At 38.0% G+C, this 127401-nt stretch overlaps 3 protein-coding genes and 1 pseudogene across 13 annotated transcripts; 1 reads left to right on the forward strand and 3 right to left on the reverse strand.

Annotated features, from left to right (window-relative positions):
- Window positions 1–4177: 4177 nt before the first annotated feature.
- Window positions 4178–4336, reverse strand: LOC136170177 (U2 spliceosomal RNA; annotated as a pseudogene).
- A 4138-nt stretch (window positions 4337–8474) lies between these two features.
- LOC136168538 (torsin-1A-interacting protein 2-like) lies at window positions 8475–57448 on the reverse strand. 4 transcript variants are annotated; one of them, XM_065936149.1, is made up of 6 exons: window positions 51225–51363; window positions 20455–20633; window positions 18017–18526; window positions 14914–15018; window positions 13309–14113; window positions 8475–11407 (listed from the first exon to the last, which is right to left on the reverse strand). In XM_065936149.1, exons 2-5 carry the CDS (start codon window positions 20486–20488, stop codon window positions 13353–13355), a joined length of 1410 nt encoding a protein of 469 aa, XP_065792221.1. In that variant the 5' UTR covers window positions 20489–20633; window positions 51225–51363; the 3' UTR covers window positions 8475–11407; window positions 13309–13352. The 4 variants fall into 4 exon arrangements, with proteins under 4 accessions (XP_065792221.1, XP_065792219.1, XP_065792220.1 ...); XM_065936147.1 differs by adding an exon at window positions 25098–25195 and having other exon boundaries at window positions 8475–14113; window positions 51225–51348; XM_065936148.1 differs by lacking the exon at window positions 51225–51363 and adding an exon at window positions 57317–57448 and having other exon boundaries at window positions 8475–14113.
- LOC136168539 (torsin-1A-interacting protein 2) lies at window positions 35421–51361 on the reverse strand. Of its 2 annotated transcripts, XM_065936151.1 has the most exons (3): window positions 51225–51356; window positions 39212–39305; window positions 35421–38028 (listed from the first exon to the last, which is right to left on the reverse strand). In XM_065936151.1, the coding sequence occupies exon 3, from the start codon at window positions 37362–37364 to the stop codon at window positions 36969–36971; it is 396 nt and encodes a 131-aa protein (XP_065792223.1). In that variant the 5' UTR covers window positions 37365–38028; window positions 39212–39305; window positions 51225–51356; the 3' UTR covers window positions 35421–36968. The 2 variants fall into 2 exon arrangements, with proteins under 2 accessions (XP_065792223.1, XP_065792222.1); XM_065936150.1 differs by lacking the exon at window positions 39212–39305 and having other exon boundaries at window positions 51225–51361.
- Window positions 56753–99105, forward strand: TOR1AIP1 (torsin 1A interacting protein 1). Of its 7 annotated transcripts, XM_065936139.1 has the most exons (12): window positions 56754–57479; window positions 60116–60193; window positions 66331–66390; window positions 67460–67504; window positions 82130–82171; window positions 83102–83185; window positions 85142–85198; window positions 87828–87869; window positions 88402–88470; window positions 94205–94249; window positions 94613–94669; window positions 96587–99105. In XM_065936139.1, the coding sequence occupies exons 1-12, from the start codon at window positions 56999–57001 to the stop codon at window positions 97372–97374; spliced, it is 1848 nt and encodes a 615-aa protein (XP_065792211.1). In that variant the 5' UTR covers window positions 56754–56998; the 3' UTR covers window positions 97375–99105. The 7 variants fall into 7 exon arrangements, with proteins under 7 accessions (XP_065792213.1, XP_065792214.1, XP_065792215.1 ...); XM_065936141.1 differs by lacking the exon at window positions 94205–94249 and having other exon boundaries at window positions 56753–57479; XM_065936142.1 differs by lacking the exon at window positions 60116–60193 and having other exon boundaries at window positions 56753–57479.
- The last annotated feature ends 28296 nt before the right edge of the window (window positions 99106–127401 follow it).

The following is a 127401-nucleotide window of genomic DNA, read 5'->3' on the forward strand; positions in this document are numbered from 1 at the left end:
AAGAGCACTTGACTCCCCAGCTTCCTCTCCATCCTGTCATGAAGCAAGCCCCACCTCGTTCTCACACACACACCACCACTACCCCCAGCAAGGAGCAGCCACAGCTTGGAGCTGGCAGGTGGGCAAGGCAGCTGTTTCCCTGAGCTCACGGGCTCCCAGGCCTGCTCCACCCAGTGGGCAGGACAGGTCCAGTCTTCAGGGCTGAACGTCCAGAAACTGGGTGACTGGACATCTGAGATTACCTTCCCCCTCCAAGTCTCCACATGGTGGAGATGATGACAGGGCCCAGCCATCCTGGCCACTGGCACCTGAGGCCCTGGAGGCCCATGGGGCTCCTGCCTGCAGGTAGAGGCCAGGTCCCACACCCGCGCCAACCCATCACAGCGTCTATATACCCTCCTGGGCTGGGTATTGTCTTAGGCCAGAGATTTTCTTTCTATCCATTGGGAATTACATCCTTACTCCTCACAAAAGATCTTTCCCCTGAGAAGATCCATGTTCTGGGTCTAATCAAGCCTCCTAAATTCATAACTGAGGCCTGACCCACCTCACAACATTTGAGTTCTTTCTGCAAACATGTAGGGCCCAACCAAAGAATCTAGAATGATCAGAAGACCTCAAACCCCAGACCCCTGCATAGAGATCAAGGGTCTCACCAGCCCCCTCACCCTCCCCTTCCTCTGCCTCCCTCCCACCGCATGTGGACCCTTGTCTTCGCATCTGAGAAGGAGCCGTGAGCTGGTGCCAGTGAATGAGGAGGAACCCAAAAGAGAAAAATTAAGAATCAAGAATTTTCGAAGAGGGAAAAAGGCGGTAATATAAAATGTCAAACACTGGAAGAATACACACACACACACAGACACACAGACACACACAAAGAAAAATGGCTTCCTGTTGGAAGGGGGAGGGGAGTCGGTGAGATGAAGGCAGAAACAAACTTTCCAACGTATGCACGTGCTAGGTTGCTTCAGTCGTGACCCACTCTGTGTGACCCTATGGACTGTAGCCCTCCAGGCTCCTCTGTCCACGGGATTCTCCAGGCAAGAGTACTGGAGTGTGTCGTCATGCCTTCCTGCAGGGGATCTTCCTGATTCAGGAGCCAAACCCGTGTCTCTTATGTCTCCCGCATTGGCAGGCAGGGTCTTTTCCACTAGCGTTACCCGGGAAGCCTCTTTCAACATATACCTGGTTATGTTATTTTCCTTTGGTGACTTTATATTTTGCAGTGTTTTCTCTCAGTTAAATTATACCAGACTGTGTCTGAGAACAGCAAGTACCCTCCGGGCGGTCATATGCAGGTACATACCTGGCTATGAGCAGAGCCCTTGGGGCAAGCCTGCTGAGGCCTGTGCTCAGATCTGAAGAGATGCCAAGTGGTCAGGAGTCTCTTCAGATGTTGCCGCGTTTGGACTCTCCCAGCTCTGGGGCTGGGTCACAGCTCGTGTCTGCCCACTCTCCGCAGGCGAAAGGGGCTTCTGTGCTCCAAGTTTGGAGTAATTTTCTCTCCACAAGACCAGTGGGCAGAAGACTAAAGGGAAAAACACTGTCAACCCACATAGGTTCATATCAAATAAATATTTTTTTAATCACTTTCTGTTGTGGTAAATTATCTATAACGTAAAATTTACAGTTTTAAACATTTCGAGGTGTACAATTCAGTGGCGTTAGTTCAATAGTGGATTTATTTATTTGCCTATTTATCTGAGATATAGTTGACATACAACATTGTATTAGTTTTAGGTGTACAACATAATATAATATCTATATATATTGCAAAATGATCACTGCAATAAATTTAATGTCCATTACCACATATGGTGACACATTTGTTGTTTCTTGTGATGAGATTTTAAGCTCTGTACTCTTAGCAACTTTCCCAAATGCAATACAGTAATTTTTAAAATACTTATTTGGCTGCACTGGGTTTTTGTTGTGGCATGTGGGATCTAGCTGCCTGACCAGAGATTGAACCCGGGCCTCCTGCATTGGGAGTGCAGAGTCTTAGCCACTGGACCACCAGGGTAGTCCTCAGTAATTTTTAAAAATAAATTTAATTTATTTAAATACATAATTATTAAATACATAATTATTGGCTCGAAGAGTCAATACCATTGTGAGGATCAGAGTCCTAGGGATAGAGGGCAGTCAGAGCTCATATAATCACCCTCACCTCAATGTACTGTCAAGGCAAATAATCAATAACCCATCTAAAAATAGAGGGGAGTTTTATTCAAGCCAAACTGAGAACTATAGCCCAGGAAACAGCTTCTCAGTAGCTCTGGGAATTACTCCAGAGAAGCATGGTTTTCAGCAGTTTTATATCTTATCAGAACAAAGAACATCAAACATGACAGGGGTGCATTCCTTCAAGTTAAAAAAAAAAAGACAGATTAGCACATCCAGTGAGTCAGTATGACCTTGGCGCCAGGAAGCGAGCCTTATCATCAAAGGAGTACTCACACTGATGTCCCAGGAAGGGGGGCATTTATCTCTGTCTTCAAAACAGACATTCTTTACTTCTGGACAGCACACCCTTTTCTTTAATGGTTAGAGCAGCTGTACAATATACGTGTGATGGACCACAGACAGAATGTCCTAACTGGCATAAAGTTCAAGCCAAATCATGTACAAGCTAGAATGACTTCCTGAAAGCTCAATATGTGAAAATTTCTTCCATCAACCATTAGAAACCATCTGGCAGGGAGTACTTCCCTGGTGGTCCAGTGATTAAAAATCTGTGATTCCACTGCAGAGGACACAGATTTGATCCCTGTTTAGAGAACTAGGATCCCTCATGCTGTGTGGTGCAGCAAAACAAAATACACATGCATGCTATTTGGGTTTCCCTAGCAGGCCAGTGGTTAGGATTCCACACTTCCACTGCACGGGGTGCAGGTAGAAATGGAAACCCACTCCAGTATTGCCTGGAAAATCCCATGGATGGAGAAGACTGGTGGGCTACAGTCCACAAGGTCACAAAGACTTGGACACGACGGTGCAACTAACACACACATACACATAGGGAACTAAGGGGCTTCCCAGGTGGTGCAGTGGTAAAGATCCACCTACCAAGCAGAAAACGTAGGTTCGGCCCCTGGGTTGGGAAGATTCCCAGGAATGGCAAGCCACTCTCGTACTCTTATCTGGGGAATCCCATAGACAGAGAAGCCTGGCAGGCTGCAGTCCACAGGGTTACAAGGTTGGACACGACTTAGCAACTGAACTAAACCTTTAGGAGAATAACATTACATTCTTTTTAAGATAAACATCACTTATTAAAATGTACATAATAGTGAGGAGATGTTAGTCAAAAGGTACAAACTTTCAGCGATAAGATGTAAGTTTCGGAAATCGAATACAGTATGGTGACTGTAGCTTACGCTGCATTGTATACTTGAAATTTGCTAAAAGAGTAAATCTTGAGTGTTCTTAACACAAAAAAGGTGACTATGTAAGGCTATGAATATGTTAATTAAGTTGACTGTGGTGATCATTTCACAATATACATATATCAAATTATCATGTTGTACACTTGAAATATATATAATTTTATTTGCCAATTGTACCTCAGTATACCTGGGGAAAATGTAAGTAATTCAGAGCAGGTAAGAGTCTTTAAAAACTACATTTAATTTTTAGGTATGTAGTAGGGAACAACCTTTGTGTTCTCTTATAAGCTAATCACTAAGGGGAGTTGCCTGTAAGCTTAAATACACATAATGGCCCAACTCATTGCCTCCCAGGTAATGAGCATTAAGCTAAAACACCTTTGTTTAGCTCAGAGGAATCATCCTGACCAGGTCCACATGTGAATGACTGCAGGGAGGAAGAAATCAACACATTCCCTCCAGAGGCTGACGGGAACCAGGAAGTGCTTGACTTTACGCCCCCCCTTTTTAGTATAAAACAAGCCAGAGTTCTAATTCAGGTAAGATAGTTCTTTGCCATATGAGTTCCTTATCTTAGTCTGCTGGCTTCGGGAATAAAGTCACTGATCCTTGCCCCAACAGCTCATCTCTCAGCTTATTGGCCTGTCATGCAGCTAGCAGTATGAAGTTGGATAACAGGTATTTATCAACAGGTATTGATAACAGGTATTTATTTCCATTTAGGTCAAGAGGTTTTTTTTTTAGACTTACTAGGAATTTTTCACATCTTGTACAGATGTGTTAAAAATAAGATGTCAACTTTGCTACATTGAAGTATTATGGGAAGGAAATAATTCCAAAATTATATATAAAACACCTAGGAATCAGATATAATAAAGGACAAAGTATATGACGAACAGAAGTACAATATACTACACTTGATCTTAGCCAAAAGGCCGAGAAGTGGTAGAAGTATGATATAAATGCTAACTAATATTAAATAATACTCATTCAGTAATACAAGGGGACTTTTGGTCATATGAAAAGAAGTTAGTGGTTTTGACATCATGGTGGACTGATGGTGAACTCATCTGTGCTTCTGCTTCCTCTTGCTTTCTGAGAAATTTCTGAGGATTTCTGATCTCACTCAGGAAGCATTATGGTAAAAATCTGATTGAAGAAATATACATTGTATCTAGGCTGGGTTTTTTGTGGGTTTTTTGTTTTTTGTTTTGTAATTGGAATGGCTAACTACTTGGTAATTCTGCCCCAGACTTTCATCACTAAATAAAACCCACTGAACTGATGGCTATGCTAAAAGGGACTTTCCTTCTTTGTTTAAATTTGCTAATTCAGGCATAAAGTTTAAAGACAACTCCATAGAAAGACTATTACCTCGAGTTCACATGGAGTAATTATTGAGGGTGATATTCTTTAATTAAAGAAAGAGGGAGAATAGTTTTCCTTCCTGTACCTACCAAGAATATAAATTTTTTTAAATGGCACCAGCTCCTCTATTCTGGCTCCTGTGTGTGTTTTTAGACGTTTACTTACTTGGCTGTGTTGGGTCTTTAGTTGCGGCAGGTGGGATCTTCCCTAGCAGTATTCCAAGTTCTCTCTAGTCGTGGCATGGGGGCTCCAGAGCGCAAGAACTCAGTAGTTGTGGTGTGCTGGCTTAGCTGTCCCATGGCATGTGGGATTCTGGTTCCCCAACCAGGGATTGAACCCATGTTCCCTGCATTGGAAGGCAGATTCTTAACCACTGGACCACCAGGGAAGTCCCAGCTCCTGTTCATTCTGATTGCTGCTGTATAAAATTTTCAAATCAAATGTAATTGTTGAAGTTTTTGTTACTTTTTCTCTAGTTTCCAGCAAACATATTGACATTCTTCTAAAAACCATTTGCTCTAGATTTTACCTGGGGAATATTCTACATGTGGCTTACCATCTCTGTGAAACTCATAAATAAATGAATTAAAAATTGATAAAATAGTCATGCAATATCGCTGACAACAGACCAGGATGGTGATTTAGTAACCAGGAGTGTGTGATTTATGTTCACACTCTTCAGTAATGTGTCTGATGAGTAATTCTAGCCCCACATCAAGTAATGAAACTACTGGCTATAATCAGAAAGATAGTGGGGCCTTTTTAAATTAACTTTCTCCAGACAAACTACATGGAATATAAAAAATTATGAAACTGACTTGCAGTACACTTATAAGATGCATTCAAGCGAGATGTTTTCTTTAAAAGTTGCTTGAAACAAAGAATTACTGAATTTTGTGGATAACAATACCAATTTTTCAGGGCTTGCCTATTAGCTGTCTTGTTGATATAGCTAAACTGATGGGCCTCACATGGGGCACTTGGTTCTAAGCACCCAGAAGCCTCTGCCTGACTGGATGCAGGACCCAGCAGGCCTGTGGCTTCAGCCCCACTTATCACTATTTTTTTTTTTTTTTATAATTTCTGATCCTCAAAGGTGCATCTGCTGTTCTTGAACCTGGCTTTGTGTGTTGTTTTCTAATTTTATTGACGGTAGAGTTGATTTACATTGTGTTAATTTCTGCTGTGTGGCAAAGTGATTCAGTTATATATACATTCTTCTTCATATTCTTTTCCATTATAGTTTATCACAGGATATTAAATATTGTTCCCTGTGCTATATAATAGGACTCTGTTCTTCATCTATCCCATATATAACAGCTTGCATCTGCTAACCCCAAACTCCCAATCCTTCCTTCCCCCACACCCTCCCCCTTGGCAACCAAAATTCTGTATTCTATGTTTGTGATTCTGTTTCTGTTTTTCAGATTATGTCATTTTATATTTTACAGGTAAGCATATGGTATTTGTCTTTCTCCATCTGATTTACTTAGCTTAGTATGATAATCTCTAGGTCCATCCATGTTTCTGCAAATGATGCTTCATTCTTCTCTACGACTGAGTAATACTCCATTGTATATATCTACCACATCTGCTCTATCCATTCACCTGTCAACTGACATTTAGGTTCTTTCCAAGTCTCAGCTATTGTGAATAGTGCTGCTATGAACACAGGGGTTCATGTGTCTTTTTGATTTAGTTCTGTCTGGGTATATGCCCAGGAGCGGGACTGCAGGGTCATACAACACCAACTTACATTCTCACCAACAGTGTAGGAGGGGTTCCTTTTTGACCACACCCTCTGCGACATTTGTTATCTGTAGACTTTTTAAATGATGCCCATTCTGACTGGTGTGAAGTGGTACCTCATTAAATTGTTACGATTTGCATTTCTCTAATAATTAGCAATGATGGCGGCTCTGTTTTTTTTTAAGTTCCCTTGAATTTATTTCATCTATTATTGTTACATATTCAGAGTTACAAAAAGGTGTTAAAATGAGAACTTAAAATGGCATCTTTGGTGTTATAATAAAAGGCATTACCAAGTTGAGGGTTCATTTTAAGTACTGGTTTGTATATTAGAAAATTAGAGATCTCCTAAAAGGTGTCCAGCTACAAGTCAAAATAAGTAATTTGTGTCTCATTTGTAGTATCTGTGTGTATGAAGGCCTTCTGTAGGCCCTAAATTCATATATCATGTGGGTGGATTCCTCAGTAAAGAGTAGCCTGCACATATATGAAACAGGATTTGTTCCCTTTTCTTAAAGTAGCCAAGGACTTCAGTAGCTAAGTTCCTTCCCTAGTTTAGCTCAATGAAGCTACTTGTAAAAGAAAAAAATATTCAATGACACATGTTAAAAATGATAAGGCAGACTTCATTCAGGACGTTAATGCTGGTATAGGGACCACTGCAATGGGATGTTACAATGTGGAGACAGAACCGGGTTCAACTCCAAATACATCTTGTGCAAGAAGCAATTTAGAGCCAAGGAGCAGGGATAGAAAACAACTGAGAGGAAACACCAGGGATGACAGGGGTTCTGGCTAAACTGACTTATCAGAATTCTAGCAGGCCAGGGTGATAAGACATCACCAAGGGCAGGGGTCCCCAACCTCCAGGCTGCAGACCCATACCTCCTGTCAGATCAGTGGTGGTATTAGATTAGAAATAAAGTGCACAATAAATGTAATGTGCTTGAACCATCCCCAAACCATCTCCCCACCCATTGTCTGTGGAAAAACTGTCTTCCCTGGAATCAGTCCCTGCTGCCAAAAAAGGTTGCAGACCGCTAAGGGATGCTGAAGGATGAGGAACCAGTTAGATATTGAGGGTGGAGAGTCAGTTTAACACTGAAACACTTTCAGTTTAACACTGAAAGATGTTAAACTGGGATTCTTGTGAAAACTTTATTTTCTGAAGTACACAGATAGGCCTAAGAAGATATTCAGGAGCCTGACTAAAGTTTGGGCAAGCAAAGAATCACTGTCAGCTTCTGTATCAAATATACCATGATCCAGAATGCAACTTCAGACTTCATTTTTATAGTATACTATTTAAAATTACAATTTCTACAGTAACCAAATAATTCATAGCACCTCTTTTCCTTATTAAACAATTTTCACAGCACTGAGGCCTGTCTGTTCCAATGTGTTTGGAGAAGTATGTTAACATCCTCTAGTGGTGAGTTTATGAATAAGAATAAAAAAATCATGTTGCTGGAAACCTGCTGTGGCTATTTGGAGAACCGTATGTCCTCTACCTTCAGGCTTGACTTATCCTTTGACTTTAGCCCATTCCATGGAAAGCTCTTATTTTAAGACATGGTGATTCCTGAGAGTTTCTATTATTCTGCTGCAAGAATAAATCTCAGATTTTCAAGACTCAGTTCACCCAACCCCAACACACTGAAAGATGTCTGCCCTTAAGAGTAACACAATTCCCAATCAGCACACCTAGGTTAGGAGCAATTCCCGGAGGTCTGCTTATTAAGGCAAGTCCTGTTTCTCTCCTACTCAAGAAAGCCTTGTTAAGTAAAAAGAGCACACGTAGAATGCCCAATGAGGCCAGTAACTGATGGCCAAGTGCCACCTGACATTCACAGAATTCTTTGGCTCTTGTACTTACTACCAAATGAGGGCAGTTTCCCTTCCCATCATCAATGACAATATACCCACTTCTATAAACTTGCTTTTTTGAGAAACAGAATCAATAATTAGTCAATAGACAAAAATTAAGATTTATTTTTTGTAAAACCACATAACTAGTTTGAATAAGGCACATTTGTCAACATCTATGAGAAACAAATGCAAACATAATCATGGTTACATAAGGAAGAAGGGGAATACGCAGAATTTTGACATTAATATGGGCAAAGCCCATTTATGTTTGTTAAGTAGAAAAAAAAGCAAAATGCAGTTGTTTGAAGGTCAATGTGTGCTTCTTTTATGACAGGGATGACAAACAGATTTTAATCTCCTGTAATCTGACCAACCAGAACCAACTGCCTGAAGCTTTGGGCTGAGAAGGCAGAGGCCAGTGTGGCACGGGAACAAGGATCTGACTGCTGTGGGCGGGGGTGCCAAGCGTCACATCTTCCTACCTACTCTGCCCGCTGCTTCCCAAGTCCAAAATGTTCTTTCTGGTTCAGGTGACTGCTCTTAGCCAAGGACAAATTTAGTTTAAGAACCTCAATAAGGAAAAATGAGAGAGCATTTCTCAGTATAGGAACCAATCTATGGATTTTTAAAGCCATCAAAACAAACTGAAGTAAACAGAGCATGTAACCTTGGGAAGAAAGGCATTGAAGACTAAATTATTTGTATCTTTACCAATTATTTACAGATTACGGGATACTGGTTGTGTTCTCAGGCCATTTAGACAAGGCTAGTGCTCTTAACTAGTTAGTAAATTTTTAAAACCAGTCGAGGAGCACTGCCATATACAGATCTGATAGGGCAGTATTTTGGAAATAAGTTTCAATAGCCCAGTCTCTGAATGAGGTGAATTTAGGCCCCACATCATCAGCTACTTTAAGCCTAAACTCTAAAACTTAACATAATAGGAATAAGAGATATCTTAAATTAAGTCACCTAGAAAACTGTTTCACACAGATATTTTTAGTTAGTTCTCTCTAGAATTGGTAATATCTTCTTTGTAAATGCAGTATTCAAAACAAGTATTCCCCATGTGACTCACAAGCCTCAGTATTTCATAAACTCATAGAACCCTTAGAAATATTTTAAAATAATCATTTCATCATATTTCTATGGACTATAGTATTTGTAATCATTAACAATAATCATTGTTGTTTATTGTAATGATTATTGTAATGATTATTATTACAATAATCATTGTAATCATTAACAATAATCAAAGACAAATATCAACAGTCCCAATGAGCAAGTGATATAGTGTCCAAGGTATTTTAATTTTGGAAAAACACAAACAGAAAACAGAACCACTATGACTTTTCAATAAATAAATTTCAAAGTGAAATATATTATGCTCAGATTGACAAAATATTAAAATGAAGATTAGTATTTAACTACAAATTCAACAATGACAAATAGATTAAAAACTGCTTTTATAAAATGATATAGAGAAGGCTTTATAAAGATGTCTTACTTTTATAATTATCTATTTCCAGATGACAAAAATAAGGTGTCAGGTTCCTATTTGGAAGTCCTTCTTTACCAATAAACTATATATAGATATAAGGTTTATTCCCATTAAATGATAATCAGATATAATGATTGTATCTTCTGCTTAGGTTCTGAAGTACTAGACACCTGATTAAGCTGCATAAAAACTGGTCAGATGTGTGCAAACACAGTCCCAGTGAAGACCACCTCACTGAGTTACCACTTTCACATGCTGAATTCGTTGCAGTTTTAACACCAGGGCTCCTTATGCTTCCTATATACATCAAACAATTAACAACTGTCAAAGGGACCAAACCACCTCAGAGCTAACACTGTTTACCTGGGTCTTTACCTGGAGGATGGTGGGTCACAGGCCTGCTGAACCTTACTCACCACATAAGCTTGGCAGGTTTCAGATGAAATATATTTAAATTACTTAACTGATTTAAAAATTCAAAATAGAAACAACAGCATTGCTACCTTTGGTTTTATGAATCCCCTAGAACTTCACTGCTAACCCTTGGGAACTGGGAAACTCAAAATTTACCCCATGAGGAAAGACACTTAAAGTCTAGAGATGGTCTATAGTTCTACCAGTTGCTTTCAGAACTCTGGTATCACTCAAAGAAGTGACTTACATTAATGTATAACATAATGAGAATTTTTTATGATAATAATTAAATGGTGATGCTTGGATATCATGCATGGTTATCGTATGCCCACAAGTCATTGTTCGAAGTCAGACCAACTATCTATTACAGTAATGAAAGCTGAATATAAAAGAAAATTTGGAAACTTGAAAAATGTAAAAAAAAAAAAAAAAAATAGGTACAACTGAACAGAAATTAACTTGAGTACATTATATAATAGATTTTATTTGTACATTTAAAAAATAAAGTTTTATGCTTTAAGAATAATCATCTTATTCATGAGAAGACCCAGAGCTAACATACTGCTTCTTTTAAAAATGATTTTTGAAATAGTGGACAGAAAACTGACAACAGTTTCAGTTGACTGTACTTATACATTGGAGGAGACTTTTTTAACGACGTGAGTGAATGAGTGAAAGTCGCTCAGTTGTGTCTGACTCTTTGCGACCCCATGGACTATACAGTCCATGGAATTCTCCAGGCCACAATACTGGAGTGGGTAGCCGTTCCCTTCTCCAGGAGACGTTCCCAACCCAGGGATCAAACCCAGGTCTCCCGCATTGCAGGTGGATTCTTTACCAGCTGAGCCACCAGGGAAGCCGTTTTTAACAGACCAAAGAGTTAAAAAAAAAAAAAAAAGTGACATTTGGAAATGTTCTTCTAAATTATACTGAAAGGAAACGGGGAAACACCATAGTCAACTGAATGAAGAAACGATCTTTGGCTGTGATCTGAGTCACTGATGTCATCTGCATACTCCACACTGGTTCTTTACAGATCCGAGGTAGCACAGGTCTGCAGGCATCAGCTCTACAAGGCACCACTGGTTTTGTGTGATGTAATGCTACCATCTGAGATCTAGAAATATTGAAAAAAAATTGAATATGGTATGTAGATTTTCCTTTCATTTCTACTGATTTTATACTGTATTGATATTGATCTTATTTATATACACTATGTTTTAACTTTTTGTTCAGGAAGGTCTCGCCTCAAATCTAGCAGAAGAGTCCTTCCCCAAGGCCCCAGTGAAAACAAAACAGTACCTTTAGGTATGTGGCCCTATACTCCGCTAAGCACAGTGTCAGGTCTTGGTTAGAACAAACTTATATGTTTTTCCTGTGACAAACACTGTCAATGGCTTCTTCCTCCCATATCTTTATTATCTCTCCATATGCATCAATAAAGACCCCTATATCTTCTTACTGTTTTTGAAAATCCTTCCACCCTTTAGTCACTGGACTTTAAAGGTCAAAACTTAGCTGAAATATTCTAGGTTCATGGCGATAGTTCCTAGGTATGCCATGTAATGGGTTAGATCCTTCACTTGGTCAAGATCATTTTATTAAAGTTTCTGCTTTAGGGGTTGAAATGCAAATCAATAATCACTGTCTCCATAAACATTGTTCTAGAGCTTTCTTAGAATCACAGAACATGATCCAACAATTAACACTAGCTGTTAAAACCTCTTAGAATCTACCTACCATTTCTACTTCCTCTCACTAAGTATAATAGCTTCTGCATTTTTCTAATTGTTAACCTACTAGTACTTCTAACTAGAAGATCAAGAAATGAGCTGCGTTATATAATGTTCCATCACTGTACAATAAGCAAACAGTATGGTAAAGTTATGACAATGTACCCATATAAAAACCTACTATTCAATTGGTTATTAAAATCAGTTCTGCATAAAGCATTCAAACTCATCTTAGACAATACAGAATTCCATCAGGAGAGACAGAAATGCTGAGTAACAGAAATTAACAAAAGCATAGAAATATGCTAGTAAATACTAGTTTACACATTCTGCTATTCATCTGTAGGTCTTTATATTCTTCATAAATAGTATGTCTCTATGATAAACTTGTATTTCATCTTCTACCTACTCATGAGTTTTAATTCATTTCTTTCTACCCATTTCCTATCTTCTAAGCTGTCTTTTCCCTTAATCAGTGATTTTCAAACTTATCAGCAGAACTCTTTATTCCAAGTAAATCTCATGTAGGATCTCAATATGTAAAATGGCAAAAGCAGAACTTCCCTGACACAAAAGGGAGAGAGGCCAGCAGACAGCTTGGAAATCACTGCTCTGGATCAGAAAAACTGAAGCAAAGATACAGCCAGTTGCAATTTATTCATTTGCAATGATTATAAACAGTTCCCCCATCGTTTCCAATTTTTAAGAACATTTGTGGACCGCAGGCTGCTTTTTCCTTAGAGTTCATTAACGGAAGAAAAACATAGGGCCTTACATATAGTATTTAGGTAAATAAGTATTTGAATTCTTGTGTCCTTTTTCATACTATTCAAAAGTGCAAAAAAGCATAAGATGTACTCCTGCAACTAGGTTATTAAAATGAGTTTTTAAAATATTTAACATGTAATAGAAAATTTTTAAAAATTTTAACTGCTTTATAACTGTAATTACTTTAATCTGAGTCCAAATACTATCCAAAAGGCTCCTTAGAGTCTCAAGAACACAAAAATCACTCTGTAGTTACTGTGAGATTATCTTCCCACTTAATCATTCTGTCGCTCTATTTTTGGATTGGAAAAAATTCCTCAGTTGTATATACCTGATTCACTTGAAAGGCAAGGAAAGAAAGTCAGGTCAACTTTTAGCTTTGCCAAGCTTAGATTAGAAAGATTTTACAGAATGTAAAAAATGAAAATTTCTTTTCTAAAATAAGCTTGTTTGTGCTTTCCAGGCATTTCCTCACATTCATCAACCTCCTTCCACATAAAAAGGCTTTTCAACTGACTTTTTAATAATCCCATGCCGACCACAACCAGCTCTGTGCTTAGGTTATACAGAGCAGCCCCGTTCTTCTATGCTCCTCACTGGCTGGACGGGCAGCACCAGGTGGGAAATACGGCTCCACAGCCCACTCAATTTGTCTGAATCCATTTGGTTGAAGGAGCTGGGAGTGTTCGAGTTGGTAAACCTCGCCCAGAGAAAATCTCGCACTCTCTCTTCGGTCTCCCTTGGGCTGACGCTTGCTTCTAACGTCTCCTCCTCCAGGAGGACGGTCAGGACCAGGGCCACATCTTTAAAGGCAGCGTTCTCATAGTCACAGTACTTGTAGAAGATCAAGGTGGAGCCTGCAGGAAGAGACTCAAAGCGATGGACCACAGCTGCCTTCTGGCCCTTCTCAAATCCAGAGCTCAGCTCCACGTCAACTGAATGCTTGACCTGATCACTGTTCTGCAGGGTTTTCCCAGCCCCATCAATCTGAATGGCAGAGACCTTCTGGGCAGATGTGTAGGCATCCGCAACATAATGGCTGAGGCACTTCAGGGTCTCTCTTCCCTCTCGGGCTGCTGTGAATATGATGGTGGCTGGCTCACTGGGGTGTGAAGTGTTGAGGTGCTTCTGGAGAAATTTACGTGCTCTCTGCCACAGAAAGGAACTCTGGCCTGGAAATTTATCCTTCAGTTGGCTAAAATGAACCAAGAAAGCCTCCAATGCTGGATTTTGGGGGACTTGCTGGGCTGGAGACGAATAGTAGCTATTAACAGAACTTAGCAAAACTATGGTAAGAACCAGGAAGCCAAGAAAGATGGAGCCTGTCAGAGAAACAGAAAATAAAAGACAAAATTAGAGAGAATGAGTCAGAAATAAAGCCTGTGGCAAACTAAAAAGAGGCAAGGACACTGTCAGATTTTACTGGCTGTGTTGTGTTTCTTTTGCTTAAATCCTTATAATTTTTAGCTGTTAAAATCTACCAGAAATACTTTTTAATTTCTTAAATTATTTAAAGATATAATATCTTTGTTAAAAGGTAAAATCTAATTTATATATTTTTTGCTATATCTAATGATGTGATTTAGAAATGAACTATCAGCATATTCTTCTATCAATACCTTCTCAGAAGTATCTACTACCTACAGGCCATTTTTTCCTAAATGGTCAAAATGTAAAAATGCCACTTCAAAGGTTAATACTTTCTCACTGAAAAGGCAGCTTTAATAGGAAGCTATATTGAATATCTTTTAATAGCCTATAATGAAAAATAATTTGAAAAAATATACATATATATAATTAATCACTTTATTGCTCACCTGAAATTAGCACTACATTGTAAATCAGGTGTACTTCAATCAAAAACTGTTTCAGTTTCTTGGTTTATGAAAAGACCTTCCTCCACTGGGAATTCCCATTTTGTTAAGGATGGCAAAATGTTAGCTAAAACACCTAAAGGAAAAAAATCCCTAAAACTCAATTGCTCTATTCTCATATTACTATGAACATTAATGAAAAAAAAAATTAAAACAATGCTAAAACTGTTAAATCTGCTAGTTTTCTGGCTATTTCTCTGAGAATTTCTGAATGTGAATTACTGCAGTAGAACCAGTTTTGTTCTCACCATAGCTCAAAAAATCCTTTTTATCAGTCCTTCTTATGGTATCCTGTGCATTTTTCTCTTTGTTTTCTTCCAATTCTTGTGTTTCTTGTTGATGTCTCTCAGCCTCTGGAAAAAAAAAACATTATTATTAGACAGTGTACACTAATGAGAGTGTGCATACCTTTATACTTCTTATCAAAGCAAAGAATTTGACTGAGGATGCCATACTTCATAAAATTTTGTTTTGTACAAAGCTAATTACTTTTCCTGTCTTTTACTTAAGGCTCACTATTGTACTTTATTCTACTTAGAAGAATAAAATAAAATGCTGTGAAATCACTTAAGAATACATCCACATTTCTTCACTAGCCCTTATATCAAGGACAAAGAAACAAGATTGCAGCCAAGCCTATCTAAAATGTGATTTGACAAAACGTACAGAACTAAGAAGGAATTTAAGAAATGCTAGCTATATACAAGACTCAACATCATGGGTTTCAGCATTCATCAATAATTTCAGTACTCAGTTCAGTTCAGTTGAGTCGCTCAGTCGTATCCGACTCTTTGCGACCCCATGGCCTCCCTGTCCATCACCAACTCCCGGAGTTTACTCAAACTCATGTCCATCGAGTATTATTCATCACTAATTTCAGTATTTATATTTCAAAAGGTTCCTCAACTCCCAAATATGCAAATAACAGACACTAAGTTTAAAGACAGGAGAGATTACTATACACTAATAGCTTACTTTGCAAAATAACTTACAAAAGTAAGCCTGAAAATTAATGAGTGAGGTACATGAAACAAGGAATACAAGGTTAAGAAAACTTATGAACTATATAAAAATGCAGGTATGGGGTGTCATATCAATCTTAATTGATATCACATTTGTGATAAAATGTGTTGGTGAAAAGGAGGCAATATTTTGTAGACTGAGCTAAGTCCCTCTAGAGTCAAAATGTGTGCCTGACCCCAGCCAGGTACCTCATATAACAATGACAGCTGATTACTGCCCATAATCCTTACTAGAGAAATAGCTCAAATAGCATACTCTATTAACATAAAGGAGTACAGTCATCTCCACCTATAAAGAACAGTTAATCAGATCACACCAAAATGTGGGTTTTTAAAATATCATGTCACAGAATTTAAGGACTGAAAGGATCTATAATCATCATCTACTCTAGCCCCCTACCTTACCTACTGTGACAAAAGGTGCAGAAACGTCAAGGGCTTTGCCCAACGCCAAGCTGAGATTAGAAAGAGGTTTCTCACCTCCTAGATGAGCTCATTCCATTATATTAAGCTGCTTCTCACACATGAAACTGCATTTTTAAAACAATGTTTTCTTCCCCTACTCAGTGAACCTGCGTAACAGTGAAATTCTGATGGCACATACTGGTCCATATACAAATGCTATCATTTGCTCATTTAACAAATATTCATGAAGTCACTTCTCTGTGCCACGTGCCAAAGAAACACAATGAATGAGACATAGCCCTTGTCTTCACTCAAGTTAATAGTAAACTAATGAAACACACATTTGAGATCAGCCATTGAATTACACTAAAACATGGAATTCTAGCTCGCAGTCAAGTCCAACAAAAACAATGTCTTACATTTTATATTCCTTTGCTCTGGCAAATAGGCTGAGCTTTCAGAGTACTTAAACAACACAAATCCACACAATCCATATAATATTACAAAAGGTAAAAGCTGGAAGAAACCAGCTGGATATCATCTTGTTCAACTTCTTCATTTCCACAAATAGGAAACTGAAGTACCAGGAAGTTGGGAGATTTGCTTGCTGCTGCTGCTGCTGCTAAGTCACTTCAGTCCTGTCTGACTCTGTGTGACCCCATAGACGGCAGCCCATCAGGCTCCCCCGTCCCTGGGATTCTCCAGGCAAGAACACTGGTGTGGTTGCCATTTCCTTCTCCAGTGCATGAAAGTGAAAAGTGAAAGTGAAGTCGCTCAGTCGTGTCCGACTCTTAGCGACCCCATGGACCACAGCCTACCAGGCTCCTCCGTCCATGGGATTTTCCAGGCAAGAGTACTGGAGTGAGATGCCATTGCCTTCTCTGGGGAGATTTGCTTAAATTCACCCAAATTAGGAACTGGTAGGGCTGCAACTAGAATCCATATCTCTTGAGTTCCAGTTAAAGACTTAGCATACTGCAACTATTCTTCGTGAGGAAAGACAGGATGCTGTTATCCTTAACATACAAGTGGGGAAAATCAGGTATAGAGAAATAACTGATTTGCTCAAAGTCCTATAAAACTGAAATATGACTGAGTTAAGGATACTGGCTCAGATGGTAAAGAATCTGCCTGCAGTGCAGGAGACCCAGGTTCGATCCCTGGGTCAGGAAGATCTCCTGGAGGAGGGAATGGCTACCCACAGAGGAGCCTGGTGGATAACAGTCCATGGGGTGGCAAAAAATCAGACATATACTGTAGTGACTAACATTTCACTTCAAGGATACTATACCACTGATGCTGGTTTTTAAATATACCTATCTTTCGATTTATGTAGCATTTAGTTTTCCCCAAAGTAAAAGATTTTAAAAAGTGAAAGTGAAAATATAAGAAATAAAGAAAAGGCCAGGAGTGAATTTTTTAAGTCATACCTGTTAAAAAAAAAATCATACCTACAGTAAATAAATAGAAACTGTTAAAAAATGCAGCTTATGTATAAGTGGGAAGCAACTTAATGGAGTGAGCAGAATGAGCTAGCTTGAAAGTGAAAGTGTTAGTCGCTCAGTTGTGTCTGATTCTGTGACCCTATGAACTGTAGCCTGCTAGGCTCCTCTGTCCATGGGATTCTCCAGGTAAGAACACTGGAGTGGGGTGCCATTCCCTTCACCAGGGGATCTTCCCAACCCAGGGATTGAACCTGGGTCTCTCACAGGGCAGGCAGACCCTTTACCTTCTGGGCCACCAGGGAAGTCTTAGGAGATGAGAAACCTCATTTAATCTCAATGCAGTCATATCTCTTTGTGACCTTGGGCAAGATGCAAAGGCCTTAGTCCTATGAAGTAAAGAGAAGCTCTCTGAAAAGAATGGCCCCACCTATGCTGTGGCAGAATAGTACATAACAGGACAGGCTCAGGGCTTTTCTCACCTGGTGCCAGCAGTCGCTTCCTCAGTGTCTGCTGGCTCTCCAGCCCTGCGCTGGAATGGCCAGGGCTCTGGACATCCTGAGGGTCAACGACTGGTGGCTCCTGAGACGCTCCAGGTCCGTCACCGACGTGCTCAGGGAGGGCTGCAGAGCTGCCCACTACGTGTGTGTCTGTTCTTCCTACCTTGTCACTTGGAGAACACTCGAGTTCTGGATCCACAGGGTCTTCACTCAGACTCTCTGAAGGGAGCTGATGGCCTTGTTCTCCACCCTGAAAACTCTGGCCGTTCTCACCTTCTATATCCTTTAGATATTTCCCACAGTCTGTTTCATCTGGATTTTCTGATTGAGCATCTATATCTGTACTTCCTGGGCCAATTGTTTCTACCTCTTGGTGGTCTTTGTTAAGACGAGAGGCAGGGTCTAGGGTCTGAGCTTCTTCACTGGTACTTGCAGTGACTGTAGTCTCCTGAGTATTTAGTGATGGATCATTTTCCAAATCCTTCTGAGGGTCTATTGAGACAAAAATTTACAATTTTAAAAATTTCCCTACATTTTTTATTTCAACAAAATCCCTGATTAACAAAAATATTTATATAGATTTTTATGGCTTTAAGAGGCACTCTTCCTAAACATTATTTCTCTTGACTTTCACTAAAGGTGACTGATTACCCAAATTTATTATCATGCTAATCTAACAAATAATATTAATTGAAAACTATTTTGAATGGCAAACCAACTTTTGGTAATATTAAAAATACCCTCTTCCCTAATGAAACAACAGATCTAGGCAGTAAACATCAATAGCAACTGAAACCATTATTTGAAAGACTGAAGAGGAATTTTATAGTGAATGAACCAGGCTGCCAACTTCCTTCTGAACCCACTGATGAATCTTAATACCACAAAAAGAAGGAAACTCAGACATTTCTAACTTCCCGAATTCCATGCAATAGGAAGGACACTATACTACCTATGAGGTATTCTTGCCAAACTAAAGCAGAATCTAATCAAGCTTCTAGAGCTAATTACCAGCTTCCAAGAAACACAGGGACAGAGGAATACATTAAATTATGCCTCAGGAATGTAATCAGAAAAACCCAAAATGATGGAAATTCTAAGAGACAAAGACTCTGTTTCTTTAGTTACAGCAGGAGATAAAAATAAATGGCAAGAAAAGATTAAAAAAGGACGGGTGACCTATTGATTGAGATACTAGAGACACATCAACAATGTGTGGACCACATTATAGATCCAGTGTCCCACAAACCAGCTGTTAAAGAAGTATTGATGAGATAATCAGGAAAATCTGAATACCAGCTATTTGATGAGACAAAGGAATTACTGGTTCATCTTCTAGGTATGAAAAGGAATTGGGGTAATGTTTTCTTTTTAAAAAGGAATCTGAACCATTTGGAGATAAGTGTTCAAGTATTTTGGCTAAAATTATATGATATCTAGATTTTGCTTCAATACAATGATATGGGTATAAGGAGAAGAGAGTATAAATGAAAACAGTGTTAGCCATATGTTGATAGCAGATGAAGCTGGGTCACGGAATTCATTTCATCTCTCTACTTTTATATATGTTTGAATTTTCCATAATAAAGTTTTTTGTTTTTTTTTAAAAAGCAACTGAAAAGATATATCAATGAAATGCAGTATGTGACCCACATGTAAAGAAAAAAAAAAAAAATTAGAAACCCAACTGTGAAGAAAACAGATTAAGAGACAATTGGGGAAATGTGAATGCTGACTGTATATATGAAGAATAGTGTGGAATAACAATTTATTTTTAGGTGTGACAGTGCTATTTTGGTTCTTTTTTTTTTTTTAATCTAGCTTTAAGAGATGTAAACTAAAGTCCTAATAAAATTATATCATGTCTTGCATTTACACTTAAATATTTCAAGGCAGGTAACAAGAGTAGCATTGTGTAGGTAAAAGTTGAAGTTAGATGTTGAGTACATGGGACTTCATTATACTGTGCTATTTTTTGTGTGTGCTATTTTTATATATTGAAAAATATCCTAATAAAATATTTAAATATGCCCATCTCTTCCAAAAAACCAATATATTTTGCCTATATATGAAGAATTTAAATTTCATCTTTCCTTATAATTGAAAGATCCTGCTCTAAATTTATAGCATATCACAGCTAACTTGACTTTTAAAAATATAACTCTAAAGATCTGTCTACCATCTTTTTTTAAGATGTTATTTTCCCAATACTACAGGAGTCACTAAAACAACTCTTCTTCATAATTAGGGTCTGGTATGATGGTAAAATTCGGTAAATATCAAAGAATAAGAATCATAATAAATTAAGCAATTCAGCTCTTTTTTACTTCCAAGCTTCAGTCTTGGTCACCAGAGACTTCCTCTCCTAGCACAGCCCTAGTTTCCGACAGCACAAAGCGTGCTGTACAAACGAGTCTTACCCTCTGGAGGATCCCCAAGTCCTCTGTCAGTCATGTTTGAGTTCTCTCTCTTCAGACTTTGGGATACTTTCTGTTAGTATCTGGATTTCCTTGTAAAGATGTCTTGGTTTCTTCTTGTCCCAAGTCCCAACAGACTCATGCTTCCCGTGGACCCAGGAAACAAGGCATATATACAGTGACTAAAACAAAATAAAAAGAATGAAAATGACTTTTTTATTCATACATGGGAAAAATGCCTAGTTCAGCTTTATTTACTAAGTCTGTTTAGTTTGAATACTATTTTCTCGCCGAAACTTATCTAGTGAAGAAAAAATGTTTTCTGGCTTTCATGAGACTCATATTCCAAATCCTAGACTATAAATAGAAAAAAAAAACCTTCAGATTATTAACCCTTGTATAGATGACATAACCTCCTAACATTCTAGTGTGTCTGGAAAGATATAAAAAGAACAAGGGACAGAATCTTGAAGGAAACAACTTTGAAACTGAAATAAAAAGTAATTCCAAGAGTAAAAATTTAAGTCACTGCTGAGTTAATCACTGCAGATTTCCCTTATGTCAATTTCTGTCCCATATAAATTTCTCAGAGTTTGCCTACCAGAAACTTCCATTTATCATTAACAACAAACATGCACAGGGGTGACCTACAGATGAAGATGGCTGTCTTGGTATTAGGAAAAGCAAATACACATTTAGGGTTTCGTCACTAAGAGTGGTTTTCTTACAGTATTCTTTTTTTTTTTTTTTTGCGTCTGGGGTACTTTTCTGCTGGGAGTTGCTTATAGTATTCGTTTATAAAATATGGAGATAGTTATCTCTTTATATGATGCCCTTCTATACACTGCTCAAAGAAGTTGTTGTGTTAGTCACTCAGTCATGTCTGATTCTTTGCAACCCCATGGACTGTAGATCAAAGAAGAATATATATAAATTATTAAAAGCTGTATACAAAAGGAATCAAAACCAGAAGTAACTTATAAGCAATAAAAACTCAATTATATCTTATATTCAGTTGGTGCAAACGTAACTGCAGTTTGGGTCTTTGAATTTTAAATCATTATAACTCGGCTTGAATACAGCTTAATTAATCAAAATAGGAACCATTACAATCAACACATTTTCGCTAAAGAGAAATAAGTTTGTTTATTCCTGTAGCATGAAAATCTATGCTTCATGATTTGACAAATTCTTGGAAAGCATTTTCTGCATTCTGTTTGTTGTAGAAGTGTTTTCCCTGCAGAAAGTTTGAGATGCTTGAAGAAGTGGTAGTCAGATGGTAAGAGGTCAGGTGAATATGGCAAATGAGGCAAAACTTTACAAATAAATAGAAAATCCAGTGACAGAGCAGTCTGGTGAGCTACAGTCCATAGGGTTGCAAAGAGTTGGACATGACTGAAGTGACTAAGCATGCAGGCATGCACCTCATAATAAAAACTAAAAGGTACCTAGTAATAAATCTACAACACATATGCAAGGACTTTGGAGTGGGTGAAGTTTATGGTATGTAAATTATACCTCAATAAAACTATTTTTTAAAAAAAGAACTTCTAGAGAGAAAAGTATTAAAACTTTATTGAAGGACATAAAAAGGACCTAAGTAGAGAAATATACTGTGTGTATAGACAGTAAGATTCAAGGCCATTTAGTGCTAATTGCACTCATCTCACATGCTAGCAAAGTAATGCTCAAAATTCACCAAGCCAGTCTTCAACAGTACGTGAACTGTGAACTTCCAGACGTTCAAGCGGGATTTAGAAAAGGCAGAAGAACCAGAGATCAAATTGCCAACATCCGCTGGATCATCGAAAAAGCAAGAGAGTTCCAGAAAAATATCTATTCTTGCTTTATTGACTACACCAAAGCCTTTGACTGTGTGGATCACAACAAATTGTGGAGAATTCTTAAAGAGATGGGAACACCAGACCACCTGATTTGCCTTCTGAGAAAACTGTATGCAGGTCAAGAAGCAACAGTTAGAACTGGACATGGAACAACAGACTGATTCCGAATCGGGAAAGGAGTATGTCAAGGCTGTATATATTGTCACCCTGTTTATTTAACTTATATGCAGAGTACATCATGAGAAATGCTGGACTGGATGAAGCACAAGCTGGAATCAAGACTGCTGGGAGAAATATCAATAACCTCAGATATGCAGATGACACCACCCTTATGGCAGAAAGCAAAGAACTAAAGAGCCTCTTGATGAAAGTGAAAGAGGACGAGTAAAAAAGCTGACTTAAAACTCTACATTCAGAAAACTGAGATCATGGCATCTGGTCCCATCACTTCATGGCAAATAGTTGGGGAAACAGTGAGAGACTTTATTTGTGGGGGCTCCACAATCACTGTGAGAGTTGGACTACAAGCAAAGTTGAGCGCTGAGGAATTGATGCTTTTGAACTGTGGTGTTGGAGAAGACTCTTGAGAGTCTCTTGGACTGCAAGGAGATCCACCAGTCCATCCTAAAGGAGATCAGTCCTGAATATTCATTGGAAGGATTGATGCTGAAGCTGAAACGCCAATACTTTGGCCCACTGATGCAAAGAACCAACTCACTGGAAAAGACCCTGATGCTGGGAAAGACTGAAGGCAGGAGGAAAAGGGGATGACAGAGGATGATAGGGTTGGATGGTATCACTGATGTGATGGACATGAGTCTGAGCAAGCTCTGGGAGTTGGTGATGGATGGGGAAGCCTGGTAAGCTGCAGTTAATGGGGTCACAAAGAGTCAGAGACACAACTGAGCAACTGAACTGAATGCCAATTCCCTCCAAAATAACCTGTAAGTTCATTGCAATTTGAAACAGAATCTTCAGACAATTTTTTTTATTATTATATGTTTCTTATGAAATGAATGAGCTGACCCTAAAATTCATAAAAAGCAGTAAAGAGTTAAGAGTCAAGCTAATTGGAGAAGGAAATGGCAACCCACTCCATTGTTCTTGCCCGGAGAATCCCAGGGACGGCGGAGCCTGGTGGGCTGCCGTCTATGGGATCACATAGAGTCGGACATGACTGAAGTGACTTAGCTGCTGCTGCTATCTTTGAGCTGATAGAACACTTCCAAGCTTCTTCTTTGTTTCAGATGGTCCTCCTGAAGGCAGGGAGTCTGATAGGTACAGCACTCTCTTTCTTAAAAATTATTTATTCATTTATTTATTTTGACTGTGCTGGGTCTTCATTGATGTGTGGGTTTTTCCTCTATCTGCATGAGGAGGGGTGGCTATTCTTTAGTTGTGGTGCTTGGGCTTCTCATTAAGGTGACTTCTTTTGTTTTGGAGCGTGGAATCCAGGGCGTGCAGAGTTCAGTAGTTTTGGCATGTGGACTCAGTCATTGTAGCCCCCAGGCTCTAGAGCGCAGGCTCAATAGTTGTGGCCCACAGGCTTAATTGCCCTGAGGCATGGGGGATCTTCCTGGACCAAGGATCGAACCCATGTTGTCTTGCCTTGGCAGGCAGATTCTTTACCACCGAGCCACCAGGGAAGCCCTGGTAAGTGCAGAATTCTTGTATCTCTATTCCAAATTGTCCATATAATGACCAATAAATGTCTAATAAATGAAGGGCCATTTCAGCTTGTTTTTCAATCTTCAGGGATATAGTGATAATAGAAACATAAAGTGCCTTGACTTCTTGTTTTGTGATAATAAAATAAAAGTATTTAAATTTCAAAAAAAAAAAAAAAAGAGTCAAGCTAATTCTGAAGGAAGAAAAAAGAATTCTGAAGGAGGGAAATCTTCACCAGATATATCAAGATATTAAAAACAACAGGGCACTGGCGTTAGAACAGACAAACATAATAACACAGAATAGAGAGCCAAGAAATATGTACATACTTAAGTAAAGGAAACTGAGTGACAAAGAGAAAGAATGGACTAGTGAATAAACAGCTATGGGATAACTGATTTTTCAAATGGGGAAAAAAAACTAGATTTCTACCTCCACAAAAATCAGTTGCAGATTAGAGACCTAAATGTAAAGTGCAAAAACTTTGAAATTTTCAGAAGAAAGTGGGGCCATTATAACCTCAAGGTTTTCTTAAGCAAGATATAAAAGACATACAAACCATGAGGGGAACAAATGTGATGACATTAAAAAAGTTATCTCCATACAAATCATCAAAATCAAGGTTAAAAGATAAATTCACTGACTAGAAAACTATCAGTAACATATATAATCATCAATGGATTAATATCTAGAATACATAAAAACTACCCCAGGTCAGTTAAGAGACAAATACTGCTATTTTGCTTTTTAAGTGGGCAAAAGAGATGAATAAGCAGTTAAATAAAAAGAGGACTCTAAATGTCTAATGAATTGGAAAGAAATGTAGGGAAGGAAAGGAAATGCAAGGAAATGCAAATATTAATGATGAGATACCATCTCACAACCACCAGATTGGAAAAAAAAAATGTAATACCAAGTGTTGGTGAGGATTTGGAGATACCCAGACCTGTATTGCAGAGAAGGCAATGGCAACCCACTCCAGTACTGTTGCCTGAAAAATCCCATGGACGGAGGAGCCTGGTAGGCTGCAGTCCATGGGGTCGCTAAGAATCGGACACGACTGAGTGACTTCACTTTCCCTTTTCACTTTCATGCATTGGAGAAGGAAATGGCAACCCACTCCAGTGTTCTTGCCTGGAGAATCCCAGGGACGGGGGAGTCTGGTGGGCTGCCGTCTATGGTGTCGCAGAGTCGGACACAACTGAAGCGAATTAGCAGCAGCAGCAGCAGACCTGTATTGACAATGAGGCCACCTGTTACACCTTGGGAGGGCAATACAGCAATACTGAGTTGACACACACATTCTACAAATCAGCAATTCTGCTTTTAGACATGTACCTTAGAGAAACTTTTCCTAAAGTGCCCAATGGTGTTTGTGGCAGCTTTGTTTAAAAAGAAGAGGAAAAACTGAGAAAATCTTAAATGTCTATAAATAAGGAACTAGTTTTAAATTGTGGCATATTCTTTAAATGTAATATAATATATAGCAATTAACTAGTTATGTATCAAAAATTCATAAATGTTCAATATTAAAGCCTTCATATAAAATTTAAGAAGCATAAAATACTACGTGTGTGTGTGTGTGTGTGTGTGTGTGTGTGCGCTTAGTCATGCCCAACTTTTTGCAACCCCATGGACTATAGCCCACCAGGTTCCACTGTCCAAAGAATTTTCCAGGCAAGAATACTGGAGTAGGTTGCCATATCCTACTTCAGGGGGTCTTCTCGATCCAGGAATCAAATCTGAGTCTCATGTGTCTCTTGTATTGGCAGGCAGATTCTTTACCACTGTGCCACCTGGGAAACCTATAAATACTATGGAGTGATTCAAAAATAATTAAACAAATGGAAAAAAAATGAACCAACTACTGATACATAAGATGGATGAATCTGAAAAAATGTGATGAGAGAAAAAAGCCACACACAAGATTATATGCCAAATGATCCAATTTATATGAAGTTCTAGAATGGCCAATGGTCTCCAGTGAGGGAAACAGAGAAGTGGTTCCAAGGGTTAGGACTACTGACTGGAAAAGGGCATGAGAAAACCTTTTGGGGTAATGAAAGTGTTCTATATTTTTACTGAGGTGGTGGTTACATTTGTCATCAAGCTTAAAATCTGTGCATCTTATTGCATGTAGGATATCCTCAATAAACTTAATTTCATGTAAACCTAACTGAATGCTTTAAAAAAAAACCATATTACTTGGAAACTAGGTTGCAGTCAATAAGCAATCTGCAAAGGAACACCAGAGATATATCTATAATCTTACAAGTGCTCAATATATGCCTTTCTTATCACAAGGCACACATCATTTCTGTAGCCCATTTCACTCAGACCCTTGGACACACACTGCTGTTCATAGCTGAACCAGTATTCCCTCAAGGCTACAAGGAAGAAATGGTATAAACACAGAAGTTCTTGATGTATCTTCAGAAGAAATTACATGGTGGGGTATCTGGGAGACCTGGAGGCAGATTCCAGAGGCAGGTTAATTTTTTGAACTGTGTCTAATCCATACCAGGAAATGTGTGCATTAGAAACCTCTGGATTGCATAGCAGAATGGAGGTAGCACCTCATTCTGATGGAAAATGGACATGTTGAAAACTTTTTGCAGCTTCAGGAAAAATCATCCATGAGCATCTCAAAAAAAAAAAAATAACAATAACAACCCATCTTTGATGGTATCTTGGAAAAAAAAAAAACAAACTGATGAAGACCTACATGCTTCATTTAGCACAGAGGATGTTTGCTTTTAGTGAATCCCTTACAAGTTCAATTGTGAAATATTGGTTTTCAGTGCCCCATTTATAGAGGTTGCAATGATTCATTTTTCCACTTAAATAAAACTTAGCCTTATCATTGGTAGGTATCTTTGCTTCCCTGTGATCCTGTAATCTGCAGCAAAACTTACTGTTTTCCTTTAACTTGTCTCCATGAGGGCTCAAATCAGGTTCAAGTAATAAGGTTTTATTGTCTATGGAGAATATAACAGGGATTCAACTTACTGAATTTTAATATCCTGAGACCTCCCTGAAGAGGGACACAGATTCACCTCACTGCTTCTTCTGTTTTGGATGCCCTGGCTTTTCCTCTTATATATTTATCTGGCTGCACTGGGTGTTAGTTGCAGCATGTGAACTCTTAGTTGTGGCATGTAGGATCTAGATCCCTGACCAGGGGTTGAACCTGGATTATTTGCTTTGGGAGTTCAGAGTCTTAGCCACTGGACCACCATGGAAGTCCCCTGGCTCTGTCTTTTAAGGTGCACCCTTTCTGCTCCATCTCAATGTACCAATGGTAATGCTTTGACAACCTGGTGGGTGTTCATTGTTTGGTACATAGAATGATCTCTGAACTGCGGTAATAAAACCAAGTTTAGCAGCCTGGAACACACAAAATTAAAAAGAGTAACAGTAACTTTAAAATTGATGCATAACATTGACATTCTAGGAATCAGTGAACTAAGATGGACTGGAATGGGTGAATTTAACTCAGATGACCATTATATCTACTACTATGGGCAGGAATCCCTTAGAAGAAATGGAGTAGCCATCATAGTCAATAGAAGAGTCCAAAATGCAGTACTTGGAAGCAATCTCATAAATGACAGAATAATTTCTGTTTGTTTCCAAGGCAAGCCATTCAATATCACGGTAATCCAAGTCTATGCCCCGACCAGTACCACTGAAAAGGTTGAAGTTGAACAGTTCTATGAAGACCTACAAGACCTCCTAGAACTAACTCCCCAAAAAGATGTTCTTTTCATTACAGGGGACTGGAATGCAAAAGTAGGAAGTCAAGAGACACCTGGAGTAACAGGCAAATTTGGCCTTGGAGTACAGAATGAAGCAGGTGCTAATAGAGTTTTGCCAAGAGAACACACTGGTCATAGCAAACACCCTCTTCCAACAACACAAGAGAGGACTCTACACATGGACATCACCAGATGGTCAACACCAAAATCAGACTGATTATATTCTTTGCAGCGAAAGATGGAGTCTTTTGCTGACTCCATACAGTCAGCAAAAACAAGACCGGGAGCTGACTGTGGCTCGGATCATGAACTCCTTACTGCCACATTCAGACTGAAATTGAAGAAAGTGGGGAAAACCACTAAACCATTCAGGTATGACCTAAATCAAATCCCTTATGACTATACAGTGGAAGTGAGAATAGATTTAAGGGACTAGATCTGATAGAGTGCCTGATGAACTATGGATGGAGGTTCGTGACATTGGACAGGAGACAGGAATCAAGATTATCCCCAAGAAAAGAAATGCAAAAAAGCAAAATGCCTGTCTGAGGAGGCCTTACAAATAGCTGTGAAAAGAAGGAAAGTGAAAAAGCAAAGGAGAAAAGGAAAGATATACCCACTTGAATGCACAGTTCCAAAGAATAGCAAGGAGAGACTAGAAAGTCTTCCTCAGCGATCAATGCAAAGACATAGAGGAAAACAATAGAATGGGCAAGACTAGAGATCTCTTCAAGAAAATTAGAGATACCAAGGGAACATTGCATGCAAAGATGGGCTCAATAAAGGACAGAAATGGTAGGGAGCTAACAGAAGCAGAAGATATTAAGAAGAGGTGGCAAGAATACATAGAAGAACTGTACAAAAAAAGATCTTCACCACCCAGATAATCACGATGGTGTGATCACTCACCTATAGGCAGACAACCTGGAATGTGAACTCAAGTGGGCCTTAGGAAGCATCACTATGAACAAAGCTAGTGGAGGTGATGGAATTCCAGTTGAGCTATTTCAAATCCTGAAAGATGATGCTGTGAAAGTGCTGCACTCAACATGCCAATAAATTTGGAAAACTCAGCAGTGGCCACAGAACTGGAAAAGGTCCGTTTTCATTCCAATCCCAAAGAAAGGCAATGCCAAAGAATGCTCAAACTACCACACAATTGCACTCATCTCACACGCTAGCAAAGTAATGCTTAAAATTCTCCAAGCCAGGCTTCAGCAATACGTGAACCATGAACTTCCAGATGTTCAAGCTGGATTTAGAAAAGGCAGAGGAACCAGAGATCAAATTGCCAACATCCACTGGATCATCAAAAAAGCAAGAGTTCCAGAAAAATATCTATTTCTGTTTTATTGACTACACCAAAGCCTTTGACTGTGTGGATCAAAATAAACTGGAAAATTCTGAAAGAGATGGGAATACCACCAGACCACCTGACCTGCCTCTTGAGAAACCTGTATGAGGGTCAGGAAGCAACAGTTAGAACTGGAACAACAGACTGGTTCTAAATAGGAAAAGGAGTACGTCAAGGCTGTATATTGTCACCCTGCTTATTTAACTTATATGCAGAGTACATCATGAGAAATGCTGGGTTGGCAGAAGCACAAGCTGGAATCAAGATTGCCGGAAGTATCAATAACCTCAGATATGCAGATGACACCACCCCTACGGCAGAAAGTGAAGAACTAAAGAGCCTCTTGATGAAAGTGAAAGAGGAGAGTGAAAAAGCTGTCTTAAAGCTCAACATTCAGAAAACTAAGATCATGGCATCCGGTCCCATCATTTCATGGCAAATAGATGGGGAAACAGTGGAAACAGTGTCAGACTATTTGTCTGGGCTCCAAAATCACTGTGGATGGTGACTGCAGCTATGAAATGAAAAGACGCTTACTCCTTTGAAGGAACGTTATGACCAACCTAGATAGCATATTAAAAAGCAGAGACATTACTTTGCTAACAAAGGTCTGTCTAGTCAAGGCTATGGTTTTTACAGTGGTCATGTATGGATGTGAGAGTTTGACTGTGAAGAAAGCTGAGCACCAAAAATTGATGCTTTTGAACTGTAGTGTTGGAGAAGACTCTTGAGAGTCCCTTGGACTGCAAGGAGATCAGTCCTGGGTGTTCACTGGAAGGACTGATGCTGAAGCTGAAACTCCAATACTTTGGCCACCTCATGTGAAGAGTTGACTCACTGGAAAATACCCTGATGCTGCGAGGGATTGGGGGCAGGAGAAGGGAACGACAGAGGATGAGATGGCTGGATGGTATCACCGACTTGATGGACATGAGTTTGAGTAAACTCTGGGAGTTTGTGATGGACAGGGAGGCCTGGTGTGCTACAGTTCATGGGATCACAAAAAGTCGAACAGACTGAGCGACTGAACTGAACAGTTTATATACAACTGTTACTGAGCAATAAAAATTTCAAAGTGTTCAACTATTTTATTGCAGTGTACATTGTTTAAATGTACATAAAAATTAAACACATGATCAGAAAAGATACATGTTTGCTTCTGTGGAGGAAAGGATAGGAAGAGGATGAGAAAGAGAATAAGTTTCAACTGTCATATGTTAAGCATTTTTTTTTAGCATTTTTTAAAATATGAGGTATATGTGGCAAAAGGTTAGTATACTTTATCTATTTTTAAAATTGAAGTACAGTTGATTTACAATGTTGTGTTAATTTCTGCCAAACAGCACTGATTTGGGTTATACATATATATATATATATATACACACACACACACACACACACACACACACATCTTCCTTTTTACATTCTTTTCCATTATGGTTTACCTCAGGATATTGAATAGAATTCCCTGTGCTACACTGTAGGACCTTGTTGTTTATCCACTCTGTATATAATACTTTGTATCTGCTAGCCCCAAACTCCCACTCCACTCTCCCTACCTTCCCTCCCCATTGGCAACCACAAGTCCCTTTTGTCTGTTGAGTCTTTCCGTTTCGTAAGTTCATTAGAATCATATTTTAGATTCTACATATCATCTTCTATCCATGGACATTTACATTGTTTCTATGTCTTGGCTACTGTGAACAGTCTTGGCACTATGAATACAGAGGTACATGTATCTTTTTGTTTTTGCCATGCCAAGAACCTTGCAGGATGTTCCTCTATAGGGATTAAATTTAGGTCCTCAATAGTGAAAGCAAAGAATCCCAACCACTGACCCACCAGGGAATTCCCTATCTTTCTGAATTATAGTTTTGTCTGGAGTGGGATTGTTAGATCATATGATAATTCTATTTTTAGTTTTTTTTGAGGAACCTCCATACTGTTTTCTATAGTGGCTACACCAACTTAATTTCCAACAACAGTGTAGGAGGGTTCCCTTTTCTACATCCTCTCTAGCATTTGTTATTTGTAGACTTTTTTTCTAAGAAGTGTTGCTTTTTCTTTTCTAATACTTTTCTTTTCAGCTGCACAGGGTCTTGGTTGCTTTGAGGGCTGGGCTTTCTACAGTTGCAGAGTGTGGGGGCTACTCTTCCTTGGGATGTATAGGCTTCTCACTGTGGTGGCTTTCTCTTGTGGAACACAGGCTCTGGGGTGTGCAGGCTTCCGTAGTTGCAGTAAGTGGGTTCGGGAGTTGTGGCTCGTGGGCTCTAGAGCACAGGCTCAGTAGTTGTGGCACATGGTCTTAAGTTACTCCTCAGCATGTGGAATCTTCCCAGACCAGGAATCAAACCCATGTCCCCTGCATTGGCAGACAGATTCTTATCTACTGCGCACCAGAGAAATTCCATTTGTACATTTTTTAATCTTGGCCATTCTGACTGGTGTAAGGTGGTACCTCATTGTATTATAGTCTTGATCTGCATTCCTCTAATAATTAGTGACGCTGAACATCTTTTTCATGTGTCTATTGGTCATCTGTATGTTTTCTTTGGAGAAACGTCTACTTAGGTCTTCTGCCCATTTTTTTCTTTTTTCTCTTTCTTTTCACAATTACAGGAGACTTAGAAAATACAGAACAAAATTAGATAGTTCCACTATTTTTTAAGTAGGTAAGTTTTTTATTTGGAGCTTCAATATAAAACTCTCAAAAATTATCAGAATGAGTACACAGAAAAGTAGAATACAGTAGACCTGAAAGCACCATGAACCAATTCAACATAATTAAGATTTATAGTGTATGATTTCAATATCTTTAGTTTATGAAATTTTTGCAACTGTTTTATGTTCCTGTATATGTTTCAGTGTCTCCTAGTTTATAAAAACTTGAATAGAATTTGTATCCTACTATTGTATGAAAATTGCCCATTTTTCAATTGGGTTGTTTTTTTGTTGTTATTGAATTTTATCAGCTGTTCGTATATTTTGGAAATTAAGACTTTGTCAGTTGCATCATTTGCAAATATTTTCTCCAAGTCTGTAGGCTGTCTTTTTGTTTACGGTTTCTTTTGCTGTGCAAAAGCTCGTAAGTTTAAATAGGTCCCACTTATTTTTGTTTTTATTTCTATTGCCTTGGGAGACAGACCTAAGAAAATATTGGTACGATTTATGTCAGATGTTTTGCCTATGTTCTCTTCTAGTAGTTTTATGGTTTCATGTCTTATGTTTAAGTCTTTAAGACATTTTGAATTTACTTTTCTGTATGGTATGAGAGTGTTTCAACTTCATAGATTTACCTGTGGCTGTCCAACTTTTCCAAATCACCTGCAGAAGAGACTGTCTTTTTCCCATTGTATATTTTTGGCCTCCTGTGTTGGAGACTGATTATAGGTGTGGGGGTTTAATTTTGGGCTCTCTATTCTGTTCTACTGACCCATGTATGTCTGTTTTTGTGCTAATATCACGCCATTTTGATTGCTGTAGCTTTGTAGTATTGCCTGAAGTCTGGGAGGGTTATGCCTTCTCCTTTGTTCTTTTTCCTTAGGATTGCTTTGGCAATTCCGGGTCTTTTATGGTTCCATATAAAGTTTAGGATTATTTTTCTATTTTGGTGAAAAATGCCATGGGTAATTTGATAAGGATCACATTACACTTGTAGACTGCTTTGGGTAGTATGGCCATTTTAACAATATTAATTCTTCCAATCCAAGAGCACAGGACATCTTTCCTATGTTAATGTATTTTAGATCTGGGTGCATAGGTGAACACTATTTTCAGCACTTTTCTAAATGATTGATGTTAACAAATTTTTTAAATGAGTAATAAAATGTAATGTATTAGCTTCTGTGAGGAAAAGTTAAGAATCAAAATGAAAAACCTATAAGGGTTAACTCTGAGCCCACACACAATGAACTTATGTTACAAAGGCACACTTCAACAACAGTTGCCTATGCATTTTGTCACAATCAGCTGAGAGGAGACAGGACAAAGGAAACCTACTCTCAAGAATAAATTGGGGCTGGGAGAGCAGTAGGACCTTACCTAACCTCTATTCCATCCTAGAAACTTCAGTCTTATGATGTATGGACTTAATATTCCTTCTATTTTACAGATGAGGAAATTGAGACAGAGAAAGGTTAAGAATCTTACCCAAGAACACACAACTAGTAGAGGCAGAGTTAGGATTTGAACTCAGGTGATTTGAACTCAGGTATCCTGACTGTGGGACCCTAGCTGTTAACTAAAGCAACTGTTGATACTAAAACAACAAAACAACAACAATAAAACCACATAGTAAACATACTACAAGGCACTCCAAATCTAGGTTTGAATTGTGACTCTAGCACATATGACCTGGGTAAATTTACACACATTCAACTTTTCTCGAATTGCTTTTTTCAGCATTGTGTTAAAGTCTCAGGTGATAATAAATCATACAATAAATTAGTTATATCTACCACAATTATGATTATAAATGGGCCTAAAAAAAGGTGACAAGGATCTGCCTTAGGTCATTCATCCTTCTAAGCCTCTTAATCTTCATCTCAGACCATGTGATTCACACGACTACAGGCTTGACCTCAGTTACAAGACAAATCTTGTCCTTCATCAGAAAAGATTTAAGAAATTTTCGATAATTTAGCATCAAGTTCTAACAGTTGGCCTTAATCCTCATTCTAAAACTGAGACTCCTATCTTATCCCTAGTTCTAACTTTTGCCTCACTCTCTTATACCTCTCCTCATCCTAAAGATTTACTGTGGTGCTGACTGATAGACATGTACCACATTTAAACTTCTCAACAGTATGAAGAAGGTATTATTACAAAACTTATTTCATAAATGAAACTGGACAGAGAAAGGTTAAAATGCCCGAGCTCATTTAATGTCAGAAGACAAACTGAGGTCAACTGGCTGCAAGGCCATTATTTTTCCTCTATAACAAGCAGTTTTCAAGCTGTGTTCCGAAGACTGCATTGAGACTCAAGGGCTGCCAGGGGAGACTCCAGAGGGGTATGGCTTTCAACTCAGTTTTACAGACACGTGTATTATGACTGCCACCTAGTCTTTGGATGTCATGGAATTCTTTCTTGCATGTGCGCTTGCCTGGACTATGTTCTCCTAAAGTTAAGAGATGAATCTTAACTCAGTCACGCACAATCCAAGACAGCCTTCTCTTTAGTAGATACTTTCCATTAAATTTCTACTCCTAGGTCTGCATTAAAGTAAAAGAAAGTCACTCTGGAAGTCATTTTAGAAATGGCCACCATTACCAGTTGAAAAGTAATATTATCAACTCTCCCAGAGGATGGAAGTGGAGCTTAATATGGCTCACATCATCCAAAACAGTGGATCATCTGTGTTAAGAATTCATTTTAGGAATACACTTATACTTTCAAATTCATTATTCATAACCATGAATGAGTATTTTAGAATAGTCTGCAATGTTTTAAACCCAGTGAAGTCCTACTAAAGACCTAAGTTGAAAAGCTATGCAGTTTTCTAAATTTTCTCCCCTGCTCCATTTTATGACCTCTACCACATGACGTTATTTCTGAGAGCTGACCATATTAGGTATGTGGTAATAATCATGTATGAAGGCAAAGTACCCTTCTTAATGTAGTATTAAAATTAGCATTTTTGATTCCTTTCTCTTGCCTATACTCACAAAGTTTATAATGACACCCTACAGAACTGTTTAAGGGCTACAATACAGTCCTCCCCACAAACAGTTGAGAAAAATGTGACTGAGTTATGACCTGAAATAACAGAGTCCTTCAGGCTGCTATGAAACCTCTTTATATGTCACTAGCAAAGTACAATAACTACCACCACCTTACAGTGTTGTGAATACTCTTGGTTCCTAGTCTTTTAAGCTAGGTAACTAAATATGATGGATATGCTGCTATGGTATTTTTCAAGGTATGGTTCACAGAGCATCCGCATAAGAATCTTCTGAGGCACTATTTATAAAATGTAGATTCCTGGGCCCCATAAGAAACCTTGGAAATCAAAATTTCTGTAAGATCAGGAAATTTGCATTTTTGACAAGGTCACCCAGGCACTGACTTGAAACTCAACTGTATAAATCCATTTAATGTCCTACTATTTAAGAATGAGATTGGTTAAAACAAAAACAAAAGAAACTTTCTCTATTCTCCTGAATTGAACATAAGTAGTGTTTTTTGGTGTGTGTCTGAGAAAGTTTAGGAGACAGTAATATTGACTATAATACCATCCTCAAAAGCAATACCTCAAAGTAAATTTTCACTTTTTAGATAAAGCTTTAGGGTAGTGTAGTTCTTAACCAAGGATTGATTAATAAACTAATTAGTCTTCACTCAGTATAGCAGTCCACACACAATTTATTCAGCAATAGAACAGAAGAGAACGTCAATCATGACAGACATAAGGCAGATACAGGGTAGATCTCTGGGGTACATTCTTTATACAGACTAACAAATGACTTTAAACAACACGTGGCAGGCATGATTTGCTGCATACCAACAGCCATTCATCCCTCACTTCTTCCTCAAAGAGCCCTGATTTTATTAGGAGAGACAACGTGTCCTACCCAGGCAATGCCAACTCCATTCCCCTCTGTCAGGTTTCCCAGGCTCCCTTCTGAATAAAGGATGTAAGGGAAAATCCCTGATGTAATTAATGTAAGGAAAAATCTGAGGGACTTTTGAGAGAGAGATTTTCTTCCCAAATAAAAAATAGAGACTTGAAAGAACAAAGCTTTTTGCTCCCTACTTCCAGTCTTTGAGAGAGACTGAAATGTCTGGAGCAGCAACAAGCTACATTGTACTCACTGAGGAAACAACTATGAGGACAAAAAGCCAATACAATAAGGATCCCAAGGGGAAAGACAGAAAGAACCTGGGACCTTGAGACCACTGTTGAGTTGCTACATAAGCAATGGATTATTTAGCATCTTAAGTGGAATTTTTAAATTGTTAAGTGGACTCTGAGATGTTTTCAGCTGCTTTTTCCAAGTTTCTTAACTCAAACTCTGGTTCCATGATTCTCATGAACAAGTGAAGGCCAGAATGAGGCCAATGTCAGGTAAGTCCTTTTTAGTTCTAAGAAAAATGCTTCCCCTAAACTGTTCATAATCTATATGGAGTCAAGTTTGAGAACGCCTTCTGTCACCTAGCCCCTAATACAAGTACTTTTCCATTTCCAGAAGAGGACATTCTAAGTTCAGTCACCACAAAGACAGGATAGTCTTTGCTTATGTAGAGCCAAGTAACTAGATAGTGGCATTTCTGCATGTTATTCTGTAACCTATACAGGTATTGCCTGATTGAATGTGGTTCCTCTGACAGTGACCAGTTAATAAGGAAGGTCAAAGCCACACTGAGAATAAACCAAATAGAGCCAATGATGAATATTTGGTTAGATATGAATAAATCTTATATATATATAAGTATCACTGATTAATATATAAGAGGTGGAATTGAGAATATATATTCTTATTAAATGTCTAATTGTTTTACTGGAATAATCTAGAATTCAGCTACAAGGAGGCTTTCTCACAAAAGTTATTACTAGAATTAAAGTACACACAGTATAGGCTTCTCCTCCAGGACTACCTTGTCATAATAACGTCAATGATTAGGCTGTGGAGATTTTTAGGAGGAGCAAGCTAATTCCAAAACATAGGGAATATGGATTAGTCAGGTTCCAGAGGAACAGTCTGGCTTGGACTAATAATTAAATTCATGCTGAACAAGAGATGTATAGACCCTGGAAGCAGATCCAACAATTTAAGCAGTTTCCCAAAGCAGTGACAGTCTGGATCAGATTTAGAGAGGAGTCATTTTTCCATCTTCCTTGGGCTACTAGTACAAAACCCTCTAGAGTCTCCATGATCTTGACTGTTTAAGAAGTTACTTGCTTTGGCCAAGTTTTTTGTTTAAGGTTTTGTCTGTCCTCGTCAGGATTAACTGTAGCGCAGGGTTAAAACCAGCAACTCTAGAGTCATGTATTCTTTTTCTAACCAGTGGAGGACCCAGAAGAAATGGGTGGCAAGCTTTTTCAAACGTCCACCTGGTAAGATTTTGAGGAGCCCACTCAAGTGGGAAAGACCAAGGAAGAACAAGGCTTCTATTAGCAGGATTATCAGGGTAACACTCAGGGCAATAATCAGCTCTGTTAATACGGTCTAAGAACACTTGGTAACATTCATTCTCAACCAGTTCAGTTTGGTACAACCAATGGCCTAGTTCTAAACTAGGGAACCACTGCTGCCCACAGTCAGGGCAATGTGAATTATCTGAAAACATTGGGATCTGGAGAGACAACACAGACAGCAAATTTAACAGTAAGAGGCAACAATGATAATACAGAGAGACACCCAAGTAACCAGACCTATTACAGTTTTGGTTTAGCACTTTCTCAGTCCAACCACCATTACTTGGAGAGGATAAAATTTGGCTTGCACCTCCGTGCAATTCTTCAAGATTTCTTTGTTTATTTTTCACTCACTTGTAGCCAGTCTCCAAACTCAGGGACTGATCCAGTCTATGTTATCAGTCACTAATAGCAGCACAGATGTCACAAGATCTCCTTTAAATCTCAGCTTCTTAAGAAAAGACAGGGTTCTAGTCTAAGTTCCTTTTTCTTGTGTGTTATCAGCTGGTGGTATGTGCAGAGGCACTTGGCTTACTCTGCTTTGCTGGTAAGTTATTATGTCTGTTTGGTGAAACAGAAGCTGACAGTCCAGTGAGTCTTTGGTGGGTGCTGGCACTCTTGCCGTTGTAATACAAGTACCCAAGTCTTAAGGCCTTAGCGCTTTATAGCGATGTAGAGGGGTCAGGAAAACTTGGCAGTGTCCTCTTGAGCGTGGATCCAATGAAGTCTTTCTTGGGAGGACCTTAATCAGGACCCAGTCACAGGGAAGTAGCTGCTGCTGAGTTGGTTGAACAGTTCTGGGAATGCTTCACATACCTGTAAATAATAAAACTTCAGACAACTCATATGGGCTTTGAGTTGCTCACAATATCATTAGAAACATGCATTTGGAAATCATTTGGGTCAGTCAAGGTGCAAAAGAATTATCTCATGGGATTCCCCGTGACAACTTTATATGGATTCAAACCAACTTATCTGTTGGGAATTATTCTTATGCTCAACTGGGCAACAGGGAAGATTTTGTTTCATTTAAGATCTGTACGAGTCTCATTTATTTTTTAGGACTATGTATTTATTTTTCCTACTCCTTGTGCACTTTGGGAATACTACAGTCTGTATAATCATATACATGGTAAAACTTTGAGATTTCTTTTATCTTCTTCCATGAAATGGGTGCCATATATAGTATTACCATAATGGGTGGGATGTTAACAATGGTTACAGCCTTCTAAAACAGACTTCAATGCAAGGAAAACCTTACAAAATTATTAGATAATATTCTTAATAACTATCCATAGAAAGCTGGATGAAATCCTTTTGAAGGCTGGAAAAGAAACCACAAGGGACATGCCTCACAGCCCACATCCGTCTTTATAGGCTTATACGCATTTAAGTTTAAGCCAATTAAAGCAAAGTCCTGAACTATTCTTGGGACATCTATAGCAAATCAGTTGGGATTTACAGGCACTTTCACCATCTTTGTACTCCTTCATGACATTTAAATGTAGCAAGTAAACAAGGTGGGGTAGAGTAAGATGTACTGAACAACTAGAGAGCCACCGAGAGTATACCACAGACCATCAGAATACAACATACAGCCTGCCTTTCTCCAGCAACTCTTTTGTGAATTCTGAGGCCTGATTCTGCGAAAGCACTAAGGTACACTGGGGAAGATGGGTGCCCCATTTACACAGGGTTAAAACTGTATAAAGATATAGCCTGAAAAGCAGAGGCAGTTATATCCTTAGCTGTGATCAGCCAAATCATTTTCCTTACAGACTATCAATAGTAGCTGTGATTCTTAGATTTTAAAAGATAACTGGAGAGCCACCTCTGACAGGGCTGCAACATGGAGTGAATATTTTGGTGGGGACTCCAGATGGGGTGAGATAGAATCAGAGTCGATACACTGATGTGTTTTATGAGGTTAGGTGACAATGTGTGAAGGGTACCGATCCAGCCCCTCACGCAAGAATGAACACAAAATAGGATTTCTGACCTTTGTGGTGGCAACATAGGGTATAGCAGATTTCCCTGAGGGTCTACTGTCAGGAGTCACTACAGTAGAAGTTTCACTTGCTGAATCAGGAAATCTAGGGTACATGAAAGAGATGATGAATAAAACCCACATGATTGTGGGGTTTAACACAGAAGTTAGTGGTAGTTATATGACTAAGTTTGATGTTGAAAAGATATAGAATTTTGGAATTTTTAGAGTAAAAAGGGGAAACTCAATTAAAACCACAAGATACCATATTTCATTTCCACCAGACTGGCAAAAATTAACAAGTTTGACAATGTGGGCTCTATATACCCTCGGCAAGACTTCCCCTCCCCCAAGACTCCACATCTCTGTTATAGCAGAGTCAAGAAGAAGCTGTAAAGCTCCAAATGCTCAGGATAGATCCACCCTTCTCCCAACCTTCATTTCTCCAACTTTAAGAGTTAAGAAAGCACTAGAGCTCCAAGTGCTTATATATTAACTGCTTAGCTTATATGCAGAGTACATCAAGAGAAACATTGGGCTGGATGAAGCACAAGCTGGAATCAAGACTGCCAGCAGAAATATCAATAACCTCAGATATGCAGATGACACCACCCCTACGGCAGAAAGCCTCTTGATGATAGTGAAAGAGAGTGAAAAAGTTGGCTTAAAATTCAACATTCAGAAAACTACTAAAATCATGGCATCCTGTCCCATCACTTTATGGCAAACAGATGGTGAAACAATGAAAACAGTGAGAGACTTTATTTTTCTGGGCTCCAAAATTACCGCAGATAGTAACCGAAGACATGAAATTAAAAGACGCTTACTCCTTGAAAGAAAAGTTATGGCCAACCTAGACAGCATATTAAAATGCAGAGACGTTACTTTACCAAGAAAGGTCCGTCTAGTCAAAGCTATGGTTTTTCCAGTAGTCATGTATGGATGTGAGAGTTGGATTATAAAGCAAGCTGAGCGCTGAAGAATTGGTACTTTTGAAATGTGGTGTTGGAGAAGACTCTTGAGAGTCCCTTGGACTGCAAGGAGATCCAACCAGTCCATTTTAAAGGAAATCAGTCCTGAATATTCATTGGAAGGATTGATGCTGAAGCTAAACTCCAATACTTTGGCCCCCTAATGAGAAGAACTGACTCATCTGAAAAGACCCTGATACTGGGAAAGATTGAAGGCAGGAGGAGAAGGGGACGACACAGGATGATATGGCTGGATGGCATCACTGACTCAATGGACACGAGTTTGAGTAAACTCTAGGAGCTGTGATGGACAGGGAGGCCTAGAGTGCTGCAGTCCATGGGATCGCAAAGAGTCGGACACGACTGAGCGACTGAACTGAGAGCTCCAAGTATTCTTGAACCAAGAGAACTCTAGTGTTCCATATGTTCCAGACAAAACCGACCCTCTCCTGGTCCTCCAAACCACTACAGGTAAGAGGGGAGTCAAAAGGGGGCTCCAAAGCACTAAATGATCAGAACAAGATCATGTACTACCAGCCTTCTAACTCACTCCCAGCCTTATCACCAAAGAGTGAAGAGGCCTTCCCTAAAATACTCCTGGAAAGATTCTCAAACCTTCCCACTTTTCGCCCTCACAATTTCACTACCATTATCTGCTCGAAAATATGAGGACAAACCAATCCCATCAAACCTGTACCTCTGTTCATGTCAATCACCACATGGAGCCCAGAGCTTCCTGATTATACTTCATCCCCTTAGTCTCTCATCTGCTATGGCTCTGAGCACAGTGAGACAATATTCTCTCTCCTTCTTTACTTTTCCTCCCCATAAAACATGTACCATTTTGATATATTAAATATATATCAGAGAACATAGAGTAACTTGAATTCTTATACCCTAATGACAGTAACATAAATTAGTATAACCATTTTGGGCATTATCTAATAAAGCTGAGAATGTGCGTTTCCTATAACTCAGTAATTCCAATCTTAGGTAATTACCCTAGGGAAAATTACATGTTTATTTAAAAACATGAATAAAAATATTTATGGTAGTTCTATGTATAATAGCAAAATAACAGCTAAAGTGTCCACGAACAGTAGAATGGCTAAAAAAAACACTGACGTATTCTTATAAAAAGCAAGTAGCAGAAGGATATACATACTCTCTCTTATGTAATAGTTTCCATCTACACAGTTTCAATATATTGCTTAGGAATAAATATGCACTAAAGCTAAAAAGAAAAAGATAAGCACAAGGATAATTACTACCTTTGATGCGAGAGGGAAGTAGATGGGGTCAGGAAAGGCATACAGAGTATCTCAAAGGTAATTATAAACATTTTTTCTTTGAATGGTTGGAGGTACATGAATGGTCACAGTATCACAAATCCTAACAATTTACATAACCTCTATTTGGTATTTTATTTTTTTCTATTTCTATCTTCACTTTTATATTTTAAATAATTTCTACTGGAGTATAGTTGGTTTGCAACGTTGTTAAGTTTCTGCCGTACAGCAAAGTGAATCAGTTATCCTTAAACATATGTCCACTCCTTAGAGCAGAGCAGAAAATAGGAGTGGGCTAGAAAAACAGACTAATAGGCAAAACCAAACTTTCACACTGCGGACAAGAACATTAGCAGCAATTATTCTGTTCAGAGGCAAGGTGGGTGACTGAGGAAGATGAACACTATAGAAAGACATGGAGCTGCATTTTTCTCATAATACTGCAAGCAACTATCTCTTTCTAGAAACAAGGTAAAAGGAAATATAATATTGTAAATCAGTTATTTGTTGTTGTTGTTCAGTCACTCAGTCGTGTCTGATTCTTTGCGACCCCACAGACTATAGCCCACCAGGCTCCTCTGTTCATGAGATTCTCCAGGAAGGAATACTGGAGTGAGTTGCCTGGCTGTCCTCCTAGGGATCTCCCCAACCCGGGGATCTAAGCCTGGTCTCCCGCATTGCAGGTGGATTCTTTATTGTCTGAGTCACCAGGCAAGCCCAAGAATATTGGGAGTGGGTAGCCTATCCCATCTCCAGAGGATCTTCCCGACCCAGGAATCGAACCGGGGTCTTCTGCATTGAAGGCGAATTCTTTACCAGCTGAGCTACTAGGGAAACCCTACCTAATGTTAATTAATGGAATTAATTTCTCCATTAGCTACCCAATGGAAAGGAAAGTTTATCTTGGCATATTTTATAAAGGCACACATCTCTGTGCAGCACTTTGTTTTTTCATATGGTGTCTTTATGCATATTAGAAAAGAAGCACTCTCCTTCCAGGGAAGATGAAGCTCAAAGAACCTCAACTGGCTTCACCTGGCCAAGCATTCAACAGTAATCCTCCATCTGTGGAATACTAATCCTTTCTTTTTCCCCTGGCCGCACAGCACAGCAAGTAGGGATCTTAATTCTGCACCAGGGATGCGCCCCCCTGCAGTGGAAGCAGGGTTCCTCCACACCCTAAGATTCAAACAACCACAGACTATGCAGTACCATACTATTTATCGTTGAAAAAAGTCTGCATGTAAGTTGACCCACACAATTCAAACTGTGTTGTTCAAAAGTCAACTGTACACACATTTAGATTCCCAAAGGAATCTGAAATGGTTCAGAACCATTGAGCAGGAATGGTTCCGAACCATTTCACTATCAAAGGCAATTTTTATTCGTAGGCTCCCCCCTCAGATCTCACTTTGGAAGGATGCTGGAACAGCTACCATTCCTGTAATAATGTCACTTTCTCATTTTATTAATTAGACATGTAACTCTGCCAGTCAGCACTTCTAATAAAACAAGTAAAATCCAAGGGTTAATAGCCCTGGTTAAGAAGTATCTCAATACTTTAGAGATAATACTCAAAGCACCTGTAACATAAAGTTGGAAAGACATTCTGGATTTGTTTCCTTTCTCAACACAACATTAGCTTACGTCAGAAGTGGTTGATTTGAGGTGAATATATGATAACCATTTTTGCATGCATGCGCAGTCACATGTGACCCTTTGTGACCCCCATGGATTATAGCTCACCAGGCTTCTCTGTCCATGGAATTTTCCAGGCAAGAATACCAAAGTGGGTTGCCATTTCCTACTCTAGGGGATCTTTCAGACCCAGACATCAAACCCATATCTTTACTACTGCGCATCATTATGCTTGTAGAAATGCTGAAAATACCCAGGAAACAACCAGTACTCAACTGATTATTGTATTGTTTAAGTTATCGAGGAAACCACCATGTACTAGGCACAATACTAAATATTATAAATACAAAGAGAAAAACCTTACAGAACTTCTAGATGTCCAGGGAATCCAGAGAGGAACCAGTGCTTTAGGTAAAGGTCTTATAAGGGCTTTTTTTTTTTTTTTTTTAATAAGGGCTTTTGAAAGTGAAAGTGAGGTCGCTCAGTTATGTCCGACTCTTTGCAACCCCATGGGCTGTAGCCTACCAGGATCTTCTGTCCATGGGATTTTCAAGGCAAGAGTACTGGAGTGGGTTGCCATTTCCTACTCCAGGGGATCTTCTTCCTGACCCAGGGATTGAACCTGGGTCTCCTGCATTGTAGGCAGACACTTTTACTGTCTGAGCCATGAGGGTGGGTTTTAAGGGCTTTTAGATGGATATTAAAAGATTGCCTATAGAAATCAGAAAATTATGGAAGGCCCACAGAAGAAGTTGGAATGCTTTTATTTTCAGCAACCTTCCAGCCAACAATAGTGAGCAAAAAACAAAGTTTAAAAGGCTTCTCTACCACATAAACTCTATACAGTCATCCTATATAAGTGGGGGATTCAATTCAGGATCACCCAGATACCAAAATGTACAGAGGGATGAACACTCCAGTCCCTTATATAAAATGGCATAGAATTTCATATAACTTATGCACATCTCAAGATTATTTACGATATCTTATACAAAGTAAATTCTAAGTAAATAGTTGCCAGAGCACAGCAAGTTCAAGTTTTGCTTTTTGGAACTTTCTGGAATTTTTTTTCACAAATATTTTCTATTCATGGTTGGTTGAATCCACAGACATAGGACATGTAGATACAGAAGACCAACTCTACAAAAGAAAAATACAAATAAATTTTTTTTTTTTTTTTTTTTTTAACTGCACTGTGAGGCCTAGTTCCCCAACCAGAAACTGAACCTGGGCCACGGCAGTGAATGTGCCCGGTTCTAACCACTGGACCACCAGGGAACTCCCTAAGTCAAAATTTTTGTGTGTGAGATGTTTTCTGCAGCTTTATTAGAGGAAAATTTAGAAAACAGCACTTTAACATCAAAATAGAAAATGCAGTTCTATTTAAACCACTTAAATTTACATCTACTAAAAACGGCAGCTCAATATATATTAAATAATCATCTCTAAATATTTTGAGTCTATATCAAGAATTGCTATTTCCTGAATGCATGTTAGTTAGACAGCTCACATCTGCCTTTGATAGACAAAAACTCCCTTATTCTTTTTAGGCTGGATAATATGTTTCAGATTGAGTAGAGCTGGGTGACTTCTCCAGGCAAATATATCATTTCAGCCAGGTCCTCATATAATACATAAAACCAAAAGACAGACATGGAAAAAATACAAATACTCAAAATTTTCTTGAGTTTCCATTTTAAATATTTTCTTCTGTGGAATATTTTATCCTAATCAATAATCAAAACTATTTTTTGTATGAGATAGAGCTTCTCTAGAAGTCTCATGCGTGTTTGCGCTGTCATGTCTGACTCTGTGATTCCATGGACTGTAGCCCATGAGGCTCTTCTGTCCATGGAATTAACCGGCAAGAATAGAGGAGTGGGTTGCCATTTCCTACTTCAGTGTATCTTTCCCTTTAAGTCTCACATATAAAGTGAAATCTCAAAAGCTTCATATTTCATTAACCAGTTCTGAATTTAGATGTTGAGAGTTAAGCAGTAGGGCTTCCCAGGTAAAGTGGTAAAGAATCTGCCTGCCAATGCAGGAGACGCAAGAGGTGCCTCAATCCCTGGGTTGGGAAGATCCCTTGGAGGAAGAAATGCAACCGGCTCCAGTATTCCTGCCTGAAAAATTCCATGGACAGAGGAGCCTGGTGGGCTACAGTCCAAGGAGTCACAAAGAGTCAAATACAACTGAGCACACACAGCACAGATTGTAAAGTATGAAAAAAAAAAAAGAATTCCTTTTCTTTTTAAATTCACATAACCTAAAATAATTCTTTGCTTAAAATATATTATGAAAATACAAGCTCCTGAAAGAAGTTTTCAGTCTGTTTTGTGAGGAATTACTTTGAATTTGGCAAAGTCTTGAGATCAGAGAGAAGGCACATTCCAGCACTATTTGGCACACACACTATTCCCTCTTCCAAAGAAGAGAAGCTGAACAAAAAATATCCTGAGTCACACAGGAATTGACACAGAGGATTCCCCTGGTGGTCCAGTGGTTAGGACTCTGAGCTCTTAATGCCGAGAACCAGGGTTCAATCCCTGGTTGGGGAACTAAGATCCCACAAGCCTCGAGAGGTGCAGTCAAAAAAAAAAAAAAAGCAAAGAACTGACAAACATAAGAGGTGTGTTTGTGCATTGCTGGCATTCCACAAAGGGGAACAACTGGTTTAGACATTTACTGGTGCATTTCAATCTACTCTGCCCTAACGGACACAAGTCCATGGTTCAAATTCTGCCTACAGTTTCAATTTAAAACACCAGGGGCCAAACTTCTAAAGTTAATTCGCAGTTTTCAATAGTGAGACCTAGTGGCGCTAAGGTTAGGTATTTCTGAATTTGTACCAGCAATGTGGGCTTCCCTGGTAGACCACTGATGAAGAATCCGCCTGCCAATGCAGGAGACTCAGGTTTGATCCCTGGGTCAGGAAGATCCCCTGGAGAAGGAAAAGGCAACCCACTCCAGTATTCTTGCCTGGAGAATTCCATGAACAGAGGAGCCTGGCAGCCTCGTCCATGGAATCCCAAGAGTTGGACTAACTGAACAACAACCAACACCACGCATGTCTCTGTTGAAAACTAAGTACCTAACTAAGTCTTGCCCACTCCTCTGTACTATATCCACTGTCATATTAAGTCAGGATTAATATTTTCAAATTTTAAAGTCATTTCCCAGTGTTTTCCCTAAGTACTTATCCCATAGTTTTAAAAGGCAAGTTGAGAAAGTACTAAACACTAGAAACAAAAAGCACTCCACTTACTTCCCTAGGGAACTGTTTCTTTTCAAGAGCCTGGAGCAGTTCAGATATACACCTTTTCTGAGTACAGAAAGTCTTTTCCTTCTTACCCTTTGTTCTACTCCCTCCCAACTCCTCTGATTTGTATCTCAGGTTTAAGATGACTTATGTAGAGGCAAAAAGCAACGCACAAAGGTTCAGAGAGTTTGCTATGATTCCAACAGTGGGCAGCACAACTGATTCCCAGTGTCAGTTCAACTTCACTAATCATCTTTAGTATCTACATGAAGCCAGCACATTTTTATTAAACATTTTATTTTTAACTAATTTTATATCTGTTATAAAACCAAGACATTAACATGGTACAAGTCAATTAACTACAGAGTGTTTGAATTTTGTCAGTTTCTCCACTAATGTTCCTTTTCTGTTCCATGGTTCAATCTGGGATCCCTCATTGCATTTAGTTGTTAATTCTCCTGAGTCTCCAATCTGTGACGGTTTCTGTCATTATCTTTTGTGACTTTTCCTGGTCTTTGTAACCTTGATACTTACAAAAAATACCAGTTGGTTATTCTGTAGAATGTCCCTCAATTTGTGTTTAAAATGTGTACCCATGAGTAGAAAAGGAGGCGGCAATGGCACCCCACTCCAGTACTCTTGCCTGGACAATCCCATGGACAGAGGAGCCTGGTAGGCTGCAGTCCATGGGGTCACGAAGAGTCGGACCCGACTGCGAGACTTCACTTTCACTTTTCACTTTCATGCACTGAAATGGCAACCCACTCCAGTATTCTTGCCTGGAGAATCCCAGGGACAGAGGAGCCTGGTAGGCTGCCATCTGTGGGGTTGCAGAGTTGGACATGACTGAAGCGACTTAGCAGCAGCAGCAGCATAAGTAGAAAGATAAAGAGGTTATGCATTTGGGGCAAGAATAACACCAAAGAAATGATGTGTCCTTCTAAGTGCATCACATCACTGGGTTCATGAAATCCATATGCCTTATTTCTTTGGAGATTTTAACCTTGGTCAGTTGGTTATCATGGTATCTCCACTGTGAAGTTACTAATAATTATCTTGGGGAGACACTCTGAGACTGTGCAAATATCCTGCATTTCCTCAAACTTTCACCTACCAGCATTACAGGCACATTTTGTTTTCGATAATTATTATGCTGCTGTTTTGCCTAATAGTGATTTTCTATTTCCTTCTTGCCGTGTTTATTCATTGGAATTCTTCTATAATAAAGAGCTGCCCCTCCTTGAATCCTATTTATGTACTCAGCTATGTCAGTATGGACTTGTGGCCACTTATTCTATAAGTTAAAATCCAGTACTACCATTATGCATTCTATTACTCGAGTTGTTCCAAGGTTGGCAATCAGGAGCTCCTTCAAGTCACTCTTGTCTTTTCAACAAGCTCCCAAACCGTTTCGAGCATTTCCCTAATTTCCAGCACCACAAAATGTTTCAGGCTCCTCTTATATTTTCCCTGCCCATGCCCTAGATTCAAGTGCTTCTCCCCCCAACCCCCCAAAAGTCCTAGTTCCTTTTATTAGGGGATAGGGTTTTAAAACAGGAGCTGGGTGCTCAATGCTACTGAGGTTTCACTATCAGGCCAACAATTTGGACAACCACCACTAATATTTGTTTCCTTACTAAACTCATTAGCTGGAAATCATTAGCATCACCTGGGAACTTATTAGAAATGTAAACTCTTGGGCCCCACCCTAGACTTATTAGACAGAAACTTTGAGGGTGTACAGGAATCTATGTTAAGAGGTTCACCAGATGATTCTGATGCTCCTTATAAAATTTAAAAAACACTTATAAACACTGTTATAATGAAGAAAAGGTAGCTCTCTTTCACTATAAACCCTGTATTTACTTTATGTTTATCTCTAATTTAAAAAAAGGGAAAATTTAGTCTTAATAACTTGTCTGGTATATAAATCATATTTTTTACTGCCACAACTATTAAAACTATAGGTGAATGCCTCAACTGTGAAGACACTAAACACCTCCCTACTCCTGTTTTCCTACACATCTTTTTTACATGTGGTGGTCATGGTTGTTGTAAGGTGTCAGGAAGCAATTAACTGCTTCCTGTGTGCTGTTTTGGATTTGTCATGAATCCTCTGTTCCTTATTAATTCCTGAGTACTCAGGAATTAAGAGGAGAGGCAAGCCTCTCCTGAGGAATCCAGGCATTTCCTTCGTTAGTTTTTCAATACGGTGGTAAGTACCCTCTTCCTTCTTATGACCCATACGGTAAAAGTGATTGCTTACGACTCTCTCTCTTTAATATGGATCGCCTTATGTTTTTTAAGTCTGGAATTTTAATCTTTATCTTTGCTGAGAATAACTACCTTGTAAGACAGTATATATGCCCACACCATGTTGATTAAAACACCTTTGCTCCATCAGAGCCTGGGTCCCCATGTCTGTCTGTCTTTCTCTCTCTCTATTTCTGGCTGATTCCCTGGAGCGCGAAGGCTGGCTGCGTAACCCAGAGAATATTAGCCTCTTTCCTTCTTTCACTTTCTCACAGTTGTCTCCGGACTACCAGGTTCCGGTCCATTAAAGGACCAACAGTAAGGTGCAAATACTGTTTGTTGTTTTTATACAAAGAAGTTGTAAGTCAGACTCCAGGATCATCTCCTGCATACACATACAACTTGACATCCATATAGTGAATCTATAAATAGGAAAGACTGGCAGCACAGTCCCCTAAAGTCAGACTGCCTAGGCCTGAATGACTGCTCCAGCACCTGACTTGGTGAACTCTTCCCTGTTTCTCTGGTTTTCTTAATAACCACAAAAATAGAATAACAGTACCTACATGAAAGAAGCATTATGTGTGTTAAAGAGATAATGTGCAGTCCTTACCACAAAATAAATCTCAGAAAGTGTTTATTACTAGTCTAACTAGTAAGTGAAAATGAAAATGCAACTAGACATTTATTTTTCAAACTGAGAAACAAGTGGAAACTGTGCTAAAGGAAAGCTCTGCTCTTTCATCACTAGTAGATCAGAGAGGCAGAACCAGAAAGCTCTATTTATATAATTAAGACAAAACCTTTAGAAGTTTACAAACTAATGTCTTAAACTTGCCTATTTGCAAAAATGTTATTTACATTATGTATATCCATGAACGGAAGCTAAAGAAGAGTGTATAAAAATTTTAAATTTTTTATTTGTTGAGGTAGTAGAATTATAGGTAAATTTTCCTCCACTCTATTTTGATTATCAGAACCATATGCCACTTATTTTAGTATTAATAAAGAGAAAATCAGCCAATTGGCAATAACTGTTTTCACTTAGGTCCTTAAACTATCCCATTTAATGTTCCAAACAACTCTAAATCTCTGCTTTCATGGGCTCAGCTGTGACTCCAAAGTCTATGCTCATAACCAACGTGGGAGCCATCTTTCTTTACTCACAAATGCTTAATTCGCTGTCTAAAACCTACGGTAAAGTATAATCAGTGTACTGAATTATCTCTTGTTGGGCACAATAGCCATAAAACATTGCCTAGCAATGAAATTTTAACACAATTAAACTTCTAAATGCAAAATGAGAAACAGCATAAAGCATACCAAGCTTCTCTGAGCAAACTCAGGAAATTCAAGTTGCACTTCAGAGGAATGTGGATTCTCATTCAGATTTCAAAACTACCTCCATGGCAAAGACAGATTACATACCAGACACTATGCATTATTAAAATGCCCAATAACCCCCAAATAATTAGATAAATTCTTGTTACTTTATTTGTGAATTTTAGACGCTCTCAGGCTAGTATTATCTCTAAAGTTAAAAAACAAAACAAACAAAAAAAACAAGTGAAACACTGCTTAAATGAGTCACTTATGGTTACATGATAGACCAGAAGCAAAACTGGTAATCAAGCTCTGGACTCTTGTGTTCAGCATAAAAAATATTGCTGAGGAGAGGCTTTCAAAGTTTTCAAAGCAAAAGCCAGTTTTCCAAACTATCCTAATCCACATAAAGGCTTCCAGGAACATTTTCAGTTCCTCTACCATTAAGTTCCTTTTAAAATTATTTTCCACTGGCCAGTTACATACTAATCCTGTGCTTGAAAAACAAAACTGGAAAAAAAAAAAAAAAGAAAGAAAAACAAAACTGAACTGATAGATATGGAGAACAGTCACAGTCCTAATTCTTAACAGAGACAAGGAAGGAATCTCTCACAGAGATTCAAAATAAAATGTTTTAGAACCTTAAGAGAGGTAAAATTGAAATAAAAACAGTGTATTAAATCAGATTAAGATAACTGATCTTTGTATCTTGTGTATAAAATCTTTCAATTAAGGACTATTGATTAAGTAGGCAGTACATTTTTTTGAAGGAAGGAAAAAGGGATAAACTTTCTTACTGGGTATGAAATACAATTGGGAATACATATATAATATGTAATAAATTGGTAATTGCAAGGTCTCATTAAAACTTCAAACTTCGCTTTTTTTAGCACAAGTAAGGCTAAAAGGCAGGGGTGGGGGAGTGAGGGGCGGCCGAGGAACTATCTTACAAGGATTAAGAAGACGAATGACGGAATCTAGACAAACACGGAGGTAAGGGAGTAATCAACACCTGCACTGGTAGATTTCCCGTTTACATTTGAACCTTAGAGGAATTGTCCTTCTCGTCTCAAGGTCCAACCAAACATTTATTCTCACCTTCCTGTGTTTAATGTTTACGCGATTCTGTTTCTTTTTCACTCCAAAACAAAAATATACCTCCAACCTCCTCCGTTTAAGGTTTTTGCGGTAAGGAGGTGGGGGTGGGGAGGGATCTTTTCTGAAAGATATTTTTAAAAAGGTATCAGAGCAAATATTAAAACATGGGAAAGTTGTACACACATTTTACTTACAGTGTCTAGCGATGTTTTAAACCGTCGACTGTCAACGTCAGGAGAGCCCTTCGAGCGTTCTTTCTGGTTCACAACGCGGGGCTGCACCCCTCGGACGCCACAGAACTGAACGTCGCCCCGTCCCTGCCCACGTGATGGCGACCTCCGCGGGGAGGGTAGGCGCCCGCGGAATGCTGGGACTGGAAGGCGCCGGCCCCTCCCCCCCCTCCCCCAGGCGTCACCCCCGGCTCCAGTCCCCCGGCTCCACTCCCCGGGTCAGCAGGCGGCCGGGCGGGAAGCTGCAGGCCTGGGCAGTGTGGGGACAGGACCGCAAAGCCTCCCAGCGTTCTCGCTGTCGCGCTGCTCTCGGACCCGAAGGCAGACATCTCTGCAACACATTGGAGGGCCCTGGAGTTGGTGAATGGCCAGGGAAGCCTGGCGCAGCCCTTGGGGTCGCAAGGAGTCGGACACGTCTGAGCGACGGAACTGAACTGAACTGAGCCCTTAAAAAGACCTAAAGCTCATAGGCTTGAGGAACCAATGGAACCAACGCTGTGAGCGGCACTAGCCAATGACAATGGCAAGCACCAGTCAGGCCTGATTTGGAAACCGACTGCCTGCCACCTTTATGAGGTGCGTGCCCCCATGTTAAATGCGGACAACGCTACATACATACCTCATAAGGTGGTTGTGAGTAAATGAAATAATGAACAGAAGTGTCGGTTAAATGGATAAAAGATGTTTTCTTGATCTATTAATTTTATAAACATGAAAAGTGAGAGATGGAAAGCAGTTTACCCAAGAACACATAATTGGTTAAGGGCAACTGTCAAGTCAGTCTAAAAGTCCTGTTCCTGAACTGGGCCAATTCAAGACAACAGAGAAGAAATCTGGTCATATAAATCTCACTTCCCCTTTCCTAATTTTTTCCTATAAAACTCCTGACCAACATACTGTTTTACTTACACTGATTTTTATCTGACGCCCATAGAATACAAAATCCTAGAAGGAAGAGAGGGTTGTCTTTGGTCTATTCTTTTCTGCTATATTCCCAGCACCTAGAATAGGGTTTACCTAGTACATAGCACAAGTTAAAATTTTATTGGGTTAATGATTCTTCATGTAAGTAACTTATTTTTTTGGTGTCTTCAACCATCCTTTTTTTGGCAGAAGTTGCAGGATTGGGGAACATTTTTACATGTTTAATTGCAATTTCGAATTCAACAAAGAGTAAGTGGAAGGCTATTTATTGTAGTCACTTCATTTCCAGCAAGACATTTTCATTTATATTAATAGTCTTCAAAATATTTTTTCTATCACTTGTGAGAATGGGGAATAAATGCAGCTGGTTACTATGTCTTTACTTCCTCTTATTTAATATTTTAATTTTTTTATTAAAAATAACAATGTTACCTTTTTCTACTAAGATATAAGCCCAAAGTTATTTTTCTGACCAAAATTGTGAACACTATATACAATGAATTGATAAATGCTTTCTCACTACATAACGGGATTTCTGCTTACCCTGAACAAAAAACTCCAGGAGATAGTGGAGGACAGAGGAGCCTGGCTCCTGGAGTTCATGGGGTTGCAAAGAGTCAGACATGACTTAGCAACAGAACAGCAAACAAAAAACTCATGTACAAAAATTATCCTATTAAAATAGCTGCTTTACTTAGAAATCCAGTGTCAAGCACATTAGATTTCTAGACTGAGGCCTAATAGTTAGGTATTTAAATTAATGCCAATTATAATTTTGTATATATGTCTTCCTTCAGTTCAGTTCAGTCGCTCAGTCATGTCTGACTCTTTGCGACCCCATGAATCGCAGCATGCCAGGCCTCCCTGTTAATCACAACTCCCAGAGTTTACTCAAACTCATGTCCATCGAGTCGGTGATGCCATCCAGCCATCTCATCCTCTGTCGTCCTCTTCTCCTCCTGCCCCCAATCCCTCCCAGCATCAGGGTCTTTTCCAATGAGTCAGCTCTGTGCATGAGGTGGCCAAAGTACTGGAGTTTCAGCTTCAGCATCAGTCCTTCCAATGAACACCCAGGACGGATCTCCTTTAGGATGGACTGGTTGGATTTCCTTGCAATCCAAGGGACTCTCAAGAGTCTTCCCCAACGCCACAGTTCAAAAGCATCAATTTTTAGTTGCTCAGCTTTCTTCACAGTCCAACTCTCACATCCATACATGACCACTGGAAAAACCATAGCCTTGACGAGACGGACCTTTGTTGGCAAAATACTGTCTCTGCTTTTTAATATGCTATCTAGGTTGGTCATAACTTTCCTTCCAAGGAGTAAGCATCTTTTAATTTCATGGCTGCAATCACCATCTGCAGTGATTTTGGAGCCCAGAAAAATAAAGTCTGACACTGTTTCCACTGTTTCCCCATCTATTTCCCATGAAGTGATGGGACCAGATGCCATGATCTTAGTTTTCTGAATGTTGAGCTTTAAGCCAACTTTTCCACTCTTTCATCAAGAGACTCGTTAGTTCCTCTTCACTATCTGCCATAAGGGTGGTGTCATCTGCATATCTGAGGTTATTGATATTTCTCCTGGCGATCTTGATTCCAGCTTGTGCTTCTTCCAGCCCAGCGTTTCTCATGATGTACTCTGCATATAAGTTAAATAAGCAGGGTGACAATATACAGCCTTGACGTACTCCTTTTCCTATTTAGAACCAGTCTGTTGTTCCAGTTCTAACTGTTGCTTCCTGACCCACATACAGGTTTCTCAAGAGGCAGGTCAGGTGGTCTGGTATTCCCATTTCTTTCAGAATTTGCCACAGTTTATTGTGATCCACACAGTCAAAGGCTTTGGCATAGTCAATAAAGCAGAAATATATGTATTTCTGAAACTCTGTCTTCCCTAATATATGGCAAATTCCCTCAGGGTAAAGAATACTCTTAATTGAATTCATATATTTATAAAGCATCTATTCTGTTTCAACACAGATGTTTAATAAATACATGAATTAATGAGTCTATTCTTTGTTCTGATAATTTTTTCTCTTGTTTTCTTTCAATTCACTGAATTCCTCCACAGATTTCAAACTCCCACAACAACTGTTTAACATTCAGAGCTCATGCTTCCTCTTGGATTAGCAGTCCAGCAGTTCCCTTATATTAGCTGAGTCTACCGTCTCTATAATGTCACCTCTTTTGTGCCACTCTTGGGTTTGGAAAACATCTACAGCAGAATATCTGGTTCGACAAGGGTTTAGCTTTACCTCACAGTTGGTAATGAAAGTTGGTATTTGTAAGGTTGCTAAGTGTGGGCGGCACTTATGGCAGAGCTAGGATTATGTACCCTTATTACCTAGACAAAAGAGGGAAAACCCTAAAAAAAAAAATGTATGTTTTAATGCTAAAGTTACCATTCCTCTGATTCTGCGTCAAGCTTCTCATGATTTTGAAAACCATTCCTAAGTTCTTCAAGCATTTTTAATTACAAGATGACACAGGTGGCGCTAGTGGTAAAGAACCTGCCGGCCAATGCAGGAGACATAGACATGCAGCTTCATTCCCTGGGTTGAGAAAATCCCCTGGAGGAGGGCCTGGCAACCCACTCCAGTATTCTTTCCTGGAGAATCACATGGACAGAGGAACTGGTGGGCTACAGTCCGGGGGCCCGCAGAGTCTCAGACAGGACTGAAGCAAATTAGCAGCAGAAATACATGTATTAATGTATTGAATCTCCTGTCTTCTTTTTCAATACATCCCCCCAAATCTGTTTTAAAATCTGTATCCATTTCTATATAGTTAACTGTCCTTATAACTGTTTTAAAGCACTTAATATATGTATTAATATTACCACTATATGAACTTTATTAATACTACTTGTATAAAGTTTTATATCCTTTAATCTATTATATCCTTTATTATATCCTTGAATCTATTATCTTTTCATCTATTACAGTACTTTTACTGTTACATATTAATAGAGTAATATAATAGGTACCTTATAAAGCACTAGTTAAAACAAGTAAAAACCATTTATTAACCAAGTATCAATACTCCTCAGCATTTTGTCAGAAAAGAGTTATCCCACAAATTTTCCAAATATACTATCTAACTCAGGCTGACAAGGGAGAACATGCTTTTAATTTTCCCTAAGATAAAAGATTCTTTAAAAAGTAGCATCTCTCATGTTACTATTCCTTCAGTTTCTTTGGCTATATTGTATATAATTTAAAAAAAGAACAGAAAACTAAAGGAGAGCTTTTATCAAGCAAAAACCTAGGTGATTCTAAAGCATGTAATTACTCGTGTCTGTGGCCAAATTTATGGACTATTAGTGAAAACATAGGACATTGTTAAGATTTCATTAAAATGAAATATGTGCCCAGTTTGGACAATGACTTGCTCAAAAACATTCTAAAGTGATTTTAAATACTTGAAAGAGTAAACACCTTTGTGGCTCAGCTGGTAAAAAATCTGTCCGCAATGCAGGAATGCAATGCAGGAAACCTGGGTTCGATCCCTGGGTTGGGAAGATTCCCCCTTTGGCTGGGAGAATTCCACGGACTGTACACCATGGGGTCCCAAAGAGTCGGACATGACTGAGCGACTTACTTTCACTTCACTTTAAAATTTTCAGGCCCATTCACTGTAACTGCTATCCAAATTGCAATTTTTAAAAATCTATTCACTAAAATCAATTATAGAAAATCGTCCGAGGAGGGTTGTGTGTATGTGAAGGCAAGATTAACCGTTTTTTCAATAACATTCCCTCAGTGTGTCTAAGTTTAGATATTTGCAGATTTTCGACATCTCCACATACGGTACACAGAAGTGAAACAAATGGCTTTGCCATGCTTTCTTATTCAGTAACTAAGCGCAGAAAAACCCTGAATCAAATGCAGTGTATCAAGTCATGCTCAGAAGCAAAGCGAAAATAATGGATCACAACTGAAAATTACAGTGCTGTCTTTAATTAAAGTATTTGTTCATTTCTTACTGTCCGTAACACAGCACTAACAATGTCTCTGAGCAGCTGGAGTAGAGCCTGTATAGGAAATCAGGAGTAATACTGTTTGCTGCGTACGTTGTGTAAATGGAAATCCACCCAAGTAAGCCTGTAGATCCTATTTCGTACACTCAACAAGTGACTTAAAACCTAAAACTGGTAAACTGTCTTCCCAAAGAACTTGAAACTAAAATTTTCTCCAGGGAAAGATGACACGTGCGAATATGTCTTTCTTCTTAGCCCTGCAAAGGGACACTGGAAAGGTACGGCGAAGGCAGGAGTCGATTAAAAACGCTGCGGGGAAACTGCGCAACAGCCTGGGGCTGAGGACCGAAACTTCTCCACCCGCGTTTCACTCCGCCTCTCCCAGCGACTCGGTGCTGGGGGCCCTACCGGGCGCCTCTTGCGAGCAGGCAACAGTTGCCAGGAGCAGCTGGACTGAGGACCGGCAATTTGCCCAGCCACTTGTCCCTTCTCCGTCTTCCCTCCCTCCCTCCCTGAAGGCCGAGGACTGCGACGCCTCCTCGCTCTTCTCCTCCTCTTTGGTGCCTTCGGCCAGGAGGCGGGAGTGACCCGCGGCAGCTGACCCAGCACAGGCACTGCCTCTCCCACAGCCCTCGGAACACACCATGGGCCCAGAGGCGGGTTTGCAGCACAGCAGCGACGACGCAGGCGGCAGCCCCGGCGACGCTCAACTGCCTCCCTGACCACCGACACCACCGCCCTACACCCCGAAAAAAGATCGCCATCAACGGCAGGAGACTTTTAAGGGCACCGCAAAACACCTTCGCGATCGACTCAAGCTACGTCAACAACTATGGCAGGCGAGGGGCGGCGGGCGGAGCCGGAGAGGGAAGGATGGGCGCTGTACGTCACGCCCAGGGCTCCGCTACGGGAGGGAAGGCCCCGGCTCGCCCCTCAAAATGGCGGCAGCAGTGACGTGCGTGCGTACGGAACTCCTACGCCGTCGCGCCACGGCCGGCGGGAAGTGAGGTTCTCAGAAGAGCCGCCCGAAGTGTACGGCGACTTCGAGCCCCGGGCGGCCAAAGAAAAGGCCCGGGTGGGAAGACAGATTCCGCTAGAAGGGTTCCGGCCCGATTCGGCGAAAGAGGAAGTGAGAGAAAGCGCCTATTACCTTCGGTCTCGGCAGCGAAGGCAGCCCCGACTCCACGAAGCCGAGGAGATGCAGACGCGGAGAGCTACTCGCCTCCAGCAGCAGTCGCACTCACCGCCGCCTCCGATACGACCGTCTCCGGTTACCACCAGAAGAGGATTACGGGACTCCCATTCATCCGAAGGTGAGACAGTCGGAAGTAACAGTGTCAACCGCGAGTCAGGGAGGGAGTGCCGTGGGCGGGTATGCGCGAAGGGTGTGCGCGCCCTGGGCGGGCGTGTGCCTGCCTTGAGCTCATCCCCTCTGAGCTTTTCCAGGATGGACGTGAACCCCCAACCCCGGGCCGCCCCGTCGGCTGGCGGGAAAGTGGCAGGGCGGGGGCGCTGGAAGGAAAGGCGGTCGTGCCTAGTGACCGGAGCAGAGCCGAGGAGCCGCGTGCTTCCCTGGGCATCAATTTAGAGGTGTCAGGATTGCCCGTTTTCTGCAGGCCTGCACTTCGGGGCGGCCAGCTAGGCAGCAGGCAGGACACTGAATCCCTCCGAGTTCAGTTTCACATCGGTTTCATATCGGTTCTCTCTACCCTGCGGATGTTTCTGCCAAAGCCACTTCCATTTCTTCCTTTTAACTCAGACCAGAAGTACCTCAGTGAGAATTTTGGTCCTCTAACCTTCCAGTCTTTCCCCGTCACTATCCAGGAGGGGAGAAAGGAAGGGGAATTTCGTGAGTGGCTGTTTTGAGGAGTAGCGTAGTTGATGAATGGATTTGAGATCCCACCCACATGAAATGGGGTCAAGGCAGTCATCCTGAACGTGAAGCTTCCCAGTGTGTGATAAACTTGAACTGATCGCTCTTTCTCTAGTGTGGTGGTCTCTGCCAGAAATTCGCATGTTGGGGACCTTAAGTGTAACCTCAGTAGTTAAGTAGTAGCGTGACAAAGCAAGATTTTCATTAGTTTTCATCTAAATGGACCAGAGGATTACTGACAAAGTGTGTAGTTTTAGGAAAGTCACAGACGAATCAACTGCGGTAATGCATCCTCTCCTACACTGCCCCTTCTCCCCCATCTAATACTGAGTCCCAGATGCAGTTTCATGCTGGCTCCAGGTAGGGCACCTATGAGGTAAAACCAAGGTGTTTGAATCATAATGGGATTACATAGTTGGTGATAGACCATTGGTGGATATGAAGAAGAGGAGATGGATTTTCAGTTTAGAGCTGAGTAATACACTGCACATTACCTGCTGTGCTGACACAGTAGAAGTGTTGATGATTTTGGAAATTATGTTAAAGATATGTGAGTTACTATTGGGAGTAGCAATTCAAGACTGTTTAACCCTATACATGTTTTATCTCTCTTTTAAGACTATAAACTTCTGAAGACAAAAGATACTACATATATATTTGAGGGACCATGTTATACTTCAATGTTTATGTTCTTTCTGTATGTTCAGTAGCTAGAAGAATGCTTTGGAAGGCAAAGGAAATATGCTAAGTTGTGTTGACTCTCCCACACAGGCCGATGCAGTTGTATAAGCTAGTTGTTTTTTTAATTTTAAACACACAAAGGGTTTACTTCTATTTTTAGTGAATCTATGAGAATCTACACATTTTTCATTCTTACTCTTTAGCCCATCTTTCAAATTTTCTAGAGTAATATTTCTGTGTTTTTGTTGTAAAGCATCATTGGTGAGTAGTTTATTTTTATGTTGTCCTGAAGAGTAGTTCTCACTAGTTCAATTCCCAAGTTTTGGTAAACCCAATTTTGTGTTGTTTAGTGTCCCCTAAGTCATGTCTGACTCTTTGCCACCCTATGGACTGTAACCCACTAGGCTCTTGTGTCCATGGGATCTCCCAGTCAAGAATACTGGAATGGGTTGCTATTTCCTTCTCTAGGGGATCCTCCCTACCCAGGGGTCAAACCCGAGTCTCCTGCATTGGCAGGCAGATTCTTTACCACTGAGCCACCAGGGAACCCCTTAATTACACATCTCTGAAGGGATTGAAACTGAGTGGGCCCCTGTGAGCCTCCCAGGCCTTTCTGCCCCCCATTGTTTGGAGGCAGTACACCAGCCATTATGACCTTCTCTGAGTTCCAAAGGGCAGGTTCCAACTGTTGCTAATCAAGGGAAGAACAACCAAGAAGTCACCTGATGCAAGATTAAAAGGCCCAGATTAATCATCAGGATTAGGAGACTGACTACCTGAGATAAGAGGAAGGGAGTGCATACCTTGCTCACACCCTTATCTTGTCAGACACCCTACCTTTGACCCACTTTTAAAACACTCATCAAGAAGTACAGAACAGACTTTTGAACTCTGTGGGAGAAGAGGAGGGTGGGATGTTTCAAAAGAACAGCATGTATATTATCTGTGGTGAAACAGACCACCAGCCCAGGTGGGAGGCATGAGTCAAGTGCTCGGGCCTGTTGGGCTGGGACGATCCAGAGAAATCGGGTGGAGAGGGAGGTGGGATGGGAGACCGGGATGGGGAATTCGTGTAACTCTATGGCTGATTCACATCAATGTATGACAAAACCCACTGAAAAATAAAAAAAATTAAAAAATAAAACACTCATCAAGTCCTTTGGGGATGGGATACATAGTTTTTCAAGGCAGAAGCCTGATGAGCAGTAAAGCTATCCTTCTCTGCTTCGCTCACAACTCTGTCTCTGGGACTTGATTTGGCATCCATGCACTGAGAGACCGAGTCTTCATAACAATGAATTACTTGCATTTCTGTTTATATATTGCTGTTAATATACATAATCCCTACTCACTTTGCATATTCTGAATTTTACAATTGTTATGTCTGTTCTTTAGAGGATGAACCACCTTCACAGACTGTTTTAAGCCAAACGGTCACAAAGAAAGCTTTCAGGAGAACACAAGAGACTCCAGGTAAGAAGTTGAGGTTCTCAACTCCAGGTTGAGTTCGTTTTTTTCCCTAACCTGTCAGCTTTTTTAATGTATAGATTATAGCCTATAATTATTGGGTTATTGGATTATTGGGCAGATCAGGGGTCCCAAATCATACCTCATTCAAAGTTTCAGTGAATCTTATTTTTAGGTTGTTAAATTGAATTAAACAATAGTAGCATGTGTCAAGAAAAGACAGGGCACATACTTGAATACCTTCTAAGTACCATATACTTGGTATATGTTAATTCATTCACATAACTATGAAGGATAGATGTACCTACTTTTTTGGTGAGGAAACTGGAGCTCAGAGTAGCTGGCTCTTCTCTTAAGATTACTTGCTATGTAACTGAGCCAAATTCAGACCTAGGCTTGTCTTCTCCAAAGCCCCTTCACTCCAAAGCCCCAAGTACCTCACTGTCACTCTCCCATGGAATAATTAGCTGCTCAGTGAAACTTGTTAAGTGTTGAATGAATAAATGTGTCATGTAAAATGGATTAAATGGTCTGCATAGTAAAATCATGACACAATATAATCAATCTCAATTTGATACTATATTTTATTAAATCTAAGATCTCATCAGTTGTAAGATACATCCTCTTGGGTTTCCCTGATAGCTCAGTTGGTAGAGAATCTGCCTGCAATGCAGGAGACCCCGGTTTGATTCCTGGATTGGGAAGATCTGCTGGGAGAAGGGATAGGCTACCCACTCCAGTATTCTTGGGCTTCCCTGTGGCTCAGCTGGTAAAGAATCTGGCTATAATGCAGGAGACCTGGGTTCTAAGCCTGGTTTGTGTAGGTCCCCTGGAGAGAAGGGAAAGGCTACCCACTCCAGTATTCTGGCCTAGAGAATTCCATGGACTGTATAGTCCATTGGGTCCCAAAGAGTCCAACACAACTGAGCGACTTTCAGTTTCACCTAGGAGGAAGAGATGCTGCCAGTTAATGGTAATGTACCTTAGATTGTATAATACATCCCAATTTTAGAGATGTTAAAGTGTAGAAGTATTTGCATCTTAATATCAAGTGGCATTAGGCTACATTTGGTAGTGGCCATTTTAAAACCTATTTTGAAAAGCAAGGGAAAGGATTAAGTTCAGTTATTAATGCATAGTATCCTTTGATTTTTAGTTCTGTTTATTCTCAGTTTATTTTTCTTGAAATTAGGAAATCCACAGTAATAATGACTGTAGCTATTGAAACTGATCATCTGTGGCTTTTGTTTTAACCCAAATCCTGACTGACTTCCATACCCATTGCTTCTAATAAGATTATGCTTTGTAGTTTAAACTATTCTGTTTAGAATAAATAAATATCTGCTTGAAGATAAATTCCAAATAACACACCCTTTATGCTTAATTCCTTGAACAGCCTATGTTCCTGGAATGTACCTTAGAAACTGTTTTAGAAAAGTGCTTCGAGTGATAGGCTCTATAATCACATTTTTCAGGCCATTTGGGAAAACTGTATTCTTGAAATTTTATTTACAGTAGATTCAATTACATGATATTTATGCCTAGAAAAACAAGTCTCTCATTTTTAAAATCTACAGCAAAAATAAATAAAATCTACAATAAATGTATAAAATTTATGGAGTTAAGTAAATTGATGTAATGAAGACTGTTGAGCACCAGCCTATAGACCATACAGACCACTATAAAACTATTACACAATAGAATGTCTTGTACATCTTTTGGAGTTCACATTAAGCTTGTATTTTAGGACTGCTACTGAGGTACATGGCTGCATAATGTTGTGCAAAGAGCACTGGACCTTAGTCATATTAACTGCTGCTACTGCTGCTGCTAAGTCGCTTCAGTCGTGTCCAACTCTGTGCGACCCCATAGACGGCAGCCCACCAGGCTCCCCTGTCCCTGGGATTCTCCAGGCAGGGACACTGAGCCATGTTAAACCTCAGGCCTTTATCTGTATGACTTAACCTGGCCTAACTCAAAAGCTCACTGCAAAAGTGAAATAGTACTTGCAAAATCACTTAGTATATAGTAAAACATATGGATATAAGGTGGGGTTTTTTTTCCTCACAGCACTTTGCAGGCAGTGTGAAGTTCATAAAATTTTGCTTAAGCATTTCTTTTTCTGACAAACCTCATGCTATGGTTGATAATGGAAAGGACAAAACATTTCCCAATGTAGACGGTAGATTGATGGAAGTCATGCACAGATTACCTGGACTATCTTGTGCTGCAGTATAACTAGACATAAAGATCTGTGCATTTTGGGGAGATGTGAGATACTCTGGGTTCTTTTACTATTAAAAGTGCTTTAAAAAAAAAAAAAGTGCTTTTAAAAATCATACTACAAAAAAAAATCATACTATATCTAGGACTTGTCCTGCTTCTCTGTCATTCCTCTTAAAAAAGGAGAACGTTTAGGAAAGTCATTAAATGAATGCTTGTAGAGTCTGTCTTTACAAGCTTTGTAAAGTACTGAGTATTCATTGGAAGGACTGATGCTGAAGCTGAAACTCCAGTACTCTGGCTTCCTGATGTGAAGAACTGACTCATTGGAAAAGACCCTGATACTGGGAAAGATTGAAGGCAGGAGGAGAATGGGATGACAGAGGATGGGATGGTTGGATGGCATCACCGACTTCGTTGGCATGAGTTTGAGCAAGCTCCGGGAGTTAGTGATGGATAGGGAAGCCTGGTGTGCTGCAGTCCACAGGGTCATAAAGAGTCTGACACAACTGAGCAACTGAACTGAACTGAAAGTCTGTCGAGCAGAGGAATTACTTAAACAGGAGTCAGTTTGATGGAATACTACTTTAAGTGCAAGTTTAAGATAGGCCCTTCCTTGTTTGAGGGAATGTTAATTGGTACAACCACTATGGAAAACACTAGGAGGTTCCTTAAAACTAAAAATAGAATTGCCATATAATCCTGCAATCCCACTCCTGGGCATATATCAGGAGAAGACTCTTTAATTCAGAAATATACATGCACCCACAGGTTCTTAGCAGCGCTATTTACAATAGCCAAGACATGGAAGCCACCTAAATGTCCATCAACAGATGACTGGAATAAAGAAGTAGAAGTGGTATGTGTGTGTGTATATATGTATACACACGTGCAAAATGGGACAATACTCAGTCATAAAAATGAATGAAATACTGCCATTTGCAGCAACATAGAAGGACCTAGAGGTTATCATATTAAAGTGAAGTAAGTCAGAAAGAGAAAGACAGATGTATAGTATCACTTGTATGTAGAATCTAAAATATGATACAAACAAACTTATGAAATGGCAACAGATTCACAGATTTATAGTTACCACAGGGGCAAGAGGGTAGAGGAGGAATAAGTTAGGAGTTTGGGATTAGCAGATATAAACTACTATATATAAAATAGATAACCAAAATCCTACCGTATAACGCAGGAAACTATATTCAGTATCCTATAATAAACCGTTATGAAAAAGAATATGTATATGTGTGTGTATATGTATATATAGAACTGAACCACTTTGCTATACACCAGAAACTATTAATAATACAACATTGTAAATCAGCTGTACTTCAGTTAAAACAAATATTTAGGCTCTTCCTCCTTCTTGTAGAATCACAGACTTTCAGTTCAACTTTGGTGTTCAAAATCGTGCTATAATTGTATATAGGACCACTAGTGTGGTCTGACAAAACTTTATCCAAAAATGTCCTTGAAAATGATGACCTATACCAAGGGACTTCCCTGGTGACTCAGCTGGTTATGAATCCACCTGCACTGTGGGAGACATGGGTTCAATCCCTGAGTTGGGAAGAACCCCTGGAGAAGGGAACAGCTACCCACTCCAGTATTCTGGCCTGGAGAATTCCATGGACTACAGTCCATGGGGTAGCAAAGACACAACTGATCGACTTTCTCACACACACACACGCACATACCCACCCACCCACCAAGGGACCATCTAAAACAGCCTAGTAAAGACAACCACATCATTTGTCGTCCTGTTTTGGAAGTCATGAAAATGTTGATTGTATTAGTCTAGAGTAGCTTATTGTTTGAAGTTTCAGAATTGCATTATTTTCAAAGTAAATAGGTAGCAATTAGGTTGTTCGGTCAGTTCTGTTCATATATACCTATGTAACTTCTTCTATGGCCAGATTCATTCCATTCATGAAACTAATTTCATAACCTAAAAATATAGTAGGAAAATTTTAGTAACTTTTCCTAACGTTAAATATTTTTAGTAGTTATGGTTTCTAGTTAAATAATTATTGTTAAATATTTTTAATGCCTTCTGGTTTAACATGAGGGCTTCCCTGGTGACTCAGGAGTAAAGAATCTGCCTGCCAATGCAAGAGACACAGGTTCGATCCCTGGATCAGGAATATCCCTTAGAGAAGGATATCCCTTGGATAAGGAAATGGCTACCCACTCCAGTATTCCTGCCTGGGAAATCCCATGACCACAGGAGCCTAGTGCGCTCCAGTCCTGGGGTTGCAGAAGAGTCAGACATGACCGAGTAACTACACAACATTTTGTCATGAACATTTGATTCTCTGACTGCTGTAATGACAGCATTCATTCATTCTCCAGATGTTTATTGAGCACCTACTTTATATTAGTGCTGTTGCTAGATGCTGGGGGTGCAATGGTGAGCAAGAGCGGCAAACAAGGGAAGGAGATTGCTACTAAAGAAGAATCCTTGTTATTTTATTCCGTAATACCTCTCTTTGCTACTCTCTCTCCTTCAACCCCTCTTACATAGGGCTATGTATTTGGTAGAGCATACAAGAAAAGCTTAAATGAAAAGATGGGGTCTGAAATAGTAATTGATATCTATAGATTAAAGTTGAGTTTTAGGTTTTAACTCAACCTGGAAAGGATGGGAATATAGAGGAAAAAAAGAGGAAAGTCATTGTAATAATAAGAGTATTGGACATATGTGAGATTTCTTTTTAAAGCTATTTATGTAAGTTCTAAATTTGTGTTATGTAGAATGCTAACTGATACATTGCATAGAATCTTAGAGCTGGAAGATTTAGGACAGTCATGTACTCAGAGTTTCTATCAGTGTAGGTGTCCCTCTGTTAACATCCATCCATGCACTGTTGATCATCTGCAGTGATGTGGAAATCACTCCCTCACCATCAGTTCTGTTTTGGAGACAACACTAATAATTTGGTTGCTTTTGTTTTTACCGTTGAACTAAAAGCTACTTTGCTGTAAATTTCCCTTGATCTTGATTCTGCCTTTCGAGCTACATAAAATCAATTATTTCTCTACCTTTTAAGATGTACAAAAACATGCTTGATAAGTATTTTTATAACAAATAAATGGATATCCCTTCAGGATTTCTCTTCTTGATATCGTGAAGAGGAAATGGGGTTAAGTCAGTTTTGTGAGAACAAACATAGGCAGCCAGTATAATGGAGAAGGGGTCAGTGATAGCTGGTTCCGAGTATGGTTTTTTCACTTCTCACGAAGAGCCAAACATACTACCTTTTTTATAGATACAAATGAAGCTAAGTGTAATATAATCCAAATTTAAATATAGGTTGGGTTTTATATTATGTTGTGCAAGGCTTTTTGAGGACATACACTTGGATTTCTAGGCTAACATTAACTTATTATTTAATGGTATTGGCTTCCTCATTAACCCTGTGTCATTGAACTATAGACAGTCTGAAACAAATTGTTGCTAACATTAACATCTTTTTTTAAATCAGGGTTTGTATTTGCTGAAACACACAAGGTTAAATAATTGGAGGGAGTGTATTAACTCTTAGGAAGTTAACCCTCAAATCAAAGTTTGACATAAATAACCCACAGTGAGGGTATGCCACAATGGAATAGATAATTGAGTTGGTGCTATGGTACAGATTTTGGTTCTTAATTGAGAAATTTAGAAGTTTTATTTGATACTCCTTTCTTTTTATACAAGTATGGTCTGGTGAGAAAAACTGCCAAATTTTACATCAAGCCCATATATTTTTTATGGCAGCAAACCTTTCTCTAGTTCACTATTGTATTCCCATACTTAGCATAATGGAGAGCTCAGAAAAAAAACTTTGCTGACTAAATAGGTGATTGTATAATAAATCTAATATGTTAGACACTTTATATATGTATTTTATTGTTTTGTCTTTCCATGTTAGTGATGAGTGAAGATCCTGTAATGAGTCTGTGTAGACCCCCTCTAAGAAGCTCAAGATTTGGTAAGAGATTGTTTTGTCTGTTGGTTCAGCTTGCTCGTATTTTTAAATAGAGTACTTACATGTATTTATATGGTTTGAAATTCAAAATTTCTGTAAATATACGATGGAAAGTCTCCCAGCTCCCTTCGTTTGTTTGTCCACCCAGCTTCCTTAAGCAACCGGTGTTGTCAGTATCTTAGATATTCTTCCAGAGATATTTTATGGAGATATAAGGGAATTCATGTATAAATCATCGTTTCCTCTCTTTTTTAACCCACATTTTAGCCCAATAATTACTCTTTTCTGTACCTTCTTACTCTTTATTTTTACTTAAAATAGATTGAGACATCCTTCCACATAAGTGTATAAAATAATTTCTTCATTCTTTTTTAGAGGCTATGTCCTTGTATGTTGCTATGATTCTTTTTGTTAGCAAAATGGTTTTAAATTAATGTCAGGGACTTTTTATTCTTCCCAGTATAATGCTAATAAAAAATTGAAGACTGAGGCTTTGTGGCTCAGGACTATAAATTTTTCCTGCCTTAACTGCATTTCTTCCCTTGTGGCTCAGCTGGTAAAGAATTTGCCTTCTACGCAGGAGACCTGGGTTTGATCCCTGGGATGTAAAGATCCCCTGGAGAAGGGAAAGGCTACCCACTCCAGTATCTTGCCGGGAGAATTCCATGGACTATATAGTCATGGGGTCACAAAGAGTCGGAAATAACTAAACAACTTTCACTTTAAGAGCTTAGAAGAGTATTGCCCTTAAATTGATTTCATGACTATGAAAGAAAACTAGGAATGGTATTCCAAGAGATCTACTTCATTTTTAGAGTTTCTCAGCCCTTAAGGGCGCTCTATTGTGGGAACTAAAAAGGAAACATTTACCTTCACACGAAGTTTCTACTCCCCAATTATTCTCTTTTAAAAGAGTTAGGTTGAATTCTTTTTTTGTTTTTTTGTCTTGATAGATGACTGTCCTTTTAAGTGATAAAAATCTGTTAAGGTTTTGATGATGAACCTGTGGTAAAGAACCATATGATGCATTTCCTTTTAAGCACTAATCATTTTGTTGCTATCTCTCTTTCAGATTCGGCACACAAAACAAATGGAAATACTAAAATGAGTGAATTAGGTTTGTTTATCTCTAATTCTTATAGGTTCTCTTTGAGGCTTCTAATCAGTAGAATACAGGAGTACTTTTATTTGGTCACTGGCTTGAAAATATTACTTTGTTCATTATATCAGCTTGAGGGACAGTGTCTTTATGACCAATAGTCTTGCTTTTTTCTCTGAAATTATGTCCTTTCTTATATTATTGTTTAAGTTCACATAAGAAAATGTCATAACCTATATTTTAGTTTTTATTAGCAGTTGTTAAGTTCACACTATCGCAGGAAAAGAGATAGCAACTTACCTATTAAGTTTTTTCTTGATTTAGAAAGTGAATTGGAAATTTTTCTGTAGTAAGTTGTGTCCTTTGCCATGTTTATTGAAGTGGTTTATATTCTTTTCCGGATTTGCCTTGATATAGGACTTGAGCTAGCAAGATCTGTGGCTTTAAGTGAACTTACATTGATTATGGTTGGACTTAGTCTTAAGTTACAAATTTTCTAAATTTGGAGATGAGTCAAAGGAGAGAAGCTTCATTTTTCTTTATAAATAGTTGCAGCTTAGTTTAAATTTGTCTTCCACCAAAGCTCAATTTTTTTTTAGAGACTTCAGAATTTATAGTGTCTGGGTACTGAAAATGATCCTTGTAGTATACGACTTATCATGTGTACTTGTACCTACCAGTTTCTCAAATGCTCTATGTAAAAACTTAAAAAAGAATTTTTTTTAAGTCATAGAGTCTTAAATAGAAGCAAACTTGGAGCTGAAATAATCTAGCACTTTTATGTTCTTTCTATGCTAGATTTAGAAATTATTTCTGTAAGTACTTTATAATAAAAGCTAACTTTAAAAAAAGTACTTTCCAACTTAAAGGAAATTTCTGTGAGATCAATAAAGAATGACACCCTTTTTTTTCCCCCAATGTAATTTATTAGTAATTACTAGTAATGCTAGTAAATCTTGAAATGTATAAAATGGCTGTTCATGGAGCTTGAACATTTGTGATATTTCCAGACTATTCTTTATTCTCTTCTTGCTGCCTCACTCTCTTGTTCTCCAAAGCATGATTGACATTGAATAGTCTTAAAAGGTACCTTTCTTAAAGGTATCTATAGTGGGGATCCCCAGAGTACAGCCTCTGAGTAAAATCTGACCTGTGGTCTTGTTTTTATACAGCCTGTAAGCTAACAAAAATTTTTACATTTTGTGGAATAAATATATATATGTATATAAATAAATATAAATATGCATATGACAGAGACCTTATGTAGCTAGTGAAGCCTAAAATATTTACTATTTGGCTCTTGACGGAGAAAGTTTACTCACCTCTAATTACATTAATGGCAGACCTAAAGACAGCAAATCACCTAAATTATCCGTTGTTCTAAGAATAAATTCAGAGAGTTAAATAACTGCCTGGACATAGATTTATGTCTACACACAGATTGAACATTCCTCACTAGGTTTTACTGGCAACACAAAAAGAAGATACAGTGACTCCTATCTTTTCTTTGAAAAAACATGATCGTCTCACTTTTGAATCTTCATGCCTTTGTCCCCAGACACAACACAATTACGAAGTTTGTATTTCCTTGAATACCCTTCATGCCTCACACCAGCACATTCCGTAAATCTCTTGGAATAAGAAAGGCTATAGTAGAAATATACTGGGACTTTGTATTTTTCTTAAAAACTGTGACCAGACAAAAGAAAGTGAACCGAAAGTGATACAGATAATGGATGATGTCCACCAGAGGAGGTGGTTTTAAGTGATCTGTTTTTTATAACAAACAGAAAAACCTTAGATTTCTGAAAGTACCTTTTCCTAATTGGTTGAAATTGTTAGAAAAGTGACACCTCCTTAATAGCACATTTAATTATTGCCGTTTGTCTAAAAGCCACAGCCTTTGTAGTTTTTTTAAAATAACCTTTTTTTGGTTAGGGTATTATTGCTCCAAATAGAATTTTAATGTCTTGAAAGTTTTCGCATGTGTGTAGGAAAGAGTGATACTTTAAATAAAAAAAAAATTTTTTTTTTAATGCTTTAACTTCCCCTATGTAGCAGCCAAGAAGTTTAGAATAAAGGAAGCTAAATGACAAAAGAGGGAAATGAAATTAAAAGCTATGTAGTCATAGATACTGCTGATTCATCATCAGATTGTATTTGGATATTTATCTATACATTCTTTGCAGCTTGGGTAAAAAAATCGTTGTAAGTATTAAAATAGTGGTATATGTATGTGGTAGAGAAGAGCCCTACTCTGTGGAAGAGATCAGGAAGGTTTAATGGCAATGACATTAGAATTTTGAAGGATGCAGAACAGGCAAAATGAGTTATAAATACTACAGTTTGTCTTATAATAAAATGTCACTCTTTTACATTTAGAATTCAGGCAATATGAGAAACTCCTTTACGTTAGAAACAACACTCATATTAACTGTGGCTCCTTGAACTATCTTATGGTAAATGATTTTCAGAATGACATTTTCAGTTGGTTTCTAGAGTGAGAACTATGTTTTAAAATGTGTATACAACCAGGACAAAAGCCTACTACAGTGAAGAGTACTTGTCAGCTATATAAAATGTATTATTATTTAAGTTGTCTTAATTCATAAAATACTGCTGGATTATAAGGCACAAAATAATACTGTTTTTTGTTCTCAGTGATGTTACTATGATAGCCTTGCTTGACAAATTATTATTTATGTTTTATATAGTGCTGATAAATATTTACTGTTAGGAACATGGAATTCTAAAGAAAGGATTTTTAGACCCTATATTAAAAGTCTTAAAAGTGTTCAAAAATAGATTAAATCCATGATTTATTTAATACTTCATATTAAAAATTAAAAGTAAGTGCAGAACTCCCTTATAGAAGCTGATTTAAAAGTACTTCTAAATCCTCCCTCGTGCTAATTAAAACTAATTGACATAACTAATGTAAACAGAAAAAAGGGAGATTGAATTGTAGGCAGCCTGGTATAGGAAGGATTGATTATTAGGTAATTTGCTCTAGACAGTTGACATAGATTTGCAGAAGTATTGTGCAAATACATTATATCAGGATGAAAAAAGAGGGATTACTGTACTATTTGTTTTTTCTGATAGTTTGGTGAATGAATGTAAATTTTCAACATACTTTTCCTTCCATACATACAGATTCAAAAATCAGTTCAGCCTTAAATTTTGCTACAACAAAAATTTTCTGAACTATATAAAACATAATGCCCTAATATAAATGTGATTTTAGCAAAGCTACTGTGTTATATTTAGGTATTATTGGAACCTCTCATTTTAGAAAGAATTCACTTTTCAGCTTTCCCCCCATTCATTCATTTCCTCAAAAAATTATTGAGGGAGGCTTTTTTAAAAGGTTCCACGTGTAAGGAACTTGGAAGTCACCACTTTAGCCTAATAACAAGTCAAAAACTGACAACTGAAAAATCAACAACTCTTCTTAGATCCGTAAGAGAGGAAATGACACAGGTCAAATCACCCTCCCCACAGTTGGAGAAATGGGCAAATATAGGAAGTCATAACTTGCTGGAGCCAAGACTCACAAGTAGAAGCCTCTGTGGGAGGTAGTGCTGGATAGGAATACCTGAACTGCAGTTAATGAATTGTTGGATGTTCTGTGTGGACAAGTCTGAAGAGTTTAAAAATTTCAAGAGGACCCAATCTAAGGTGGGCCCCTACTGTGTTGTGATATTTTCCTCCAGAGGCTCAGCCAGGCTCACATTAAAAAAAAAAAAAAAAAAATCCCTTCATACTTCTGCAAGGTAGAGGGAGAAAGGCAGCATTTTGAAACATGCCAGGGTATTCTGTTCTTCTTAACAAGACAAGCCCTCAAGGAAATCTAGTTAACTGGAGCCTATCCATCTAGTCAAGGCTATGGTTTTTCAGTGGTCAGGTATGGATGTGAGAGTTGGACTCTGAAGAAAGCTGAGCACGGAAGAATCGATGCTTTTGAACTGTAGTGTTGGAGAAGACTCTTGAGAATCCCTTGAACTGCAAGGAGATCCAACCAGTCCATCCTAAAGGAGATCAGTCCTGGGTGTTCATTGGAAGGACTGATATTGAAGCTGAAACCCTAATACTTTGGCCACCTGATGTGAAGAGCTGACTCATTGGCAAAGACCCTGATGCTGGGAAAGATTGAGGGCAGGTGGAGAAGGGGATGACAGAGGATGAGATGGTTGGATGGCATCACCGACTCAATGGACATGGGTTTGGGTGGACTCCAGGAGTTGGTGATGGACAGAGAGGCCTGGTGTGCTGTGGTTCACGGGGTCGCAAAGAGTCGGATACAACTGAGCTACTGAACTGAACTGAACCTACTGTATCAAAGCCCAGCTGACTTGAGAGATGGGAAATACCCAACTCCAGGCCATTTTGAGCATTCTATTCCACATAAACAGGAAGGGGGAAATTTCAAACTGTTGTGAAGTTCATGGTCTTGAGGCATAAGCTTACTAAAAAATGGACACCTAGGGCTGTAAGACACTTCAGTTCTCCCAGGATACTGCCCCTCCCCCAACACCTTACCACCACTTTACTAAAGACCAATTTACAGCAGTATTCTTTTTATGATTTTCAGAATGACATTTTCAGTTGGTTTCTAGAGTGAGAACTATGTTTTAAAATGTGTATATATCAAGAAAAAAATTATAAAACATGACAAAGTGCAAAAAAGCAGTTTGAAAAGATAGAGCAATATCAACCAGATATGGCATGGATGTTAGAATTATCAGATCAGGAATTTAAAACAACTATGATTTAATTTATGATTAGACTTAAACTTAATCAAATGATTTAAATTTAAAATCAAATGATTTTAAATCAAATTTTAAATGATTTAAAATCAACTATGATTTGATTTAAAACAAATATGCTACAGACTCTAATGGATAAAGTAGACTGCATGCAAGAACAGATGAACAATGTCAGCAGTGAAGTAGAAATCCTAAGAAAGAATCAAAAAGAAATGCTGCAGATAAAAAAACATTGTAACAGAAATGAAGAATTTTGATGGGGTTGTTGAACTGGATATGGTTTAGACTCTCTAGCAATAGAATATCAATAGAATTCTCAAATAAAATATGACATGATTTATTAGCTAGTGTTATGATGATAATCATACAAGAATATATAAATGTATCAAATCAACACATTATATACCTTACACATAACACAATGTTAAATATCAGTTATATCTCAATTTAAAAAACTAAATCCTTGAAAACCAAAAAACAAAGAGAACAATTACTAAATAATACAGAATATCCTAGACTGCAACAGCTACAAAAGATATAATGTATGTATACTGTGAATAACAGAAAGAGAAGAAAGGAACAGAGGAAATGTTTGAAATATAAATGACTGTGTGCATGTGTGCTCAGTTGCATCTGACTCTTTGCTACCCCATGAACTATAGCCTGCCAGGCTTCTCTGTCCTTGGGATTTTGGCAAGAATACTCAAGTGGGTTGCCATTTCTTCCTCCAGGGTATCTTCCTGATCCATGGGATTGAGCCTGCATCTCCTGCATTGGCAGGTGGATTCTTTACCACTTGAGCCACCTGGGAAGCCCAGTAATGATTAAGAATTTCCCAAATAAATGTCAAACACTGAACTCAGAACCAGTAATCTCACAAACACCGAGAAAGATATAAATGCCAAAAAATAAAAATACACGTAGGTATATCTTTGTTAAGCCACAGAAAGTCAAAATTTTAAAAAAAGAAACCTAAACAAAGCCTGAGGAAGACAACACATGACCTGTAAAGGAATAAAGGTCAGAATTGCATCTCACATCTCAGAAAACATGCAAGCAAGAAGAGATTGGAGTAAAAGATTTAAAGTGTTCAAAGGAAAAAACCCACCAACCTGGAATATTGTACCATGCAAACCTGTCCTTCAAAGGTGAAGCCTCTGCCCAGGTTAACTAAGAAAAAAAGAAAAGGAAAGAAGGAAAGAAAATGGAGGGGGATAAAAGGTAGGATGCAAGTTACTAATGTCAAGAATTAAAGAGAGGACACTGTATATCCTATGGAAATTAAAAGGATAACCTGGGAATATGAACAACTTTATGCCCACCAATTTGATAACCTAGATGAGATGTAACTGATTCCTTGGAAGATATAATCTGCCAAAACTCACTCGAAATGAAGTAGGTGATCCGAATAACTATATCTCTTAAATAAATTGAATCAACAATTAATAACCTTCCAAAATGCATGAGGCCCAAGTGAGTTTCTTAGTGAATTCTTTCAAACATTTAAGGAAGAAATTAGCCAATTCTTTACAATCTCTTGGAGGATGGAAGCAGAGGAAATACTTTCTAATTCATTCTGTGAGGCCAGCATTATGTTGATACCAAAAGCAGACAAAAACATTAGAAAAAACTATAGGCCACCAGTGTCAGAAACATACCAGTGTGAAACATCTAGCTTTGTCTCTCCCCTTCACTGTATAACCAGTGAAAAAATCACAGCTTAACAAAGATGTCTCTGCTCAAAGCAACAGGATGCTGGAGAATTCAGCATTAACACTTAATGGAAGAGGAACTGTGGTAATAGTGGAAACGGGGCTGCATTTGGGGTCCTTTGATGGAAACAGCAGAGCCCAGAGACAGAACCCAGAAACAGCAAGAAAGGCTATACACATGATTTGAACGAACTGACCAGACCAACACCCAAGGCCACAAGTAACTGGTCGATGGCAGCAGTGGGGCCTGGGACTGCAAATCAACAGCCACTGAGGTGCCCCCATCCACATCACCCCCCATTCACAGTGGCAGAGCCTGCGAACCTTATAACAGACAAGGTAGAGTTGCCTGTGTGACTCCAGTCCCTCTGCCCCCTCCATCGTCTTCCCCCATGGTGGAGCTTGTGTCTCAGGGGATCCCAGATGCAGGGAAAGGAAAGAGCCCACCATCCTGATGATGACAAAGGCCGTAGCACAAGCAAGGACCTGTGACCCTGGTGGCACAAAAAACTACAGCAAAGGCACAGTCACACCTCTTACAGAGAAGGTAGAGTCTATGAAATGCCATTCAGACGGATGTAACCAATGGCAGCTTAGGTAAGAAAAACAAAACGCATGTGATAGTGCCACCCGCTGGAAAACAAAGGAGTCTAACTTCTAACCTGTCATTTAATAGCAAATGCGCTGACAGAGGAACAAGTTCATCATCAAGCAACAGGAAGAACCACAGTGACAGTATACCACAGAAAGAAAGTGGCAGTTCTCCAGGAACAAAAAGTTGTGAAATATTGTAATCTGACTGTTAGAGAATTAAAAAGTTATCATGAAGATACTCAAAGACATAGTAAAGATATAATACTCAAAGATATTCAAAGATATAATAAAACTCAGTTTAATGAGCTCAGCGATAAAACTAATGGGCAGAAAGAATACCTTACCAAGATACTAAAATTCTAAAATTCTGGAGCTGAAGAACACAATAAATAAGATGAAGAATTCATTAGAATGAGAGCAGACCACATGAAGAGAGTTCAGTCCAGTCGCTCAGTCGTGTCCAACTCTTTGCAGCCCCATGAACTGCAGCATGCCAGGCCTCCCTGTCCGTCACCAACTCCAAGAACTTGCTCAGACTCATGTCCATCACATTGATGATGCCATCCAACCGTCTCATCCTCTGCCGTCCCCTTCTCCTCCTGCCTGCAATCTTCCCCAGCATCAGGGGTTTTTCCAAATGAATCAGTTCTTCGCATCAGGTGGCCAAAGGATTGGAGTTTCAGCTTCAGCATCAGTCCTTCCAATGAGTATTCAGGACTGATTTCCTTTAGGATTAACTGCTTTGATTGCCTTGCAGTCCATGGGACTCTCAAGAGTCTTCCCCAACACCACCGTTCCAAAGCATCAATTCTTTGGTGCTCAGCTTTCTTTATAATCTGGTTCTCACATCCATACATGACAACTGGAAAAACCACAGCTTTGACTAGACAGACCTTTGTCGGCAAAGTAATGTCAAAGTAATGAAGAGAGAGGTAGTGACTTCTAGATAGAGATCTAAAAATAATACAAGTAGATGAGAAAAGAGAAATAAGATGTTTTAAAAATGAAGGAGCCCTAAATACTCAAAATTCAATGACAGTATTTTAAAGGCAGTCAGGGAAAAAATGGTGACCTACAAAGGAACCTGCATCAGGCTATTGGTGAATTTCTCAGCAGAAACCCTACAGGCCAGGAAGGAATAGAATGACATTTTCAAAATACTGAAAAATAGAAACTGTCACGCAAGAATACTCTATCCACCAAAGTTACCATTCAGATATGAAGGAGAAAAAGACTCTCCCAGACAAAAACTGAAGGAGTTCATCAACACTAAATGTGCTTTGCAAAATATATTGAAAGGGGCTCTTCAACCAGAAACAAAGTGGCCAAAATGTGCAAAACTTTGAACAAGGTGATAAGTAGAGCCAGAAAATTAAAACTGTCTATCAAAAAAGGTTTTTAAACCATCTATTATCCCATAAAGATTAAAGGGAGAAAAAAGAATAATAAATAGAGCTATCTCACTTTGATGATAAACTCACAACTTAAAAAGGGATAACTTAAGACAACAAAAACATAGAAGACGAAAAGGACAGAACTTGTATAGGTGAATGAAGATAAGATGCTATCAGTAGAAAATGGACTATTTTAACTGAGATATTTCATAGAAAACTTAGGATAAACATTAAGCAGAGACACAAAACATGAGAGGAACCTGTGGAAAATATCTTAGAAAATCACCAAACCAAAATGGCAACAGAAATGCAAGGAGAAACAATGAAGACATAGATCAACCAGAAAAAAAAAAAAAAAAATAGATTTAATAGTAGTACTGTCCTTATCTATCAGTAATCACCATAAATATAAATGGATTGTACTCACCAGTCAAAAGACACAGAATGGCTGGATGGGTTGAAAAACAAGTACATGTTGCCTCTAGACCTCAGCTCTAGAGACAAACATAGGCTGGAAGTAAAGGCATGGAAGATAATACATGAAGCAAATAGCAGCCAAAAGAAAGCTGGTATCTCCATACTCATATCTGGAAAAATAGACTTCAAGCCAAAAAAGGTAGCAGGATGTAAAAATGAGCAGTATATAGTAAAGAGACAACCCATCAAGAAAACACCACAATGATTATCATATTTGCATCTAACATAGGCACACCAAAGTATATTAGCAATTGTTAGCAGACCTAATGGGAGAAAGCGACAGCAACATAATAGGGCATTTTAACACCTCACTTTCATCAGTGAGTAGATCTTTCAGATGAAAGTCAGCCAGGAAACACTGACCTTAAGCATTAGACCAGATTGCTTTGATAGATTTTTAAAGAACATTCCATCCAAATGCAGCAGAATATGCTTTCTTCTTAAGTGGACACAGATTTCTCAAGGATAGACAATATGTTGCGGCATAAAACAAGTCTCAGTAAGTTTAAGAAGATTGAAATCATATGCATCCTCTCTGATCACAGTGTGGAATGAAACTGGAAATCAACTACAAGAAGAAAACTGGATAAGTCACAATATGGAAACTGAACAACTATTGGGTAAATGATGAAACAAATGCAAAATTTAACAAGTGAGATTACATCAAACTAAAAAGTCTCTGCACAGCAAACGAAACCATCAAGAGAATGAAAGAATAACTTACTGAATCGGAGAAAGTATTTGCAAAGTGTATATCAAATATGGGGTTAATATCCAAAATATATGAAGATCTCATACAATTCAAAAATTAAAAAACCCTGAACAACACACACACACACACATATATACAGTGGAATATTACTCAATAATAAAAATATGGCATTTTGCCATTTACACACATTTGATGATGTGTATGGATCTTGAGGGCGTGATGCTAAGGAAGATAAGTCAGAGAAAGACATACATATGATTTCATTCATATGTAGAATATAAAAAGCTAATATTTAAATGAACAAACAAAAGTAAGCATGTATATATAGAGAACAAAGTATTGATTATCAAAAGGGAAAGAACAGTAGGGAAGGGGAAGTAGGTAAAGGGAGATCAAATATTTGATTGTGAGCACATTGTAGGGTATATAGATGTAGATGTGTGATGCTGTATACATGAAACTTATAGATCAGTGTTACTTAAATATTTGAAAATGTTTTACAAGCTACAGACTAATATTTCTCATGAACACAGACACTAAAAGCACAATAAGAATACACTACAACCAAATAGGATTTATCCCAGGTGTTCAAAGCCTGATTTAACATTTGAAAATCAACTCTTCTAATCCATCACATTAACAGAGTAAAGAAAAATCATACAATACTATCAATAGATGCAGAAAAAAGCATTTGATAGAGTCCAACACCCACTCATGATAAAAAAATTCTCAATTAGGAATAGAGGTAAACTGTCTCAACTTGATAGAGAGTATCTGCAGAAACTACAGCTAACATCGTGTATAATGGGAAGGAATTGGAACCTTCTGTACTAACCTCAGGTACAAGGCGAAGATGACCTTGCTCACTACTTTTAAACATCAGGCTGGAAGTTCTAGCTAATGCAGTAAGAGTAAAGGAAATCAAAGGTACAGAGATTGAGAAGAAAGAACTAAAACTGTCTTTATTCACAGATGATATGACTGTCTATGTAGAAAATCCAAAAGAATGGACCAAAAACCTCCTGGCACTTACAAGCAGTTATGCAAGCTTGTAGGATACAAGGTTAATACACAAAAATCAAGCAATTTCTTACATACCAGCAATGAACAAGATATTTTAAAATAAAAACAATATAATTACCATTAGCATATCATACAATGTAATACTTAGATATAAATCTAACAAAATAAATGCAAGAATTATATTTTAAAATTCTACAAAACTTGATGAGTAAAATAAAAGAATTACTAAGTAAATGGGGAGATATTCCATATTTATGGATAGGAGGGCCCAATATTGTCAAGATGTCATTTCTTCCCAACTTAATCAGTAAATTCAATGCAACACTGAACAAAATCCCAGCAAGTTAACTCATGGATATCAGCAACTTGATCCTAAAGTTTATGTGGAGAAACAAAAGACCCTGAGTAACTAACAGAATATTGGAAGAATAAAGTAGGACAGAACTTCAGGCTAAACTAAACCTAAAGCTACATAACTGAGACAATGTGGTATTGTCAAAAGAATAAACAAATATATCACTGGAGTAGAGGACAGAGCCCATAGGTAGAGGCATATATAGTCAACTGATCTTTGACAAAGGAGTGAAGGCAATATAATGGAACAGAGAGTCTTCTCAACAGATGATACTGAATCAACTGGACATCTACATGAACAAAAAGAATCTGCACATAGACCTTAACACCTGTCACAAAAATTAACTCAAAATGGATCACAGACCCACATGTAAGCACAAAGCTGTAAAACTTGTAGATTACATAGAAGAAAACCTAGATGATCTTGGGTTTGGTGATGCCTTCTTAGGTATAAACCAAAAGTGGAATCCATGAGAGAAATAATTGATAGGCCAAATTTTGTTAGAATTAAAAACTTCTGCTCAGCAAAAGACAGTCTCAAGGAAATGAGAAGGTAAGCCATAGATTGGAAGCAAAAATTTGCAAATGACATATTTGAGAAAATACTGTTATCCAAAATATACAAATAACTCTCAAAACTCAGCAATAAGAAAACAATTTAAAAATGGGTCAAAGACCATAACAGATACCTCACCAAAGAAGTTAGATGGCAAATAAACATATGTAAAGATTCTCTCCATTGTATGTCATCAGGGAAATGCAGTTGAAAACAATGAGATATCACTACATACACTAACAACATCAAAAACTGATATGAATGTGTAGCAACAGGAACTCCTATTTGTTGCTGGTGGGAATGCAGGGTGGTCCACTTTGAGGTTAGTTTTATAGTTTCTTAACAAACTAAACATACTCTTAGTATGCAACCCAGCAATCACACTCCTGGATATTTACCAAAGGAGTTGAAAGCTTAGATCCACACACAAACCTGTACACATGTGTGTGGCACCTTTTTATTCATAACTGCCAAAACTTAGAAGCAACCAAGATATATTTCCATAGGTGAATGGCTAAATAAACATCCAGACAATGGGATAATATTGTGTTAAGAACTATCAAGTCATGAAGAGACACGGAAGAACCTTAAATGCATCTTACTAAGTGAAAGAAACTAATCTGAAAAGGCTGCATACTGTATATGGCATTCTGGAAAATGCAAAACTCTTGAGACAGTAAAAAGATCAGTGATTGCCAAGGGTTGAGGGTAGGAGATGGGGGAGCAGTGAATAAGTCTGGCACAGAAGTTTTCTAGGACAGTGAAAATACTCTGTATAATACCATAATGGTATTATACATGTCATTGTACATTTTTCTAAATCCATAGAAGGTGTGCATCAAGATAGAACTGAAAAAAAAAATGAGCTGTAATTAAATTATGGTCTTTGGGTGGTTATGCTGTATCTGCATAGGTTTATCAGTTGTAATAAATGTACCACTGTGATAGGAAAGTTGGTAATGGGGAAGACTATGCATGTGTAGAGGCAGGGAGCATATTGGGAAATCTCTCTCCCTCCCCTTCATGAATCTTAAACTACTTTAAAAAATTAATTTAAAAATAAAAAATTTTAAATTACTGAGTGCTTACTATGTGCTATTATTATGAACAAAGCTGATGTAGTGGTAGAATAGTAGACTCAAAATGAGAAGAGTCTATTCAAGTCCTTTTTTGTCACTTGTTAGTCTTGACACCCTTAGACAAGGCACTTGATGTCTTTGAGCCTTACCTGTGATAGTGTTCTCTTATGATGTTATGGGAATCAGATTAACACATGAAGTTTTTTGAAAACTAGCAACATGAAGATATTAGGGACTTACTATTATTAAAATAACTAAGACATGACCATTGGCTCTTAAAATTTTTTTGTTTGCATGCTTTGTAAATAGTTGCATAAATAAATAAAGCAAAACTGCTGTATAAAAAAGAAGTACTGTTAATGCTTATGAATTTAGAAAATAAAATTTCAAAAAGAGGGCAATACCTTTTAATGTGAGTGGAAATATTAACATTTTAATAGAATAGCGGTAAGACAAATTTGACCTTCCAGGTTTCTGCTTGGGAAAGAGAAGGTAAAATGAAAAGATAGTCTTTCTAAAGAAAGAATCCTGCACTGTGCTATGCTGAGTCATGTCCTACTCTTTGCAACCCCATGGACTGGAGCCCACCAGGCTCCTCTGTCCATGATTCTCAGGCAAGAGTACTGGAATGGGTTGCCATGCCCTCCTTGAGGGGGTCTTCCTGACGCAGGGATTGAACTCAAGTCTCCCATACTGCAGGTGGATTCTTCACCTCTGAGCCACCAGGAAAGCCCAAGAATACTGGAGTGGATAGCCTAACAGTTCTCCAGGAGACCTTCTTGACCCAGGAGTCAAATCTGAGTCTGCTGCATTGCAGACAGATTCTTTACCAGCTGAGCAACCAGGGAAACCCAAAGAATTGCATAGTAGTATTAGCAATTTTCTCAGTTAATTTTTTTTATAGCAAAAATGTCAAATGCTGATTTGCACATGCCACTACTAAGTAAAAGTAGCTTGGCTAGTATTGATGTTATACCAGTCTAATTAAACTGATTTTTTAAAAGTATTTACACATTCATAGTACGATGGGTTGGTAGTTGCCTTCTATAATACAATTCTTTTTTCTTTTGAAAAGCAAATAGGAGTTACAATCAACAGAGGAAGATCTGAAAGGAAACAAATTTTCATTTTTGTGGAAACAATCTGGTTCATTTCTATTCTCATATGATCATTCAGCAATATTTTAGCCCAATTGTGCAATGCTTACATTTGGGTATGTCTTCCTTTATTAAAAAAAAAAAAAATCAGGAAATTCCCTGGTGGTCCAATGGTTGGGACTCTGCTCTTCCATGCCAAGGGTGCAGCTTCAGTCCCTGATTGGGGAACTAAGATACCACAAGCCAAGTGACACGGCCAGAAAAACCCCCCAAAAATCAGAATAGCCCATGTGAAAATACTGCATTTCTTTGACACATTTTACTCATTTATCTTTGTCCATATTCTCTGACTCTTGAGAATAATGGTGTATGTGGACCTGCTGGAACTAAGAGTGTTTCTTTTCTTTACCTTTCTTTTTTTTATTTTTTTATTTTTTTTTTCTTTACCTTTCTTACAATCTTTTTAGACACACCAATGCATTAAAACACTGGTTTTTCAGCTCCGCTTGGGGATTGACTTTTTCAAAGGAGTATGGGAAATCTAGCAGATATGAGAAAGAGAATACAGTAAACCTATTTACCAACCTAAGGGACTCTATCAACATAGAGCTTCACATTTTCTACAAACACAGGTTACATTTTATAATACAAATAGACCTCTCACTGAAGATAAAGTCTTTCTGATTCTACTTTGTAGCACATTTATTCCTGAAATAGTGTAAAGGGAAATAATCCTTTCTTTTTTATGATTTAACAAGGGGAAAAAAGTTTAATTGGTGTGATATAATATTCACTTTTCCTAAATTAAATGTTCTTATTTATTCCTGAACTTTGGCTTATGATGTTATATACAACATGTATGCTTTTCTTTTCTAGAAGCTGCCAGTGTCCAAGAGAAGGTCAATTTCTTGGAAGAAGGTATTTTCTCTTAAAATACCATGCAGTATATTCTAAATCTTTTTGTTATTGTTAAGAGTAGAAGCGATTTTGGTAGGTATTTAAGAGAGAGAACAGAAAAAAAGGCCTTTTTCTTCAGGAAAAAAAATATTCATGCTTAAAATCTGAACTGTTAAATGGACAGGTAAAATAGGATAGAATGTGTGATAATGGCTTTTATGTATATTTTAAGCATCTTTTGTCTGTTGAAATTAATTTAAGAAAAGCTAATATTTTCTATTTCTGTCATGTGCTAGCCTTTGATTATGGTATTAAAATAACCAGTTTTCCAAATCTTATATTTGAATAGTACAGTAAAATTTAGTGGTTTTTTAAAATTTATTTATTTTTTAATTGAAGTATAATTGCTTTACAGAATTTTGTTGTTTTCTGTCAAACCTCAACATGAATCAGCCATAGGTTAGTCTGTTTTGAAGTTCACCATAATCTGAGATTAGTCCCGTGCATCCTGAAATGTTTATGTACGGGTGTATGTATACACACACCCTGTTCGCAAACATACACACATATATGCAAACACATTAGTGCATATACTAATCTTCTATGAATTTGTACACTAATTGTGTGTACTTTTCCTCACCATAAGGTAAAACTTTCCTTCTGTTTAATGTTCGTTTGTTTACTTTTTTTACTCTAAAGCCTTAGAATACAATCTTAACTGAATATTCCTTTGGGATATAATTATGTACTTCAGAAAACATGAAATAAATGAGCTCAATTTTAGCTTTTTTAGAACTTTGTGACTCAGGATAGTAAGCATAATAAATAGCAATTCTAGATCTGACTATTTAAAAGGCTTCATTTTAATGTCAGATTGTTTTTATCTTTTTAATCCAGATATTTAAAGATGTAGAATAAAGACTATAATAGTGTGTTTTTATTTTGTTTTAGGGGAAACTGAGGAAAATGATCAAGACAGCTCTGACAGTGATGTTACTGTTAAGGTCAGATCCAGGGATTCTGTTGAGTCTGGAGGTAACATTGCTTTATGCTTTATGACTCTTTTCTTAGGAGCTGTAGTTCTAGGTAGAGTATAAAGTATTCTGTGAATTTGCTAAATATTTTAAAGTATTAAAGCTACTTTTCAATAAGTACTTTAAAAAAAGTGTACATTTATTAAAATTACTGATTCCACATACATATCTGATTAGTAATATAATATCTAAACAAACAAATCACTTCTACCTTACCTTGTTATTTGTGGAACATATTTTTTTGCACCAAAAAAAAAGCTATTTGTGGTTTTTAGAAAACTTTGATAGAGAAACTGATCACACTGGCATAGACTCACTGTACTGTCAGGAGTATTAGCTAGCTTTTAGGAAGTTTTAGTAAACTTAGATTACTACTTTTATCTCTAAATTGCTCAAATTCACACCTAGTTAACAGTTTCTGATTGTTCATGAAAATTGATGTTTAAGTTTATTCAAGGAAAAATCAACTGAAGGAAAAAGAAGTACCAGCTTGAGGCTTAATGAGAGTGCCGATCAAATTTGTAAACAGTGTAACTTATGAGTAGTTTTATTTATATGTTAGTCCCATTAACAATAAAATCTATATGTATTCTTCCCCACCTTTTGAGAATTTCTGTAATTCATATGTTTTACTTAATCATTCTCCTTTCAAAATGAGCTCAGAAGCCCGCTTATGGGCATTTGATATTCTTTATATTTCCCACCCTTTGTCATTTTTCCCCATCCTTTCTTGACACATAAATCCCAACGGAGATGTGCAAGACCCAGATATAGTGGTTAAGATCATGGCTCTTGAGTTTCACTGGCTTTCACTCTTCCAGTACTATTGATAGGTTTTGTGCCCTCAGGTAATTGCTTAGCTTTTCTGTTCCTCAGTTTCCTCACTGGTTTGTTGTGAGGTTAAAATACTCAGAGAGTGCCTGGCAAATAGTAAACACTCAAATTACGTGCTGTTGTTAGTTGTTAGTTTTCATATATGCATACACCTGTGCTCTAAAACTGAGAGACTGGTTAAGCCATTCATATAACCACTAGCTCGATAGCATTGCCATCAGCGCTACTCTCTGAAACCACATAAACCACAGGCTCTGTAATCCCTTTAGAATTCTAATAAATTCTTATTAACCACATATACCCCATGCAGAGGAGAACTCTAGCTAAAGAACAAAGAAGTGCAGCATATTAGGAAGAATACTGATCTTTCTCGATTCTCTTCTGCGCCTGTTGTCGCCACAGAGGGAGAAAATCCACTGGAGTGCAGAAGGAAAATATTAGAATTTAGTGTATTACAGGTTTTATTTCATCCATTTAAAATGTCTATTTTAGTTCGTTTTATAATATGTACAATACATTAGTGAATATTATTTTAGTAATGCTTATATATAAATTAAAAATATATTTTGGAGATTGACGCTCAAAAGTTTTTAAGTTATAGGAGTACATTGGCAAAACTACTTAGCCACTGCCTGGATGTGTCAAATACTTTTGCTCCCAAGATAGCAATCTGATTGTCTTTGAACATAATTTGTTATAAATTCTACTTTTATATGAAAACAAGTTGAAGATTTTTAAGAAGGGAAGACTAAAATATATAACATGTTGATCACTTACAAGAAAAATTTAAAGCAAAATGGATGGTAATGATTCCAAAAAGATCCATTATTGTAAACTTTGAAGATTTTCCCCCATTCACAGGTTGTCATTATTTCTTTTATCTCCTACCATGTTCTGTATCTTTTATCTTTAAAAAGAAAAGACAGATAATTAATTTTTTAGATATAACATGACCCTTTAGAAACTATATTTTAATAAATTATACATTCACATTGAAGTGTTGAATTCCATGAGGTTTATCTGAATATTTTTGCTCTTTTGATTATTCATTATTTTCTGGTAAATGTGCACTTAGAAAGTTAAATGTGCTTTGTAATATACTATATTTCTTTTTTGTTTTTAGACCAAACCACCAGATCATCAAGTCAATATAAAGAATCACTTTGGCATTCATCACAAAGTAGGAAAAACCATAATTTACGTCTTAAAAGTCTAGATGTGATTGTGGTCAAATGCTATTCTCATTTTTGAAGATTGTCTTTTGCAGTTTAGTGTAAAATGTTGAAAAGAGGGTATAGTGAATGCTAAAAAAAGAAAAAAAATTCATCTTGCATCTTGAATTTGCTTCTTGAGTTAATCACCTCTGTACTCAACCTTGATTTTGAATGAAAAAAAAACAAAAAGCTGCTGCTTTCTGTGGCTTGTTGAATGCCCTTGTTTGCAATATGAATTTGTTGATAAATCAGGTATAGTAAAGTTCATGGTACATTAGTTGGTGTGTATATAACAGTCTTACAGCTTTGCTTCCAACTTTGAAATTTTTCATAATCAAATGTTGAGAAAATGTAACACAGATTGGGAGGTAGTATGGAGATGCTAACAATTATTTGTTTAGGACAGTAAAACCGTTGTTAACATTTTTCATTTTCTTTTATCTATATTTTGTAGATTATCTACAATGAGTATGTATTTCTTAGATTAAACAGAAATTACACTGTTTTTTTCTTTTTTCATTTTTAAATAAAATCCCAGAATTCAAATTAATAATCAATCAAAGATATCCTGGAATGTAAAATATTCAAGGACTTTGTTTTCTTCCCACATGGCCATTTTAAAAATGAGACTTTTTATATTTTTAAAGAAACATGTTTTTTAATATGTGAAATTTTATTTATTTATTTATGGCTGTGCTGAGGCTTCATTGCTGCACTGACTTTTCTCTAGTTGCAGAGGGCAGGGTCTGCTCTCTAGTTGCGGTGGCGCAGGCTTCTCATTGCAGTGACTTCTCTTGTTGTGGAGCCTGGGCTCTAGGGTATGTGGGCTTCAGTAGCTGCCACTGCTGGGCTCTAGAGCACAGGCTTAATAATTGTGACACATGGGCTTAGTTGCTGCATGGAATGTGGAATCTTCCTGGATCAGGGATTGAACACATGTCTCCTGCCTAACAGGCAAATTCTTTACCTCTGAGCCACCAGTGAAGCCATGAGACTAGTCATGACACTATTTTTATAAAGAAAGTCTTTGGAAATCTGTTTTATAATCACTATGTTCATAGAATTCCACTTTATATATGTGCATGCTGCAATGGCACCCCACTCCCGTACTCTTGCCCGGAAAATCCCATGGACGGAGGAGCCTGGTAGGCTGCAGTCCATGGGGTCGCTAAGAGTCGGACACGACTGAGCGACTTCACTTTCACTTTTCACTTTCATTCATTGGAGAAGGAAATGGCAGCCCACTCCAGTGTTCTTGCCTGGAGAATCCCAGGGACAGGGGAGCCTGGTGGGCTGCTGTCTATGGGGTTGCACAGAGTTGGACACGACTGAAGCGACTTAGCAGCAACAGCATACATGTATTAGTTTTTAGTAGGTTCTGGGTTTGGAATTTAAAGCATCTGAAACAAAAATCAGTCTTTTATGGAAAATTACTCTGAATCATCTTATATATTTGCCCTTTCTTATTCTAAATGTTTAATCTTTGGAAGCTCTTAAATGTGTCTCCCTATATTAATTATGCTATACTTATGCTATGGTATACTTTTCAGTTATGGAAAATGAGTTGTTTGTATAGTTAGGTGATCAGTATATATTTCATTGAATGTAAAATGCCATCACTTTTACATGTCATTGAGAAAGAAAACCATCCAGTTAAACAGTGTCATACCATTGATTGTAAGATACAGCCCTAACACAAAGGTGTTTTTTAAAAATTACTTCATAGAATCAATGAAAGAATACAAAAAAGCATGTGTCTACTTTTTTGAAGTTGTTAGTATAGACTGAAAACAAATCTGGAATATATGTCTGTCTGTGTTATTCATCATAGTTTTCCTTCAGTGTTTTGCACATAGTAGACACATAATAGATTTTAATGAATTTTTAGGTGATGCATTTCTAGAAAAGTGTATTTGTATTACAGCCAGCATATATTACATTTATAGTCAGAAAAAAAATTACGTTGAACATAAATTTATATTGATGCTTGTATCAGTAGGTAAAATTAACTTGTTTCTTCAGGGCAGATTTGGAAATCGACCACATTATAATTATAATATCATTTTCTAATTATCTCCTTGTATCGTTTTATAGTTGTCCTTAAATACCATCCCCAAACATGAAGTAGCATCTTGCACTACTTTGCTTATATGGTGTTCTCAATTTTGCTTGTGGAGTATATACTGTTATGTATGAACTGCTGGGTTTATATCTCAGTCCTACTACCTTTACATATTTAATCTTGGGAAAATTTTTAATTTCCTTATTTGTGAAATAGGAATAATAGTATCTACCACATAAAGTGTGAGAATTAATAAAATTATACTTAGTACTGGTAAGCAGTCAGTACATTTAGTCATTATTTTGATGGTGTTCCTCTTAAAGCTAGCTGCTTCTTATTCAATTCCTGAACATTTTGACGTTTAGGAAAGGAAAACACATATAGGTTGTATATGTTTGGGACTGATGACAGAAAGGTTTGATTTTTTTTGTTTGGTTTTGGTGTCAGTAGTAAACAAGCAAAATGTCTATGCATCCAACCATCTTATTTTTTTCCCAAGGTTTCTGTGACCTTATCTCTGTTTTCTGTTTCAGGTGGAGACTTCACAGCATTTGATAAGCAACCGTTAATGCAAAGTAAGTGGTTGGTTGTCTCTTCTTTATCAGTTAACCAAGTCTAACCCAGTCTTATTCTGCCAACAAAAATTTGAATAGAATTGAAAGTCATTTTACCCCCTTTGCCTTTTAATCCACCACAGATTGGTACTATATGTAGTATTGGTACTCTGTAATGTGGAAATGTGTTCAGGACTACTTTACCAAACATAATTTATTTACAAAAGTAAATGGTTAATCTTTCTCTTCTTAATTAACACCAAAGTGTTAATGAAGTTCAAGTGTTGATAATCCCATTTAGACTGTAGCAAAGGACTTGTACATAGTTTTGTCTGTTAGGAGATTATGTATTTATTTTTTGCCTCTTTTGCTGTGAGAAGTAGTTCATCCTCACTGTTGTGATCTTTTGACATTATCATTTACTTCTGAACCTATTGCTTTTGTTTTTTCCCTTCCTAACTTTGCTTTACCTTTCTGATAAAATGTACCTTATAACACTTAGATATAGTATACATTTTCAAAGTATGTGCAGTGATATCTTGATATGTCGCAGGCTCAGGATACCAGAAAACTCCTCAGGAATGGGTTGAACAAACCACAAGAATAAGGACTAGGATGCAAAGTAAGTTGATAAATCTGTACCTGTTATTGAAGTAATTTTAAGTTTCTTTGCTGTTTTCTTGATTATTTAACAGATAAAGCTGTTTAATTCTTCAGATAAGCATTTGAGTTGTTTGTGATCTCATTAATAAAGGACATTTATGATTGCTAGTATAGTTATTTCTATCTATCTGGACTGGTACAAAATGTAGATAGTAGTGTGAGAAAACCAGTGGATGATACGTCTATACTTGACAAGTTGTCAGTTCTATCCAGCAGTGGTACAGTCTGCACGTGAAAATTAACTTCTGATTTTTTGACAATACCTGTTTTTTTTCATATTTAACAATTGTTTGTGTGAAAGTCACTCAGTAGTGTCCGACTCTTTGCAACCCCTTGGACTCTACAGTCCATGGAATTCTCCAGGCCAGAATACTGGATGGGTAGCTGTTCCCTTCTCCAGGGGATCTTCCCAACCCAGAGACTGAACCCAGGTCTCCAGCATTGTAGGTGGATTCTTTACCAGCTGAGCCACCAGGGAAGGTAAACAGTTGTTTACCATTATGTAAATAAACACTTAGACCAGCTTTGCATACCCATTATTTTAAGTTATAAGTGCCGAAATCCTCAAATTGTATTTTCATGTTTAGGTTTAGGATAGAGTAGATGTCATAGAGTTTAAGAAATATTTATTTAAGAAATAAATAGGTGCTGTGAAACTTTGAATTCAATGTCTATCGTAACATCTATAGCAATGTATCCACATTAAACTTTGTATTAAAAAAAATCCAAAAAATAAAAAAAAAAAAAGAGTCAGACAAAAAAAAAAAAATCCATGCCATGCCTTAAGCTAAATTGATAACTCCTATATAGTATATTCTCTGTTTGCATTTCTGCTTTGTCTTAAATTTGTACATTTGCTGTGGCTTAAACATGCTGATTGATAGCCATCCACTGTATATATAGGACTTCCAGAATTAAATAGAAATTATGTAGCAGAAGTTTGCACATCAAGGTGCAGATAACAAAATTTTTTAGGTTTTTGACTGCACAAGGACTTCAAGATAAGAACAATAAACAGGAAGAATTTTCAGAGTAGAAGACTGCAGTGGTTTCCAGGCAGCCTTATAGATTTCTCTTCAACCTAAAATCATTTGAAAAAAACTTTTCCTTAAGTGTCCAAGTTTCAAATCTCATTGTCTTAACTTTGCACTTCTGCTTCTTTGAGGAAAAAAATACGCATTTTTAGATTTAGGTGAACTTGGATTTCAGATTGTTATTATTCTTTGTTAGCTGTGGCTTCCTGGGTAGACAGGTCCCAGTTCAGGTTTCTGCCTGTATCCAAACCTTTTGGGAAAGATAGAGCCACTGTCTTTACTTTTGGTGTTTCCCAGGTGATAAAATAGTGAGAGTAAGAGAGACTGTCCATGGAAAGTCAGGCCTCTAAGTCTATGCTTCATCAATATACATGCTTTGGAACCTGCCTCTGAAAGTGGTATGGAGAAAAGAGGAGAGCTTGGAGTTAGAGCTATTGGGTTGTGGTCCCAGATCTTCTATTTACTAATTGAGTAATCTCGGTAAAGTCACTTAACTGTTGTCAACCTCAATTTTCTTAACTTAAAAGTTGGGACAGAAAAAAAAAAGTTGGGACAGTAGTACCTATAACTAGGTTATTCTAATGAGCTAGATATGTGAACACATTTTTTAAATCTGTGTTTTTAGTTGCTCAGTCATGTCCAACTCTTTTTGACCCCATGGACTATATATAGCCTGCCAAGCTCCTCTGTCCATGGGACTTTCCAGGCAAGAATGCTGGAGTGGGTTGCCATTCCTTTCTCCAAGGGATCTTCCCAACCCAGGTTTCCTGCATTGTAGGTGGATTCTTTTACCATTTGGGCCACCAGGTCTCAATGTATCACATGAAAAGTGAAAGTCAGTCTGCCTGACTCTGTGCGACCCCATGGACTGTACAGTCCATGGAATTCTCCAGGCCAGAATACTGGAGTGGGTAGCCTTTCAGGAGATTTTCCCAACCCAGGGATCGAACCCAGGTCTCCCTCATTGCAGGCAGATTCTTTACCAGCTGAGCCACAAGGGAAGCCCCATGTATCATATAATTAATATATTAACTGTATATGTGTAATAATCAGTGGTAATAGCTATGAAATATTCATGCCCTCTGCTTTTGACTTTATAGAGTGATTGATTGTTACCTACTCTTCGTACTAAAAATAACTCTGAGCTTTATCTTTTTAAAAAGATCTTTTTTAAAGGAATTTTTATTACTGTCTAAAAATATTTTTAATAAGAAAGATAGAGTTTACCTTTTAAACAATGTGCTGCCTCAATAGTATATGCCTTGTTAAGTTTGTGTTCTTTGAATTCTATAAATAAATATTTCATACAGTGTATAGTAACTGTTATAGTAAATTTTCATACAGTATATAGTAGCTATTCTGTATCTTTAAAATCATCATAGAAGGGCGCGTAAAAACATTTTTATGTGTTGTTGCATTGGATCTTTGCAACCATGGATTAAGATATTCAAGATAAACATATTGATGGATTTTCTTCCTTTTAAGAATATTTTATTGAAGTATAGTTGATTTACAATGTTGTGTTAGTTTCTGCTGTATAGCACAGTGATCCAGCTTTATATATGTGTGTGTGTGTGTATATTCTTTTTCATATTCTTTTCCATTATGGTTTATCACAGAATATTGAATAAACTTTCCCTGTGCTACACACAGGGACCTTGTTTATCCAGCCTATACATAATAGCTTGCATCTGCTAATCCCAGACTCCAATCCATTCCTCCCCCACCCTCACCCTCTTGGCAGATCAGCCTGTTCTCTATGTCTATCTATGTCTATGAGTCTGTTCCTGTTTTGTAGATATGTTCATTTTGTGTTGTATTTTAGATTCCACATATATGATATCATATGGTATTTGTCTTTCTCTGACTTACTTCACTTAGTTTGATAGTCTCTGGGTTCATCCAATGCAAATGGCATTATTTCATTCTCTTTTATGGCTAATATTCCATTATGTATGTGTGTGTGTGTGTGTATATATATACACACACACATCTTTATCAGTTCATCTGTAACTGATAATACATTTAATGTATACAACTTATGTATTTAATGTATACAACTTGATGAATTTGGACATAAGTATACACCTGTGAAACCATCACCATAATCTATGCCATAACATATGTATCACCTCCAGAAGTTTTTTCCCACCCTCTTTATTTATTGTTATGTGTGTGAGATAAGAACACTTAACATAAGAGCTACCTTCTTAGCAGCAAGTTTTTAATATATAGGACAATAAATACAGGTACTATATAGTAGATGTCTAGGATTTATTCATCTTATTTAACTGAATCTGTGTACTCTTTGACTAGTATCTTCTGATATCCCCCTGTCCCAGGCCCTGGAAAGTACCTGCTTCTATGAATTTGACTATTTTAGATTCCTCACATAAATGACATCGTGAAGTATTTGCACATCTGTATCTGACTTATTTCATTGGGATAATGCTTTCCATGTTGTCAAAAGTGGCAAATTTTCCTTCTTTTTAAAAGATGAATAATAATTCCATTGTGTGTGTGTGTGTATCACATTTTATCCATTAATTTGTCAATGGGCATTTAGTTTGCTTACATATTTTGGCTATTGTGAATATTACTACAGTTAACATGAGTGTGCATATATCTCTCCAAGATCCTAATTTCAGTTCTTTTGGATATATATCCAAAAGTGGGATTGCAAGATCATATGGTTGTCCATTTTTATCTTTTGAGGAACCTCCATAATTCTTTTCCTAGAGATTGTACCAGTTTGTAGTCCCACCAACAGTGTACAGGGATTGTTTTCTCCATATCTTCTCCACATACCTTGCACTTTTGTTTTTTTGATAATAACTACACATTACATTTGATAATATGAGGTGATGTTGTGATTTTGATCACATAAGTCATTATGCTTCTCAAGTTCGATGTAATCCCATGGTCTATTTTTACTTTTGTTGTCTGTGCTTTTGGTGTCATAACTAAGAAATCATTGCCAACACCAACTTCAAGAAGGTTTTAACCCATGTTTCTTATGGGAGTTGTATTATTTCAGTTCTTAGTTTAAGTCTAGTCTGTTTTGAGTTGATTTTGGGGTGTGGTATATGATATGGATCCAATTTCATTCTTTTATAAGTGGATATCCAATTTCCCCAACACCATTTCCTGAAGAGGCTGTCTTTTCTTCATTGCGTATTCTTGACACCCTTTATTGCAGATCAGTTGACCACATCTTAGGTTTATTTCTGACTCTGTTCTCTTCCATTGGTATATTATGTCTTTTTATGGCGGTACCATAATGTTGTGATTACTCTAGCTTTGTGATATATTTTGAAATCAGGAAGTGTGGTGCCTCCAGTTTTGTTCTTCTTATTCAAAGTTGTTTTGGCTATTTGGGATCTTCTGTGGTTCCATATGAATTTTAAGATTGTTTTCCTTTTCTGTAAAAAAGAAATGCTATTGGAATTTTGATAGGGATTGCACTGAATCTGTAGCTTGCTTTTGGTAGTGTGGACATTTTAAGAATATTCTCTAGTCCATTACCATGGGATGTCTTTCCATTTACTTATATCTGCTTTAATTTCTTTCATCAGTGTTTTAGAAGTTTCAGTTATAATTCTTTTACCTCCTTGATTAGTCTTATTCCTAAATATTTTCTTCTTTTTGATGCTGTTGTCAATGGGAGTTCTGTTTATGTTAACTTTGTTTTCTTAACTCTATGTTCTATGAGTTATAAATGTTATATATGTTTCATAATTAATTTAGCTATTCTCTATTATTAATACCATCATATACGTCACAGATTTTTCATATATTATCTCATTTGATCTTTGCAGTCAGGGAGTAAGGTATTTAAGATAAACATTATCTAATGGAATTTTAATTTTAATTTTGGTGACCTAACTTTGAAGCTTCTAAATGATGACATTTCCTAGCCTAAACTAGTAATTGCAAAGCAGTTATTAGTTTAGAGTTAAGATTGATGCCATTTTGTTTCATTTGAGGTTTTTTGTCATATGACCAGAAATAAGGCTATTTCTATTAAAAACAACAACATAAAAAAAAATAAAATAAAAACAACAACATAAATTAACCGTGCTAATTGTATTCCTCCAGTTTAGTCCAGTGTTTCTCCAGTGAAAACTGTTGGTAAATACTAGAAAGATCACTTATACACATAAAAGCTAAAAACTCCAGGCAAGTGATAGGTGACAGTGTCGGTAATGTAGATCATACAAATGAATAACTCAGCCTCTTCACCTTCTGAACGCTGTCTTTCCATTTCCTTTTTCTTAGATGTTAAAATCTGTCACCATGTCAAAAAAGATGGAGGGGGAAAGGAAAGAGCTGGATAGTTTTTTATTTGTTTTCTAAAGTAATGATGGAAATAGAGATTTGATGGAGTTGTGAGAAAATTATTTTTGACATCTATTGTTTAACTAGCCACAAAGCTAAAACAGAATTAATTGTCTATTAACAGAAATGGTGAAAAGTTTTTTAGTGTAATTTCTAAAATATTACTGTTATTTGTAATGGTCAGAAGCACCAGAGGCAGTATTGAGTCCGTTTGAGGTAGAAAATAAGAAGATTTAAGATTGAATTTTACCTTAAAAATCTCTTACCCAAATAGCTCAGTAACCCATAATCCATGTTTTGTCCTTCTGTCCCTCTTTACAGCATCATCACCAGGCAAGCGTTCAATATATGGCAGTTTTTCAGATGGTATAATATGTTTCCTTTTATTATAGCTGTACTTGTTTTCTTTGTCCTCTTGCCTTTGTCCCGGAAATTTCACCACTCTCATTAAATAATTTGGGTCATATTCAAGGCTTTCTCACAAAGCTAATGTGTTAAGAGTATGCTTTGTACTAGACTCTTACATGCCATGAATAATTATGAAAGAAATGGGTCTTGTGTCTCAAACCACTGTCAATCTATTAGACACTTGAATCTTCTGCTTTTTCTTCTGTTTCTGGCTGATCTCTCCCTTATTTTCTCTTGGTGAAATTTGTATTTTCATTTTTCTATTGGACATACTGAAATTACGAAACATAAATTGATAATCTCTATTACTCCTATCATTAGATGACAGTGTTCAGAAATCAGAGCTTGGAAACCAATCTCCATCAACCTCCAACCAACGTAAGTTTGTCTATTCATCTTTTATTAAATGAGTCTCAGTCTCAAAACCACTTACCACTGGGAAAGTTAATAATTATCCCTTAATAAGTATTCCTAGGGACCTTTCGGGAAAAAAGGGTTATACCTGTCCATAATTACCTAGAGATGAAAGCTGAGAAAAATTTTTTTTAATGTTTGTCAGTTATTTTTAAATAATTTTGTGTTTTCTCTAATCTCTAATGCCTGGTTTAATAAAATGAGCTGGAATTTCATTCTGCTTCTGTATTCAGCCTGTTTCAATAGATTGTTTTGGTTGAGGTATCTGCAAAAATTTAGCTTTGTGCGGATATGTAATGTTTTAACAGTCTTTAGACAGTTGTGAATATTCTCTTTTGATACTCTCCCAAACTCAGATAACATTAGCTTCTAAATGTTGTTTGAAATAAGAACTCTGAAGCCATATTAATGAACTTTTTCTATTCTGTTACATTAAAACCCATTGGTCTTTCTTGTACTTTGAGTATCATGCACTGGTCATTTGGAAAAGGTTGGTTCACAAAGTTATATCGATCTTCCAAATGCTGACATGTTTTTAATATGATATAAAAAGATCACATTTGTTAAGATCACTACCAGTCTCAAGACAAAGAAGTCTTAAGTATTGAGAGCTGTTAAACTCATGATGGCAGATATCCTGCAACTCTAATTTTCACTTGAAACCTTGAATTTTATCACTGGGAACAAAGATTGTCAGTTTCCTTGAAAGCAAGAGGTTCACATTGTTCCTTTTCAAGAAAATGTCTCCCAAATACTAAGTCTGACTAGCCATAGTTTGTCACTTGTCGTTTCCAGTAAAAATTCTATGAAAAACACTAGTTCAGCTCACAACTCAATTGTGAAGCGCAAAGTGCTTTATATATGCTTCCCATTTCTTCACATAGACTGTTATACTCAAGGGTTGAGGTTTAATAAGGTAAATAGCTTTAAATGCTTCATGAAGGATGTTCTTAGGTGAAATTGATAACCTTGAATACATGGCCGTGAAGGATACAAAGACAGTCCTAGTATAGTTTGGTGCCACTGCCCTGTGATTGATCTAAAGCGTCAGTTGTTTTTCCTACTATGGCTTTTTACACCATTGGTGCAGATATCAATATGGCAGGAAGAGGTGAATAAGATCTTAATGTTAGGAGAACAGCTTTAACCTCAAACATTCCCTTGAGGAAATCTTGAGATAGCCTACCAGCTGTACTTTGAGACTTGTTGGTCTACAGGGTCCATAAATAGAAAGAAAAAATATTATTGCTGTCATATTTAAATGGTTAAATGATAAAGTATATGAGAAAATGCTTTATAAACTGCAGCTGCAAAGCACTAGGTAAATATAAATTGATATCATTGCCAATAATAATTAGGAGTGAGTTACAAATGAAATTTTGCCAATGTTAACAACTGCATGCCACAAAAGATAGGCGTCAGTGCAATTATATGGAAGATTTCATGTATAATGCATCCTTTTGTTTATCCCTTTTTATACTTAAACATTCCACCTTGGAGAATAATCCATGTTAGTTTCTCAATTTAAAACTATTTTGTAAAGTGTCTTCTAATATTGTTTACCTCCCAAATATTAGCAGTAGTAATGATAGCTCTGCTTTATAAATTATATTCTTTCTGATTTGCATATGCCATTTCATATATTTAAATTCTACTTTTCCTCATTTTGATATTGAAGAGACATATGCATGCTCATACACATAACTTAAAATACATGTGTTAACTTATTTCGTTAAGAAAGTAAATTATCAGCTCCCTTCTTTAAATTTTTCTCTCTCTTATCTAATGTTTGTAAAGATTAACATGGGCTTTAAAAGTCACTTCCTCTTGAATCTCAGAAAATAATGTTTGTGCGTGTCATGTTTTTTTTTTCCTGAGCAGAAATGACTGGGCAACCCAAAAGTGCATCTTCTGTCAAGACAAAGTGGTATTGGCCCCTTGTTGTGATAGCCGCTGTTCTCATTGGGAGTTTTTGGTACACTCATCCTCCTGAAGCAGAAACCACTGCTGTTCAAGAGTTCCAGAACCAGATGAAACAACTGATGAATAAGTACCAAGGTCAAGATGAGAAGCTGTGGAAAAGGAGCCAAACGTTCCTGGAAAAACATCTCAATGGTTCCCAACCTCGGCCTCAGCCTGCAATTTTGCTGCTCACCGCAGCCCGAGATGCTGAAGAAGCACTCAGGTGTCTGAGTGAACAAATCGCTGATGCCTACTCCTCCTTCCGTAGTGTTCCTGCCATCCGGATTGATGGTGCCGGCAAAGCTACTCGAGACAGTGATACTGTCAAAGAAGAAGTAGATCAGGAACTGAGCAATGGATTCAGAAATGGCCAGAATGCAGCTGTGGTCCACCGCTTTGAGTCACTGCCTGCAGGCTCTACTTTGATCTTCTATAAGTATTGTGACCATGAAAATGCAGCCTTCAAAGATGTAGCGTTAGTCCTAACTGTTTTGTTGGAGGAGGAGACGCTTGGAACCAGTCTAGGCCTAAAGGAAATTGAAGAAAAAGTGAGAGATTTCCTCCAAGTCAAGTTCACCAACTCTGACACACCCAACTCCTACAAACATATGGACCCAGACAAATTGAGTGGACTCTGGAGCCGTATTTCTCACTTAGTCCTGCCTGTACAACCCGAAAATGACCTGAAAAAGGGCATCTGCTTATAAAGGAAGGCAGGAGAGAAAATTATGTCTCAAGTGCTGAGAATTTTTTTAAACTTTCTAACCAGACAGCACTCAGAGCTCTTTTTGAAAGAATGGGTTTCTTTTTAAAGGAGGTTAGGTTCTTAGATACACATGGAACATCTGTATTGTTTATTCAGACTAATTGTCTGTTGCCTGAAAGACTCATTTCCCACTGAGATCTGTGTTAATGTTATCTACAGACTATAAATTATATACAGTCCCATAGAGGATCTACTTAGATTCCAGAGTGAATCATTATTGCTGTGGTATGACCAGTGGGAGGGATTTGGCTCCTTCCTATAAATCCTCTCCAATTTTTTAACTTGGATTTTTTTTCACAGAGTTTGTTATTAGTAAGACAGCTCCCTGAATGCAACTATGGGCTTTCCTGTTTTGTTCTCTTTTTACATCATTTAGATGTGAATTCTTTAGTAAGCTTCTCCTTATAGGAACAAAAATAATGAAAGGTCATCAAAGGTTTGTTTGGGTATTTCTTTCTTTTTTTCTTTGATTTTGGAGGGCAGGGAAAAGGAGACCAGGGAAAAGTTGTGGAATGGAGAAGGAAAGGGGAGGAAAAGTCTTCAAGATGAAACATTAAAATAAGTCTCTGGGGGGATTCCTAGATGGTCTAGTGGGTGGGACTCCATGCTCTCACTGCCGAGGGCCTGGGTTCCGTCCTTGGTGGGGGGGCTAAGATTCTGCAAGCCGCCCCATGCACACTCAGAAATTTAAAAAGTCACTGCCACCTGGGGTTCATCAAACATAGCTATATGAACTCCATTCTCAGTGAATTCTGTTGGGACTTTTATTTTCCTTTAAGAAATTTTTACTCCTCCCAAGGTTTCTGAAGCATGTATATGATGAGGTTTAGTATACTTGCTCACTTGGCTCTTAAGAACGGGCAAATTCAGGCAGTTTATTTTGTTCATACCCTGAAAGTTTTGTTAAGAAAGATAATGTCAGAAATTGGTAAATTGTTTTGTCAACCCCCTCTCCTCAGTGACTGAAGAGGGATTTGATTTTCTGCATGTCCATTTGTTGCAGTCTAAGTCCTTTAATGACACTCTTGTAACAAGTATAAAGATTTACTATGCACGTGATAAATTCTATTGAGTGCCTCAAGCCAAAAAGAAAGTGAAGTTTACTATATATGAAGGATGTTAAGATGTACTGCTGTACATTACTGTACCATAGTATTTCAGTTTTAACCTTGCATCTCTTAACAGCTTTCTCATCTGTCAACAGCTTTGGTTTTCTTAGAATCTCAAAATTCTGGATCAACTTTATTTTTTTATTGTCTACAAACCTTTAAATGATAATATTGTTTTTAGAGTACTAGAGCCTGTCGGTGGCTTTATCATTTACCTTTTGAGAACCCCATAACTGATGGTAGAATATGGTCTTATTTCTTCCCACTAGGACTACCAGTATTTGTAAATTTATACACCTTATTATAATTTGTTCCCAACACTGTCAGAAGTCAGATATTCTTGATTTATAGAGGATTCTAAAACAAGAATTTTTGAAAAGGCTTATTTTATACATATATGTATTATATGGAGAAACAGATGTTTTTATTAACTGTTTCACTGACCAAAATTTTAAAATAATTGATATTACTTATATCAGGAAAAATAATTATAGCAGCTGATCTGTAAATGACTTTAAAATCTATTTTAGTAATTTAAATAAATTTACTTTTTTGATTTGTACTCTGTGTGTTGTAAGTTTAATGACTTGTATAAAAATTATATTCATATTAGAATATTATAGTTATATTCATACAATTTATATAATTATATAATTATAATATTATTTATATAAGAATTATTATACTTTCAAAAAATTATTCCTAGGGTTTTCTTTACACTTGAACAATTTCAGTGACTTCTGCTTGGAGAAACAAGAGCAGAGAGAGAACTGAGGCTGCTCACAAGTACATGGTAGAAAATACAGTCACTGTGGTTTTCTCTTTCATCTGGGGATTTTGAATTATCATGAAAGTTGAATTAAAGTATTCCTCACTTGGTAAAAATCTACACTATGTTTCTCAAATTTTCCATTCTCACCTCCCTAAGGAACCTTTTTAGATTTTTTTTTCCATAATCATCTACCCCCATGAAATTTTAATACTGCATACAGACTGTGAATCGTACATATATTTTTGTGCTTCATACACATGAAGGGTGAGATTTTGTTGCCCTCACTAAAAATGCGTGCTCAAGAACATCTGTATTTTAGATCACTGATGCCTGAAACATTGTTTTGTTCATGTTACCATAATACTTTTGAAGGGGAAATTGTAATAAATCATTGGCTTGAAAATAGGAACTTGGGCCTCTAGAAATTAGGCCATTGTGACTTTGGGTGACTACATGGGCCCAGGGAAAACCACAGTGCAATACTGACCTTACAGATTTCTGTAAACATAATTTGCTTCCCATCTTTTAATGACTTTCTTATATTACTTGTAAAAAGTTTTCTAAATCTCTAATCTTCAAAAGAAAAACTGGAAGTAAATCTGATTTTCATTCTATGAAGAGAATTTAGAAACTTAGAATTTCTAAGAAATTATAATTTGTAACTTAGAATTTGCATAGTTAATACCTAAACTGATTTACTTCTGATCTTAGATCATCAGAAAGTGGACTTAATGTTCACAATATGAAGAAGCATTTCTCATTGACTGCCAAAAAAAACCAGTGGACTTTTCTACATTGTCCTTATCAAGGCCACAGAATAAAATCTTATGACGATTTTTACTGACCTTAACAACCTGGGATGAAAGTGTAAGTCCTGAGTTTGGGAAACCAAACTGAGAAGTCTTCTATTGTTTGCCATTGACTTGGATAAAGAGGAAACTCCTGCTTTAAGCCTGTCTTTGGCCTAGAATCAGAGAAGTCCTGTTGGGCTTTCAGGTTCTTTTGGATGGTAGGGGAAATATAACCCATCATCTGAGCATTAAGTCCCTACTCTGGAATACCGGTGCAGGTGCCTCTTTATGCTTTTATATTACTCCTACATTACTCCTGACACCACATTTTGCACATTCCCACCACCATTTTTGTTGTCTAGTTGCTCAATCATATCTGACTCTGTGATTCCAAGGACTGCAGCATGCCAGACTTCCCCGTCCTTCACCATCTCCTGGAGTTTGCTCAAATTCACGTACATTGAGTCAGCGATGGCATCCAACCATCTTGACCTCTGTCGTCCCCTTCTCCTGCCTTCAATTTTTCCTGCATCAAGACCTTTTCCAATGAGTTGGCTCTTTACATCAGGTGGCCAAAGTCTTGGAGCTTCAGCTTCAACATCAGCCCTTCCAATGAATATTTAGGACTGATTTCCTTTAGGATTGACTGGTTTGATCTTGCAGTCCAAGGGATTCTCAAGAGTCTTCTACAACACCACAGTTCAAAAGCTTCAATTCTTTGGTGCTCAGCTTTCTTTATGGTCCAACTCTCACATCCATACATGACTACTGGAAAAACCATAGCTTTGACTATACAGACCTTTGTCAGCAGAGCAGTGTCTCTGCTTTTTAATATGCTGTCTAGGTTTGTCATAGCTTTTCTTCCAAGGAGCAAGTATCCTTTAATTTTGTGACTGCAGTCACCAACAGAAGTGATTTTGGAGCCCAAGAAAATAAAGCCCGTCATTATTTCCATTGTTTCCTCATCTATTTGCTATGAAATAATGAGACCCGATGCCATGATCTTAGTTTTTTGAATGTTGAGTTTTAAAAGCCAATTTTTTCATATTCCTCCTTCAACTTCATCAAGAGGCTCTTTAGTTCCTCTTCACTTTCTGCCAGTAGGGTGGTATCATCTGTATATCTAAGGTTATTGATATTTCTCCTGTCAATCTTGATTCCAGCTTGTGCTTCATCCAGTCCAGCATTTTGCATGAGATACTCTGCATATGTAAATTAAATAAGCAGGGTGACAATATACAGCCTTGACATACTCCTTTCCCAATTTGGAACCAGTCAGTTGTTCCATGCCCGGTTCTAACTGTAGCTTCTTGACCTGCATATAGGTTTCTAAGGAGGCTGGTAAGGTGGTTTGGTATTCCCATCTCTAAGAATTTTCCACAGTTTGTTGTGATCCGCAGTCAAAGGCTTTACCATAGTCAATGAAGCAGAAGTGGATGTTTTTATACCTCTTTTTAAAAAAATTATATGTACAATGAAATTAGATTTATAATATTGTGTTAATTTCAGCTCTATAGTAAAGTGATTCATTTAGGTATGTATATAGCCTTTTTCATGTTATTTTTATTATGATTTATTTTAGGATATTAAATATAGTTCCCTGTAGTTATACAGTAGGACCTTGTTTATCCATCCTAAATATAATGTGTTTTTTTTTCATCCTAAATATAATGGCTTTTATCTGCTAATCCCAAACTCCCAATCCTTCCCTTCCATACCGTTCCTCCCCCATTGGCTGCCACAAGTCAGTTCTCTGTAAATGTGTTTCTGTAAAATGGATATATTCATTTGTGTCACTTTAAATTCCACATGTAAGTGATAACACGGTATTTGTATTCCTCTTTTTTTTCTATACAATTTAATTTTTATTTATTTTTGGCTGTGCTGGGTCTTTGTTGCTGAGCAGGCTTTTCCCTAGTTATGGTGAGCAGGGGCTACTCTTTAGTTGCAGCATGTGGGCTTTGCATTGCAGTGGCTTCTTCTGTGGGAAGCCCAGGCTCTAGGGCCAGTGGGCTGAGTAGTTGCGGCTCCTGAACTCTAGAGCACAGACTCAGTAGTTGTAGCACATGGGCTTAGTTGCTCCACAGTATGTGGGATCTTCTGGGTCAGGAATTAAACCCATATCTCCTACACTGGCAGGTGAATTCTTCACCGCTGAGCCGCCAGGGAAGCCCTGTATTTCTCTTTCTGACTTCACTTCACTCAGTGTAATTCTAGTAGGTCTATCCTTGTTTGCACTATCCTGCAAGTGGCGTTATTTTGTTCTTTTTAATATATGTGTATACTCACATCTTTATCTGTTTATCTGCTGATAGACACTTAGGTTGTTATCATGTCTTGGCTATTGTAAATAGCTGCTATGTACATAGGTATGCATGTATCTTTTTGAATTAAAGTTTTCTTAAAAGCGCTAGCAAGTTTCCTTACATCTTTTCATGTTGCCTAAGAGGGTAATTATAGTCTAGATAAGAGATGGCTATTCATGTGGAGAGAAGATAGATAAGAATAATATTTGAGAAGTAGAAATGACAAGATTTGGTGGTTGAATGTAATATTACAGAGAAAAACACCTCATAGAGGGCTCTTCAAAGTGCCATACTACTAAAAATACCTCTTCAGTCTATTTAGCTCATCTGTCTTCTCTCCCCAGATATAAGTACACAGTGGTAGACTAAATTCTCATCTCTACATGTCTTTCTGTTGGTTTTTAGCATTTTGTAGTTGAGACTCCCGTATTCAGGAATTACTTGATTATTAATAAAAATACTGTCTCGTCAACAAAAGAGAAAAGGAGGGGTAAGGTGGATATTATAAGAATACAGATCTCAGACTCCAAGGTGGAAAAATATAGGAACTGCGAGGACTGTTCTACATGGAGACCTCATGGATATTCCCTCTGCCTCTCTACTTCCTGCTGGCTATGCCTCAGCAACTTCCCCCTTGTGACTTAAACACACCAAGAGAGTGAACCTGATTGGCTTGGTCGTGTATGGGGTGATCCCTGAAAAGAATGTATAATTAAACATAGCTGCCTAGGTCACCACTTTAATAGGGTCTGTGGGCTGGGGATAGAGTTGGAGGTCAGGCCAAGGAATGGGCAGACACGGTTAAAGGACAACTGAATACATCCTCAAATTTATAGGCCTTCATATAATGTGATGCTATCCTTTTTCATTTTGTCTTTTTATTTTTTTATTTTTTATTTATTTTTTTTTTTATGCTGCAATTCTTTAATTCAGATACTTTTTTTGGCAGACCTTCTTTATAAGAGTCACAGTGCTTTAAACTTGAAGAATTTTGTCTTTTTAAAAAAAAAAATCAGTGAAAGGAAATTAGAGGTAGTGGAAACAACAATGAAGTTTTAAAATCTGAGTCCTGGTTATGGCTCTGTCTGATAAATTTGACTTAAGCAAGTCCTTTTTGTAGCTCTGCTACAAATGTGTTCTGATTTTTCCCCATTGCTCCTGTGTAGTGCTTCCTAGGAGAAGGCAATGGCACCCCACTCCAGTACTCTTGCCTGGAAAATCCCATGGATGGAGGAGCCTGGTAGGCTGCAGTCCATGGGGTCGCATAGAGTTGGACACGACTGAGCGATGTCACTTTCACTTTTCACTTTCATGCATTGGAGAAGGAAATGGCAACCCACTCCAGTGTTCTTGCCTGGAGAATCCCAGGGACAGGAGCCTGGTGGGCTGCCGTCTATGGGGTCGCACAGAGTCGAACACGACTGAAGTGACTTAGCAGCAGCAGCAGCAGTGTTTCCTATGCTGAAAAAAAGAATGGCACAGTAAAAAAATTCCAGCTATTATTGTAATGTATAATGGCTATTATTAGTTTGTTCTAAGTCCCTCACAAACACACTGAACATTCTTTAGTTTTCAGTCTGTTTCTTGGGCAAGTGAGGTAGGAAGTGACTCCTGATTCAAACTTGATTTTTTGTTTGTTTTCCCAGTTTTAGAGAGCACCATTCTTAGGCTAAACCCAAGAAGAGAAACCCACTCCTTTCTATATAGCCCATAAGAGAACATTTAAATATAGTAGTTGTGTCCTTTTCCTGATGAGCAACTCTTAATGTGCTCTCACTATCTCAAAGTTTAAATTCACTTTCTTTTACCTTGTCTGTAATTAACATGAGAAAGATCTATATCAAGATTTTTGTATTTGAATATTTATGAAGTTGTCCCTCATTCTTTTCTAGTTTTTGTTAACTATTGAGTGCTTCTTAATGCTCAATACACTGTTTTAACAGCTCTGTATGTATTAACTGATTCACAATAACCCTGCAAGGTGGTTCATTTCAGTTCAGTTCGGTCCCTCAGTCATGTCTGACTCTTTGACACCCAATGAACTACAGCAAGCCAGGCTTCTCTGTCCATCACGAACTCCTGGAACTTGCTCAAACTCATGTCCATCGAGTCAGTAATGCCATCCAACCATCTCATCCTCTGTTGTCCCCTTCTCTTCCTGCCTTCAATCTTTCCCAGTTTCAGAGTCTTTTCCAGAGTCAGGTCTTTGCATCAGGTGGCCAAGATATTGGAGCTTCAGTTTTCAGAACTAATTTCCTTTAGGATTGACTGATTTGATCTTGCAGTCCAAGGGACTTGAAAGAGTCTTCTCCAACATCACAGTTCAAAAGCACCAGTTCTTCAGTGCTCAACTTTCTTTATAGTCCAACTCTCCCATCCATACTTGACTACTGGAAAAACCATAGCTTTGACTAGATGGACCTTTGTTGGCAAAGTAATATCTCTGCTTTTTAATATGCTATCTAGGTTGATCATAGCTTTTCTTCCAAGGAGCAAGCGTCTTTTAATTTCATGACTGCAGTCACCATCTGCAGTGATTTTGGAGCCCAAAAAGATAAAGCCTGTCACTGTTTCCATTTCTTCCCCCATTTTTCTGCCATGAAGTGATGGGATCTTCATTTTTGGAATGTTTTAAGCCCGCTTTTTCACTCTCCTCTTTCATCAAGAGGCTCCTCAGTTTCTCTTTGCTTTCTGCCAGTAGGGAGGTGTCGTCTGCATATCTGAGGTTATTGACATTTCTCCTTGCAATCTTGATTCCACCTTGTGCTTCATACAATCCAGCATTTCACATGATGTGCTCTGCAAGGTGTTACTATTACCCCAACTTTATTGACAGGAAACTGAAGCACAGAAAAGCTAAAATGACACTTAAGAATACCCAAGTAGAAAATATTAAAGCAGAGATTTGAACACAGGCAGTCCGTGTTTAAAACACCTATCCTTACTAATGTGCAGAGAGTCTCTAAGACGACATAGATGATGTTTTCCTCCAGTTTATTCAGGCTCTATACCAGTTGGAGTATTTCAACTTCAAGTATTTCAAGTATTTTTGTATTTCAAAACTACAAAGTATTTTTCCAACTTTGTAGAATTTTTTTTTCTGTTGAATTATAGTTGATTTACAGTATTGTGTTAGTTTCAGATGTACAGCAAAGTGATTCAAATATATTTTTTTCAGATTCTTTTCATTATCGGTTATTACAAGATGTTTCCTGTGCTACACAGTAAATCTTTGTTTTTTGTCTATTTCCTATATAGTGGTATGTATCCCATACTTCTCATTTATCCCTCCTCCCTTCCTTTCCCCTTTTTTAACCATGTTTGTTTTCTATGTTTGTGAATCTGTTTCCATTTTGTGAATAAGTTTTTGTATCTTTTTTAGATTCCACATATAAGTGATATCACATGATATTTGTTTTTCTCTGTATGGTAATCTCCAGGTCCATGCATGTTCTGCAAATGGCAATATTTCATTCTTTTTTATAACTGAGTAATATCCTAATGTATATATGTACCACATCTTTATCCATTCTAGTGTTGTGGACATTTGGGTTGTTTCTATGTCTTGGCTACAGTGCTGAATGTCGGACTATATGTGTCTTTTCAAATTAGAACTTTTATCTTTTCTGATATATGCCCAGTAGTGGAACTGGGGTGTCCCATGTGGTACAGTGGTAAAGAATCTGCCTGGCAATGCAGGAGACCCTGATTCAATCCCTGCATCAGGAAGATGCCGTGGAGGAGGAAATGGCAACCCATTCCAGTATTCTTGCCTGGAGAATCCCATGGAAAGAGGAACTTGGCAGGCTACAGTCCATAGAGTTGCAAAGAATCAGACACAACTGAGCGTGCACGCACATGGTAACTCTATTTTTGGCTTTTTAAGGTACTTCCATACTGTTCTCCATAGTGGCTGTACCAGTTTACCAGCAGTGTAGGAGGGTTGCCTTTCCTCTACATCCTCTCCGGCATTTACTATTTGAGACTTTTTGATGATGGCCATGCTGACTGGTGCAAAGTGATACCTCACTGTAGTTTTCATTTACATTTCTCTAACAATTCATGATGTTGAGCATCTTTTCTTGTGCCTGTTGGCCATCTGTATGTCTTCTTTGGAGAAATGTCTATTAGGTCTTCTGTTCATTTTTTGATTGGGTTGGGTCTTTGATATTGAATTGTTTGCCAATTTTGTAGATTCTTCTTTGTGATTTTCCTTTAAGCCATTTTCTTTCTTGCCTTCTTACTCAGCTTCATGGAATCCAATATTGCACACACCAAGGATCTAAAGAATTCTGAGTAGAGTGAGACAATCACACAGTCCTACCTGTTGACTCACATTGGCATATGTTGACATCATGCTTTTTTAACTGGAAACCTGAAGTGTTGACTCACAGTTCATCATTTTCAAAATACCTACACTCAACCGAGTTGTTAGCTGTCCCTGCATACCACAGAGCCTTTGTTTTTGCCTGCCCTCAGCCTTTGATGTCAGACAGCACCCTTCTCCCACCCTTCTCACCAGAAGGGTGAATTCTGGTAACTGGAAGCCCTTTGTTTAATGAACATTGCAATGGATTGGGGTTTGTGATGGAGCTGTAAGCTGGAAAGAAGCCCACGTACTCTATGTGATAAGGATCACATAGGAGGTAGAAATAGAAGCCAGCCACAGTGGATGCCACACAGAGGGGAAGAGGAGAATCCTTGGTAAGAATTTAGGTGAATAAAGGGGCTAATGTTGTACCCTTTGACGTGCTCAGCACTTTCTAAGTGCTTTGTGTGTGTAACTGACTTAATCCTCACAATACCATTAAGGGAGTAGCTATATTACTTCCCTCTTTTTAGAGATGAGGAAACTGAGGCACAAAGAAGTAATTTGCCAGTGTCACTCATTGAAAAAAGTTTGGAACTGGGATTGTAGGGTCTGTGCTCTTAATCATCCTTTTCCAAGAGTTTCTGTGAAATTGCCAATTTTTTTTTTGTCTGTCACACCACATGTCTTGCTGGATCTTAGCTCCCCAACCAGAAATCGAATCTGGGAGATTACGAAGGAGGAGAAAGCTTTCCATCTCATACGTATTATTGATAGCTCTTTCATATTCCCATGGCTTATTCAGCTTCACTGTCCTCGAATCCTTAAAGACTTTACTTTTACTCAAGCAGCTGTAGTTTGTTGAGATTATTTTCCAAGTGCTGCACAGACCACCCTGTATTAAACACAGAGATGTGCCTTTGATGTCAGACAGCACTTCTTGAAATTCCTAGGGAAGAGTCCACTTGCTTTAATAGCATTGGTCATTTGGGAATTCCTTGGCAGTCCAGTGATTAGGCTTTCACTGCAGGATGAAGCGGGGCTGGGGGTGGGGCTGGGGGTGAGGGAGGTGGGGTGGGGGGGTGGGGAGTGGGAGGGGGTGCACATCCCATGGCTGATTGGCAAAATACATATACATAGACTCAGCTTTCTCAGCGCAAGACAATGGGGTTTGGACTGGTCATTTGCATCCAGAGCTCCCCCATGAGCTTGGCTGAGGCTATAGCCCTGTATCATAGTGTGACATCCTGCTTCCTTCCCGACCCTTCCACAGGTGTTCATTCATACCCAGCACATTTCCTGGTAAACATGCAGCATACTAAATTTTGTTTCATAGTCTGCTTTTCAGAGACACCCCCTCCTGTGTCATGCTCTAAGCTTAGTGTAGTCCATAAATGGAGCAAATAATAGCTAATGTTTACTGAGCACTAAGATCGTGGCATCTGGTCCCATCACTTCATGGGAAATAGATGGGGAAACCGTGGAAACAGTGTCAGACTTTATTTTTTGGGGCTCCAAAATCACTGCAGATGGTGATTGCAGCCATGAAATTAAAAGATGCTTACTCCTTGGAAGAAAACTACGATCAACCTAGATAGCATATTAAAAAGCAGAGACATTACTTTGCCAACAAAGGCCCATCTGGTCAAAGCTATGGTTTTTCCAGTGGTCATGTATGGATGTGAGAGTTGGACTGTGAAGAAAGCTGAGTGCCAAAAAATTGATGCTTTTGAACTGTGGTGTTGGAGAAGACTCTTGAGAGTCCCTTGGACTGCAAGGAGATCCAACCAGTCCATCCTAAAGGAGATCAGTCCTGGGTGTTCATTGGAAGGACTGATGCTGAAGCTGAAACTCCAATACTTTGGCCACCTCATGTGAAGAGTTGACTCATTGGAAAAGACCCTGATGCTGGGAGGGATTGGGGGCAGGAGGAGAAGAGGACAACAGAAGATGAGATGGCTGGATGGCATCACCGACTCGATGGGCATGAGTTTGAGTAAACTCTGGGAGTTTGTGATGGACAGGGAGGCCTGGAATGCTGTGATTCACGGGGTCGCAAAGAGTTGGACACGACTGAGCGACTGAACTGAACTGAACCGAACTGAAGTATGTGCCATACACCATGATTGGAGAAGGTAATAGCAACCCCACTCCAGTACTCTTGTCTGGGAAATCCCATGGACGGAGGAACCTGGTAGGCTGCAGTCCATGGGGTCGCAAAGAGTCGGACATGACTGAACAACTTCACTTTCACTTCCCACTTTCATGCATTGGAGAAGGAAATGGCAACCCACTCCAGTGTTCTTGTCTGGAGAATCCCAGGGATGGGAGCCTGCTGGGCAGTCGCAGACACGACTGAGTCAGACACGACAGAGTCAGACACGACTGACGTGACTTAGCAGCAGCATACACCATGATTGGCACTGTAAATATATTGGGTTGGCAAAAAACGTCATTCAGTTTTTTCCATAAGCTGGCTTTAATAACAGTTAACTTTAACTTCATTCAAAGGAATTTTGTTAGATCTAAATTGGCGATTAGATCTAAATTTGTTAAATCTAAATTGGCGATTTTTTATGTAGCCATTTTAATATTGAAGATAGAAGGAAAAAAGTGACATTTTCAGCATATTGTGTTTTATTGTTTCAAGAAAGGTAAAAACGCAACTGAAATGCAAAAAAAAAAAAAAAAAGAATTTGTGCAGCATATGGAGAAGGTGCTTTGCTATATTGAAAATGTCAAAAGTGGTTTGCAGTTTCATGCTGGAGAATGCTGCATGTTCAGGAAGACCAGTTGAAGTTGATAGTAATCAAATCAAGACATTGAGAAAAATCAATATTATACCGCTCAGGTGGAAGCTGACATATTCAAAATATCCAAATCAAGCCTTGAAAATCATTTGCACTATCTTGGTTATGTTAATCACTTTGATGTTTGGGTTCCACGTAAGTTAAGCAGAAAAAACAACCTTCTTGACGATATTCCTGCATTGGATTCTCTACTTAAACATAACAAAAACGTTCAGTTTTTAAAAACAAATTGTGACAGTCGATGAAAAGGGGCTATTGTACAATAATGTGGAATGGAGGAAGTCATTGGGCAAGCAAAATGAACCATTAACAACCACACCAAAGGCATGTCTTCATCCAAAGAAGGTGGTGATGTGTATGTAGTAGGTTTGGAAGGGAGTCCTCTACTATGAGCTCCTTCCAGAAAACTAAACAATTAATTCCAATGGTGCTGCTGAAATAGGCCAAGTGAAAGCAGCAGTCCATGAAAATCAGCTGGAATTAGTCAACAGAAAACACATAATCTTTGATCAGGATAACGCAAGACCGCATGTTTCTTTGACAGCCAGGTACAAATGACTACAGCTCAGCTGGGAAATTCTGATTCATCCACATGTTCATCAGACATCACACCATCACAACTTTGGATTTCCTTTTTTTTTTTTTCTTTACAAAATTCTCTTGATGGAAGAAATTTCAATTCCCTGGAAAACTGTAAAAGGCATCTGGAAATGGAATTGCGAAGTTCCTGAAAAATGGCAGAAGGTAGTGGAACAAAATGGTCAATACATTATTCTATATAGTTCTTGATGAAATGAAAAATATATCGTTTATTTTTACTTTAAAACGGAAGGAATTTTTTGGCCCATCCTGTAGTATCTCATTTAGTTTTCATAATCCTTTGAAGTAAATAGTACTACTATCTCACTGTTACAGATGAGAAAACAAAGATACAAAACTATATTGTTAGTAACTGGTAGAGATAGAATTTGAATATTCACAGATCATCTGACTCCAGAGTCTACATTTTTAACCATCATGCTACATTCTATTCCATCATAATACCTACTTCTTAAGAAGTGAAAATGATATTAAACTATGTCTTACAAACCATAATATATAGTGGATATGAGTTAGAAAAAACAATGCGTGACCTGTAGGATTACTTCACAATCTGATGAAATTTTTACCTCTCTATAGACATAAAGCCTGGTTTAAAAAAATTTTTTTGAAACTTAATTAGGAAGAATACTCTTCTAATAACTAAGGCCTACTGTGGTTCTGATTTCCAAAATATTAATGTAGGTTGAACTAGAAGTGCACGTGTGTGTGTTCAGTTGCATTTGAGTCTTTGTGACCCTATGGACTGTAGTCTGCCAGGTTCCCCTGTCCATGGGATTCTCTAGTGAAGAATACTGCAGTGGGTTGCCATGTCCTCCTCCAGGGGATCCTCCCAAGCCAGAGATCGAGCCTGCATCTACTGTGTCTCCTGCATTGCAGGTGGATTCTTTAACCAGTGAGCCACCTGGGAAGCCTGAACTACGTGTAAGTTGAACTAAATCTCTGTCAATGCTGATTCTATAAATTTGGCAAAGATTATGACATCTGAAAATACTGTCAAGTCCAAAGTATTTTGCTTGATGTCACCTCTGAAAGAGTCTTTATCTCTTGTACTGCATAATCTATCCATTGTTCAACAGATGATTCAAGCTGGGTTTGAATGGTGTCATACTTGCCACTTGAAATACAACACCCCAAATTTACTGGGCAAATTCCAGTAAAATCTTTCCCTTTGGAAATAGTCCCAAAGGTTTAGATTTTCTGTTAACTGGTGGCTTCTAAAGACCAAAGGTTTGCTTCTCTGAAACATTTTTATTAGCCTTAAATAAGCAGGTTGACAGACTCAGAGGGAATGAAATACATTCATATTCAGGAAATTCAGCCAACTTCCTATCTCTGTCTTCACCTCTAAGTTTTTATTGTTACTGAATCAGCAAGTCTGCTGTTTGAGTCATGTGGGTTATTCCTGAAGGAGACCTTTTACCCTTGCCATTTTTCCTGAGATTGATGTGTGTTAGCTGGTTGGACTATAGGTTTAGCTCAGATTTAGTTCTAAGTGGCTAATCTTTTGCCCTTGCAACATGTTATCTTGTTTCTCTAAAAAAGGTACACACACATCAAAATTTACAGCCATCTCAACATCTCCCTTAAATCTTTCACAGAGTGTACAGGAAGGACTATATAACTGTGTATGCTAAAAATTGCCTTTTATCATGAAATAAGATGCAAATAATGCAAATAAGAGAGATGGATAAAGCTAGTATAACTCTCACAGCTATAGTTGTCTCCTCTAATTACAAAGTTGTTCAAGTACTTTCTGATTTGTTTCAAATCTTAAATATAAGCATATGAGTTTACATAAGTGAACACACCAAACATAAAACACTTTAAATCACGATTTCCTCAAAGCATCCACTCTCCTCAAAACAACACAAGCAGCACAATGAAATTAAAATGCATAAGGAGTATACATAGAAATGAATGAAGCTGAAAAAGCAATTGAACAGGAAAAGTTCGAAAGTAAAGTGCTGGGCTAATCAGCAATCTGGTGAAGTTCATTTCTTCAGACTGTATGAGGTCATGCCTCAGATAACAAAATACTTCTGGCGCCTTTCATCAGAGTTCTTCAAGTGCTTTGCTGACATTATCTAATAGCAAATATTATTACCCCCATTTTATAGGAGGAGAAACTAAGATACTAAGAGATTAAATAACTTGCTTAAGCATGCACAAGGAGTTGGTGATAGAACCAGGCATTTATTTCAGGAATCTAATCTACTTTTCTGTGCATATCATTAGGTCAGTTTTCCAGATACCAAAAGACATTTATTGGTGTAAATTTGTATTAAATGTACTTTTAAAATTGTTATCTTCTGTAAACAAGTCAATGAAAATGCTTTTGTTGTCAGTCATGGTTGCTTTTTGTAGAAGTTATTTGAATTTAAAAATAAATTCTCGCAGGTTCAAGAGTATCCACATTAAGTTAAGGTAACTTAGTAGAACCCATTTTTGGATATCTAATACGGAACCATAATGAAATTATGTCAGTTAATATCCAAAGTCCTAATAATTGTGTGTGTGTGTTATACACTATTTTTGGTGGGGAAGAGCATGAACAGGAGAGATCTAGGAATTATTCCATACTTCCTAACCCTACTCAACTCAGAATTGTCCCTGAAAATTCTGTAATCTCTATGGGAACATATTAGGGGAAGGGGGTGGTTTTTGTTGTCCTTTCTCAAGAATGTTATTCACTCTTTCCCTTGTCTTAATCTCCAAGCTCCTGTAAATTTTTATAGTCTGCTTCACGAACACAAAATTTTCAGCGTGTAATTTGCTACTTCTGACAAGAATCACAAATATAAATTATTTATATTCTACTACTATCAAATACTTGTGCTAAAAGTAAGCTGTTCATAGGACAAAAATTAAGTTTTATAGTATTAACTGCATGTAAACTCTAACTACATTGCAAAATGGAAAACTAATAAACTTCTCCTTCATTTTGGCCTGAACTCAGGATTAAAGTTACTGACAGGAGGTCAAGGGCAGGGCGCTGCGTATGAACATGCAGGGAGACACACTTCCTTTATTACCTGTGTGTGCTGGGTCCAAAGGTGACTTAAACTATACTTCAATTTGAAAAAAAAAAAAAGAAATAATAGGTGACCAAAGAGTTGCAAGAAAGAGAGGGATCATGAACTCAGCAAATACAGCTGTTTTTCACTTAGTCACGCATATCCTTTTTATTCAGCCAAAGCACAGAAATTCACATCCCAGTGTTCTTTCCAAAGAGCATCTAACTGCTTTGAACAGCCATGCTGTGTAGTAGAACAGGAATACGTTCTGGATCTAGAAGAGGGAGTTTCCAGTGCCACTTCTAGCACTCTCCAGCTTGTGTCTGAGAGCACCCCACTTCACCTTTGCTCATCTCTATGATGCAAATACAGCTCAGGTGTTCATGAGAATTACACAAGACAGTGTGTGAATAAACAGGTTATTGGAGGTTATACAAGAGTTACTTATATATTTACTTTATATAACTAATATATGTACATATAAGTACATATATTGTATATATAGTTGTATATATTACACTGTAATATATATTGTATTATATTGTTGTATAGTTACACTGTAACCACTTATATGTGTAAAATAATTGTATAGTTGTATAGTTACACTGTAACCACTTATATGTGTAAAATAATTGTCAACATATGTTAGATCAGTATATATGTTTGCTTGACACAAATTTTTCAATTCATGCTTGATATATGCAATCATTTATATTTCCCAAAGCAGCTACCTATTCACCATCACTCTCATTTCTGTCTGTCATTTTTACGTCAGACAATTCCAGCTGCTTTTGCCCTCTTATAATATTTTGTGGGCCTTCTTTTCATGCTCTAGGATTTGTAACCAAATGCTCACATGTTCTCATTTCTTGTTCAACAGGTGGGGAGCACTCGATCCTGGGATTCCAGGAGTGTTTTTAGTGGCTGATAAGCCTCATTAAAACCTGTGGGTCTTCTTCCCAGCTGCCTTTTTCTATTTTTGGATTGGCCACAGAAAATGTCCTGTCAAGAGCTTAAAATTTTCCACTGTCTGTAAATAGGATGGTTTATCCCTTGCAAAACTTAACCTGGTTTGGTTACATACAACCTCATTCAGACTTATAGTCTTCTTTTTTTTTTTTTTAATTGCACCTGTCTTGCTATCAGATGTTTCATTGCACATTTCATTTGTATAGTTAGTTCATAAATCAGCTCTGAAACCAAGAGATTCTCTTAAGAGAGATGGTCTTCTCTCTGAATGTTCTAAAAAACAGGGCTTGACTTTGTATATATAGTAAAGGGAATACCATGTCTGTTAGCTAAGCTATTTACAAGCAATGCCAGTAGGTAAAATACTAAAAAGAAGGCACTCAGCAAAAAAAGAGACTAAGCTTTGAAGATTCATGGAGATTAAATACAGGAAAATACAATTTTTAAAGCTTAGAAACATTTCAAAATCACATGTTTCAGAAGTACTCTTGTTCTTAACAAGTATAAAATTTAATTTGGGGGAAATGGGAAAGACTTAGTACTTAGATTTAAACATACTAGTTGTCTCACTCATAAATCTTGTTGAGAAAAACTAAGAAGATAGAAGTAAATCATAGAGATAAAATGATCAAAAACCAACCTCACTCTAATCCATACCTCCTCCCCAATGTCAGAGTTTATCATTTTTATATATTGTTGCATATTTGTGTATATACATGTACCCACAGAATAAGTATAGAATCATTTTGTTTTTTATTTACATAAAAGTCAGAGTGCAGACATCTGTTCAAGCAAGTTGCTTTTTTACACCCAACAACGCTTTTTTTAAACAATATTTTTGAGACACACCCATTGTTTCCAATGTCTCATAATTGTCACAATAAATGAATCTATGGTTCTAATCCTGTATATTTAAAAACAAAAAACAAAAAACAAAAAACTATCAGCCTCAGATGTGTGCTAAATCCTGGTTTACTTTTGACCTTACCAGAAATTGAGGAAGGAAGAAACTCTCTAACCCCATTGCCTGGCACTATGCCAGGAGTACTTTAATATTCATCTTAAGAGAGGGATTAGCCATCAAAAATGGAATGTGGGTTTGAAACAATTTTCCAGATAATTCAGTCTCCCAAAGCTACTTTGATCTGAATGAGAAGATACTTAAGAAAAAAAAAAAAAAATAAAAAAAAAAAAAAAAAAAAAAAAAGAGAAGATACTTAAGAAATGGTTTTTGTTCTGCCTTAGATTTCCAACTAGTTCTCCTCATCTGCTTCACTAAAGGAATGAATTCATCCATCCATCCATTCAATGAGTTTTTATTAACTGTTAGAATTAGATGCATAGCACTATGTTAAACAGGTCTGCATTTTTTTGTGATTGCAAAGAAGGGCAAGCCCTCTGTGAAGGGCGTGTTTGTCCTTCTCACGTCAACTTTACACATTACAGGATGTACTTCCTTAATCCTAGCTACCTTTCCCAACCACTATGAACCAATAACTCAAAAACAGGATGGGAGACAGTATAGGTCCTACCAGGGATTTAACTGCTCTACAATTTCATCACATCTTCAAGTCATATCCTATATCACAAAAGTAGAAATAGACCCTAAAGTCAGAATCCCTGCTAACACTAGGTCCATCCAAGTTAAATTCCTTGTTTTAGAATCATAGGCCAAGTCTGTGTGAGTAGAGAGTTTGGAATCAGACAGCCAACAATGCCCTGCTATTTAAAATTTCAAGTCCTTATAAACCCTGAGGTATTTTATCACAAGGTTTTTATTCTCAGCATCTGGTTTGTGCAAAATCAATGTTAATTGTACCTATAGATTATTTGGAATGGGGATATTAAGATCCTTTTTTGGCCTGTGCTGCGTGGCTTGTGGGATCTTGGTTCCCCAACCAAGGAATGAACCTAGGTTCCCACAGTGAAAGCACTGAGCCCTATCCACTGAACAGTCAGGGAATTCCCATTAAGATATTTTTTAAAGTTCAAAAACAAATTTCCAGACCATCCAAAAGTATATCTGAGCCTATTTGGGTTGTTTGCTGCTAAACTCTTTTGGCTCCAACATATATTGAAAACCTCTCTGATTGCTTTCTGAAGCGTGATGTCTCACTTTTCCAGGCAGGGTTAAATCTTTTCCTTAGCAATAAGACAGAGATAATATTTCAACATTTACTCAACAAGAGGTTGTAGGTAAATTTAGTGAAGGTCTCTGTTTTCATTTTACTAGATCCTATTTAATGAGAACTTCTTTCATCTCAGCTATGGCTTTCTGCAATGGTCAGGTAACTTTTTACATTTAAGAAGAGTGAGTATTCTGAGCCATGGCTGAGCTCAAATCCTGAGTCCTTTCTTCACTGAGATAGACAAACACTGCTGCCTTATTGGTACATTCTATCTGTGACTTGAATGGCTGAATTCTCAGAGAACTTGAAGACAAATTCTTACATGATGTATATTCTAATCAGCAATAGGCCTCATTGTGTGCCCTCTCACAGAATCTTAAAATCCCAGGGCAGTTCCTCTGAGCTGAGTCATGGTCTCAGGACTGAGTGACATCCATCATGAGAAACACAATGCATAGACTTATGCCTACAGGTTTGTCCAGTGAAAACTGGATTCTGCTGAGGTGACCCAGTAGATTCTTACCAAAGGCAAATTCTTGCCATGTATTTCTTCTAGGGCTGTTAGGATCATTAAACAAATGGGCTAAAACCCACTGAAAACACTGCCATAAGATATTATACCTAATTCTCAGCTGATGTCTAACTAGTCTGTACTAGTTTAGTTGTTTAAATATTAAAATAGTTCTGTACAAGTTGCTGAAAAACTGCTGTCCCTCAATAAACTGATTCACAAGGTCTAACAACTAAGGGGCTTATTATCCCCATCCCAAAAGAGGTGGTTTGGGGGGGGGGGTGCTGTGACCCTGCTCTGTTCTTATTGGCTCCAAACCTTATTGCACATTATAAATTTTAGTGTCACTCTCACCTGAAACAAATGTAAAAATAAAAATGAATGATGTAACAAATTCATACACAAGTAGACTGACTATATTTTATAAATTTAATGTCCAATTATTCATGTTGCATAACACATTATCTGGAAATGTAGTAGGTTAAATAAAAATACTGCTCAGAAGTGTACAGATTGGGCAGGACTTGTCTCTGCTTCAATTATGTTAGCTGGGGTGACATAAAGACTTGTGTGATGGTTAATTTTATGTGCCAACTTGGCTAGGCCACAGTGCTCAGTTATTTTATCAAGCAGCAGTCTGGATATTGCTATGAATGTATTTCTTCAATGAGACTAACATCAAATCAGTAGATTGTGAGTAAAGCAGATCACTCTCCATGATGTGGGTGGGCCTCATCTGATCAGTTGAAGACCTTAAGAGAAAATAGACTGAGGTCCCACAGAGAGGAAATTCTGCCAGTATACTGCCTTTGAACTGAATTCTTCCTTGGGTTTCCCCCCTATCGGCCTACTCTCAGATATTGGACTTGCCAGGCTCCATGGCTCTGCAAACCAATTTCTTAAAATAAATCTCTCTCTCTTTTTCTCTCTTTCCATATATACATAAAATATGCCATTTCGTTTTTCAGGAGATCTTCCTGTCCCAGGGATCGACCCCTCATCTCTTGCATCTTCTGCATTGGCAGGCAGACTGTTTTTTAAACACTGTGCTACCTGGGAAGCCCCATTTTAAACTTGAACTGGTACTAATTTACCCCCAATGAAGTTACTGTTGCTTTTTCTTGGATATAAATTCTTTTCTTGACTTAAACTCTGATGAAAAGAATGGCTGTGTTTTTCTGTCCAGTGTTGAAAAGTTGAAAAGCTTCTTGAGCCCCAATTTTGTAAGATGTCACTTCTACTGAGTGAAATTACATTTTTGTGCTGTTCTTCCTCACATTCTCCACAAGGATTTTTAAATTGCTTATTTTTATTTTTAGCACGTACTGTTTAATATTTTGAATATAAAAGAGCTCTGAAGAATAATAGCACATCTATATATCCACACCCAGCTTGAGAAATAAAACATTATCAACACAGTTTAAGCTTCCTGTTTTCACCCCATCACATATTGATTCTCCTTCTGCTCCCTCAGAAGTAATCACATTTCTGAATTTGGTATTTTTTTATTCCTTGATATTCGGGCTTCCCTGGTGGCTCAGACAGCAAAGAATTTGTCTGTAACGTGGGAGACCTGGGTTCAATCCCTGAGTTGGGAAGATCCCCTTGAGAAGGGCATGGCAATCCACTCTAGTATTCTTGCCTGGAGAATCCCCATGGACAGGGGAGCCTGGCAGGCTACAGTCCATGGTTTTGCAAAGACTCGGGACATGATTGAGCGACTAAGCACATACATTCCTTGATAGTTAAAAATATTTCACTACAATTGGGTGTATTCCTAAGTAAGTTATACCAAAGTTGCACATGTTCTTAAGTTTTATGGTAGTGGTATTATGTATATAAGGGCTTCCTCAGTGACTCAGTGGTAAAGAATCTGCTTGCCAATGCAGGAGATTAGAGTGACAGAGCCAGGCAGGCTCCATGGGATCACAAAAGAGTCAGGCGTGACTTACTGACTAAACAACAACAACAAATTATGTATATACCCTTTTTCAATTTGCTTTTTAAAAACTATATTTATGAGATTCATCCTTTAATTTAATTTCATTGCTGCCTAGTATTTTATTATATGACTATTCCCCAGCTTACTTACCCACTCTCCTACTAATGGACATATTATTTCTCATTTTTGAGATTATAAACAATGCTTTCATAAAATCTCTTGTACTTGTCTATGCACTTGGATTTCTTATAGAAGTTAACACAAGTTTGAAATAAGGGAACTTGTATCAGAATATAAATCAATGTGCCATTTATTTCATCAGAAGTTTTATCGCAAAAAAAAAAGTCAGCTCACCTAGGCATTGTGCTTAGTGATGAAATTGATTTATATCCTTGCAAGCTTTTGGGGCTTCCCTGGTAGCTCAGCTGGTAAAGAATCTGCCCGTAATGCAGGAGACCCCAGTTCAATTCCTGGGTCAGGAAGGTCCCCTGGAGAAGGAAATGGCAACCCATTCCAGTATTCTGGCCTGGAGAATTCCATGGACAGAGGAACCTGTCAGGCTACAGTACATGGGGTCACAAAGTGTCAGACACCACTGAGTGACTTTCACTTTCACATGATTTTTAGCTTATTGTGGTTCAGTAACAAGTTTGAGAATGTGGGCCACTTTCAGTGAAATTGTTGGCTTATAGGGATATCTTCAATGTTACTGCCTATTTCCAAACCATTCTCCCAAATCATTGAATCAATTTACACAGCTATGAGAAGTGAATAGAAATTCCCATTGCTTCACATCTTTGCCAACATGTGGTATTACCATATTTTAAAATATCTGCTAATCTGGTGGTGTCAGATGGTTTCTTATTATGGTTTTATTTTGTCTTTCCATAATTGCTTAGTGATGCAGGGCATCTCGCCATTTAGAAGAACTTTAAAATTATTTTTTAATTGAGATATAACTGACATATAACATTGTATTAGTTTTAGGTAAACAATATTATTATTTGATATTTGTATCTGTGGTGAACATATAGTATTTGTCTTTCTCTGTTTGACTTATTTCACTTGGCATTATGTCCTCAAGTTCCATCGATACTGCAAATGGCTGCCACTTTTAAAAATTGGTTTTCAGTTGTTTTTTAAATCACTGAATTTTTCTGGACTGTTGCTACTAATCTTTCATTTTTATTTAGTTCCTTTTTCTAAAGATGAACTATGTCAGCTACTGCTTTTTCTTGTTTTTATTTATTTATTTATTTTTGATGTGTACCATTTTTAAAAGTCATTATTGAATTTGTTACAATATTGCTTCTGATTTTTATGTTTTGGGTTTTTTTTGCAGGGGTGGTTTGTGAGGCACTTGGGCTCTTAGCCCCCTGACCAGGGATCTTAACTGCACCACCTGCATTGAAAGGCGAGTTCTTAACCACTGGACCACCAGGGAAGTCCCCCACTATTGCTTTTTAAATCTCCTCCTTCTCTTTCCCCACTGTTGATCATTCCACTCTTGCCTGTGGAATATTACTGATGCACGTATGACAGACTTTCTGCTTTTCCAACTCTTTGCTGGCTCAAATTCTCTCAGGATCTATCTCCAGTTGTAAAGGTCATGCAACTGGCTGCTGAATAAGCAAGACTTAGGGGTACAGTCATACAAGCAGCATCATTCTTGCACTGTCCTTCTAAATCTATTCTGTGAGGGAAATCCTTCTCTCACTCCTAGATAAAGCTCAGGAAGTTCTCATGACTTTTCTGATCAGTTTTAGCTAATAAAAAGTCTTAAATCACGTAAGCTGGCAAACAATGTTAATTCAATAATAAAACATCCAGTCCAGTTTATGAATCAACATTTCTATCTTTACTCAAAAATATGACTTCTACTTCCCTCTTATCTAGGCTTCCTGCATTTGTGGTATCTCCTTCTAGGCAGGGAGTAAAGTGCTTTTCTTTTTCTATCTGGACTGTCTCCCTTTCCTCAGTTTTGCTGCTTAAACAGGGGAGGAAGGCAGGAAGTCAAGGAGGCAGCAGGGAGCTGTGAGGCTTAGGAGAACATTTGCACCTGACCGGTACTGTTGTAAGGTAAATGTTTAAAGCCAATCCTTTCTCTTGGGGTACTTCCCTGGCTTCTTTAAAGGTTCTGCTGCCCAGTCACCATAGCTGCAACTCCCTGGGTGGGTGTCTTCCATCCCCTTCAGCTGACCACTCCCAATATCCCCTCATCTTCAGTTCCTGGACAAATACTCTTCTTTCTCTCTGGATTTCAGGCTGCCCTCTTAGGAGGATTCCTTCACTTTTTTTGTTTTTTTTTTTTTAAAGGAAAATACTATTCTTTATTTTAAAATATTGAGTTGGCTGAAAAATTTGTTCAATTACATTTTGGCCAACCCAACATTTGTTTTTTGAATGGTTAGTATATTCACATCTTTTACTGACAAGTTGCTTTAGTAACCCAAAGAAGTAAAGGAGAAAGCAGCTGCCTCACCACCCAGAGATTGACTTGTTCAGATATATCAGCGCCTCCTGATACAATAAAACCATGAAAATTTTCTTTTAAAAAAAGTTCAAAATTTTAAAAGTATAAAGGAGTGCAACTGATATGTCTCCTTCTTACTCCCTGTCATTAGTTTCCTTCCACATTGACGGTCAGTGTTGCACTCTCCTCTGCACCTCTGTAAATAGTTTATGAGTGTGTAAGCAAATGTTGTATGTCCTCCCCTCTTTTCTTAAGTCGAGTCAGTTCTTAAATTGAATAGTGGAATACTAATGACATGGATTTCTACTTCAGGTCCCACCTCTGGTTCCTGGGATTCACTAATCTCTGACTCCCCTTTCAGAGCAAGGAAAACTTAATTTCACAAGTAGCGTCAGATACTCAGACACAGAAGCTGTTTTTCTTTTTTCAGGCCCAATTCCAGCCTCAGGCTACTCTGGCGTCCAAATTCCGGAGCACACATGTAGTTCTCCATGTTGTCTCCTCAGAGCTCCTCTCTCACTAGCCTGAGGTAAGGAAGAAGCTACCTCTACACCCCACTGCCTGTTTTTTCCCCCAAAATCTCTCCCTCAAAGCCTCTGAATCTTCAATCTCTGAATTCCTTCATATCAGTGACCAAGTTGAAGGCTCTTTGGTGAAGTTATGTGAAGAATCATAATACTCCTTTGAAAATGTGCTTCTTGGAGGCCCGTCATGTAATTTACTCTGGTTGTTGCTATCAGTTTGCCTTAGGGCTTCAGTCAAAAATAGTAATTTCACATTTTTCCAAAGAAGATATACAGATGGCCAACAAGTACATGAAATGATGTATCACTCATCTTCAGGGATGGAGGAGGCAATGGCACCCCACTCCAGTACTCTTGCCTGGAAAATCCCATGGATGGAGGAGCCTGGTAGGCTGCAGTCCATGGGGTCGCAAAGAGTGGGACACGACTGAGAGACTTCACTTTCATTTTTCACTTTCCTGCATTGGAGAAGGAAATGGCAACCCACTCCAGTGTACTTGCCTGGAGAATCCCAGGGAAGGGGGAGCCTGGTGGGCTGCCGTCTATAGGGTCACACAGAGTTGGACACGACTGAAGTGACTTAGCAGCAGCAGCAGCAGGGAAATGTAACTCAAAACCACGGTAAGTTGGCACCTCACCCTGTTAGAATGGCTGTTATCAAAAAGAGATAGCAAGTGCAGATGAGGATGTGGAGCAAAGGGAACCCTTGTACACTGTTGTTGAATATGTAAATTTAGTGCAACCACTACTATGGAAAATCATATGGAAGTTACTAAAAAAGTTAAAAATAGAATTGCCATATGATCCAGCAATTCCACTTCTCAGTATGAAAGCACTTAACTTGTATAGATATATGTACCCTCATGTTGATCACATTATTATTTATAATAGCCAAGGTATGGAAACAAACTGTTTATCAACAGATAAATGGTTAAAGAAAATGTGATACCCATCTATCTATCTATATATGTACAATAGAATATCAGCCATCTAAGGAACAAAATCCTGCCACTTGTGATAACATGGATGGACCATGAGGGCATTATGCTGAATGAAATAAGTCAGACCAAGAAAGACAAATGCCACATGATCTTACTTAGATGTGGAATATGAAAACAAAAGGAAAAGAAAAACTAGACTCATGGATATAGATCTCTGGTAGAGGCCAGAGATGAGGAAGTAGGGGTGGAAGAAATGGGTGAAGGGAATCAAAAGGTACAAAACTTCCAGTTATAAAATAAATGAATCATGCAGTTGTAATGTAGAGCATGGTGATATATAATACTGTATTTCATAATTTGAAAATTGCCAAGAGAAGAAATCTTGAAAATTCTCATCACAAGAAAAAAATTCTGGAATTATGTTTGGTGGTGAATGTTAACTAGATTTATTGTGGTATCATTCTGCAATATATACAAACATCAAATCATTATGCTGTACACCTGAAACTGATATAATGTTATTTTTCAATATATTTCAATTAAAAAAATGAAAAAATTAAAAATTGCAATTTAATATCTCTGTTAACAACAATCATATATGGTTAAGTGATGCCTTTATAGACATTCCTATTCTCCTTTTGCTCTCTGGATTTGGTGTCAAGTGACTTCTCTGACCATTATTACCTTGGCTCATGCATACATACTCACATACACACAACTATTTATATATATGAAGATAAACGACTATGTCTCTGTTTTCTTGTCAAACTTCTTATTGATAAATTTTAGTGTTTTTTTTTAATAATTCTGCACATCAGAACACCAAGCAGCCTAAAATATTCAAGACTAAGCCAAAAGACTGAATCTAGAAAAAGCAAGTAACCAGAAAACCCATCCCTAAATTTGCACAATTTGTTAGAATTGAAGGGAGATTTGCAGTCTGAATGGTTGAATTTATTATTGAAAAGGTGGTGGACAAGATTACAGGTCAGATTTGACACCTAGGCTTGACATTCCAATAGAAGTGTGTCTTTAGCCATCCTGACACATAATTTCATTCAATTAACCTCAAATAGTGAGTGACACCACCATAGCTGTATCTCTCTGTTGCTCAATTTGTTATGTCTAGAGATCATTGTCAAAATTTACATTCTCAGGAGAGAACACATGTAGCAATTCACCTCGAACTTAATTAAATCCAACACACATTCAGTTTAATCCAACAAATATTGAGTGCCTAGTACATGCCAGGCACATATTCAGCTGATAAAAAAATAGCAAAAATAGCTAACATTTTTGAGCACCTACTATACACAGAGCATGTCCTTTATGTATTATTTATTTTTGGCTGCACTGGGTCTTCGATGCTGTGTGCAGGCTTTCTCTAGTTGCGGCGAGCGGGGGCTGCTCTTCATCGCAGTTCAGGGGCTGCTCCTACAGCAGATTCTCTTGTTGCACAGCACAGATCCTAGGGTGCCCAGGCTTCAGTAATTGCAGCACATGGGCTCAATAGTTGCAGCAGTAACTGTGACAAACAAGCTTAGTTGCTCCGCATGTGGAGTCTTCCCAAAGCAGGGAATGAACCTGTGTCTCCTGCATTGGCAGGGGGATTCTTATCCACTGTACTACCAGGTAAGTCCTATGTCCCTTACATGTGTTCTTTCTTTTCAAAGTGATAGTGTTAGTCGCTCAGTCATGTCCAACTCTTTGCGAACCCATTTCCTTCTCCAGGGCATCTTCCTAACCCAGGGATAGAACCTGGGTCTCCTGCATTATAGGCAGATTGTTTACCATCTGAGTCACCAGGGAATCCACGCAAAACCTTGTGGCTGTCAGGAAGATCCTCAGGAGAAGTAAATGACAACCCACCCCAGTATTCTTACCTGGAAAATCCCATGGATGAAGCAGCCTGGTGGGCTACACCCCATGGAATCGCAGAGTCAGACACGACTGAGCGACTAACACACAGGAACTATTGTAATCTCTACTAGACAGATGCAGGAATTGAAGCACAAAGAGGTTAAGTATTTGACCAAAATCATTTTATTTAATCCAGGCCTGTTGCTGCTGCTAAGTCACTTCAGACTCTGTGTGACGCCATAGACAGCAGCCCACCAAGGCTCCCCCATCCCTGGGATTCTCCAGGCAAGAACACTGGAGTGGGTTTCCATTTCCTTCTCCAATGCATGAAAGTGAAAAGTAAAAGTGAGATCGTTTAGTCGTGTCTGACTCTTCACGACCCCATGGACTGCAGCCTACCAGGCTCCTCCATCCATGGGATTTTCCAGGCAAGAGTACTGGAGTGGGGTGCCATTGCCTTCTCCAAAGTTTGTGCTCTTAAGTAACTATGAAGGAGACAAAAGGCTTTACAGTCTAATGTGACAAAGGTGTGTAAGCTAAATGCAGAATTATCTATAGTAGATAAAGCCCCGAGGAGGTACACAGCCCTGTGGAGTGCAGGGTGTGCTCAGTACGGCAAAAGATGAGCAGTCATGGAGTTTTTCCTGCAGTAGACAGCTTTTGAGCTTCTACTGGATGTGAATGTGGCAGAAATTACAGACCAGGGTGATATGTGATCTAGGTTATGGAACAAAAATCTATAAGGAGGAATGAACAGGCCGTGTCTGATATCCAATTTGACTTGAACATAATATTCAATTAGGGAAGTAATAATAGCCACTGTTTATTACTTTCTTTTATGTGCAGGCACTTAACAAATGTTATTTCTAATCTTTAAGGATTTCCCAGGTGGTGCAGTGGTAAGGAATCTGCCTGGCAACGCAGGAGATGCCAGAGACACAGATTCGATCCCTAAGTCAGGAAGATCCCCTGGAATGGGAAATGGCAACCCACACCAGTATTCTTGCTTAGAAAATTTCAGGGACAGAGGAGCCTGGTGGCCTATAATCCATGGGGTCACAAAGAGTCAGACATGACTGAAGTGACTTACCATGCATGCACAGATAATAAAATGAAAGTTTTTGAGGTCATAGGGCAAGTGATAGAGCCAAGATTTGAACTGGAATCTTCCTGACACCACACCCCTGCCCGTTTTTGTTTTTTTTTTTAAATACTGCCTTACTTTAGGAAGATAGAAAGCTTGGTTTGTGTCATATTGAGAAGATCTTAATGACTGAGGTGAGGAATTTTCACTTATTTTGGCAGGCACAGGCAGGCAGGGGCAAAACTCAAGCTGAACTCTAGGAAGACTGCTGAAATTATTTGGGGAACAGAAAGGAGAGCCTGAATTAGAAGAGCAGTGGTACAACTGGACAGAAAGGGAATAGATAGAAGAAATATGTATTACTGGTATTTAGAGACAATAGTTGTTTAGGTAGGAACAAGGCATAGAGAAGAATATGTAATATTTTAATACTTTTTATTCTCTCAGTTCTCAGAAGCATGTTTGCAATGATCATGAATAGAAATACAGAGCAGGAGGAGGATCTGGCTTTGTAGAACTGAAAAGAGGGAAAGCAATAAACTTAATTTGGGAGTTGGAGGCACTGATCTGTATCTATGTGGAGATGGGTAAGACAGTTGAAGATTCAGTCTGAAGTTTTAGGGCTAAGATCCAGTTCTTCAAGAGAGTTGAGAGTCAAAGCTAAGTTCAGAAAAATTTGATCTTGGTGTTTACTAAGAAGTAGAAGAAAAAATGGAGCTGCATTAAATACCTACTATGTGCCTAGCACTGTGGAAACTACTCGGAGGTTAACGTTTCCTCATTAAGCTTCCAATCTTGTTCAAGAGATGAGTTACTCTTATGAAGAGCAAATAGTATAAAACTTATACTCAGGAGCTAATCTGTAGGATATAAACAGTAGGAGTTAGGAGATGTTGAAAAGGAGAGAGCTTGATTTGTTTACAGCATTTTCAAGGTGAGGGAGAGGTCAAAGATCAGTACAAGCTGTAAGAGATGGAAATTGTGCATAGGCTGAAATGAGAGTAACGTTGCTCCCCACACAGTGACAGGAATTTTTGGCATTTTCTCTATTGCCCAGGGGATAGCATGGGGATGAAAAATATATAAATAGTCTTTGGATTAAGGAGACCTCAAATTCTACATTTGCCCTTTATTAATGGTTTAATATTGAGCAAATTACGTAGCTTTTCAGAACTCATTTTCTGTTTTTTAAAAAAATAAGTATAATACCCAATAAGATCGTTGAATACATTCAGAAAATAGCATAAAAAGCATCTATCTCTTTGCTTTATATATAAAAGTTGGGGGAAACCTAATAAACTCTTTCCTTAAGTTGTTTTCTTGCTACCACTTACACCACTGGGAAACCCTCATTTCCTGTTCTTCCCTCCAGCACAGCTTCCTGGAGACACAGCACACATTTTACACAAGTGCAGGAGTTTTGTACATTCATTTACCTCTTATTTAGGCACAGCTATAGGCCCTACATAGAGGGGACAGTTACTGCCTCCTGCTTTTATTAAGATCCACTCGACAAGCATTTATTGAACACCCACAATGCTCCAGTTACTATGCTAGAACCTGTTGGGGTAAAGGATAAAGACGAGAACAACCTTTGGATATACGAGTACAGAAGGTGGAGGAAAGTGATGGGTGGAGAGCTTTTGTGCAACGAGCACCTAGCAGGTGGCATTACTGGCAGAATAGCTGTCATTTAAGCTAAGTCTTGACAGATTATAGAATTCACCATGCAGAGTCTGGGGAGAGGATAAAAATGTTAGACTATATGGTGATCAAAGGGTCTCTTAAAGCACAGTTATAACAATGCCAACATCTAACGGG

The sequence above is a fragment of the Muntiacus reevesi genome, chromosome 5 (genome assembly GCF_963930625.1).
Source record: "Muntiacus reevesi chromosome 5, mMunRee1.1, whole genome shotgun sequence".
Taxonomy (NCBI): Eukaryota; Metazoa; Chordata; class Mammalia; order Artiodactyla; family Cervidae; genus Muntiacus; species Muntiacus reevesi.

Bases quoted from the DNA above. Each gene is read 5' to 3' on its own strand.
- LOC136168538 (XM_065936148.1), bottom strand. From the start codon at position 20,488: ATGACTGACAGAGGACTTGGGGATCCTCCAGAGG. The intron at 18,527-20,454 runs GTAAGACTCGTT...TTGTCTCAATAG, and splicing joins ACTTGGGGATCCTCCAGAGG to ACCCTCAGAAGGATTTGGAA. The intron at 14,114-14,913 runs GTGAGAACAAAA...TTTCTCTGACAG, and splicing joins AAAGGATTTTTTGAGCTATG to GCTCCATCTTTCTTGGCTTC.
- TOR1AIP1 (XM_065936139.1), top strand. From the start codon at position 56,999: ATGGCAGGCGAGGGGCGGCGGGCGGAGCCGGAGAGGGAAGGATGGGCG. The intron at 85,199-87,827 runs GTAGGAAAAACC...TTTCTGTTTCAG, and splicing joins ACTTTGGCATTCATCACAAA to GTGGAGACTTCACAGCATTT. The intron at 94,250-94,612 runs GTATAATATGTT...TCCTATCATTAG, and splicing joins ATATGGCAGTTTTTCAGATG to ATGACAGTGTTCAGAAATCA.
- LOC136168539 (XM_065936150.1), bottom strand. From the start codon at position 37,364: ATGTTTTCAGATAATTCACATTGCCCTGACTGTGGGCAGCAGTGGTTC.